Source organism: Thunnus albacares, chromosome 21, assembly GCF_914725855.1.
Source record: "Thunnus albacares chromosome 21, fThuAlb1.1, whole genome shotgun sequence".
NCBI classification, from domain to species: Eukaryota; Metazoa; Chordata; class Actinopteri; order Scombriformes; family Scombridae; genus Thunnus; species Thunnus albacares.
This window is the reverse complement of record NC_058126.1, coordinates 6,174,239-6,318,417: the sequence shown is the minus strand read 5'-3', so window position 1 is coordinate 6,318,417 and position 144,179 is coordinate 6,174,239. Positions and strand designations below refer to the sequence as shown.

At 38.6% G+C, this 144,179-nt stretch overlaps 1 protein-coding gene across 1 annotated transcript; it reads right to left on the bottom strand.

Annotated features, from left to right (window-relative positions):
- Positions 1-25,777: 25,777 nt before the first annotated feature.
- LOC122972982 (cadherin-12-like) lies at positions 25,778-127,511 on the bottom strand. The gene is made up of 12 exons (XM_044340427.1): positions 127,170-127,511; positions 87,956-88,390; positions 66,811-67,105; positions 63,571-63,690; positions 61,586-61,753; positions 58,933-59,120; positions 45,456-45,709; positions 40,985-41,121; positions 36,969-37,090; positions 32,819-32,936; positions 30,522-30,773; positions 25,778-27,062 (listed from the first exon to the last, which is right to left on the bottom strand). The coding sequence occupies exons 2-12, from the start codon at positions 88,199-88,201 to the stop codon at positions 26,551-26,553; spliced, it is 2,412 nt and encodes an 803-aa protein (XP_044196362.1). The 5' UTR covers positions 88,202-88,390; positions 127,170-127,511; the 3' UTR covers positions 25,778-26,550.
- Between the last annotated feature and the right edge of the window lie 16,668 nt (positions 127,512-144,179).

Genomic DNA, 144,179 nt, shown 5'->3' with positions numbered 1-144,179 from the left:
TTCTGTTGTTTTTGTGGCTGCCAGCTCTGACTTCTGGCTCGTTTAAACGTCCTGCCCTCCTGCCTCACACAGCCACGCTCTACGCCCTACCCCCCTTCTCTCCTCTCCTCTCCTTAGCCCCTCCCGCCTCCCTCTCAGCCCCTTGCCCACTTTTTAGCATTTTTCATAATTATGCAGTTAATGGAGTTGCAATGTGTGCTGGAAACAAAAACAGCTCATTAATGGGCAATATTACATTATTAGAGTTCTGGGTCCTTCAGCTTCAGTCTTAGTTTAGCACAGGTGCTGCACACATCTTTTGATGGGTGTCTGAATGCTAGGTTAAAGTCATGCTTGGATACGCTATAATACAAAGCGTATGTGATCTGCTCATCTTTTTGATGGCGGAAGAGTTCATGCATCTTTTTCACATTTAAGTCAGCTGGAAGATCCTTTCTACCAGGTGAATCACGGTGAGCATAATGGCTGGCTCTGCAGGTAAATGTTTGTGGTCTCTCACAAATTGTCTCTTGGCTGCCTTTTCATTTGAGTTGTGAGCACCACAATGGTTTTCAGGTATTGTCACCCTGTTCTGCATCCACTACCTGGAAATGTTGCAGAGGTGATCTTTTTTGATGTCTGGAAAAAAAAAAAATCAATACTTCTTTATTATACCATGGTCTGGATGAATACTCTTTTCTGATTGGCCAGCAGGTGTGCGTTAAAGCCGTGTATTGTACTCATAGTTTGGCTCAAGTTTAATCACCGTTCTAAATTCATCCGCTACCCAACCTGTGACCATAGCAACATTAAAGAGTACAACTGTCAAAGCTTACTTGTTATGAAGTTTTGAAGAATGGGACGCAGCAGAGGAAAAAAAAATGGAGAGGAAAAGACAGAAAACAAGTGAAAAATGGCACAAGGAAGTGACACCTGAAGAGCTTAAAATGATAGAGGAAGAGAAGGATGAGATTAATACAAAAAAGGCAACAAAATGGGCAGTTAATATACTGAGAGACTTTTTCTATCAAAAACAAAGGAACACTGATTTGGAGACAGACTGCAGTTATGCTTAATGACACCTTATGTGAATTTTAAGTCTTAGCTCAAGTTGACAGAAAGTACGGTGTGGCAAGTTGTCAGGACAACAGTAAGCTCTTGCTTCATAACCTCTCGAGTGCAAAAATTTCACCAAAAAATTGCTAATGCTTTTTTTTATATTGTTGGCAAATGACAATAGTATAAGCGGGATAATCAATTTGTAGGTGTGCGTTAAACGGTTTTAAGACACCTTGAGGAGGCAAACCACTGCCGGGTTTCTTCGCCTCCAGGTCGTGTCTTAAAACCGTTTAACGCACACCTACTCATTGATTATCCCTTACTTAATACACTGCCTAATAACTAATAATGGTGCTACCTGGATATGCTTTGCCTCTCTGAAAACTCTCCTGTAACGTCTTTCATCAGACAGAGGGTGGTGCAGGAGACTTGGATGTATGGGGATCTTCTTGTTTTTGTTTAGCCTCCTTATAACTTTCAGTTTGTGTTGTTTTTAAATGTTTGAAGAGGTTACTCGTGTTGCTGCTGAGTGGCACTTACTTGTCATAAATAGTGCATTGTGCTGTATTTTTATCTACAAGTGAAAAGTAGCACCACACCATGCTACATTTCTTTCTTTCCTGCCATTCTCTCACAAGTTTGATGCAGAAGTGTTTGTGCACTGTGCAGTGTGTCACATAGGTTTCCACAGTCATGTGACACAGGCCAGCTAAATATGTCAGGGCTGTTTATTGGCACAAACATTATACAAAAGTAACTTTAAACCTAAGGTCAGGCTTATGGTTAGGGTAAGGTATAAATTAAGATTAGGGTTTGGGTTAGGGTTAGGGTTATGGTTATAGTTAAGGTTAGCATACAAATCTTACGAGAGTTTCGTAAATTGGCCCATCCAATCTAGCACCAACCCTTGCAGTATATTGACAATGGAGAATAATGGCTTTTGTGACAAAACATATCTAGGGTTCAGAATGTGCTGTGTGTTAAGAATGACTCATGACAGTAAGTTCATTTTTTAAAGGATGGCATTTATCAGTTTTTGTAAATGAACTCTTCAAATTAAACTGTTCACCAGCTACCAACACTTACCAAAGATTGTACACTGTAACTGTAATGACTATTTTCTGCTGAGAGACAGGAACTATTTTATGACTTACAACTAATATCATGTACAGACTGATATTTACTCAGGCACATAGAGCAGTGTCTTAATAAATTCCTCATGTTTATTATCAATTCTACAAAGGCACCCACTTCTTTCCTGGAACATCACTACTGAAAGTAAATTCCATTTAACTAGACTGAAAGAATAACCATCATCTGATTTAACAAAACTAACTTAGTAACCATCATTTGGTTTATAAGTCTTAATCATGCAGAGTTTTATTAAGGTTTGTGTGCAGGTACAAGAGGAAATCTATTGTAGTTCAGTATATTCAATTCAGCTGAGACCTGCTCAGAAAATCTTAAAATAAATGACGTGAAAGACTCAGATTTTAAGAAAAAAAGTGTAATTGATGTTATTTCTGGGGAAAGAAAATAAATCATCACTCCACAATATAGACTACATTAGTTGGAACACATCTATTTTCAGAGCCTACATACAGTATTTCAGTATATTCTGAATTCTTTTGACAAAGTTCGTCGCTGATCATCAAAACTGGCATTTTAATGTAGCAGAGCAGAACTTGGAGCTTCAGGGGGAGGGGAAGTAATATAGCGTTGCACATGACAAGACACATGCAAACAGGCATTAAAGATACTATTAAAGAAAACATGCAGTTTCTGCCACCGTCTCCTGTGTTTCCAATGTAAACATGACAGCTGCTGTGCCGTCAAAGCGGCAGAGGCAAGGCTCCCGTGTACGTGCAGAGTTGTTTTGCTGCTGCCACCCTGGAGGGACACTACTGGTAACAGAAAAAAAAATTACAGGCATTTGTTTTAAGAGAGACGTGATCAGAAACACCAGGTTAAGAAAGGGGACCTGGTATTTAAAAAAATTGTCTTTTTGGGGTTTAGAAAAGTAAAGTTTACATTTAGAAAAGTAAAACTAAAGCAACTGATCAATTAATGAAATTAAGCTTTGGCGGAAGAGCAGTACGCAAGATTTTGTTCTGTTCTCATTTTCTCCTTCACTTCCTCTTTCCCATGCTGGAAAAATCGCTACATTCATAATTCAGACATCACCATACCTGATCAATGATCTATCTGCCCACGTTCCGCCTCAAACCAATCAGTTCATGGATACTGTTCTTTAACTATCATTGCAATTATGTCTTTCAGACCTACTATTGCGCGACCCACCTCCTCCCCATCAACACCATGACCTCCAGGATCACCAGGAAGAATTTACTGAAAGTTTTCATCAACCACCTGCTGGCTCCACTCTACCACCACCAGTGTCTAGACTCAGGGATCATGTCCTATCTCGTTCATCTGGGCTTACACTTAATGAGGATGCTTCACATCGATGGAGTCTAATCACCAAAGTCCTTTTTCTATTGCTAATCTGAAAGGGCAGGTTGTGTTCATAGTAAACCTACATATACACACTGCAGCTCCTTTACAAAATTGTTAGTTAGGTTGATTTTCTTCCCAAAATATTATAAAAATTTGCGTAATTGTTGACATGGACAATACAAATAAATCTACAACAAATAATTAGATGATTATTTATCCAACTAAAATTAATGAATGAATGGGAAATGATAGAAGTACGTGGTACACCATTATTTTGGGAAATATTAGCTGGTACATAGCATCATAACTTTTGAGTGTTTGTGAAGAGAAGTAAAAGAGATGATCTTATTTGTCAATTAGCTACAGACCTTTTCAAATCCTAGAAACTCCTCTTACATGACAGACAACAATTTTACTGGTAAGCCATCAATTAATAGTTAATGAAACCTCTAATCCTCACTTACTCTTCATAAAGGAACTAAATTAAGTAGCACCATAATTTACTTCAACTTTTACTTACTGCCTGTTTGTGCTTCATTATGACACGATTGCCTGTGGCTTCGCAGCACATGGCTGACATTTTAATGGCTCATGAGCAATAAAACAATCACAGAAAATCTGACTAATACAAGCTAAGATAATACTGTATTCTACCAATTAACCTTTTTATGCTTACAACACAGATGTGTAATTTGAAAGGGATAACTCTCAGTGACTAATTATCATCAAGAACTAGAGCCTCTCTTACTGTATGTTTCATCCTCTCTACTCTCATCAACCCCTTTTCCAGCAGCAGCAGGAAGAGAAAAGCTCTGACAAATGTGTATGCTACTTACAGTACCCAGCACCAAACGGTGGACAGACAAAGTTAGCGATTAGCTGGTGTAGAAAGGGGAACATCTAGTGCCTCAAGAGTTGATAGATGCCAAACCTAAACTGAGTGAATATTGGACTTTTCTTTGTGAAGTTAAAAGAAACAAAACTAAGAGTGATTGCTAATGTTGTGTTCTGTATGGCTGATGTAAATTCTTTGCTAACACATTAGCCAAAACAATGTCATGAGGTCCCCCCTAGTGGCCAAAATAATCTATTTTTGCAACTACAAGCAAAAGTACTTAATTCTGAAAAAAAACACAAAGGAACCAAATAATGATTTTGTGTAGAATTTAGTGGCATCTAGCAGAACAGACTTTGCAGAAATGGAATATAATATTCATAAGTATGGTTTAATTAGTGCATAATCACCTGAAAATCACCTGTTGTGTTTTCGTTACCTTAGAATGAGCCCTCTATACCTACATAGGGAGCAGGTCCTCTTCCATGTTACACCACCATGTTTCTACAGTAGCCCAGAACAGACAAACTTTTGCATTTTTTGCGAGTTTCACAGTCACCATAGTATCTCTTATATACTTGGAAGGGGAGGGTCAGGGGAGGTGTGTTCATTTTGGTTGCAATCTGCAACTTCACCGCTAGATGTCACTAAATCCTACACACTGTCTAGACCTGCTCTATATGAAAAGTGCCCTGTGATAACTTTTTTTTTTTTATGATTTGACGCTATATAAATAAAATTGAATTGAATTGAATTAAATTGAACTGATCCTTTGAAGCAAAGGTGAGACAGATGTTTATAATTTTCAGGTTCACAATTTTGAGTTTACTCAATTTATTGTACTTTTGAGACTTTCTGAACTGACACTTTAGAATGAAAAAAAATGTCTTCAGGGGCTATGGGTATTTCATTAAAATATGAAGCAAAAACCATGCACGTTGCCTTTCTTTTTTCTTTTTTTTTACAATATATGTGTTGCATAAGAGGGACCCACTGAATTTCACATGCTATAAAGCCTTAGCAGACTTCACAGAGGGAGACTGCTGCCCTTGGCTCACACCTCCATCAATTATTACTCAGCTTTAGAGCCAGCTTTTGGAAAGCGAAGTGAATGGACTGTTGTTAATTTTTGTCCTGCATGAGAAGAGCATCAGCGGGTGGCCCGTGGTAGTTTTCACTGCAATAAGGTAATTTTCAGACAAGAGTAATATGTGGTCGAGCAGGGTGAAGGATTAGGAGAGGACAGTGATGACACATCAGAAAATGGCTTTACAGTAGGCTAAGTCAGCTTTGTTTTTTTTGCTGTCAAATATCTTCCAAAACTTTTTTTTTGTATCACTCACCATGTGTGGATGCTTGTGGAGTCTGCCTGAATGATATCGTACTGTAAGTAGCCACCAATAGAGGAGGATAAGAACCTCACTCTCAAAGATTGTCAGTTGAGTGAGGGGATCCCTTCTTGACGTCTAAACTTTAGAGAGGCTCAGCTTTGTAGCACCGTGAGTGAATCCACTCCCGAACACTCACAACCCACAAAAAGACAGTATTGAGAGTATCTCCACAGTGGATCATTGTTTTTGAGAGGAATACTGCTCCCTTGCCTGTCTTGTCACTGAAATAGGGCATCATCAGCCTGAGTTGCTTTGAACACTCTGACATGATTTCAGGAGGCATCTTAAGGGAACAGAAATATAAGAAATGATCTCTCAAAGGTGTCGGAACAAAGGCAAAAAGTTGAGGACTGTTGAAAGTTTATTGCTCCGGAGCTGATGCGTAACTATTTTCCACTGAACAGCAGTTGGCTGTTGTCAATATGAGATATGCAGGTCTGCCCACAAAAATGATGTGATGTCCATCAAGAACAGAAACTGGATCACACACTGACCACAGGAATACTCCAATGTACTGTAGTTTTGTAGCAACATGGAGATATTTTTCCTTTTCTATCCACTGATCCATTCATTTCTACAACTACTTATTTAAAGGTTGTGTCCAAAACCATTCCCTAAATAGTATTTTTCCTATTTTGTAGTGTGAAAATGAACAGACAATTATTCAAACCCTATACTGTGGACCCAAATTATTCCACAGTACCATCAGCGGTCTCTAATCAAAAGATAACTACCATAATGCTTTACACAGATAGGAAATATGCTAATTTAAATGACTTATTGAAAGGAATAATCTGAGTTCCCAACCTGAGTAAAATTTAATTTGAATAATTAGTTAAAATAATTTTTGTTTTTGGGATTGCAGAATGTAAGTAAGTATAAGTAATTAAAGTGCACCATATTGCTATTTCAATGATGTGTGCATTTATTTCAATTTTACAGACAAGAAAAACAAGCATTGTATTTGTTGATTTTTCATGTTCTTTCAGTTGTGATATGTTTTTGGTTTTTGTATTGACTATAAATACTCTGATATGCCTTTATTCAATGTGAAGTGTACTGTACATGGTAGATTTTTAAAAGAATGTACAGATATGTATTGTTTTGTTTGTACAAAAGAAAAGAATGACCTACGTAGAGTCTGAAATTGTGAACAAGATGGCAAAATCAAAAAAAAACAATATAGTCCTCTACTTATACTTAATTATGAAATGACTTCATGATATGTCACTTGAGAAAACACAATCACACAACAGTTTACAGGGACCGAGATTCAAATATAGGAACTACTGAGTTAAAACACACGTCCTGTAATTTAACTATTTCAAAATGTTAAATACAAAAGGCATTTGTTACTAGTGTAGTCTCTGTTTAACACTCAACACACACTCACAATATATCTGGCAATGAATAGAAGGATAATACCTGAATTCTGCATGTTTCATGTGCCATATGCACTACGTTGACCTTTTCATTAGAATTCACTGAATATATTGACGGCAGGAGTCTGGGGTCTTGTCCGTTTATGATTTTCACAGACATTTCTGACTTATAAAACTTGTAATAATTGTAGTGCAGACAGGTCTTTAAATAAATGCAATTCCTCTTGTACTTCTCGATAAAAGCTACATTCACAGTGGGATTTCAACCATGATTATAATCCTGAATGAGTCTCTCTCCTCATTAAGCAAATAACCATCTGTGTATGAATAAAATGCCAGTTAGTAATGGTGGAGATAAAATTATAAATGTGTGAATGCTTTGTGGGGATGCACCCTATCTTCAATTTTGCAGTTAGATTGGGGTGGGAAAGGTGGTGTGTAAAGTAAGAGACTGGCAGTCATGGATGACCACACTGATCTCCATATCTTCCAAACACAGCCTCGTTCTCTGGGGTCACCTTGTCTGACTGCTTTGCTGCAAGGGGCTTCATGCATAATCCGCCATTTACTCCCATGCTCTAAAAACACAAGCTTACAGACACACAGAGCTTAGGTTACGCCAGCAAAGCTTGTGTTCCTGTGCTGATCCACACCTAAAACACCCAGGTGGCAAGCTGAACACATGGGGGAGGCACACAGATAAAGCTGGAATTGCTTGTTGTCTTACAATGAAATGATTTGCATGAGGCTTTTGGAGAAGAGAGAAACTAACAATATGGATTATAATTGAGAGTATTTTTTATTTATTGGTTTACAAAGTGGTTTAGCATAAACTTACACAAATCTTAATGGAATGAGCTTTGCTGCTGTAACGTGTTTTGCAGGTAAACACATTGCAGAAGCTTAACACTAGTTAGTATGCTTTCATTGTTGGTGAAAAAAAAATCCCAAATACTTTTCAATGAAAACATTTGACAAAGAATTATTTCACTGTATGTGAAGTACTTGTAATAATTAGCCGAAAAACAATACCAAAATTAACATTTGTCTTGTTGCAGTAATGTTTATGTTGAACAAAAACTTTAGAGTGTAGGATGAAAACAGGATATTTTTACTAAAAAGCCTGCTCCAGATGGCATTATTATTAACAAGGGATGATCTAGTGATTAGCAATTATTCTCACAGGACTGTGGGAAACCTCTTAACACGGTGATGAATTTCTTTGGACTCTCTGATACAAATTAATCATACTGTATTTTGAGAATTCTCTGATGTCTTAGAGGTTTAAATGTATTCCTGTTCTGATTATCATCTGGCAAATGTAATTCCATATTGTCCATAATATCTTACTTTTGTAAATATTTCTCAATTTCATTTTTAGCCACAGGAGCAGACGGCCTCTAGAGATGTCAGGCAGTCGATCCACTACTTTAATCCAAGCTGAAATATTTCGACAGCCATTGGACAGATTGCAATGATTTGATACAAACATTTGTGGTCCTTAGTGGATGAACCATAATGACTTTGGGGATCGCATGAATTTTTCTGTGACGCCACCAACAGTTTTATTTCCAGTGAAATGTTTTCACATCTTCCAGATGGGTTAGTAGAAAAAACATTCATGGTTCAGATGTATCTTAATGCCTTTGGTGATCCTCTAGCTCCACCAGCAGATTGCCATTTTTTGTTTAGATTGTAATGTCTCAGCAGAAGGTGAGTGCATTGACCTAAATGCTGATAGAAAGGTTCACATTCCCCACAGGATGGACTGTAATAACTTTGGTGATCCCTGTGACTTTTCATATACTGCCATCAAATCAGGATTTCAGTTTGTCCAAACTTTTTGGTTTATGAATACATTTCAGCAAAACTAATGACAACAGCCTCAGCTGTAGTTTGTCTTTAGTGCCAATTAGCATTTTAGCTGATGTTAGCATGCTAACACACAAAATTAAGATGTGAACATGATCAACATTACCTGCTAAACATCATAACAGTATCACAGTGAGCATGTTAGCATGACAACCATTACGAGTTTTACATCATCATTTTTGGATGGATAACAGTACAAACTTTATACCTCAGTGGATGTCATCTTCCACACACACACACACACACACACACACACACACACACACACACACACACACACACAATACACATATCTATATGGAGCCAGACAGCCAGTCTAATGCAGAATCAAATAGCATCGGACAATTTTCATATTTTCCTGTCAGTGTTGGTAGACTCAGCACAGGCCCACAGCTTGACCACACTATAACTCAGATGCCCTTAACACCCATGAAGTCACGTACTTTTCCCATATGCTATGTTGTCAATGATATAGATTACTCACTGTGGCAGAAATCCATCAATGTATTATCGACTTTATTCCATAATTACAATCTCCTGAAGCCTACCAAGTAGCCTTTGTGGTGCTTAAAAATCAAACTACTAAAATCCCAGTGATGGGCAGTGATGCTCCTTTACAAGGCTCTCAGACAGTCACTAAGGTACAGTGCCATGGCAATACTTAGTCGACCCTGAATGAATTTCATACTTAAAAGCATGAAGAGCATGAATGAACGAATTGACTGACTTAAAATGTCTTTCCTGTGAGATCTGGTTACTTGTTAAATTATTTACCCTTAGCAGACTTACCTGGGCAAAGGTCTAAACTTACCAATCACTCCTGTAAGCTGTACAGGCTGTTATGGTTTATCAGTGGTCTTAACTTGAACAAAAAAGAGAGACTGTCCTCATCTCAACATTAGTCATTTGTTCAAACATTTAAAACTCTTGTTTACACTTTCCTGACAAGCAGCCTTGTGTAGTCATGAGACTAACTGTCCTCTCCTAGTAGCACAGTTGGAAGTAGAGGAAATTACATCCTTATACTGTCCCAAAACATCTTAAGGAGGAGGTTGGGTCAACAAAGCATGTGACTTTGATATGGGAGACTGCGATTCATGTCTTTTCATTAGACAAAAACAGTCAACGCTGGTTTGTTTCAACCTTGGCGTAGCTCTTTCCCAAACCATGACTGTGGCCACAATTCTTTCTAAACCTCAACTGAGTAGTTTTATTTGCCTGAACTTAACAAGATCCTAACTGAACATTTGTTGTTTTTGGAACATTCATTTAGGTAATTTTAGAATATAAGTGATCCGTTTTGTCTTTTAGGTGTGAAGAAAAAAAGACATGACAAAAAAATTCACACATTTTACCAGATCATTGTGCTCTAACCCAATAGTGGACCACTGTTCCAACCATGACTGTCACATTTCCAACCACAACTCAGGACAGTTTTTTAGACAACATAACTACTCTAACCTTAACCCCAACACTCAGTCATTAGTTGTGGTTATGGAAAGCATAGACAAATGATGTCCTGCCGATTACTGGCGATAAGGGCGCCAGATTAGAAAAAGCTCCCATGTATTGTTCTGGAGTACACATGGTCATTTAATTTGGAGGACTTGTTGGGTCATATATGTATATAAAGATTATAAATAATAATTAGAATCTATCCTTAGGATAGCTGACTATCCTAGCACATTTTCTGTTGCTAATACTGTGCATCCTCAGGGTGGAGGTAAGCTGTACTACTTAAACTTTTATTTTTGTCTTTTGCAGTCCTTTCACTAGAGCTCACCCAGCATTCAAGGACAGAAAATCAGTCTTTTCTGAGCATGGTGTGCTTGTGTGTGTATGTGTGTGTGTGTGTGTGTGTGTGTGTGTGTGTGTGTGTGTATGCACCAGGTATTCCTCATGTTGTGGGGACAAAAATCTGTTTACACAGTCATGATGTGGGGACTTGCCTCCCTTATAGGGACAAAAAGCAAATCCCCTTAATGTAAATCATTAATTTTAGGGTGAAGACTTGATTTAAAGTTGAGGTTAGTTTGGGGTTATGTTAAGGTTAGGGTAATGGTTAGGGTTAGGATAGGTGTCCAGGAAATGAATGTAAGTCACTTACACGCACATGTCAGCTGACGGCTTGAGCCACAACTGTTCACTGCATCACATAGTCAGGTAGAGAGTCTGTGTACCGGGTTAAAGCCATAATCTCAATTTAAATAAAATATCTGCCTAGTGAGGCTCCCTGTTCTTCTTCTTCACATTAGAAAGGTGTTCAATGCTTATTTCCTCCTGAGTCTCTTCATCAGCTGGAGAGGGATAAGAGGAGCAGTAGATCAGTTCCACTTGTTCGCTGATATTACCTGCAGGTCTTCCATCTTTGAACTTCAATGAAACTCCTGTGCTCATTACAGACAGGACTCTGTTTCCATTTTTAGACTATCCTAATTTCTGTCAGTGTTTAGGCATTTGTTTTTTTTTTCTTTTGGGATACAAATGTTTTCTAGAAATTATGTTTTTTAACAGGCTTTACATATGAGTCTGTTGTTGCTCTTTAAATTTATTTAAATGTATTTTAATGAGAACTAAATGTTTTTTTCATCTGGAACATCTGGAAAGGAAGCCCCATTCCTGCCCTGAAATATAGAAACCCTGGACTGACATTATTACATTTATATTATACAAATATAAAACCTTGAAATCTGGAAATTATCACAAAGTTTGAGGATTCAGAAACATTTAAAATCACATAGCCGTGTCTCAAGTTTCCAGCAGATCATTGCGCACTAAGTAACATTGTGATAGTGGGAAACATGGCATCAGAACTAAGTGAAAATGTCAGAAGTCAAATTGTTATTCTTGGCAAAGAGGGGCTTTCTCAGCATCAAATCATGTCTAGACTAAAGGTTTCTAAAGGGGCAGTGCATGGAACTCTGAAACACTTTGAAGAAACTGGATCAGTTGTATCCAAAGCACGATCAGACAGACCAAAGTGACCACACCATCAGAAGATCAATACATCAAACTTAGTTCCCTGAGAGATAGAAAAGCAACTTCATCACAGGCACACAGAATTTTCTAAATAAGGAATGCAAGACTCCAATCGGCAAAAGTACTGTCAAAAGAAGGTTGTCTTAGAGGACAAGTAGCAGTTTCTAAACCACTTCTCAGGAGAGGAAACAAGGCCAAATGCTTGGGGTGGACTAAGAAATACCAGCATTTCATATTTCACAAAGTTTTATTTACTGATGAATCCAGGTTTTAGATTCATGGCAGTAACAGAAGGCTTTGGGGGTTGTTGGACACCTGCACCGAATTGACGCCACCCTGACCAAGGAGAAGTACCACTCCATTCTTCAGAGACATGCTGGACCCCCTGGTTTGCATCTTTGTGGAGAAGGATTCATACTGCAGCAGGATAATGACCCCAAACACACCTCAAAGCTTTGCAAGACCTACTTGAAGACCAAAGAACAACAAGGAGTCCTGACTGTCATGGACGTGCCTCCACAGTCACCTGATCTCAACCCACTGAACATTTATGGGGCACTTGAAGATTGAGAAAGTCAAACATTCTGTGACATTACAAGAAGCTCTTTGGAAGACTGTCAAAGGGAGGTTTATCTTCTCTGACTATCTATACTTCACAGTTTATAACGCCCCGTTCAGTCTCTTTCATATCACTGATAGTGGTGACAGCCTACAGTCTCTGCGTTGTGTGTTGATGATGGCTGACAGTTAGTATTTGACTCCAGACAGCTCCGATGTTGATTCAGTGATGAGATTTTTATTGCTTACAAGCACTTCAGGATTTGGGAGATACAAGCCCGGTCTCAGTAAAACTATTCAGTATGAAATAAAATCATAATCAAAGGGAACTTACATTACTAATGAATTCTGTAGCCAAGCTCAATAACCACTGACTGACTAATTATAGGGCCAACAGTCATATAATTTGAACAAGATCAAAGACATTTATTGCAAATTACACAAAGACACTATTGATACACATGTATCAGCACACATAGATAATTACACTGGATGTAATAGTTATAGTTAGAAATATAGTCTCTCTTAGATAGGCTAATCATTAATATTTACAGGTTTTCATTTAAAAGTCACACACTCACCTGGGAGATACAAGCCCGGTCTGACTTGTTCCCCCAGTGATGGGCGTTATAGCTGCATCGTTACCTTGGATACTGCGTAGCTCAGTATTAAATATCAAAAATAGCAGCTACAGCATAAAAATATGAAAATAACACAAATATATGTAGACCTTAGAACTCAAATAAAGGTAATAATACTGACAAAATTAAATTTTGAATTTAAAGATTTTTTTCCATTAGACATAGTAACCATGTAAAGCTCAAATTATGTATTTGATGTAAAATGCAAGAAGTGTATGTTACACTGGGATAACATGGATCATCAGGGTTTTTTTTCACAAACTTGTGGAGCTTGTGGCAGCCTGAATGCATGCTGTCATTAAAGCAAAAGGGGGGTATCCTAAGATATTCTAAAATTCCAGCCTGGTCGCCAGAATAAAACATTGGCAGTTTAGGTTTCTGCAAACCACAGAAACATTGAATAGTCCTTTATTGAATCTTTTCTTATTTTTTCTATGATTTCTTGCTATAGTAACCTGAACATCAGGGGGAAAAAAAACACCGGAGCTATATTATGAAGTTGGCTGGTAAGGTTATAGGTGTCCCACAGACCCCCCACCTAACAGCTATCTTTGACCAGCAGGTTCTCCGCAGGGCCAGGTCAATATTAGACTTCACAAACCACCTCCTTCACTTTGAGTTTGAAACTCTTCCCTCAGGCGGCAGATACAGAGAACCCTGGTTCAAGTGCAATAGGAGTGAAATCTCCTTTGTTCCTTGTGCAGTAACCCTGCTTAATCTGCACACATAATTTAGCATTTTAGAGATTGTTTTGTTATTGTGTTCTGTAAATTGTATGTTTGTTTTTGTACTTGTGTTGTGTTTTATCTTGTGCCCCCGACTGCAAGTCAAGTTTCCCATTTGGGATAATAATAAAGAGACTGAACTTAACTGAACTGAACTGAAGCAAATGCAAAAAAGAAGTATTTTGACTAGTGGTCTTAGACTTTTTCACACCACTGTATATTTGTAATAACCAGTATAGCGCTTACATCGTCACATTCACTAAGAAATCACAGAGAATATACTTTACCGTTAATGTGGAACAAATCTCAAAAGTACAATAATGCTTGGCAGTTAGAAGTAATAAAACAGGTGGTAAACAGAAAATCGAGTGCCTCAGATGGTTTCTTTTAAAACATTTACCTTACATATATAAAAAAAAAAAATATTTAAAAGTGTCTAGAAAGCTCATTCAACTTGATGTACAACGGAGTGTAAGCAAAGTGAGGGTTCTAACTGAATGGTTTTCCTTTAAGACCTGTTCTAATTAGCTATAGTGTAAAATGTCTATTTCCTGTCTAACAAAGATGGTACATATAAACATTAATTAGAAACACTTAAGAATGAAATAAGGACATATCCATCTTAGATAAAAATGCAAATCAACCATGGCTGCTATTATTATTGAATTAATCTCTGGTGATAATTCACATTATTATTATTAATGAATAATGCATTTAAGTCTGTATAAAGGGAGTGTTTGGGTTTTGTAAGGAGTATCACTTAAAATCTTATTTGGACTTGACTTATAATGCTTAAAAGCAGCTCTGGAATTAAATCACATTCACAGCATAAACATTCGCTTTCTCAATGTAGTGTCTAGAGTCAGCTGGTTTGCTGAGGACACACTGCTTGCTGGGTTTCATCATGCAGAACAGAATTACACTGTAAACGTCCGTACTTACACCTGAATGGAGTGGCCAATTTTAGGGTTACTATATTATTTCTTCCATTACCTTTTGCCTCTGGCAGTTGTTGAGTTAAAGTAGTGTGCTTCTCATCAGTGAACAAAACTGACATGGGTAATGAGTTTCCTCATTTTCTCTTGGTGAGTTTCTATTTCAACTATGTAGGTGCTTTTGGCAAAGTCATTAGGAGTTGAACTGGTGCCACTGTATGCTTTCTGCACCAGTTTTAGTGAAGTCTCTGAGCAATTTACACAGATTAATTTTCTATCAACCCAATTTAAATACAAATACAAAACTCTAATGACAGATAAAGTATTTCTTTCTCTTACCTGTCATAATTAATCATAGTCACAACTTTCTCAAATGCAGCATACACTTACACATACATATACATATACATATATATAAAATTCTCACCCTCTTATCTGACCAATTTCTGAAAACAAAACATCTTTAAAACACTCAAGGTTCCTACAAGATGCTAATTTTATGTGTGTGAGCAGAGCGGCACTGCCAACAACACAGAAAAGCAGTTATCTCTCTTGGCAGAGGTGGGTGAACTGCCTTTTCATTAATAGGTGACAGCAGAGATTTGCACTGGAGGAGTCTCAAATTTCAGTTTTTATAGAGGTGTCAAAAGTGCGATGACACCCACTTGTGTATTCACAGTAATATTCACAAGGGTAATAAGAAGGGGAGAAGAAGTCAAAAGTGTGATTTAATGATATATAAATTACAAATAAATAATAAAATCATGAAAAATCGAGTACATAAAATAGAAAGATTCAGCTGAATGACAGCAGGACAAAACATGATAGAAAACAGCAGATGCATAAGATTACACTTGGCTACAGTACAGCCTGCCTATACTGTATATTCTCCTTTGGTTGACAGGATTAAGAGAACTGTGTGGTTGATCTTGTTACACTGAACACAGTCTGAGGCAACAAAAATCTTAAAGCGTAAATCTTAAGACTTCATGGTGTCCATCTTTGACGATGAAGGTCACATATATACTGCAGCCAGACAGTATTAAGATGCAATCGTGTAGATCAAAATCTGTAGCACTCACCTCAAGACTAGCTCATCCCTGGATTAGCAGGCAGATCTGAATCTGAATAAATGTTTCTTTTTGCATCTTTTCACAGAGATTCTAGGTACATACATGAATATTGTACAACTCTTTTCAACCATGGTAGAGCGTTCGAGGTGATAAAATCTGGATCATACGAGTGTCATGATTAGGATGCTGAAATGTATTGGAATTGCACGCAAAATTTACTTTTAATTTGCTTAAATGAAAAGTGACATCATTTATAAATTATTAGCGATTAATTGGAGATAGGTTTATCAAAATTTCTACTATAGTGAACCAAATATATGTTCTAAAAGGTAAAACATTACATTTTCCAAGACCGAGAAATCTATTCAGCATACACATACAGTACCAGATTGAATGATGAGGACATAATTACTATTATCAAACTGTCTGAACTCCATGGACATCATATGTCATTTCTCCATCGACAAGAAAAGCAGTCTGTGCATAAAAGCAAACCTGTCATGCATGTCTTTGTATAGATACTAGTGAAGGGCAGCCATTAGCGACATAATGTACCACAGTAAACTGGCATCATTTTGTTTCTTTTCATTCCCATTTTCATAAAATATGTATTTAAATATTGTTGAAGTGTTGTACTGATGATGCAAACCAATACAGTTTGCAAAATAATTGCTGCTGACATTGCAAATGACTGGAAAAGGTGGATATTAGGCTTTTAGAGATGGCAAAAAGGCATTGCAGCTGTATCCCTTGTATTGATCAGTTTATTTATGTTTTTGGTATCATGTTTTGGGTGTCTACCAAATGTGTTTCACTATGCAATGAAAAAAAGTGTATTGAAGACCCTAAACAGTTATGATATATGTATATATAGTTAAATAAATACCTATATTATGTTAGGTTCTAAAGTACATGTATACTTAGAATTTTACTGCATAATATGGATGTTTTAGATTTAAAAAAAGTCCAATTCGACTGAAGTTTCATATCTTGCTCAGTTAACTTGCAAGTCCTGCATTCAAACTGTTACTTTTGTAAAAGTCAAAAAGTATTATCAGCAAAATACACCTGAATTTTCATAAAAAGTATGTATGCTGATGCACAATTGCCTCTTTAAGAGTGTTAAATTGATTACAATTGTAGTATAATCATTAGTGCGGATCATGTGTTTTGTATGTACACTATTTACTACATTTACCTGTCAAATGAAGTGGTGCTGAAGTATAAAGTAGCATAAAATGAAAAATATTTAATACATTATAATACTTATTGTAATTACTTATTATAATAATAATAATAATAATAATAATAATAATAATAATAATAATAATAATAATAATAATAATAATAATAATAATAATAATATAGTTTTTCATAGTATAAGTATAGTACCTGAGTAATTTTAGTATTCTGTAGAACTTCATGCAGCTTATTTTTTTAGTTTGTTTTTTTTGTATTACCTATTGTTGCTATATTTATTTATTTATTTATTTGTTTATTTTCCTGCTGTCCCCCAAAGAGACACCTGAGGGCTAATGTCACCTGCAGCCATCCCAGCTTGTTTATATTCTCAGACTGGGCTGTAAAAGTACATTAGCTTGGAGCTTTAGTCTGAACGTCTGTGTTTCACCCCAGAGTTGCATAAATGTGGCCAAGGTGCAATTTCACAGAGCATAGAGATAATCACACGTGATATTACACTGTGTTACATGGCTGAGGTATTATTTTTGTTTTATTTCAATAGACTGTAGTGTTTTTTGAATTTTGTTTCATGGCCCCACTGGATGTGGCATGAAATTATCAAATTGGTAGCATGTTATTAAAAAGCAACATTTGCTCTAAATTTGAACTGTTTCCCGCAGGTTATCACCATGATGACTATGATCAGTGCTCTCTCATTTTGCCACATCTCTGGAAATAAATGAATCCAGCTTTTCAATAGACTTGTTTGCATCAGAATCAGTCTGTCTCTGTCATGTTTTATTCAGCAGCTGCAGTAGGCTATCTGTCTACTGCATGTTAAATTTTGCTTAGGTGTTATTACTTTAAATCATCTTGTTCTCAATCTGTCATGAACTAAATTAAAATAGTAATTTAACTCCATGCTAGATTTGTGTTTGCTTGTGCCAGGTGATGATGTAAAACTGCCAGACAACATGAAGGCTTATCAACATGTAGGAGAGTGTAAGAGAATATGTTTGTATAATGAACAGTAATGTAAAAACAAACCTTCTCATAGCATGAACTAAGTGGCTGCTTTGAAGGATTTATTATATGATTTCTTTAGATATTTGCTCCTAACTTCTGAAATGTGAGATATAGAGGTAAAGTTATTTTCCATGGATTCCATTCATATATGCCCGGCCATCTCCATCAACTTAGATTTTCTGGCTTTTTGATTTTTTTTTTTTTGTTCTTCTTTACCATTCCTCCTTACATACTTTAGTATATTATCAATGCTAATATATTATTGGTTGCCAAAATATTTTATGCGTGGTCTATTTGCCTATTAATTGCCATAACTCTTGAATGATTTGCGCAATTGCAACCAAATATCAATGAATTCTGCACATACTTACATCTTTCCACAGCAAAACGTGTGTGGCACTACAGCAATATTATGAATTTAAATGACAATAAAGATCCTGACATCACTTTGTTTCATTGTTTCATAAATGTTGAATTTTCTGCCAGGCTAAACAATGATCAGTTTGTTAGCCTACAAATTAACTACAGCTCCCATTAAAATTAACGAAAGGGGCGGTGCACATGCTAACACCAACATAGCTTGGTGTCTTCCATCTCCAGTATACCCACCAACACTCTCTTCTACTCATTTAAATGTAATGTTTTTTAAATGTAACATATCTGAAAAAAACAACTCCTTGAATTTACGTGTATATACTACTAAATTGCAGCAACAAATATGTTTTGCAGGAAATGCAATGCCAAATGATGCTTTTTGTCAATGTAATGTTAATTAATGTATTTGGCTTGTTGTAAAAACTATTTAAACTTTTTTACGGTTATGTTCAGGCACTGGCAGCACTAAGCTAATGTTAAAGAAAGATGCACCAATAGAGGTGGCACATTAGAAAACGCTCCTTTGGGTTGCTCTGGAGTGCACAGTACAATCGACCTATGTGGTCGTTTAATCATGAGGATGTGTTGCTAAACCTGATCACATGTGTGACTCTGACTGCAGACCATTAGGACAACAAATTAATAGTATATACATGTAATTTCTAGGTGACAGGGTTGAAAAAATCTGCTAAATCATTTGACCCTCTCTGACCAGCTGTTATCACAAGCAGGTTAGAATTAGCCACAGCCAATTGAGCTGCTGACATTTAACCCATGATGGTCAGGCTTATAAAAAATGTTTGTTAAAGGCTGACATTGTTTTTTTTTTTTGTTTGTTTTTGTTTGTTTGTTTTTACCATTATTCTCTAAACAAATAGAACTAACTGCACAATACTGTACAGTTAAGTTAGTTCAAATGTAATTGCGATTTTGAATGAGGTTTTCTTATTAAGACTTTGTGATCATGAATGTGACTCATAAGTCATCCATGTACAAAACCCCAATATTCCCCTACAGTATTATTAAAACAGCTAATTTAGAGGATTGTACAGCATTGGTAGAGGTATCCACTCTGAGTGCTTTCTAGAGTTAATCAGTAATCTGTCCAATTTCACAGATCTGTGGTCAAATCTTTTCAAGGAATCAGGGACTTCCACGCTAAATCATTTACTGTACCAGCAGTGCATAGAAGAAAGCTTCAGGCAGGGATGCTCTGCTAAATTCAATAATCTTGGAGCTCTGACTCTCAGCAGACCCAGATCCAAATTGGGTACCACCGTAACAAGGTGGATTCACACATAAATCCCTGACATAGATAATAAAACAGCCTGGTGTTAATTGCAGTTTAATGTGTGATTTGCCTTCACGTTATTTTCCAAACATGAGTAAGTCCTCTCTAGATATCAACACCCACCACTTTATAGCCATAAAATATTGCATTTTTAATTTCTTTGCTGTATTTTGTTGAGATGATTCATACTTAAGTACCAAACTGCACCACTGCAGTTGGAAGAGACATGCATTTTTTAAAATATCTTGTGCGGTTCTTTGGTGCCACAAGTTGAAATTAGAACTATAAGAATAGAACTGACAAGTCTAAAAAGTTACAATAATCTGCTACAAGCACAATCAAAGTGTACATCCCTAGCTTAATCATGTACTTTATCGATGAATTCTGGGGTATCAAACAGTCAAACAGATGTAGCACCTTCCTCTATGAAAACAAAATAGAAGTATATAAATATATCAGAAGAAGTCTAAGAAGAATCCCAGACCAATATTCCTGTTGACCCATCACATGGTTATACTTTAGTTGGCTTAGTAATAGCATGCATCGTTGTGTCCTGCCAGGCAGCTCAACTTGTTTTGCACTGGATTTTAAAATAGCACACACAGTCCCTTGGGACAGATACAGCATAGGAAATGGTCTGTGTCTGTTGATGTTAGTAAAGCTTACAAGCATCCAGTTGGATAGGTTCAAGCCATGTGTACTCATATGTTAAGTCTGAGCTGAGGGCAGAGCATATTGCCTTTAAAGATCCCCTCCAGACACTGCTTGGAACAATAATGTGTGTGTGTGATATGGTTTTTTCACAAAAAAAGTTTGTGGAAAAACCACTTTAAAATCCTTAAAACGGCATCTTCTCCTTCTCCCTCATTAAAAAAGTCCAGAATCTATGAATATATAAATATATTTCATTTCAGAAGTGTAACTGTTGGACACAAGATGTCTCCTCATTTACTGTAAAGTCCATTCTCAGTTTATGTGCACTGGAGGCTTCAAATTCCCACATCACACTCGTGCAAGTTGAATATTGGACCACAGTTGGCTCCAAACTAGTTGTGATGTCACAAATGCTGCTCATAGGTCTGTCCATAAAAAATCAATGAGCCCAGAGGAACTTTCCACTTTCAGCAGATGAATGTGAAAACAACCTCCCAGTGTCAAACTCTGCACTTACATCATCCTGCACAGTGAAGTTCATACATTCAACTGCAGGATCAAGAAGAAAAATATATTTTTGAGTGGCGGGGGACTTTAACTCATTAATGGCTCCTTTAAGATGATAGTGACTTAAGAGGAACTATTTTTATTTGATTACATTTACTGATTCGGAAACAGAAAAGCAGTCATAAATTGACATCCCCCCATGCAATCTAAGGTTCATTTGTGTGTTTCAGTCTTCTTTTTGCATTGTTTTAGACCATTAAAAATTTCAGGAAATTATAATTGTAATGGTTTTTTTTGTTTTTTGTTTTTTGTTTTTTTCTGTAGAGGGACTGATTAATGAATGACTTAGTATTTTATGTGTTTAGCAACACAACAGGAACCTCATCATTTTAGAAGGAGAATGAAAAACAAATTGGCATCAATTTTCCTTTACTATTCATCATTTAGAGAATGAAGAATGAATGGATCTGTAATCAGATGTAGTTTCACCCTGTCAAACTCCTAAAACTTATTGACCCTGTAATTATTACTTTAGAAATCTGAGGAGGGCTTGAGTAAATCACCACTGCTTACTGATGTTATACATTTAATATTTGATTTGATCTAGCCAAGCAAGCAAGTGTGAACAAGTGAGAGCACTGTTTATGAAGTTAGACAAGAGGCATGCATTAGTGGAAAATGTAAACCTTTTTGGAAGAGTTCATAACCTACAACGGATATGCAGATAATTTAGTTCAGTTTATAATGTTTGACATTGCAATATTAAAGGTAGAGGCTGCGTGCTGAATTATTGTGACATTTTATGTTTAATGCATCTGTTTCCACTCTTGCCATTTATCAACTGGAGCAGAAGTATCCAAGACCTTTTGAACCACAGCCGAGTCGGTGAGGATTGAGGTGAAGATCAAACATCAACGTAGAACATATTCTCTGGCTATGTTGCTTCTTGAATGACTGAAGCAAACTTTTCATGTATCAAATCCAGTTTGTATATGGAAGATTTTCTCATGTTTTATTTCATTTTTTGGACAGCTGTAATTCATGTCTTCTTCTTGCTTTGTGTTTGAAAGGTGCTTTACAAATAAACATGCCTTGTCTGTTGGCGTTTAGCACCCATTTCTTTATTTTATGTCATGTATGCTTCATCTCAGTTAATATTCCTTTTGTCTTGATTTGTTGACTTGTTAGGGAATACAGCAGCACCACTGGAGAACAGGGACAAGTTGGAAAGTTAAAACTCTACAGAGAAGAAGCATTTACAGTAGAACATGAGCACACATGTTTCCCATAAGTGTATAGATGGGTTTTAAAAGTTACTTTGCAGCTTATTTTTTATGTAATACCCTCAAAGGAAAAACACAATGCTTATTCGCTGGCTGACTTTTTCACCCTGTTCTTTTCAACCCTATCTACTGTGTAATACCAAAGATAGAGTTGCCTTCAGTAGCCAAGGCTTCTTAAGCAATCTCTAAATAAATGTTGCTTGACTTTATGGAGTCATTTTTGGTGCACAATAGTTATGAATCATGATGAAAATAAGGGTGTAACTTTCACCTCCACTGACATAAATGGGGTTTAATCCCCAATACAGTGCAATCCAATGAAACACCAAGACCCTATCAATGAACACATCTCTGATAGTGTCAACAAACACTTCATATAGCTTCAATAATGCATCTGATTTACAGCAGCCACATGTACCTGATGAACTTGCAACTTTGTGTTAATTGGCTACGCAAACAATTGTTTTTTGTTTCTCCATCAATTAATGTCTTAATTATTGCTTAACACACTGTAAACATGTTCTTAGAGTGTGATAATGACAGCTGTGTTTACTTTCATGCCCCCGCCTCAAGGTTAGTCACCGCTGCTGCAGCATATTAACAGGGTTAACAAAGGTTAGTGGCCACAAATATATGCAGATTTGCACACTAAGATCAGCACATTCTTGTAAAGCAAACCTGTCAGCTTAGAAAGCATGCTGCAGCGGTGGTGACAGCTTTATTTCCATATGCATAAACACTCTCAGAAAATACCATTAGATGAAGAATAATACAAAGTGACTGGTATTAATTAAAGCACCCATATGCATCAGCACTATAATCCCCAACCACAGCAGTGTGCAATACAGAGGTTCATTAGAATCAGAGGCATATTTCCATAGCAAACTGAAAAGTAATAACAGAGAGTGGTCTTGGTGATGTTTTGTATTCATTTATTTCAGTCTAAGCAAATTGTTTGGTGCCTACAACAATGGAGGAGTTTATTCAAAAGGCACTGTGACAACTCGTCCTTGTTGAATCATGACAGCTATGCTGGCACAGACTAGTATGACTCAGAAATTGAATGCTGTAAACACCTTGGTTCACAACCAAACAATGCTCCCATAATTTGAAAGCCCTGCAAATTGTGATGTTTCCCGCAACTGCAAAATCAAATGTTTTCCACATCCTCCCTGTGGCAAATAAAGCTTGTTGTTGTGATGAAATTATTGATAAATTACTTGCAAGGAAGAGGACATTTTGATTTTATGGAGTTGCTCTACTCATTGCGGAGTACTGGCAGTAAAAGGCTGAAGAGGGGACTGAACAATGGGACAGTGCTGTTCACTTGGGCACAGAGGGTTGAGCCCCATCCAATATAAACAGTATCAATGCCATCACTTCTTTTTCCTTGTTGTAATAGTTACTCTCCTCTCAGCTATTGTGTAGATTGTGCCAGTTCTCTCATGTTTATGCATAGCATGGCAGTCCCCTCACTCCCACACCCACACCACTCCTCCCTGTTAGTGCTGATGTCTCTGTTTAGTCTGTCTACAGCGCCTAGTGCCACTAGACATTGTGAGTCATAAGTGGTGTGGAAATGTTGTGATTTGGGAAAGGCCACACAACAACAGGAGGGATGCAGTATTTAGTAATAACAACTACCCACTATACCAACTGAAAGAATCCTTTCACCAAACTGACTACTCATATAAGGTTGCAGCTAATTCATTTTTGTCATTGTTGTTGTTTAATCTCTCAATTATTGTTTGTCTATTAAATGTCACAGATTCAGGGCAAATTCCCATCACAATTTTTGTCCTCCAATTGCTTGTACAACAATTTAAAAATAATAATAATGATAATAATAATAATAATGAGAGAACTGCAATTCCTTACCTTGGATTTTTTATTTTTTATTTTTTTTATTTTCTTGACATTCTGTCAATCAGCTAATCAATTTATTGACATATTGTTTTAGTTATACTCATAATTTTAGTCTTAGATTTTTTAACCCACCTATATCAACATTCATGGAAACTCAAATAACTTCTTTGGGGGGACTTTTTGAAAAATTCTTATTTTAACTTCTCTAATCTTAAATTTGATTTCCCAACATGGTGGTGGTCTAAATTCTGTTTCAAAGCCAAACACTGGTGGAGTAATCGGCTTAAAAGTAGTAGTTAATTTGAATATATTTGAATATATTTTAAAAACATTCACCAAGAGTTTAATTGTGGAATATAAAGTCCCCAAAGGTTTGTAAAACCCTCTAATAGAGAGGACGTAACCTCAGAGACTGCAATGGTACCTGTGGTCCTGCCTACTTTGACACTCATGATTTTGATAGAGAAATGCAGGGTGACATTCGTGTAAGAGGCAGGTTTTACTGCTCTGTGGATGGAGAATCGGTGGATTGGAGGGCAGTGCTACTAGAGAATGACTAATGTTACATTAAAGTTTAACTTCACAACTAAAAACGTAGGTATCAATAGGTACAATACAGTGATTTTGGCGCTTTTGTCCGAAGCAACTTTAGAATAAATGCATTCAACCTCTGGGGCAAAAACTAAATGTAATCAAAAACTGTAAGTGCATTCCTTCCAAATGAACTACGTATCAAGTCACAAACGTCAAAGGCAAGTCAGCGTTATTACTCTACCATAGTGACACAGTATATTAGTGACTACATTGCTGGTGTCAGTTATGAGCCATCATAACTCAAGGGGATTGTAGAGTGTAGGAGATAACAACTGTCAGCATTGTTGCAATACCTGCTGGCTGCAAGGGTCATAGATTACTTAATGTCCATTCAAACACGTCGCTGCTCATTTACTGAAGCTCAGCCTTGAGGTATACCTGTTGGATGAGATAGAGAGAGACAGATAGAGGGATCACTTCACATCCATTGGTAGAGGCTCTGAATTGTATGCCACTGACTGCCTTGGCTTTCATCCAGAGCTTCCATTATGTCGTCACCAGACCATGGTAAGAAAGGTCTGAGCCACTCTATTCAATGACTGGGGAAATAGGGTCATTTTGATACCTTACTGAAGCCTTGGTCTGCCTTGTAATTCTTGCACCTTGATTGCCTTTCTTCAGACAGGGGGATGTTTTGCTGAATCCGGAAACATTCCCTTTTAAAAGCATTTAATTGTTGATTTGTCAGAGGAAAAGCCAATCAACTGTGAATTTCTCAGTTGAAGTAAGGTTTTGCTGTCTTGTTGGATTTTGTAAAGAAAAGAACATAACATTGTGTTATTTTATGGATGATATAAAAGAAAGGGAAAGGAGTTTCAGAGGTTAATCTCTTTCACTTTTTACTTTTAAAATATGAACATTTTTTACAAATATTTCACCCAGATTTTACCCACACACCCAAAAGTTGCTGTGTTTGCTACTTCAAGAAGTCAGATCAACATTAAATCTTGAAATTCTACAAGTTCGATAATTCCTATGGATTTTCCAGGCCTTAAAATTTCCAGATTCAGTGAAGTGTAAAAAAAAGCTGAGGAACTTTTATTTGTACTGGCCAACATTTATGCAAGCAAAATAAGTAAACATAAGGCCAGTTTTTTTTCCAAGTGTGGTTTATTTAAGAAAACAGTGTTTATTACATGACTGAACTGCAGTATTTAGCCCTAATTTATCTTTTTACAACTCTAGTACAAGTCTATTCACAGGACCCACCTAACAGAAACATCCATTCTCTTGTGGGCCTTGATTAATTACAAAATCCTCGAGTGTCTCCAAAAATTAAAAATACAGATTGATGACTGAGAGATAAATAGATAAATACACAAAAATCAAATCAAATCAATCAGCCAATAAATAAATAGAACAATAAATAACATTCAAAACATCTTTGGCCAAACTTGGGCCACTCCATTGTCCCCACAGAGTTGACATTGGTCTTGGTGGATGCCTCGGCCAGTCAGAGCACAGTACTGTATGCCGATTGAATCAGCTTAACCTATGGGGTTCCAAGAGAAAACACTGGATATGTGGCATGAAATGGCAAGTGAAAGAACAATTATATCGAGGCACTTTTAAGGATGTTCTAGGAAATGATAACATTTCCGTGTGTATGTGTATTCCCCAAGAGGAAACAAAGTGTAAGACAACAAACAACATTCAATTGAAAGGTAATTGAATGGCTGCTTTGCTCAACTAATAATTTTATCGTATATTCCCCCGTTTTTTTACAATTTTGGGACAGAGCATGGTAAAGTACCACAAAAAATAGAAAACAGTGAGCTGGAAAGAGATTAAAACAGATAAATGGGAGGAAAACAATGCTAAAACATTGTGTGTCGCCAAACAACAAAACATTGTTACATATTTGCTTTTTGAGTCTGTGAATAACATCAATGTGTGTTCTCCATGGTTGTTGAGTCCGAGTGAGTTTCTGACTGTTCTCCGAATATCCCTGCCAGTGTCTTAAAGCGGGGCCCCCATTCATTGAGGTAATCATAGTCCTCTTCAAGGTCTATAGCGTGGGACTCAATGGAGCTGAGTGACTCGGCCACGGAGCCGTCGCCCTCGTAAGCGTATGTGGCAAGGGAGTCGTAGGGAGGGGCTGAGTTGTCCATGTCATGCTCTTGCAGACGCTGGTTGATGAAATCTCGGATGTCTGCACTATCCTGTGAGACGGCTGGCTTGGGACCTCTCTTCATCTCAGGTTTGATGTCCCTGCGGTACAGGTTCTCTTTGACAACCTTGGGATTGCGAAGCGTCCCCATGTCAAAGGCATGCGTGTCCTCCTCACCCCCTCCTTCGTCGTCATAGTGGATCACATTATCCCGTATGTCTTCCTTGGATGACATGAGGGTTTCCTTTTTTTTCTGTCGTCTCAACCCCACGTACAGGACCACAATAACTGGAAAAACAAATCAAGAAAATCACATGTTAAGTCACTGTCAGCTGACCCACATTACTGCACATTACCTGTGAGAAGAGAAGAGATTATATCATTGCATCCCAGTAAGCATGGTTTAGGTGATTTGTAGGTCAAAAGATGAAGTATTTTAGGTTCAAACGGGACTGAATTTGTTTGACATTTTTATATGTTAGACATCTAGATGTCAGTTTTAACAACATTGGTAGAGTGGCTCTAGGGATGATAATGTCTGCCTGTCTGTCAGTCAGTGTCTCAACAACTATTGAATGCATTGCTGTGAAATTTGGTACAGACATCCATGTCCCCCTTTTGGTGAATTGTAAACACTTTGGTCATCCCATCTAACATCATCTGACATTTCATCTAACAACATCATCGAATTACAATTTTCATTTATCTAGTGCTTTGGTTTATGGAATTGGAAATGTTGTACATGATAACAAACTAAGATGGTAAACATGTAAACATTTCAACATATTACCATTGTCATTGTGAGCAAGTCATCATGCTGGCCTTAGCATATAGCTAGCATGAGCATAGAGTAGCTAGCATGGCTGCAGTCTCTTGTTAAGTAGTGTTGCAGTCTTGTTCAGACTTCGACTATGGGTTATATGTAACCCACAATATTATTTAACATTATTCCAACTCTTAAGTTAGGTTAGTTAAGTTAGTCTTGGTTAAGACCTTCTTTACATTGAAGTGTAGTAAATGAAATCCTGTTGAAAGAATATGAAATCCATAAAAATCCCACTTTCACACGAATTAAAGGGGACATATCATGCATTTGTATTCTGGGTCTCTACTGGTATATCTTTGCATGAGTTACAGTTCAAAAAACTCTTTATCTTATACTGGTCCTTTATGCAGCCCTTCAGTTCAGCCTCTTTCTGAAACAGGCTGTTTTAGCTCCTGTCTCTTTAAGGCCCACTCTGTTCTGATGACCGACTCCCCGAGCCTCAGCAGACTTCCGGCAGCTCTGGCGGTCACACAAACAGTGGTAGGATTTAACTTCATTTTCTTGTTCCTTACTTGGAATGGAAACTTCTTAAATACATTTGTACATATTCAAGCCCAAATCTGATCTGAAATGCGAGTGGACAATGTAAACAACCCATGTAACATCCTTAGCAACAACCTTAGCAACAAAGACTACGGAATGGACAGCCATTCGTGGGCATGCACGAACAATGTGATGTAGCGGTACCATTGCAAACGAAGCGTTCATAGCAGGCTGAAGCCCTGGCTTTTGACTTGAAGGGGAGCATTTTTATGTTCACCTCAAGTTTTGGACCTTTTACAATGTTTAACATAGACATCTGACATCATAACAGTGCAAAAATAACAGAAAATTACTTAAAGTATGATGTGTCCTTTGTAAGCCTAGTTTTAACCTGGATGTCTTGATATTTTTTGACCTGCAAATCAGTGCTCACTAAGGATTCAACTACTTTAGTTGCCCAAAGCAATTAACATGTACTGTCAAAATTACATACATCATAAAAGGTAATGAAGAAACTGTCAACACTGCAGGGGATAAAAATTGCACTGCTGAGAATATACCCAAAGCAACAGCAACTGCTTTAGCACGCAGCCCTTCAGAAGTTGCATGAGGTTCTGCATATTTAACACACTGTTGTACCTCTGTGTGATTTCCAACACGTAATGTTACAATAAATTTCCTTCTCTCCCTTTTGCCTGTCATAGCAATCTGTCTACATCGCCGTGTACCTCCCTCTGTGTCCCTCTCTCTGTCTGCTCAGTAAAGAATGCAGTAAAATATATGTGTTTCATCTGGGTCTTCAATAAACAGTTGTATCCTCGAGGAAGAGCAGTGGCTAGGATAAAGCTGAAATCATTCAAATAAAAGTCCAGTAAATACATTCAGACTGAAAAAAGCCTTAAGTAGGTCCCTTCCTTTCATCTTCACTGTATCTCACTTCCTCTCTGCCTTCCTTCACTCCCAAGTGATTTTATCTACTTGTGTATAGTGTGCTAGCTCCCCCCAGTGGCACGTATGTAGACTTCAACAACAGGCGGTTATTATGGGACACACTGGTTGAACACAGCATGTCAGTGGTTGCAGCCAATCTACATCAGTCTGAAGACACAACAATGCAGATGAAAGTCTCTGTGCTGGTCTGTTTAATTTACCTCATCATTTCTCCTCACAGGACAACTGGGTCATCCTGACAAATCCTGCTCAGGAACTAAGTGGGTCTATGGAAATGTTCTCAGTGTGAGTTCTGATTTTCTCTGCTACTTCTCATCTCAGGGACAGCACAACAGTTTGGCGTCAGCCTCAGCCTTGGAGGCGAGTTGACTTAGAGCTTTGAAGCCATTCTTCTCAGATGTAGTGAACACATGGACACAGCCCAACACTACTAAAATCATCTGTGAGCTTTTATGTTCCCTCACATATAAAACAATGAAACTTGAGCTGATTTTTCACATGAATACATTCATGAAAGTAATGCAAAAGGATTAATGACGATGTATAGTTGGCTTTAACAGTTCAATCTTTGTGGGACCATATATAAGAGAGAGATAGAGAAAAGTAAATACAGCTCAATTCAAAGGTCATGGCTACCCTTGACTTGCACTGTAAAATTGGAACTTCTTTAACAACCAACCATCCCACATTCATAATTTAGAAAATGATGCCATAAACCTACATTTACTTCCTCCCTGCTATGCAGGTGAGTTTGGACATTAATAGCAGAGAATTAAGGAGGAGTTTTACAACCATGACCTTGTGGGAAATGTAAAAGCTATAGCCTTGGAAGCAGCCACAGGGCAGCAAGATTGGATTTAGTTTATAGAGCCAAGCGTCCCTCCCTCCAATCTCGAATGTCTCATTGAATGACTAAATTCATATGGGTCCTATAATTAACTGTAGACACTCCTGGAGGGACACCAGCCCATGATGGTCATCTTAGCATGTTTGGACTCAGGTGTTGTCAAAAATGGCAAAATTGGACCCAGCTGAATGGAAATAGATCTGGCAGATTAAATGTTCATCTGTATTTTACATGTTGATCTAGCTGACAGGAAGCTTTGACTTGCCTCTAGCCTCACAAGCCAATCAATATGTAGTATTAGGGAAGATTTTACACCCGTCCTCATTATCTAAATGATTAAATTTGGTTTAATGAGACTTTACAGATTGACTGGTTTGGCCAAATTAAGGTTAGGATTTAGCTAGCAGGAAGCCTTATTAGTTTAAAGGAAGTTATGGAAGCTTAAAATTCAAAAATAAATGGTAAAGGAATAGTTTGACATTATGAAATATGTGCATATAAGGTTGCCGGGCAACCAGTGGGACGTCAGAGCTGGAGCACCAACACAACACATATAGCAAATCCCTGTGTCCTTTATGATCATCGATGATAGTGCGTTAGAATGAAAAATGTTTACAAGCTAGAAGACAACATGTCTCACCTAATAAGATGATGATACATAGAAGGATGGCAACCAGAGCACCCGTGCTGAGGCCCACAGGGAGAAAGATGGCCTCTGCGCTGCAAGTTAACAGAGAGCCATCTGATTCGCAGCCACATACACGGATGGTCAGGGTGCCTGTGCTGCTCTTGGGTGGGTAGCCATTATCTTCAATCACCACAGGAAGAAAGTAGATCTCCTGCAAACGCCGTCTAAAGCCACTCCGCTTCGTCACTATACCAGCAGTGTTATCTGGAAGAAGGGAAAGAAGGAGAAATTTAAAATTTTGCTGCCATCGAAAACCAAAAAAGGAAAAATCTCCAAAACAGCTGCAGATTCTTTTGAAAAGGTGTGGATTAAAAGAATCATGCAAATTTGTATGGAAAGGCTTGAAGTAGTGCAGCAAGTGCTTATTCCTTGATCTATGCAGGTTAGAAAGTGTTCTGACCAAAGAAGAAGAAAATATTCCACCCAGTATAACCTCACATCAATCAGATAGTCCTCTGAGCTACATTACTAGCGCGGAGGTCCAAGTATGATAAAGATAAAACTTTTCAATGTCTGATAACTCTTTAAGTTTGATATCAAATCCTCTTCAAATGTGCTTCTCTGAATGCAATGAGAAACTGCATCGTTTCAAAGACTTCTCTTATCAAAGCTCTCGCCATTTTACACCACTCGCCTTAAAAGTGGATAGAGCCCAACCACGCCCAGTACATCATTCCCCCAAAAGATTGCAAAGTGGCTTCCGTCTACCTACGCTGTGGGAACTATTGGGATCTGTTGTTATATTGTTATCTCTTTGTACAGGCAGCATCACTCCAGAGAAACAGAACATTAGGAATGATAGATAATAAACAAAAAAATAAAAACACACAAAGGGAACAACCTGGGAAGACAGCCAGAGGTGTGAGGGTGGCGAGTGGAATAGAGGTCGACAATGTATACGAGAGAGAGGGAACGCATCAGGTTGGACCTGCCTGGTTCTGTCTGCTACAGCTAGACTGTCTGACCCCTGTCAAGCCAGGTTTGTTCCACTGACGAAGGCTGGCACTTTTTCTTGACAGGAGGTCAGGCGTTTTAGCACACCTTGCATGTTGTGCAGATTGTGTTTGTGCCCTCCTCTCCCTCTCTCTCTCTCTCTCTTTCTCTTGCTGAACTCGTCCGTGGTGTTTGTATTTCCTGTCCCTGCCTATCAGATCTCGTTCTGTATCTGGAGAGTGTGCTTGCAGGGCCCCTGGCAGTCTGGAAACTGCAAGACAGTGTGTCCAAAAGGTAAAACTGGATCAGAGGTTCGGATGGGGGCTTGTCAAGGATGGTGAATTCATTCGTTTCCCTGGCCTCATCCTGCCATGTCCCACTTTTCATTACCCGTCTTTCTGGTTAGACTTCAAAGGGCTCTGCGAGTGCACACTGCAGTGTCATTTATGCCCTTATCATAAGACAACGTCTGACCGCTTGCATTTGTTATTTTTAGCATTGAGATATTATGCCACTCTTACAAGGTTCAAGCAGCAAACTTTGCAACTAGAGAGGATGTTTGTCAGCCCAAAAATAGGACAGGATAAATTTGTTGCAGGTAACTTTTAATATGGAATCAATATTAGTTCTACTATACAAAATCTTGATCACTATCATCACTATTTGTGATGTCACAAGTTACATACTTATTTTTTGTCTAAAAAAATCATAAATCTAATATCTGCTTTTCTCGAAGAAACTGTAATTGATTGCAGCTACCTTTAATTTACTCACATTGCTAATTTATCATTATTTGTCAGTTGTAAAGAAGTGTGATATGGTTTCCCTAGAATGGAGGATGACACGTGGGCGGTGCTATTAAAAAGCTAGAGGAAGCTTAGCTTCCCCAAAATTATCACAGAAAGAATTCAACCTTCAACAAATCCATTAAAATAATGAGCAGCAAATCAGCGGTTCAGCAGTTGAAAAGACAGCAACACGTTACGTAGCCCCGAAGCTAGCAACAACGTGACCAGGCTCACTTAAGGTGGACCATGTAGTCCATGTCCATATAGTGTTTTTTTCTCTCACTGCACATGTGCTTCATCCCAGCGCTCCCCAGTGCTCTGCCAGCTTTTCTGCCAGAGAAAAACACTGTATAGACACAAGCACCCCACCCTCGTCGCTGACCTTTAGCTTCCCTAAGCATGATGTCCTACCACCACTTTTGGGATGAAGCTCGTAAATTGATATCAAGCATTACACAAATCAATTAATACTGTACCAATAGTGCATGTCACCAAATACAGCTGTTATCAGAATAAAATGATACTTACTTCCAAAGTCCCGGATGGTGAAATTCTTGTTTTTTATATCTTCCTTTGGTAATTTGAAGGTGAATTGTTGTCCAGCAGTCGGTAGATCCTGGTCTTTTGCACTAAAGGTTTGAATCACCTGTTGAAAATAAAGATATAGGGATTCTTAATTAAGTTTTGGTTTCACTTTTAGGTTATGAAGTTTTACTTTTCTAGTTTTCCTGCCTGCATGGTGTGTGTTAGTAGTAGCCGTGTCATCTACATACTGACAGAAAAGCACCTTTGGAATGGCACAGGTGGAACATTTTATTGTGAGTAGTTGTTTCAATGTCAAATATTTCTCTTTACAATGGAAAATAAAAATCCTACAGGTCAATTTGCTCTGACAGGAAATGTGAAATTCTTCAACACTGAACTGTCATGAACTGACTGTATGTCAGATCTGTATGGTGCTGAAACAAGGCAGTGAATTGTTCTCTCGGTAGTTTTGGATACAGTCACTGAGCACTTGATTGATAACTTGTTGAAATTCTATATTACTGCAACACATAGGGTGATGGATTAAGTTCATTCAAAACTACTGGAGCTTGTTCAAGGGTCATGAACAGAGGCCAGTTGTTTTATATTGTACTTACATTACAGAACACCTGCTGTAAGCACAGGAGCAACTCAAATTTTTGTTCCCAAAACAACCCACAATAAAAGAGGAGACATAGTTTGTTCAATTCAACACCATCTAGACAGAACTTCAATAAAATGGATCATTTATATTTTAAGCTGTTTTGTAGCTGAGTTTTCTAGCTAACACCTCGCCAACCAACCACCAACTTCTTTGTTCTTCCACACTCCTAGACACAGACTGCTGATTCAGCCGCCTCTGAACCAGACTGCTGACGGCTTCCTTCTTTTCCCCAAACGTCTCAGAGCTTTGTCTGGAACCGGCTGTCTTGCCAGCCCAGCTGTGCAACCAGTCTGTTCTTCCCCACTTACCAGGCTTGACCTGCTGCAGACCTGATGCCCCGGCCTTGGATCCCACACATACAGCTAATCAGCCTTCTTGCCCTGTTACATCACCTTGTCTATGTTGCTCTCCCTCTCTCTCAGTATTTAAATAAGCGCCCCTCCAGGGTAACAAACCTGACACCAGGTGTGATGAGTGCTCTGTTGTGTTCCCCACAGCAGAGGCATACCTCACACTATTGATTTCATGCTACTAAATTAGCTTAGTGATTCATAAATCTGGAGCTGCAACTAACAATTATTTTCCTTTGAGTTTAATGTCTGATTTTTTTTCAATAAATCAATTATAAGATAATAATAATCATACTTTACCACATAATCAATTTTCTAAAACTGAATGCTTAATCTGGCAAACAGTCAAAAAACCCAGATTATTAAATTTACAACAATAAAGACACAAGCAGTAAATATTTACTTTTTACAGACTGTCACAAGCAAATGTGTGGCATTTTTTTCTGAGTTCATTTTTCGCCATTTGATGTGATTAATCAACAATTCATTTTAACTCTAATACAACACTAAATTAATACGCTTCACTGTGATAAATGAATAACTTCACACTGGTTATTTGTCATCTAGTCCACCACTGGTATGTAAAAGTTCCTATCTGCAGGTACATGAAATCCACCTATAAAGTGTATTGAATATCGGACAGTTTTTATAAATTTCAGCTTTAGTGCAGCTTCTTTTCATGCACTCAGAAGTGCGCCTCACCTCTTCCCGAACACAAGCGTAGCACTGTGGCTGCTGTTACTGCTTATTACTGGGTGCTATTGTACATGTTAAATGGCTTTAAGTGTATTCTGCTTTCGCACTCGGCTGCATTGTTAGTTGAGCTAGATAAGAGCGCCGGCTAAATGCTGTAAATGTAAATGTAATTATTTCGGTGTAACAAACTGATTCACAAGGTTAGCATTTCCATGAAGTATTATACAATTCAAAGGGAATACATTAAAGTATATCTAATATGTAGGATTTTTTTCAACTACTTAATTCCTCAGTTGTAAATATGCTTGTTTTATGTTTCCTTTGTTGTTGCTTTTTTCTCATTTCACACTTGACCAGTTGACCGGTCAGAGCTCTGAGTACAGTACATCATAAAATAAGGAAATATTTTACTGTCTTTCTTGACCACAGCCCTGACCATTTTACTTGCAAATCTTAAGTTAAGGCCATTCTGCTCTTCCCACACATTTACATGAAAATAGTCGGTTGCCTCCCGTGCTACCTGGCTACTTCCTGGTTGCAGATTATTTTCCGAGAAGTTGTGCCACAGCATGAGATACTCCATAAACAAGCAGTTTGTATGTTTTTCAGCAGTATGAGTTCAGATAATCATCAAGGGCGACGTGTGAAGAGAGGGATCTGCAATTCTTTATCATCCACCAGCTGTGCACAACACCTGGTGGAATCATGCTGTGGAAACACTGGAGGAAAATGTATATTCTGCACTGCAGGGCAAGGAAGGGGAGAAGGAGAGGAGGAAAAAAAAAAGAGAAGGGGAAAAGAAGACGATAAAACACAGGAGATGCAATTAAGGAAGATGAGAGGAAAGAATGAGATGAGAATAAAGGAGAGACAATAATGCCTTTTAAATACAGGGCACACACATGTTGAATATACAATAAGACTGTTGTTGTCTAATCTTGAACTTGTTTTATTTTATTTGTTTGTTTTTTTTTGTTTTTTTCCCTGTGGTGGATAGTTTAATTTTGTCTAAATCCTGTGTATTGATTAGTTGAATGGTGAAGGATCTAAGTCAGAAGTTGTGCAAGTGAATATAAATCTGTTAAATCTGTTAATGCCTTCTCTATCCTTGAGTATTTCTCTATAAGTTAAACTATTTATGATTAAATAAGCAACAATGAGGGTTAAAGTGTGGGAAAAGCTGTTAGCTTAGCTATTATTTGACAAGTTTAATACTTAAAAACTCTGCCTCAGCGGAACTGTGTGAGTGTTGTTTTAATGGCCCTGAAACATAAGTAAACAACCGAACATCTGTCATCAGCTTTTGATTAGAGTATTGCTAAATCCTGATTGATGGATTTAAGATTGTGACATCCTGTTTTTTCCAACTGAGCCATGCACCCTTTAAACCTGTTCAGGCGAGCACAGACACAGAAAAACAACAAATCCAAGTGAAATAACCACAGCTATGGAAGAAAATTGCAGAGCCTCTTCACTCAGAGTATATAACTATTTGAGAAAAAGGTTTTCAGGGCCTTTAAGAAAAAAAAAAAACTTATTAGTTATTTTTGCATTTGGGACTTGATTTGTTCTGATTCCAGCGTCAAATTGGCCTCAATCCCCCTTTTTTTAAATGTCTTGACTCAATCTTGAAGCCACAGCCGAGTTCATGTCAGGAAGACAGCGATGCCTTCAAATGGAGGGCACAGCCACTGTTTTGATTGGAATAGGCCTGAGGACCGGCAAAACACCCTCAATGTGATGAGGAGTCAACACCGATTTGATAGACTGCCAAAGAAGCTGTTCCCTCAGAACACTAACTGCATATAGATTCTAGTTAATGGGCTAATTTACAGGCACAGGTGGTTTACAATGCGCACAGGAAAATTCTCCGCTGCATCTCAAATATATCATCCGAAATGTACTCCAGGTTGCTGATATGCAAAGCGCTGCCTCGCTTTATGATTGCTTCTCCCGCTGAATCGAACTCTATGACACAATCATAGTTCAAGATTTAGATTCAAACTCTGTGCTGAATGGTTCTCTGCAAAATCCCTCGGAATAAAGAGTTTTATTCAGGTGACCTTGAGTAAAACACTGGAAACCTACATCAACATCAAAGCTAAATCTCTTTATTTACTACAGCAATATGGTGCTCCAAAAAGCAGAAAAATACCACTGCATTTTATCACTACAATCCACAAATTCAGCATTTATTTCTAAGTGTAAACAATGACACCCTGCCAGCGCTTATAAAAATCCTCACCTTTCAGATTCAATTTACTACACAAACCACCTTGAAGCCATATCAGCTCTATGGAAGAACTCTCCGATCAGCAGTTGTCGACTCACAACACTCAATACATCTTATCTCATCCTGGAAAAAAATTTGTTGTGTTTATTGCGATGAGCACATGACCTGTGTAACAGAAAGAGGCAGGGAGGAGAGTATATGTGAACGTACCTGTCCGACCTTGGCATTTTCACACACAAAGGTCTCATAAGGACTGGCGAGTTCAGGTGGGAACTCGTTGATGTCCAACACGTGGACGGTAACAGCCACCCGACTGGTCAGAACTGGACTATCTGGATAAGAAAACACAAGACAGAATTGTTTAAATAAAACCACAGTTGTGCACTGAGGACTGGACAGAGTTACATGAATGTAGAAAAACAGAAAATATTTTTTCACAGCACTGACATCATGTGGATATCTGAAGTACTACTGTCTTATGATGAGCAGGAGTATAAAGGTTTATCAGTGTTGCAGAAGGATGGCTGAGTGGTCAAAGAGGATGTCATGCCCAAGTGTCCTTGAGCAGATGCTTAACCGTCTTGCTGCTCGACCATTTGTAAGTCGCTCTGGTTAAACGTCTGCTAGAAAACCCCTGATGTCTGGAACATGCTGATGCATAAATTGCACACATGCACTGCTGTTTTATGAAGCTTTTGATTGATGATGAAAAGGAGAATTAAATAAAAACACACATCTCATGTGATGACTACAAATAAAGCATGCCTCACGTTATGGAATACGGCTCTACAGAGAGAATACTTTTCTTTACAAGCTGTTTTTCCTCGGGTTCTGTTATGGGTTTTAGCCATAAGATGTGTAGCCCATATTAATTATAGTGTGAAAGCCCCCTTGAGAGGGACTAACTTGAATTCAGGGTTGTTTGTTACAATGTTTGCTCACTGCAGGGGCACAACGGGGAAATGTTCTTTTTGTGTGAAAGCCGGAGTAAGGTAAACTTTATGGATTTGATGTGGGAATAGGCTTTGCTCTGCAGTGGGGGGCTTAGTGTGCACTTGTTTACGTGAGTGCCGGTGCATGGGTGCGTAGGTGTGTAGGCTTGTGTGTAGGTGGGTGGTTGAGAAGAATGCAGGGCAAGGGCGGGGTGGGGGTGGGATCTGTAGAATCATCTCAAGGGGATTGGAGACGCAGCCACGGCTCAGTTAGTAACCTGTCTCTGACCTTGATGGAAAAAGCAATCTTCCCACCGAGGTAAAAATGACACTGAGCATGGGATTTGCTGCTTTGCACTGACTGAACTACTAACATTGATGCTCACCCAGCAAAAAAAATACTGATCTTGGCTTTTGTCATTGGGGTCTTGAATTATTTGGTCTCCAAAAAGTTTGAACAACTTGAACTCCTCTGGATCAATGGAATCTGTAAAATTGGTCTTGAAAGGCTTCTGGATACAAGAGTTTATCATGTCCTCTCATCTGAAACACCAATGTCCATAACTGTTGGCTGACTCTGACTTTGTTATGAGTGATGTATCATTCAGCCCACTAGATGGGGCAATGGTATAGTAGTTATATCCGGACTATTATCAGACTGGTGTCAGCATTTCAGCCCAATAACACATGCTCTATTTATTTTATTGAATCAGAATCCTGTATTGCTACAGAATGCTTGAGTGGTCAGCCATAAAAAAAAATCCTGCCTTACACTGCTTTTCTGCTGGATATTACTTTTTTAATTAAACTCATTTTAATAATAATAAAAAAAAAAGTCCATCTTTGCAAGCAATCAACCACAAATCTATAAAACGAGCTGCAAAATATAGATAGAAAGATTTCTTGAGGATAGCAATCTGTTAAAATTGCAACTGCGGGCGGAATAAGTAAACAAACTCCCAACAAAAAACTCCATTTTAAGTGTGAAACTAAATTCATTTGCTGTAAATAGATAGCAAGTGTGCTCCCTCATTGCCTCCTACCAAGGTTATTATTACATTTAATAGATCTTCCCCCCTGTTTGACTCCTAAAAATTGCCACTGGGCTTAAAAGCCAAAAAGCAAACTGTTAATCTAGCCCCGGCTCTTATTTAGCACGCCTTCTGCTGTGTACTGTGTCTCCGGAGAGCAGCAGACACTGCTCTCATTTTGCTGCATGACTGCGGTGTCTAGCAATGACCGGACAAATCTCTGAGGCTGTGTGAAGTGAAACGTTTCCAACTCAGGTGTTGTGCTAATCATTGCAGAGTAAAGGTACTTAAAGAAAGGTCAGGAAAATGTCATCTAACGACTCATATTGTTGGATATTTTCATCGGAGCTATTGTACGTGGGAATAAAACGTATGAGTGGGTAAATGTTAAAAAGCATTAGCAGCAAGGACACACGGTAGATGCAGAGACAGGTCAAATATAGAGATCTGTAATAATTTACTATTTATTGAAAACTGCAGTGCAGTGCCAACTGAAGCTGCTTTAAACTGTAGAAAAGTCAGAACATTTTTTTTTCTGTGCGTGACCTCTTCTCATACAATGTATTATTGGTAAAGGCATTGAAGGTATCTTTTGCTTCAGTATTTATTGCTGCTCTTCATGGATTAAACCCCAAATAACAGACAGGCAACATCCCAACCATGATAACAGAATGCACCGCGAAGGAGCCATAACTACTATCCAATACCCAGAACACAAAGTTCTGCTAAATCTCACTCAAGGTCAAAAACACATTTGAATTCACACGTTGGGACACAAACTCTGGGGTGCTGAGTTTCAAGTCAAGTCAAGTAATTTTTTTGTTTTTTATACAGCACCAAATCACAACAAAAGTTATCTCATGACACTTTTCATATAGAGCAGGTGAAGACCATGCTCTTTAATTTGCAGAGACCCAACATTCCCCCACGAGTAAGCATCTGGCAACAGCGGCAAAAAACTCCCCTTTAACAGGAAGAAACCTTGAACAGAACCTCGCTCTAGGTGGGAAGCCATGTGCCTTGGCTGATTGGGTCGAGAGAGAGAGATACAGATTCACAGCAACAACAGTAATAACAATAGCTACTATAATAATAATAGAAATATGAAAAAATAATAATAATAGTAGGCATGGATGTCTAGCAGGACCACAGCAGCAGGCGGTCCACAACCATGATCCATAGAAACCATAGAAAAAGAGAACCAGAGTATCCATTCTGGCTCTGGATGTTTTTTTTTTTTCTTTTCTGTCACGGCAAAAATGATCTCTAGAAGAAGATTCATCTCCAGAGAGGGGAACCAAGCAGCAAGGAAGGCTACATTGGAGGCTGACTTGGGGAAAGGTGATAAGAAATGAGTAAAACGCAGGTGGGTGAGGGTAAGACGTGCAGAAATACCATTTGATTCCTGCACCAAGCATGACAGACTGAACATGTAACGCCCTTGTAAAACTCCCATCTCTATCCTCCTCCCTCCTCCTACCGCTCTGTATCCTTTCAGCCTACCTCATCCTCCAATTCCTTGACACTTATTCACAAAAGCCACACAAAGAAACACACACACACACACACACACACACATTGAAAACAGAATTAGCATGTCAGTGCCATGACCTTGAGGGGAAGTGAGTAATATCAGTTTCCAAGGCGACAATGACTCAAGTTTTAACAGCCCATATTTCACAGTCTGTCCTAATGAATATACAGCGTGGGTAATTTTGATTGAGCACCAGCCTGCCTCTGGGATAATGACTTTGACGGTTCTTAGCAGATTTGATGACTTGATGACGATGGATTTGCTTATTTATCCGGAATTTGCTCCACTTCCTTCATAAAAACATAATTAGCTTGATGACATGTCTTAAAGCCACAGCTTTCTCGAGCTCAGCTCACAACATGCTGTGATGCCGCTGCATCTGCTTGCTGTAAAACTCTGGAAGTGTTCACATTTTACTGCGGTGTAAGTAAAAGTTGACTCTGGCAAGAAAAGCTCCCTTCCAATGCCAATGTCATCAAACGTGTTAAAAAAAAAAAGCAGTTAAAAATAAAAACAGAGTTGAGATGAGTATGCTAGAGGAGACTATGTCCTGAAGATACATCCCTCTGGGAGAGCCATCATGGTTTATAGTCACCTATAAACCTTTCCAGCAAAATGGGATTGAGTATTGACTTGAGTAAAAGTGTGTTAAATCCTTCACACAGATTATGGCGGGGGAAGGACGACGACACCTGCATGAATCACAATCGATCTTGTTGTCATACTTACTAAGTTTGGTCGCCACGATGGAGATATTGTGCTGGGCGATGCTCTCTCTGTCAAGGAGTTCGTTTGTGGAAATCGTTCCCTCCACTGGATCAATGTCAAAGTAGCTGTCCATGTCACTCTTCCAGTCAATGGAATACCTGAAAGAAAATGTTTGTTTAATAGCATCCATTTGCAGCATAAACCAGAATTAAACCACAGTGATTTTCCCTCCGGGCTCATGTATATGAGTTAGGTGTAATATAATGTTGGCGTAGCCTTCATTACTCATTCTGAATGGTCATTTCCAGAAAATGTGCTGAGGATCGCAAATAAATTCCAATCTAGTAATGGGGCACATGTACTTTGACCATGCTGAATAAACGCTTTTCTTGGGAACATAAATGAATTTTAGGCACTGTTGAAACCGTATCAATCTCTCACAGCCGAAAAACAACAAAGGCATAAAAATGTTGGTTTGGTGTCTGCGAACAGAGGGTACAGCGTCCTCTCTGTGAAATGCATCTTTGGTCTTACCCAGCTGCTCTGAATGCAAACGATGAAATACAAAAGAGATCTGAAACCAAACACTAACAGAGCCATTCATCATGCCATGCTATTTGATCTTAAAAGGCTATTTTTCATTAATAATTTTTGTGATCGCCTGTTGAGTTCCCACAAGCAAAAAATATGTCATCTTTCTCTCTTCCTTCACACAGAGGTCCGAGGTTGGTTGTTCAGCGCTTTGCTCATGGGCACTTCCACAGCACAGATGTTTAATTTCTCATGGGCTTGAGCCTGGATCTCTCTGTGCCACCATTCTGCTTTTTTTTTTTTTTTTTTTTCTCGTGGCAAGCTATTTGATCTTAAAAGGATATTTCTCATTAATATTTATCATGCTTGTTTTTTACACTATAGAGCCTCAAACTGGACTTGACTCAGTCATTAAAAGAAAGAGGCCTAGCATATATTCAGACCCCCAAGTCTTTTACTGTAATGAGAATGATAACAAAACCACTTCAGTAGAATTATTCTACAAGCCTCACTTCCATCAAATTTTTCTGTTTCAATTTTGATTTGTGTACGTCCTCTCTTTAACTCTGTTTTGCACGTAGCCTTGAAGTGAACATGATTGTGTCAAAATAGTTTAGTGTGAGTCTCTTTGATAAATATTACAGCCAAACTCCCATCAAGAGTTCAAAAGATCAATGGTTTGCAATTTCTCCTCAGGGTAAAATGCTTTTGTTGGGGGGGATGTATTGGAGTCAAGCTGCTACTGAAGCCTATGTTCACTGTCAGTGTGGCCCAGTGGTTAGAGAGACCAGAATATTACATGATAAATCACAAACAGAGCATGCATGTTTTGAAATTTCCTTGAACACGACAACAAAACCTCACCAGCTCAATTACAACCTCTCGCTCTAAATGCCAGAAACGTTTCAGAAAGTAACATATTTTGTATTCATGTGAAATAGAAAACATCAAAAAATGTTTTACTTGTAATTGGTTCAATGTCTTAAGTTATCTTTAAAAAGCACAGAGCTCATCAACAACTGTGAGAAAGAAATCGCAGATCTAAAGAGGCTACTTAAGCTGGACTCAGTACTGAGAGCTGTAGATATGGAAATTAATTACATTGTTATCTCCTGCTTTGAACTGCTGTGATGTTAATTCAATCCAGTGAACATTATACACGATACACAAGGTAATTTAAGAAAAGGGAAGGCACATTTGAGTTTATTTTCAACTGTTATTGATTTTATGGTTCAGGGTTTTTGCTATAGTAAAGCCTTTCAAATTTCATGACTAATGTGGCTCTTCAGTGTCTTGTGATTTGTGATATTACCATTTAAGACAGAGGCCAAAAGTGCAATCTTTAAATCTTATTCAAACTTTAGGAAGCTCTCCAGAAAGAGCCAACAATGCAGTATTCATGAAGCCCCTTTGTTTCCCCAGCTAGAGATTACTCTGCACTATGCCGCTAAATAGCAGAATCAGTTGTCTAAAAGCATTATTCCCTATGCATGATGGGTCATTGGGTCTATTGTTTTGAAGTGAAGAATGCAAGGCTGCTCTATGATGGCACACAAATGAACAATGTCAGCTGTGGTATTGATGAATATTTAAAGTGCCGGAGACAAAGTGGAGATTCACAGAGTAGAGGGCATAAGCTTTTTGTTGTACAAATCTCTGCTTTTTCCATTCTTTTGTTTTCTCCGGGATGAAATATTCATAAAAAAAACAACTACTGTCCATGCAACAGGTGTTTTTTTTGCTATTTGCGTTACACTCGAGCGATACATCTTCGAAGAACCATTAACACAAAGCAAAAGGAGCTAATCGATTTTAAAAAAGCAAAGGATTCTCATACATTTTTAAGAATGCACTTCTTTTGTCTTTTGCGAGGGACAGTCTATTGTTATCTACCACTCAAGTTTTATAGTAGAATGTGGGATAAGGTGTATGTGCTAGTGTGCAAGACAGACAGATGGAGGAATAAAAGGAATGACTTGCACTGAGTATAAATCAGAAGCTGAGTCAGGCATGTCAGATCCATAAAACCGACCAGTGATGTTTAAATGTCCCACCTGATATTTACCAAGGAGAGAGCAGGGGTCTAGAGTACAGTACGTTTTGTTAAGTATTTGTCACTTAAGTTTTAGAACATTTTGTTACACTATAAATTACCTTTGATCAGGATTCATTTTTGAGCTCTCTAAAGACAATCAAAAAGAAATCAAAACCTACAGAATTAGTTTTAATATATGCATTTCAAAAAGCAGAAAATGAGTTTTCATTAAGTCCCTTTGCTTCTGTGGAGTTATTCTGATACACCAGGGCTTACTGTTTATATCTCATCACTTCCAATAAGATCTTCTATTTACATTGTATATGTTGTTAATTAAAGGGGATGTATCATGCACATTTCCAGATCTATATTTATATTCTGAGGCTCAACTGCTATATCTTTGCATGATTTACAGTTCAACAACTGTTGTGATTGTGAACATTTTACTTGCTTACTGCTTACTAGCTCTTTATCCCAATCTAACCAATGTTGTCAGATAGCGTAACGCCGGTTATTCTGAGCATTAACTCATTACTGCTGTGGGTAAAAGTAAATGCAAGGGGACAGCAGCGTCTTCTGTGTAACTTGGTCCACTTTAATGACAGTTGGAGAACAGAACTCTGGCAAAAACGCAATACATCCACTTCACTGTCCTCTCAATTACAGCATATCGCTCTGCCAAGCCAAACAATTACCAGCACTACAGTTGGTCTTAGTGGATGTCAGCCAAAGTTACAGTATTCCTTCTGTTGCACGCAGTCACCAACAAGTCAAGAACTGCCAACCGATGATGCTAGCAGGATTTTTACATGACATTGTCAAATGTCCAGCACAGACTGATTAGTCTTCAAACTGATGAGTGAAACTGACAATACCCTCAAGATTAAAGTCATGATGACATTGATGAATGGGGACTAGAGACATTGATGAATGGATTAGGGATATAAAAGCTTCAACCACTGGCTGCAGTATCGCAGTACTTCCTTCTTTAGCTCTTTTATCCTCAAGAGAGTAAATATTTTGTCAAATAGTAAAGCCATTAAAGATTGTGAAATAAATCCAGGCCAGTTTTCTTCACAATATGTAGATTTACTATAGTTATTGTGAATAAAATTAAAATGATTTACTTTAAATGACCAAAATGTCCTACAGTGAGTCACACTGTCATTCAGTTTCCTTCTTTTTATCCCAACCCCTATCCTCAGTATACTATTCAGGTAGTCAAGTTCTACCGTTTCTGCTGAATACAAACAATTAAACCCAGTTAGTATAGTTTTTTTTTCATTAAGTTAGGCCATTTCAGTTCACTAACTTTTAATGGGTCTTTCCATCAGAGTATATCAGAGCAAAACTTGAAATATGATTTATTTGTGGACTATATTCAGAAATGATTCAATAATGCAGAATTGGGGAAAAAAATCTGAGAATTTCATGTTCGGTTTTTCTATTAGAGTTAATATTTAAAATGGGCTGGAAGGATCTACTGAAACTGCAAATTGCAAATTTTGTTTGATCAAAAAGAAAGGGAGGACTAAAACGTGTATTTTTTTAAAGAAAAATAACTTTAAAGACTACAACGATGCACACTCATCCATCCTTTAAGTACTGTGATTCTCCACTGAATCCCACTGAGTTCCATTAGGATTGGGAATTCACACTGTTTGCTTAAGACACATAAATCTGAACTTTGAATAGACATTGTTCACCACAAAATATAATCTAAATATTCCAAGAGTGACCTAAAGTAACAGTGATCAAACACAACATACATGTTTGTGGAATCAAATTTGTTATTTTCAAGTAGTCTCACTTTGATAACTAGATAACATTGTCTTCCACTCAAGTGAAACATAATTGATATGACACCATGCACAAAAAGTAACCTGTAAACTGTATATTGTTTTAGACAGAAGAGTTTAACTTTACCTGACTGGACTGCTGCTGGCATCTAAATCCTGTGCCGTCACTGCTCCGATGATGGTGCCTGCTGGTGTGTCTTCATACACATCCATCACATAGGAGGGCTTATTGAACACTGGGGGCTCGTCCACATCCAATACGTTAATCTTCACTGTTGCTGTGTCTTTGAAGGCTCCGAAGCTTTGAAATCGTGGATCCAAATGAGCATTAGAGGCATCTACCTTAAATGTGTACGCCTTCTTGGTTTCATAGTCCAGTGGCTAAAAAAAACAGGAAAAAAATAAAGTTAAAGTTACATTCACATTTGGATTTTATCATCTGCAGTTCAAACTATAATTGTGGCAGCACTCCTGCTGTAATTTGATTTCTCTGTGTTCATCCAGTAGGAGTTGAGAGCACTTGAGGAGACGTTGTAGCTGAATATGACTGTCAGTGTTGACAGCAGTTTACCCTCAGTTCATTTTCAAGCAGTAACTGTTCAGGAGTTACTGAACTATCAGACGTCAACATGAGCCTGCTCATATATAACAAATGTCAGTCTATGGTTGATCTCCACTGTTTATGTCACTCAAACTACATTCAAATTATATTATTCTCAGTGTCTGACAAGAACAACTAAAGGAGTAAACACACTCATGAAATCATCTTCAAACTTTTTTAAATGACAGCTCAGATTGAGGTTAATAGCATGGTGCTGTCTAATTCATCAGAGATCCCGACCGGGTTAATGTTTGAGCGCCTTACTGTGAGTAAGTTAAGCTGCATTTACTTGGTTCAGCAGAACTTCACCCCTATGCAAGAGTTCTCCAAAAACAGCTTAAGGGTTCATATGTTCTACCTCCTCAAGCCTCTGACATATCAGCTCAGGGTCAATTAGCCCAAAGTGAGGGGAGGAATCGGCATCCTCGGCATGTCTGCAGCTGAGGTGTATATATCCGACAGCAGTGACACCCCTATTCGTGCTTCTGCCCGTCTCCTGCCCTCTCATGTGAGACCAACCATACTTGGCAAGCTTGCAGTCGGTTACGCTCTACTGGCCTGGAGTCACATGAGAGACATTCCTTTCTGTGTATTTCAAATTGACTAACATGTAACCACTATGGCAGCAATGCTATCTTCTCGCCCCAGGACTTGGGCGTCTCTGGCATGTTGTTCCAAAAGACACCAAGTGAAAACAGCTGGTAATAGTGCAGTGAAATGTGCTTATGTGAAGAGACAGTGAATTTCAAAAAGGGAGGTGCACTGAAGGATGTAGAAAAAAAACGCCTTTTTGTGACGCATGGTAAACATGACCAATCATATGTCCAAATTAAATGCACATGAATTAGCTAACTAATTAGACTCCATCCACTAGAGATGATCAGAGGCTGTGCAGTCATGATTTCATAGTGATAGCAGATGCTTCTCAAGCCCTCGGTCTCATCTTCATCTCCATGGTTTCACAGTCTTTCCACTACAGCAGGTGTCCGTAAAAAGAAAAAAAAAAAAAAAGAGCTATGTGAAGGCAAGCCAATCTGAAAGCAATCATTGACCATCAACCACCATGATTGGTTTGATTACAGTGCACCAGATGCAACTGGCTAGGCACAGCTATACGATCCTTCAACAGGAAATACACTCTGTCCCTTTCAATCTCTTTCAAGAAGTGACAACACTGAGAGAAGACCCAGCTCCCAGAAGCAACAGCCACATAAAAAAACACCGGATTCATCGTGGGTGTCATTCAAATGCTGATCCCTACAATCAAACTAAAAGACTCCTCACCAAGTTATACCTACAACGTAGCCTAAAATGTACAGCAGTCATTATGTTAGTTTGCTGAGCTTCCTGCTGATTCCTGTTGATTGCTGAAAATCAGCATCAAAAGTAACTTAATGTACTTTGCTTCTCAGAAACTTAGGCACAGAAATACATATACCAATAATGTAATCAGCATTTTCATTATTTGGAGTTTATGTGATGCAAAACTAGCATAAGAAAAGCAAAGTAAATAACATATAAATAAAATAAATACCTAATAAGCAAATATCATATTAGGCCTTAACCAGTGCATGTAGACAAGCATGCATAGCTCAGCTAAAATACGTGCACAGGTGGAGGAGGAGGAGGGACAGAGATACTGCTGGGAAAGTGGACAGCAGGAGGTGTACACCAGGCCTCATTAGCCAGAGTCTCACTGGGGACAAGGAGAAGCGTTGCTTTCCATCTCAACATGCTGCATCACCACAATTAGGATAGAGGCCCAAACTCTCACCCTTTATAACTGTCTAATTTTCATGTAATCCTCGGCTAGCCGATGACGGAGAAATGTGGAGCATGATGGGGAAATGCTCTTTTCACACACAGGCTTTGCAGTTTTGCCACAAATCTTCTAGCGAGCACAGCTGGCATCCCGGAGTCACAGCAAACAAACAGCTTTGAGCAATATGATAATGCCTAAATTTAAAGCAGTTGAGCAAGAGGGGTATTATTTAGTGCCAGTGGATTCTGTAATGTTAAATGATAGGTTCACATTTTTCAAGTCTGTCTTGAAACAATAGTCGTCCATATTGGGATTATTTTAGCTGCTGTAATCCATCCTCCACTTCATACTGGCCATTAAAACATCCCATTCTAATGTGCTTTGGAGTCTTTATTCACTTGATACAGTATATTTACACGGTAGTATCTTATTAGGATTAAAACATTTTGCCACTAAAGGTGCAGCAAAGAAAAGAGATGGCATCTACATGAGCAAATTGCAGCACATTTACTCAGCAGATGGAGGAGGGAGAAGCCTTTCTGACATTCATGGAACAAAGCATGGACAGCCATATGATTAACTGTCGAGCAAATCTCACAGAATAATTTACATATTCCGGTTTGGGTGCAAAACAGTAATTCTGAGGGTTTCACTGCCTTTTTAATGCGTTTGAGACACAAGATGGTCCAAGAATGTCTGGGATATCTGTTGTTAAATAGGAATAAAATGGGGCCAGAAGGGGGTAATGAGAAACTCTGAGTTAATGAGAAGACGTGCTAATGTGTCAACGCTTGAGTTGGGGAGAATCAAATCAGATCTGGAGGCCATAAGGGAAATTTCCCAGGAAAGAAAAAAAATGGCCATTCATTTTCTGACTCCATGTATCATTTTACGTTTTTCCCCTTCCTCGAGGATGACCTACTTATAAGCTGAGAACTGGTGCTGTATGAGTATTACCCAAATCTACACATACATTATTATTAAACAAGCTGCATACACCTATGCATGTTCATTTACAAGTTCGAAGTGTCTCATTATAGCCTCGGTTGTTATGCACCTTTTATGGGTTACCGTGGACACAACAAGGAAGTGTATCAACGGTGGAATTTGTAAAGAGGACAGACCGAGTTCCTCTCATGTCAGTGCTGCTGCTCTTCAACATCACAACAGAACACACTTGAAATTCTAGACATAGTGCTGCGCCCTTTGATATGTAAATGTGTACCTTCATTGCACTGGCAGTGATACTGAATGAAGGAACTTTTTTTCTTGCCAATTGAACCTGTTATGTTTCAAGGGAATTTGTTAATTTAGAACAGGGGACTAATCAAGGCATCTGAGTCTCACAGGTACAGTATTATGCACACATACACTCGCACATTAAAAACTCCTTACACCGTCAGATTCACATGTGTGAATACAGAACAATGGATGTGGTTGTATGATGATTTACAGCGATAAAATAAGAGCATAATCATAACTGAAATGTGTTTCTGACTTGTTAACTTTGGCCTGTTTCTGGTCCCTCGCTCACAGCTTGCTCCTTGAGCAGTATAAACTGTTAGTTGCAGCTATTTTTTCAGCTTACTGGTTATTTTGGGGACGGGAGAAGCAGGATGATATGCATATTTAATGGGTTCTCGGTTTGTTTGTGTGTTCAGTACAGTATTACAATACCTGAGTTCAATATTCTTTTCAAACATCCACCACGCTTGCCCACTTATATGGGGAACGGTCTGCTGCCAACACCCATGGGTGAATCTAGTTTTTCCCCGCGAAGAATAATTATCACAGCACAGCAAGTCATTAGCAGGCTGATTTCATTTGTTTGTGCTGAACGCAGGTATTACCCGAAGAGGCTGGAGATTAAATAAGGTGAAAAACACAGAAAATATTTAATCTGTGATGTTGTGAGCGGCCGTAAATCCATTTAACCACAATATTATATATTTACAATACCATTTATGAATCATTAACACCCCCTCACATGATTTATCCTGTGAGAGCAAATCAAAGCTAGGCCAAACATGCCTAGAATAACACACATTTCTAATTACAGCTGTCAGAGCCAACATGTTTTTCCAAACAGCAACATTAGACCATGCCTGGATGCTTAAATCAAGTGCGGCCAAAACCTCCTGATCCCACATGACAGCACCCATCATCGAAAAGCTAAAGATTTGCCTGTTGGGTTGCGGTAAGCTCTAATAGTCCTAACAATGCCTAAAAAGCTAAGGACATCATTTCTGGGATGCAAAGCCACTTTAGTGTGAAAATTCCATTGTGATTCTGAGATAGGCAATTATGACTCAGTGGTTTGAGTCTGGCATAATATCTCTGTTGTGAATGAGTGACTTCTTTATAAGGTCACTGCAGTCATTGACTGACAGTTCAGCAAAAATCTGCCATGCAGAAGAATGCTAAAGACCTCCAGCCATCATTGTGCCATCACCAGTCAACTGACCACAGAGTACAATGAGCTTATCATCAGTAGAGAAAAGCTTACATGCCCCAGAGAGCCATTTGATGTCCCTCTGAGTACCGGGGGGGTCCTAACACTGTGGAGAAGAGATGCTCACTTTATTGTGCTGCCATCAGTCACATCAGTTTGTGTCCTTGGCTGCCTCAAAGCCTCTCCATCCCCCCAATGCTCGCAACAGTGGAGTGCCATCTGAGAGTCTTGCCAGCAGCCCTGTCCACACTGCAGTGGAGTGGAGTGACTGTGAAAGACTCGCACTGCCACTCTTAATAGGACAGGGTTAGCCATGGGATGAGCCCCGAGACACTAGTTTAATCTATTACACCCACGCCTCCCCAGGCCACCAGAGAGAAGGCACTTCATCGACTCCAAGCACCACCTCAGCCGCCTCTTTGTCACTCTCTCTCTCCTCTTTCTTTTTTTTTTTCTCTCTTTGTACTCATTCACTCACAGACAGCACATGCATACCCAGACGTACACAAAGACATGCACACACACACATTGCTTCCCGCTTGGTTGCTTGGTGAGATGTTATTCGTCCGTGTTGGGCACCTGCATCTCCTGCTGTTCTGAGGCATTGTTTTGTCTCTCCTCCTCCTTTCAGCTCCTTTCACACTGTGGCCTAGAAAAACTAATAACACCTCCCAGTGAAACATTCAGCACTATAATCAATAGATTAGTTTCAACTCCTGTCTGTGAGCAAGGTGCAGTTGGTAGCATGCCACTGGATGAGCTGCTAGACACTAATGCTATCAGTTTTAACCTATAATATACTGTGATTACCTCATGGCACTATGAAAATTACATGTAAAATTCATATATTTTCACAGGGTAAGGACATTGTTTTATTCTAACTGCATGGATGTACCCTCGTAAACACTGTAAACTTTAGACAGAGACCACAGTGTATTGTGTTCTTTAGTATTCAACCAACATTCCTCACTGTTTTCTGGCCTTCAGTCAAGTTAGCAGTTTGTTCATTACTTTTGTAATTTGACCATTACCTTTTCTTACTGCCTGGTAGTATCTCATCAAGACTGTAAGGCAGTAACAGCTTCCATTCTCTGAAATGATTTACTGTTCAAACAGCCCAGTAATGACATTTCTGATAGAGAAATTAGACTGCAGTCAGTGTCTGGCTTTAGTGAAATTAAATCCTTAATTGATGGCAGGAAGGATGAAAAAGGCTCCTTGCCTCAATACTGCCAATGGCTCTAACTAGGGAAGCCTTAATAGGCCCACATTTGGCAATCCAGGCAATTAGTGGCATTTGTTTTGCATGCAAATGTTGATCAGTTTTGTGCTCTGTTGGTGACAAGCTCTTTTTCTTATATGTCATGCCTAACATGAGTCACTTGAATGTGCTGTTCTTCAGAAGTGGAAAAATTGTCACCTGAAGGAATGATTGGCCGCTATTTTAGGTGTTACTCAATTAAAACAAATCAATTTGCGGTGGCAAATTAATAATATACTTGTATATTGCCTGAAAACATGAAGGCTGTCTGGGATTAGTGTGCTAAGACATGGGTCTGTGATCCAACATATGGTTATGAAATTTAAGTTATTATGAATGTTGTGATTATCTGTCTACCTCCATCATTCTGAACCTTCCAAACCAGTCTCTTACTGTCTCTGTCCATGGTGCTGAAAACATTCAAAGCAAAGTTTAGACTGTGTAAGAAATCACTCCCTTGTATACTTTTATTCACCATTTCCTATATAACAGACACTCAATAATTTACTCTACAGCAAGCAGTAAATTGAGATTTTGGACACTCAGAGGATATGGCTGGTGATTTTCTATGTTTTCCTTATTGTCAACAAATCTTATGTGCAGAGCCAAATCAACAAGGATTTGTTGTGCTACATATCACAACCTCTTGACTCAGTGCTACATTGTAAATTTCTCAAAGAACTTCAGTACAAAGTCAAGAGGTTGTTGTATGTAGCACAACAAGCTAGTGAAGGTTTGTAAACTGAACTGCAATTCTCGTGTCTGCTGTACATGGAACTAGTCTCCAGAGACCGTAAATGTGATCACTGTTATCAACCTTTGGAGTAATTTCTAAACAAAATACTGTGACTGTAATCTTTGTGGCAAAGGAATATGTTAATCAGTGCGACAGTGTGGCTCACTGCCATGTTTTTTTTGTAATTTTTGGACAACAGTGGAGATCTACAGCTCAGAGGAATAAGATATATCAGGCTTTGGATAAACACACAATACTCGTAAGTAGATCAATTCATTGTTGGTTTGGCTCTGCACATGAGATTTGTTGACAATAAGAAAAATACATAAAATAACCATCCATATCCTTTCAGAATCATTTTGCATCATCTCTGACAGGTGCAATGTTGCATGAATGTAGTGAATAAATTTCATATTCTGAGCTCAGACACTCATGAGTCACACACAGAATCACAAACCTATACCTTTACAACCGTCATGACTACCCTAGCAACACCCAAAAGACAACTCCGAAACCTATAGCAACCACAAACCCTTGTAAATTAATTATATGGTTCTTTTCAATCAGAGTAGAACAAAGTGCTTTACAATGTGCCTCTCATTCACCCATGTACACATACTCACACACTGATGGTGGGGTAGCTGCCATGCAAGATGCTGGCCTGGCCATCAGGAGCAATTTCTCTTCAGAAGCCAGGGATCAAACCACCAACCCTGCTCTACTTCCTGAGCCACAGCTGCACCATTAACATCAACCAAACAACACCATGGCAACCACCCTGACCACCTTAGCAACAAAACACCTAAAAACCTTTTTAATGATCTCATAACATCTTAGCTACACCCCCAAACAACCAAGCAACCATCATGTGACTTTCAATTAGTAGGTAAGTTTTCTTTAAAAATATATATATTTTCAATGATCATTATTAACTTGTAATACCTATTTTACTACTAAATACCAGATTAAACCAGTGGTTGAGGAGTACATGCAGCAGTTCACAGTACACAAGTCACCTGCACTTCTCTGCAATGTTTCTTGAGCTCTTATGACAATCTGGGACAATGGATTTGGAAGCAGTGCCAGAGGTCTGCAGCAAATGCTCTTTATTCAATACACTGTGGCCACTGGGGGTATTCAGTTTGAGCAGTGAGGAGATAGTCCTGTATTAAAATGGATTCCCTGAATGTAAGCCAGCAAATATTATGCCACACATGCTGTCATTAAACAATACAGTTCCTTTAGGCTTAGAACAACACATTTCAATTATGCATATCTGCCATCTTTTCTTCTCCCAGGAGGAGGTAAATAAACATGCAAATGGACAAATGCACAAAACGACATTTAATCTGACTGAAAATTATTTTACCAACACAACCCAAGGTTATCATGTCGTGTGTGTGTCATCTCGATGTGTGGGTGTGCTATTGCTCTCCACATACATATAGCAATGTGTGAATGTGTCGGTTTCCTTCCACATCTCTTTTTCATGTACAGTATGTCGCTCTGTGCGCACACATTTGTCTGCACATTTCCCTGGAAATTCATTGGTGGATTTACCTATTGTCTGCTATAATCTTATGTTTTGCAGATGGGATGTGCAAACCCCCTCCATGCCTCTGCGCCTCTTTTTTCCTCTCCCCCTGTATCGGCAGACTGGGAAACAGATGATCATCCTTTGAACCCATTACTCAGCCTGATCCTCTTATCATAACCAACCTTCCCGAGTCTCTAATTTGGGGTCTGCCAAACTCTGCACTGTGTACAATGTGGCTTTCGTCTCTGTCCTGCTGTTTCCTTTTCTTTTTTTTCTTTTTTTTTGACGTTTGTGCGAGGGAGGGAAGTCAAAAGAAAGAGGGAAAGCTAAAGACTAGGAGAGAGGGAAAGGGAGACGGGTAGAGAGTGGGATTGTCTGCACACATTTGCACACCCGTCTCTGGGGATATTCTACCAATCCGAAATAAGACAAGTCTGTGGGTGGGTCAGTATTCTGGGAACACAGTGAACAACTCATAAAGGTTTCATCTCCAGCTACCTACTCCCCACACCTTTGCGAGGCACAGCTCATCCTTTCTCTCCTCTCTTTCTCACTCTGTCCGTGCCCTGCTAATATCACTATTCCACATGGTAGAAGCACATGTTGTTTAGTAAATTACATTGTGGGGGGCTTGGTCAGTTAAAGGGGCTAAGAATGTCCCCCATCAACAATGGCTTTGTGCGGTAGCCGTCCACTGTAGGGAATACATCACACTGCCTCATTGTTGCTGTGGCAGAATATCAAACACTGAAAGTAAAACAATAGGAGGAAAGATGAATCCTCGCCATCCATCGAGGGTATACATGATGTAAACAAATAACCATCTTCATTTACATCATAATTGCATCCTGTCTCATTTCGTTATTCCATTACTGTCAATGAGCAGGGTACTATAGAGTGATCTATAGTCATGACTATAAGTACCATTCACACATACAGCACAAACAGTGTATGTGCACACACATACATGATGTAACGCATGCAGGTTACTGTATGTCCATACCCTTCATACACACGTGCACAGAGAATACTGAGGGAGCTCTTACACTGAGCAGGGAATCAATTACTCACTCGGCTGCATATTTTTGGGGATCAAAGGATCACACACCTTTGTGTGCTTGTGTGCTGGGGCATGTACTAAAAATGTACCAGTTAACGAATACCTCAGTGTGATACATCAGAAAAACAAATGCAGATTTGCATTCCCCCAAAGAACAATTTAGACACTTACATCAGAAATACCCTGAGAGGCACAAAAACAGATAGAATTGGCTGCACATTTTTTTCTATTACTTTTGCAATCAGATGAAATACGCTGTATGCGTCAAATGTAACAAAAAGTGACAAAAAACGGATACATTACCGCTCCTTAAAAGTATTTGTTGAGGGGAATTTGCATGGAAAAGGAAGGAATATAATGAGAAACCCGTTTCTAATCTTCAAGAAGCGGATTTGCGTGTAAAGCTAGTTAAGTTTTGGAGGAATTCTGAAGGACTGTCTTTTATCATAATGTTTGAGACTTGGAGGCGAACTGCTACTGTTCTAACATTCAGCGTACAAAAGTTTGTGATTTCAACTTTGATTATGCAGTATTTCAGGTTGTGTATTGTGTTGTGTGGCGTATCCATGACAGCAACTTTCTATGCAGGCTGCTCTATTAGAGGGCATCAAAAGTACTGTGATTAAACAAAGTAAAACTAGATATCAATCATTGGAAAATAGTAATATCAGCACTGACAAAATGATTGCTGACATGATGGTGAAGCAGAACAAGTTGCAGAAAGTTGTGACTTATCTGCTACCTTTCAAAGAATAGCATGTATGTATGTTTCAAATAATATATATATATATATATATATATATATATATATATATATAATATAAATTGTGTTTTGGAAATGATAACATAAATATGTGTGAATATTTACCCAACAGTATTTTAGAATAAGCAGGAAAAAAAAAAAAAAAACCTCATCCATGCATCACAGCGTTGCTTAGAGAAAACTTCACTTTCTGATATTTATGCTGTTTTCTCCTTCTCCATATTGCAGAGACTTTTTTTTTTTGGCTGTTGCATAACGCAACATTAGCAATGCTCTGCAGTTCTTATTTTTCTATTGAATCTAAATAGCAGTGACAACAAATGACATTTAAACTCACCACAGGGGTCTACTGCATCTGCCAAAGGGAAACTCAGTACAGAGTATGAGAGAATGAATGTGCAGGGACTTGTGTGTGAGTCTGCGAGCAAGTCAGACTGAATGCGTAACACAATCATAGGTTGAAAGCTTATATTTGTGCATGTGTGCCTGTGAGAGTATATGAGAAACTGCATATGTTTGTACCGTGTAGTTTTATGTGTGAGTGAGACCTAGTAACTTTAACACATTCATATTATAGGCCTCTTAACTGTCACATGTAGAGACACTGAGCCAACCACTCACCAGCTGTTCAAGTGATACTGACATGATGTATTTCAATAGCAGGCTGGCAGTAGTGTGGAAGCGTAAGCAGTTCTGTTATTCAGTGGTTACTCCAAATGGCAGTGAGATGTAACAGTCTGTAAACTGTTGAAAACCACATGTGTTTGCTAACCTGGCTGACCTGTGATGCTTGATGCCGAAGCATACCAGACTGATTAGAGAGGCAAACAAACCCATATAGTGAGCCCAGATTCCTCAAATGGACCACTTCGATCTGAATAATATGTCCAAATGTGGCCAAGACTGAATGACAATATAATCAATACAGTACTTTTAAATATTGTACGTTTTTTGTCACATTGACGCATGCCATCATTTTTAAAGTTCATGTACCTTTTAAGAGTAGGTACCTGAAACCTTAATAAGAACATGCTGAGACTCTTTCATTCTCTGCCAATGCAGCACTCATAAATGCATATTGCCCACCCACTGTCACTGAACTGAATACCCTCAATGTCCAAAGAGAAATAATATCACACTCTTGCTCTCTGCAGTCAAACCTGTGGGTAGATATTTCTATTTAGTATGTTTGGATATGATGGATCTCCAAATCTTTAACCAGGCATAAGCTAAGGCAAGTGTCACAACAGAGCTGAGAATGTACATAAATGAGGGGATATTTTTAATGGGTAGCTTTGTAATTAACACACCAAAACAACATGAGTACATTATGAAACCTGATGTTAAGATTGATAAAGGGACAGGCTTTTCCATGTGGCGGTTGTGAAGCTTTTATTGTATTACTCAATGTCCTGTTGGAACAGTTTAGACAAAACTGCACTATGATATATATATATATATGAAATGAAATATCCATCATCTCTAAATTCATTCCTAAGGTTACATTTTTTATATGTATGTATATTTTAAGTATGAATGGATTGAATTTTGGAGCAGAACTTTTACATTTTTTAAATATATGGGCTGAATTTAATAATTGATTGCATAATAAGTCTTATTATAGGCTAGGTATTTAATAGATAAGTATTCATTGCACTGGCTGGGCCACTCTATTTTTCCCTCTTAGACTGTGGCTGTAATGTCCTTTTTTTCACCTCTGGCAGTTGCGGGTCCCCCTTGAAAATGAGATGATAGATCTCAAAGGGTTTATCCTAGGAGTAATAAATTTCTCTAATCTCACTGGTGCTTTTGTGCCATTTGCCATTTTTTGTGAAGTAATATCATGGCCCTACAAATGCTATATGTGGTAAAAGTTGGTATTAAATGAGATACGTTTGCTCTGTGGATCAAAGAAAGTACAACCAAAGACCAGGACCTCTTGCTGTGGGTCACTGTGTTCTGGATGTATTAATCCACTTAGCAAAAACAACATATGGCATAGTAAATGAGCCCTGACATGCTGAGTGTATGCTTTATATAGCTCCAGCGCTCAGAGAGAGCTATGTCATTACTCTGTGCCGTAATTTAAGACATGGACAGCAAGGAGACAAACAGTGAGAGAGAATCATCACGTACAGTAACTGAAAGATCACGGATACACATCTTCCAAGCGCCCCGCTGATTTAACAGCCAATTCACGTAGAAGGTGTTTGAGACCCCCTGCGTTTTTTTACGTCTATTTCTGTCGCGTTTACTGAAGCGTAATCTGCACAGACAGCTGTTTAAATCACACAAATATCCCGGTATCTACATTGATTGATCAGGACTCCCAGTCTGCCTGTTGTGAGCTCACCTGTTTCACTACAGGCAGATTCCCCTCTCTCGCTACAGAGGGCGGGTAAATAAAATAAATGAATCAATAAACACTTTTCTTTCCTTGATTTCTTCCCACGGAGCAGTCATGAAAAGTATTTTGGTTCGGTAAATTTCTGCTGTCAGTCAACCCGGTGAAGGCAGGTTAGATGCATGCACACTCACTATGATTTATTTTATTAAATACTCTAATTTATTTATTTCAGGGATCAGATTTCTTTTTAAAAGTTACTTGCTCCATGTGTTTGCTCCTTTACGGTGTCGGTGATAGGCCTACTGTTTCTCAAGTGAATAAAATATGTAAACTACAGCAAAAGTAACTTTGGCTCCAGCACAGCCGTTGCACCAGTGGAATAATAGCACTGGGAGTCATCTAGGTGTAAATATAACATACAGAATAGCATACCCACAGGAAGTAAGGGTGCTGGGGGTGCTGCAACACCCCCGCCCACAGGTGCGGCACCACCTCCGCGTGACTAGGCTATATATATGTATGTATGTATTTTCACAAGTTCTTTTTTCTGTTATGTTACACCGCATCTCTACTGTTCCCTATCATCTTTTTTTTTTTTTTTTTTTTTAAATGTAATAATTATCCCAAGCAATGTGAGCTTTCCTGATGGTTTCCTATAGTGTGTTGATCTGTTGCGGCAAGAAGGATTTAAATAGCTTCTCCAGCATACTGACAAAATACAACAAGATACTGAAATTCAGATGCAGTTTTCAAACAATAGCTGCACTTTCTGTGGCGGTGTGGCGTTGTCATGAACGACGATACACAAGTACTGTTTTGAACTATACCGTTTTCATATTGTCATAACTGTAACATAATTGTCATAAGGTTAACATAACATGATATGGTGCTGTCAAGATGTGATGAGATATTCAATGTTGTATAGACCCCAAAGGGCACTTTATGATATAAACCCACTCAAAACATGTTTCCCTGGTGATGCAGAATGGTGTTGGCATGTGCTATGTTTGAATCTACATTTAAAAACTAACATACCATATATGTTAAACATTTTATCTTAGTTTCTGAGACTCCCCGACACATACCCTTTTCAGAATGATAATCCCCTCTTGGTTGTGTTCATTGGTGGTGATGTCAAACATGGCGCCTCCATCTCCTGGCACAATGGTGTACTCGACTTCGGCATTTTTCCCGATGTCCAAGTCATGGGCCTTGATTCTCCCAACAGCAGACCCCACTGCAGAAGACTCAGGAACTCTCAGGTGAAAGAAACCTGTCAACAAACAAACATCAGACTGGACTCAGGCTCATTTATTATCATCATATGACACTGGATGGAAATACTGAGCTCCTCACATCCCCTGTCCTTTATGTAGTCTCTCATCCGCCTGAGGATGTCTTTTCCACCCACAGGCAAGCAGCTGATATGCTCTCTGTCTGAAGTCAGCCCTGTGGCTATAGGCATGACATTATTCAATTTTGACGTCTTTGGACATCAAGGGTGCTCAGCTCCTTGTAATTGGCTGGCTCAACCTGTAAGATCAACAAACACAAGGGCCCAAGGGCTTTGGTTCTCCCAACAGCAAAAATCACTGCTGAGGGCTTAGGAAGAACTCTACAAACAAACAAACTGTAGAAATTGATTGATTATCACTGACGCCAGACAATGGATGGAAAGTTTTGTGTTTCCCTTCATTTTCTGTGATGGCTAGCTGTTCAATCAATCATGCCAGAGAAATTAAAACTTTACTGCTGCGTCACATATCTAGTGCCCACACCTGGTGGGCAGCATGAAGTAACACACAAGTGTTTTCAGGACTTGGAATGTTTTGGTTTAATTACGCCTCTCATTCTATACTCAGACCGAGAAACGTCAGTAAATCATAAGGACGTTAATTTAAAAGATTTATGTTTGAAACCGGTGCTGTGTCAAAGGTCGGACAACATTTATTCGGGTCTATTCATTATAACTGGATGTGCAAAAGTCCATCAAAGTGTAGCACTTGTACCTGACCATTTGAAAGGTTTCATTTTTTTTCGTTTTTTTTATTTATTTAACCAAATCCCTAACACATTCCTCCATTTAATCAAACGAATACCTAACACATGTTCTACTCTAACAAAGAAACAGTCAAAACAGACTGTGGAAAACATTAACATTAGATCTAGGTTGCCCTTATATGGCAGTTTTTGCTTGGCGGAGAGGATATTCCCTTTTCTTGCTGCAGGACCAACATAAATTTACTGAAACAAAACCAAAATATCCGTCTTTGCTTTGGTAATTGCAATGTCATGCCATACTATGAGATACTAGTACTGCTGTGTATATGTTACTGCTCTTGCTCTCATTTATTATTCCTTCATTTTACTGTGGATCTTAGGTTTTTCCTCACTGCTGATCCCAGGAATGAGAGAAGGGATCTGAGGCATATGGATGAATTTGGCTGCCATAATTTCAATAAATAATCAAGTACTTTCAAGGACATGCATACATTTTTTAAAAAGTCTTTTAAGGTTCATGTCCTTTAAAGATAGGACAATAATATTTCTTTTTGGTAGCTCCAGTCATTGTGCCAAAACATGCTGAGTTGCAGGTCAAGAGAATTTACAACACAGTTGTTTTATGGCATTGTCAGTGGGTAAACTAGCCTCTGTGATAATTCAGCAAAGCCACATGCAGGTACTATACATTACTATCAGCCCTGAACTATGCATTGCTTTGCAGCTGCAGCCACATCTGTTGCCCTCACAGAGGCTCAGGGGATTGACAGTTCTCAAATACATAATCTATAATAACTAGGGAGGAAAAGAGAGATTTCTGGAAAAGATAGATGTGGATGGATACATGCAGCAGTGGTATATGTTAACTGAATCATCTGATGAGTTCCTCCAATATGGCCACCACACATTTTTTAACCTATAAGCTCTCAATCGATGGAAAAAAAAGAAGTAGACTAAGAGAGGATTTGGGACAGGGCAGAGGAGCTGCCATGCTTGGCCCAAACCTCTGTGCTGTGACAGCATTATGGAAATATCATCTTTTCCTTGCAGCCAAAGGAGCTTGACCGTCTGACTGCCTATATTTACATTCAGAGGAGACCACTGAGTTTCACCTCAAAATACCTGAAGAGACTGCATCAGTAGAGAACAGTATTTGTGCTTTCCTGTCATATCCTTGCTGTTTTAAAATAGAATAAACTTTGCACACAGACAAATATTTATACTTAGTATATATAGAAAACTTTCACAGATCAATGAGTTTACAGCAAGGAGTATTTTTTTTTTTTTCCCAGCTTGGCTTTTTACATGACCTGGTGAACGGTACAATCGAATTAATCCGGTTTAGCAGCTTATAAAAAATACCAGATAAAATACAGTGTTTAAACACACTGACTCAATCCCTGGTGCAGCACTGTCGTACTCTAACCTGATCTAAATATAGAAGGATGCTCCATAAGTAAAATAACACCAACCCAGGTTTATTTGCCAGGCGTAGTAGCCGTAGATGCAATCATGCTAAATAAACAGCTTTGCTTACGACAGTGCATAATGACAAATAATGAAAACCAATTACGAAGAGAAGTCATGATGAATACCCCCTGCCCCGTTGTAATTGCAGTGTTTATTTCATTATCATAAAATGTGTGAACCTGCAAAAGGTCATCCAAATTATTATTGTTTTGGTGTTGTTAAACAGTCATTATATCTAAATGTCTATTTTCTACAAAGGGCACTTACTTTTGGAGAACCTTGGTGGGTTATCGTTGACATCGCTGAGGGTAATGTTGACGGTGGTGGTCCCGGCCAGCCCCCCAAGCTGGCCCCCCATGTCCTTGGCCTGGATTAACACCTGGTACTGTTCCTTCACCTCTCTGTCCATGTTGGGCAAGGCTGTCTTTATAACCCCTGGTGTACAGCAAGATTGATGAGAAGTACAGATAATAAAGGAGGGAGAAACAGAGGAAGAGAGAGAGAGAGAGATAGGGAGATAAAAAGACAAAAGGGAAAAAGTGGTAAACTTTTAAAATCCCCTGAAGTATGTTTAATGCTAAATGCACAATTTACTTCAAAATGCAGAGTATACTTCCACCTAAGGAGCTCACTCCTGTGCCTCTGACCAAGGCTGAAATAGAGGTCATTACAAACTGAGACACTTGACATTCAGTAGGGAACTCTGTTGAAGCCATATAATGATTCACTTGAGGATCAGAGACCCTGAGATCAGAGAGCGTTTGTACTGCAGATTAATAGCCAGGTCAGTGGGAGGCTGGCAGGGTAAAAGGAAGCAGGCAGCATAGGTGGGTCTGCACTTTTTCCCTCCTCTCACTCCATTTAATACGGTGAGGATGTCACATTTGATCCACAGACTTCTAACATGCGTGACTCCGAAATCAAAGCATAAGTTTATTTTTGACATTTCTGTCTCTGAGTGGGATGATACTGTGACATGCATGGTGATTTACACATGTGGTCGTCATCCCCCTCCCCTTTGTTCACCTTTTTTTCCTCCCAGTGTTTGTTCCCCTTGTTGATGTGCGTTTGCAGATAGATGCAGGCCCAGCAGGGCAAACATTTACTTTAACAGTTTGATTTTTTCCAGCATCAGTTTGAAATACAGTCACAGTATGCGTTCTGTAAACCTCTGGGATGAGCGGCATAATCAGCAACAGATTCCAGCGTATCTGCCTGTGTGATATGTACTGTATGAACCTATTTTCATATGCTTTGAACTGTCCCAGATAGTAAGCCAACAGCAGCCCACTACCGGCAAACACTGGTGGTATAAAGGTTTTTCATCTGCCATACCCACCCCCCCATCCCCTCCCCCGCTGCCACTCTACAACCTTTTTACTGCCATTTTCCTCCTATGACACCATCCGCCTACTCCTGCAAAGTGCGGGTATAAATAAAAAGGAAATAACTATATAACACTGTTAATGTTATTGTGTTATTTGTCCTTTGGTCAATTTAAATGAGTTGCTATAGCTGTTTGCTGGCTTTCTATACAAGTAAGTATCCTTGCAGCAAAGATTCAGCTGTGGTTGTCAGATAGCAGTTCATTCCGTGGGCACATCCTGATACTGAGACTGTCAGTTTATGGGTCCTCCTGACATTTTGATATGCTGCAAAAAAGCAATGACATCCTTCTATTTCACCAAGCTAGCAACTACCATATTTAAAACTACTGTGCTTAAAATATATTATACACACGTACATCTAGTTTTCACCAACAGCAGAATACCGAAACAGAAATCCTGAAGGTTTTTACGCCGTGCCTGTTGATAATGTCGAATGCTTGATATCATTGCAGCTTGATTTAAGCACAGTGTTTGATACAATTGACCCTTTATTCCCTGTCAAATAAATATTTCACAGTCTCTATTGAAGAGCATGTATCCTTTTGTGGCCCACTGATTTGTGGAGTGCCCCGAGGTCAACGCTGGGGCCTATTTTATTCTCCTGATATATGCTCGCTCTGCTCCACATTACATCGCACACACTGTTTAGAGGACTCTCAATCACACATATCATTGAAGAATAATGGCCTAGATAACCTTATTTCACAGCGAGATTGACTCACTGAAATCCCTTGCTTCATAAAAAAAACAGACACTTATTTTTTTGACAGGACTGACTTGAACATTTTATAGTAAAAAATAAAAACTGTCACTGTCTGAATCACTACTGTGTCAAATAAATAGACAGATGGATAAGTACTTTACCTGTTTTAGGGTCAACGGAGAAGTATGGCTGGCCATGGAGGATGCTGTATACCACTCTAGCACTGTTTCCATAGGTGGGGTCATCTGCATCTGTGGCTGTCACTTGTGTCACATATGTCCCTGTGGAAAAGAGTGGGCAGACATATTGACTTTGACTTAATTTGCTCCCTCATGAGACCCGAAATCCAAACCCTTTGAAGTTCATCAGTTTACTTAATGATCTCACCTGACACTAATGAATGATGAATAACAACTGAGGAAGCTACAGCTAATACTGAAGTCCCTGATAGAGTGTAATGCCAATGAGGAGCAGGAGGAGTGTAGAGGAGAAGGAAAGTGTTTAATTTTCGTGTTTCATGTTGTGTGTTTTAGTTTGTACATTTGTAGCATTACTAAGTGGTTAGTATTATGAAAATTCTTTAAAAAAGGGCAAAAAAGCCTGTGTGCAACCATTTATTAAACAATGCAACCATTAAGAAAACAAAGGGCCATGGCAAGAATAGTGTTAAGATGGCAGTCTTCCAAACTCCTGCAGTAACAGGGACAGACTAATTACTTGTTGGAAGCTAGCTCATCCCCCTTAACTAGATGGCATTGAAAACACAATTCCGTTAATACAGTCTTTATTTACCAACTTCATTCAAAAGTTTCCAGTTTGAGAAGAATTGCCTTGTCAGCCTGACTATTTTATTAATCCCAGACACACACCTGATGTTTCTTGGGCAGATTCTTTAGACAGACCGCTTGCAGACAGGCTGACATGGATGCCTTCACAGGCAGACAGCTCCGTGCACGTATGCACGTCAATGCATCAATCACACACCCACATATGGGTAGCTTAAAAGCATGCTGTGTAAAATGTTTTTCAACTGCAGGATTTGTGGAACGCTTACCATTAACAGGAGACACTGACCAGAGGGATGGCATTTACATGGTCATTTTAAATTCTGGTAAGCTCCTGGTTCCCTGTAAAGAACTTGCTGTATATTAAATAGGCTTTGCAGTCTGAGCAGATGGTAACAATGGCATTAAAACATTAGGCGCGAGAGATTAGTGTCTCAATCCTCCCTAACAAAGCCACACATGCCTGATTAGACATGCTAGAGAAGGACTGCATCGTGTTCAAGACGAATATACAATAGATAAGATAATGCATTAACACCTTTTCGGGTCTGCAACAGAGAGGAAATCCCCGGCAACCAACAGCTCAGATGTAGTGAAAATTTTAAAGCATTTAAGCATAGCTAACACCTACGCATTCCCAAGTGACAAGGCCAACAGCCCTTCTCTAGGTGTGAGACAATAAATACAGTCCAATAAATTCTGTTTGTATTATGGAAATTCAGGTGTGTAAGTCAAAAAGTAGATGCAAGGAATAGCTTCAGAGGTCATCGTTGGTAAACGAGGTATGATAAGGATCACATTTGTGAAATATGGATTATCTACTGTAGCCACATATTACAGTATTAGATAAATTACCGTACAGTCATAAAACATAGCAATAAAGCAAATAAACCAATTAAATGCTCACAATATACACTTTTCATTTATTTTCTGACTCCATTTAAAATCCAAAATATATTTTATATTCATATATGAAATTAAAGAGAAAAAGAATTACATTACTACAATCAAATCTGTCCTGATTGTTAAATGAATCTGTTTTGTAATACTCTGACAATAACAACTTAATATGCAAGTTTATAGACAAGACGTGAAACTAACAAATTCATCAACAATTCATACTTTCACTTTCTCTGAATGATTCAGAGCTCAATGCAAACACATTTAAGGGTGTTTCCTGATTATTATGATGAGTTTATAATGTTTGGCCATATATTAGTCTTCATTACTAGCCGTTAAAGTATATTTATGTCAAGCATCTCTCTCTTTTAGCTATTTTGTTTTGCTCTGCTAACATAAAAAATATCCTCCGGGGCATTTTAGCCAAAGACAACAAGAAGAATGTAACAGTTAATTAACTCATTGATTATATTAGTCTTACTGGTATAAATATTGATAAAGACTTAAGTCAATTTGATGTTCATGCAAGGGTTGCATCTCCTACAGTATTAACAGCCTTTGGGTTATTGCTTGAGCTGGAGGTAAAGGAAATAATAAAGCTAAGGGTTCATAATAAAGGTGCATAATTTGTTTGTTATTTCTATATTTTTATATGTAGCTATTTCTAAACCTCCAGCTTATTTAGCCTTATGTGACAATAAGTCAGATCAGCTTCTTTGCTTTACTGTGATGCACTTTGTTACTTGAAATGTTGCACTTTGTAGCACTCTGTTAATTCCTGTTCAAGCACTTTGTATGACTGAGTTGGTTTTGCAGTTATTTTGATCAAAACATTTTGATTATATGTATATTCTGAAATACAGTCGTGTTTTGGTTAGAATTTTGTAAAAATAAGAATTATTATTTAATTACTTATGATTAACTGATTAATCCCTCATTATTTAAAGTGTCAAAAATAATGACATAGTAGTAACCAGTCATCAAAGTGATATTTTCAATTTTCTTTCACAGATTGCGCAGCATCAAATAAACAGATAAATAATGTATCTTATAATAACTGGAAAGTAACACGTTTTTAAAATCTTCAGTGCATTCACTTGAAACATGTCGGAGTAGTTATCTAAGTTGAAATTAATGTGTTTTCTATCATCTAATTGATCATCTACTTGATTCATACTGTGGGTGGTGTTTAAGGCGAATACTTTGTACTCTGCTTCCATGGTAACACTAGATGTGTTTTTGATAAACTTGAAAGCCTCTCTGATTCTACAGTAAACAGTTACAGGGCAGCTTGTGATTTAGAGTGCTCACCGGGGCTCGGCTGTGTTGTTACCGCTTTCTACCTGTACTCTGGAGACTGCAGATTTTGGAGTTTTTGAGGGTGTCATTGCCATTCAGATCAAGAGGAACCATTCTCCCAGCGAATTACCTTGATCTGTTCTCTCAGGGGGTGGATGTAAAAAGACAAAGCCGTGAAATATACTCAGGGCACAGCAAGAATAACTGGTTCTCTGAAATGTCAAAATCTGTTGGGGTGGAGAGTAGCTTTGCCCCTCTGGTTGTACCTGTGATGCTCCTGAAACTCAACTTTTTTGTCTTCCTCAGTTCAAGAGGAGAAAACAAAGTATTCTGTACAAAGGATTCAGATCCATTAAGACACGTACTGTCTTCTATATCTTTGGTGAACAGAAGAAGTCACTGCAGGTGGTCACATACCTACTGGTGACATCTCAGGGACACTGGCCTTATATGGTCCTTCCAGGAACTTTGGCTCATTGTCGTTGATGTCTTGGACCTTGATTACAAACTCTGATTCAGGCTCTAGGGGCCTATTGGTGTTGATGTCAACGGCCTGGGCGCGTAGGGTGTAGTAAGGCTTCTCCTCCCTGTCAAGACTCCTTAAGGCATGGATGTCCCCGGTTGTTTGGTCAATTGTGAAAATGGAGCCAGCCCCATCCCCCGAGAGAGTGTACTTCACCGCACTGTCCCCCTTATCGAGGTCAGTGTGCAGCTGCAAGACAAAAGAGGAAAAAGACAGGTTGAGTGCAAACATTGGCACAGATAATGATTCATTGAAAGCACTGGGGAAGAGCTGTCAAAGAACACTATTTCACAAAGACAGTCAAGGAAACTGACTGCGCATCAAAGAGCAAATTCATGTCTCTGCAAAGATCTGCAAAACACTAAATCATGAGAAAAATAGAATGATCGTACTTTCAGAACGTTTCACAGATTAATGAGGCTAAGTCTCTCATAAATAATGTATTCTCTCAGTGCAATTATGCTGCAGTGATAACTCTTCAACATCGTGGACCCATTTCTAGTCAAGCATGACTCAAAAATCTCCTTTTATATGAGACAGGAGATAGGAGTTTTTTTCTCAAAGTGGCAAAGATCAGGTTGTGAAAACTAGGCAAATACTCGTTTTCCACAAGAACAATTTTTAATACCGTCATCTGACAGAGGAGGTCTGTGACCAGATGACTCCCAACACAGTTGCAAAATATCGCTACTCGAGCCAGAGAACATCTTTGTTAATATAGATCCAGGGCCACAGCAGCTCTCTTTGTACAAGACAAACACATTCTGGGCTGGTGGCAGAAAGCCTATTGACATAGTTATGTTTACCTCCCTGCGGAGATCAGTCATACAATTCAAAGCCTTTTAAATATTTAAGGGCTCTAATGCAAAGTGATCATCACCATATATGGGTATGGATTTTTGCCTTCTTATCAATGGCATGGAATTTCCACCAACACTGTTGAACAGCAGTCTTATTCCAGGAGACAAAAATGGATATTTTAAGCACCGAAGCAGAAGCATACAGTGTAACTAGCTGATTGGGGGACCTGCAAGCTCAGGGCAACATGGATTCATTTTTCTCTGTCAAAAAACACTTCCCTAACTTGCTCTGAGATGCCTCTAATTCTACACTCTTTGACGCAGTGTGGGGAACTGCCATAACTGAAAGGATATTGTTAGGTTTTTGGCTGCTTTTTTAATAATAACTCATGTTTTCCAATGGTGACATCTGGCTGAACATCAGTGATTTCATGTTTGTAGGCTTACTAGCAATAATAAGTTCAGCAAACAATTTCTGGCCATCAATCACCTTCTGGTTTTTGCACTAGCTAATGACTGACTCCAACACTGACCTTTTTAGAAATTGTCTGTTTTACCCCACTGGTAAATATTAAGCTATCATTTGCACACGGCAAATTCTCCATTGAAACCTCCATGGTAGTGCCACCCATGGGGAGGTGAGAAAATATGATGAGATGCAGCTATAAATTCTCTGTAGGTTATGGCTCAAAACAACCCAAGACACGCAGACACAAGCACAAACACAGTGAGAGTAATTGGTGATGCAGTGCAAATTGCCCAGTTCACACAAGCATAGCATGGCATTATGATGTTCTCACCCGTGGTGCATTATTCATTGCTATTCAAATGAATGAGGATTATTTTTAGTACATGACCCTTGTTGGGTGACAACAACATGTCATTACATTTTCTGCAATGAGCACAAAATCTGAAATGTAGATTATGCGCTGTCCATGCAAATAATGCAAACAATATTCTCCTCCTTCACAAACTAGATAATCTGACAATAAAGCCGAGTCGATTATGGACTGAACACTTCTTTTACCTTCAATCAGCAGTGAAGGTAACACTTGGTGACATTTTGGGTCACACTGAAGATTTGATTTGGTATAAAATTTTGTCAACTTTTTGCCAAATTCTGGCAAGGGCCCACTAAAGTCTTCACTCATTAAATAAAATATAATAAAGTTAAAAAAGTAACAGTAAAAGCTTGTGAATGTAAGCTAATGAATTGGGAGATTCATATTCCCATAATGGAAGCCCAATTTATGCAATTCAAACCACAATTTGCACCCTTATTTTGAATTTGTATCCCTTACACTTTGTATTGGGGTGCCAGAGCTTTAATAATTAAAAAAAAACAAAATTACCATAATAATTATTATTATTGTGTTCTTTTGAAACATAAAAACACTCCACCCTGAACAGTAAACATGTTTCAAGTTCTTCATGGGGAGTCAACAATGTCTCTGCCACTTCAGAAATTAAACTTCATCCCAATCACGCCTAAGGTGTTTCATTTTTACCAAGAAGAGCTCCTAATTTTTTTCATGATTATTAATAAGGGCTTATGTTTTTTCATGTGTCCCTCATTAAAACAGATTTTAAAAAATGCTTTGGGCGATTTTTCTTTGTATTACAACCTGTCTACAGTACAGCACTGTAAACGAACACATGGTGAAAGCTGATTTAAAAACGTTAAAGTCCCCCCCGCCCAACCCAAAAGTATGTTTTTCTTCTTGTTCCTACAGTTGAATGTTTGAGCTTCTCTGTATGTGCAGAGCTTGACACTAGAAGATTGTTCACATTCATCTGCTGAAATTGAAAAATTTCTCTCCAAAATAGTTTGGCAGCCAATCGTGGTCCAATATTCACCTTACACAAGTGTGTTGTGGAAACCTGAAGCCTCCAGTTCCCAAACACTGAGAATGGGCTTTACATGGAAGTAGGAGACATCTTGTGTCCAGCAGTTAAACTTCTGAAATGAACAACATTTGCATATTCATAGAATTTGGATTTTTTTATGAAAACAGGACTGAATCATCAACAGGAGAAACCTGCACTCAACTGATCCTGCTGAAGTTCTGTTGCTGCGTGGGCACATCAATGAATCGTTTACTGCCTATATCCACTCAATGAATAATTGCTGATTATAATAAGGGATGGTAAAACCAAGTCTTATGAGCTCAACAAATGAGGGAGAAGGATATAATTTCAAGGATTTTAAAAAGATAACTTCACTTTTTTGTGGAAAAAACCTGAGACACAAATTATTATTCAAAGTAGAGTATTTTATACACATCTTAAAACATGTCTGGAGGGCATCTTTAACTGTGCTTTTTTTTATTTATTTTTTTAGCTTTTGCTAACTTTTTAAATTTTAAGATCAACTTTCTTTTGTAGGATCAAAGAGCATCAGTGAGATAGCATTTCATACCCTTGCTAGAAGGGGATGAAATGAGGGAACGAGGGAACGAGAGAGGATACTACCGCCCATGCTTCAGGTAAATTGGAAGTAAACCTTGCAGCCATGTTTTGTTGGGCAATATTGGGGTTCCCTGTCCTCCAGCCACGGGCCAGACAGACGTTCAGATATATTGAAGGCACCCACTCAGTGCTTACCAAAGCTAAATCAACGGCAAATAAACGGTAAAAAAGTAACGGCAGCAGGTATATTGAGTTTGTAAAGTTAGCTGTTTTACTTTGTGTCATTGACAAGAGCTAACTAAAGTTAAAACTGCTCAAGAGGATGAGGACAGCTAGCAAAGCCCGCAAGATATTAGCAAGAGAAGAGACTTCGGTCCTAGCTTACATGATGAAGATAAGCAGGTATACAAGTGAAGAGTTAATTAATGTGACATGATGGATACAAGCAGAGAACATTGGCCAATGAATAAAAGTTACTCAAATTATGCTTTCAGAAATGAAGACCGACCAGTATCTGAAAATACTGGCTGTGCATGGAGAGTTCTGTACTTTTATTTATTTATTTATTTATTTATACCTCCACCGTGGAGTAATATGTGGCTAAATTCAGGATAACTACAACAAATGGCTTATTTTTTAGCCTTTAAGTTTTAAAGGGTTTAGAGCAGTTGAACTCCAGTGAAACATCTTCAGGTATTCATGATGGCAACCTGGAAAAGGGTATTGTGAGGATTTTGTACAGATGGGGTTGTGAACAAGATGTCAACACTTTCCTAAGGTGTCCTGTGACTACAAAGGGAAGGGCATGATGAAGTTTAATTCTATTTTATAGTGCTTTCAGGCTGCTGTGCCTTTTTTTTCTTTTTTATTCTGTGCTGCTTGGTTGAAAGCTGCTGTGTCATGCATTATTCTGCTGTTGGCTGCTGTCTTACTCTTTTGCTAGTGGTTTATAAAAGTACAGCTGGGTGATAATAAATAACAGTTTTTTACCATCTATTGACTTTTGTGAATTATAAGTCGATATTGACATTTTTTTCACCATTTTCTGACATTTTATCAACCAAACAACTAATCAATTTATCGGCAGATTAATTGATAATGAAAGTAAATGAGCAAACAGGGACATAAGGCTGTGCAATATGTTTGAAATGGATATCATACTACTAATGGGAGTATTTTCCGATACATAATGATAATGGCAAATTTATTCAAAATCACATAAAATACCCAAATGAATATTCAATACTATGACGGGTTCCAAAATGTCAGAAAATGTGTGAAAAATATTGGCCACTGTTACCCAAAGCCCAAGATGACTACTTTATCATTCTTTAATTTCCCTGTGGAATTAATGAAGTACTCTGTCTATCTATCCATCTATAACACAATCAGATTATTTAAGTTTTTTTTTACAAAGTTCTGTTGTCCAAATTGATGATTCCAAGAAAACTGAAAGAAACACAATTAAAATTATTTATGATTTTGCCTGATGATATTAGTAACAGTGGAGCACAGGTCATTGCATTGAATATTCATTTTGGTATTTTATGTGATTTTGATACATTTGCCATCATCAATATGTGTAGTCATATTGGAAAATATTCTCATTAATTGTATGATATCCATCTCAAACATATTGCCTGGCCTTATGTGGCTTTTGGTCATTGACTCGGTGCAGAAGTGACATTCTAGGGCTGCAACAATTATTTTCATTATTGATTAATCTGTCAATTATTGTCTTGATTAATCGATTAGTTGTTTGGTCCATGAAATGCTGAAAAATGCAGTTTTTGCTGTTTCCCAAAGCCAAAGATGACGTCCTCAAATGTCTTCTTTTGTCCCGACCAACAGTCCACAACTCAAAGATATTTAGTTTACTGTCATAGAAGACTAAATAAACCAGAAAATATTCTAATTTAAGAAGCTGGAATCTGCTTAAATGTGAGTTTGTTTAGGAGCAAAGATTGGATGGCTGATAGGACACACTTTGGAGGCATGACTACAAAGGGTTGGAAAGCATTCTGTTCTCTTCTGTGTTGCTTGGGTTTTGGCCACTGTGCCATTATGCTCATGTTGGTAGCTGCACCATTTAATTGCCAATGTGTGTGCATGTATGTGTGTTCTCCCACCTGCTGTGTGTGCTGGCAATGGTTGATTTTGTGGATTCATTTCATTCAATTTTGTTTCTAGTGATGAAAATTGACTTGTTAGGCCGTGCCATCAAATTGGGGAAATATGTGTTTGAGCAGTTATGGTTGTAATTTTTAATTATTGTGTGACATCGCATGTCTCTAAAATGTGTAGCTGAATAATTATTGCTGGCACGTAACCAGTCGGAATTTGGTTTCAACTTTATGGGTTTGAACAGTTAATAACAGAAGTGATTTAGTGATTTACTTTTGTTTACAGTAGTGCAGGGATTCTGGCATGGTGTTTAATTAGTCTCAAAACCCGCACACATAAAAACCAGGCGCGTGCACGTGATACAAGCTCACAGAACAGTATCCGTGAGAGGAAAAGCATCCTCGCAAGGGAGAATTTCTGCTCTGACGGCACAAATGTGGTCCTGCAAGCACGGGACTGTGAAGAGCATAAGCTCGACCCTCCCTATGCGCTCGCAACTGCTCATCGCTTGCTTGTCAAGTTGACTTTGGAGACTTTGGAGGTGGGGATGGAATAGACAATGGCTGATGTCTTTTGTTTTTTTGATTTTTCCATTAAGTTCTCCTATTAATCCCTGTGTTTTCTAAAAATCTGAAAATAGCCCTGTACCCTACATCACCTGAACTCCTCTGCAACATTCCTCTAATAACCAGGTGTCATGTGATTCCTTTAGAGTGTAATTTTAAGTGTCTGTCTCTCTTGTTGATATCTAGAACAGTATAAAAAAACATGCACCACCATTTCCTGTAGTCTGCAATGTTCACATCTACCCATGGCATGCTTATTCACAATGTTTAATGTACTGTTCAGACCGGTGTGACCAAACCCCGTCCTTGATAGAATGTCCTCCTCCTTTCTATTTGTATTGCTTCCTCTCATTTCTCCTACATTTCTTTGAATGCTGCAGTAGCATCGGCCCTTATTTCCTCTATCTGACTCTTCCTGATTTGATTATACTTTTAACTTCAGCCTTGCTTTATTTTATGACCACACTTATTTCTCTTTCTCTTGTTGCTCCCTTTGCATGTTTATCTGCCAGCTCCATCCACACCAATATGTGCAGGAATCCACGTGCGTTTAATTTCTATTCCTGCCGTCTTAATTCTGAATATTATTTGAGCTATGTCAAGTACTATGTCTTGCCTTGTATCTGACTGCATGTATTTAATACTTGCTAGAGCACCAGTGGAATCAGAACCTATCAAATCTTTGATTGGTTTGACTTCCTCTATCCAGCTTAGAGCTAAATTGGTTGTTCTCTCAGCCAACTGCCTGTCATCAAAGGTCAAAGATCATGGTCAGTATTCAAAGTGACCAGTATTCAGCCACTGTCTATTCCATACCTGCCTCCAAAGTCTCAAAACTCAACTTGACGAACAAGCGGGTGTTGAGCAGTTGTGAGCTTGTACGGAGGGTTGAGCTTGCGTTTGTTACAGCCTCGTGTTTGCGGGACTGGATTTTGTGCAGGCGGAGCAGAAACACTCCTCTTGAGATAGTTTTCAGTTTGTGGATACTTTTCTGTGTGCTTGTATCATGTGTGTGCGTCTGGTTTTTGAGACTAATTAAACGCCATATTATGACTTCAGTGGATAATCTTTGACAGCAAGTTAGAAATGAATATGAGCTACATGATGGGTTTGCTCACAGGTGGGTTTATTGGCAGCATAAATACACACTTCTAACATGTCTTCTGTCTACATACTGTTCATAATTCTATTCTATTCACCATGCCATTAACTCAGTATTGGTCGCTGTACCACTCACTTGCTTGTGTGTTTGTATGCATTCATGCATTTGTGTCATACTGTCGTCTACTTGTGGCTGCGTTGTTGGCAATGGCTGCTTATTTTGTGTATCTGGTTAACTAGGAAAATGGAAAGTGGTGACACAGACTCCTGTTAAACCAGCTGGGCAGACAGCCCTGTCTCTAATTAAGGCGCCATCATCAGACAAATTGGAAACATACTTATTTGAGCAGTAATGATCACAGTCGTCCATTATTGTGGGATTGTGTGAAATGGTAAGTCTGTAGTTGGTAGGCTGCAGAGCAATAATTAGTCAAAAAAACAAGCCTTAAGAATTAAAACCCTAAACAACAGAGGTGATCTACAGTTGTATGAGTCTTCAAGTGTTTTTATGTGTAACCTTTCTTAACTTTAACGTGTAAAATGTAGATACTGTAGAGTATGGATTGTTTTTCGTAACCATATGTAATACAAACAAAATGCAATCATCCAACAATTGATTTTAACTTGAGCCATATCCAAGGGATGTATTTCTTGTGGGCCTTTTGTCCGTTAGCAGTATGGTTTAAGAGTCTTGTTGCCCTCAGGTGCTCCCAAGAAACTTGCTCTTTCAGGTTTGCCAGCCTTTAATAAAACACTGTGTTTATTCCAGCACCCTTCGATACTCAGATGTAGCAGGGGACCTTCCAGAAATGACAGCTTTTTGTGTAAATATTGTTTAGTTATTATCTATCTTGTTTCCTATTGTTTTGTAAAATTGTAATTGTGTTTTTCAAACCGTTCAGAAAACTTAACGCAATCAACAGTGTAATATAGTCTCACAGGTTTTAGTATTGCAGACTTGTTTTAACAGTTTTGTTCTGTTAGATGAAATGACAATACCGGTGCACAGCAGTCTAATTTCTTAGGCATGATGAAAATTGCTTTTCTTGTGGCGCAGTAAAAAGATCACAGTAGCAGATGGACTGTTGCAACAATATAGTCATAATGAGGTCCACAATCTTTTACTAGTTAGCTCCAGCCTAGAAAAACACATTGGTGACATAAAGCATGCAGGGCGTAAACACAATAACATCCTGTACAGTCAACAAAATGCCCCCAACAAACATGACTACAATGAAACCTATAATGTTCCATCATTGTTGAGAATTTTTGAGGACATACAGTTTGTGTTTGTGATTGCATCATATTACAAGAAGTTCACCTTATTTTGTTACTCACACCTGGTGGTCTGAATCAACATCCTTGTGAAACACACTCAAAAACTGAGCATTGGAAGCTTCATAGCAGCATCTGTTGCAGGGAAATTGATTTGGATTGCATGAGACTGTTTAGGTGTTCATGATCATTTCCATAAAAGCAAATATTGATAAAGCGACAGTGATTACTATAGAGATAATAATGATCAGGATGTTCCATTTGACAGGCTGTTCATCCAGTCCATAATTAATGCCCTTATAATCATCAACACAAACTACTTTTCTTCACTGAGGCTGGATAGTACACTCTGTAATGTGGGCATAAATATATATATATATTTTGTGTACTAATGGATTAATGGGGAATTTACATTTGGTTGCCCTTTGACTGACAAGAAAAAAACAGGAGCATATTTTTCACATTTGCTGTTTATTCAATACAAGCGCCCCTGAGAGGCACCTGCAAATTGATTCAGAACCGCACAATTAAAGATGAAAAAGAAATGCAAATGCAAATATGAAAAAGAATAGGCACATTGCCTCATTAATTATAAGTGAAAGTTGACTGTTATTAATTAAAAATTCCATTACTCTAACAATGGTAATCAATTATATAAAAAGATTCATTAATAAGGAGGCAGACAAGGGCTCTTTTTAAACTACAAAACACCCATTGGGCTCAATAGGCAAGAGGCGGAATCACAGCCATAACCTTCTTGACAGTATGCCAGAAGAGAATAAGTAATTTTGCTAAAGAGAGAGAGAGAGAAAAAAAAATACTGTCCTTTCTTTTCTTGTTACAATTATTTCCAATCTAGCATATGAGTCAACAAAACAGTCTGTGTATACAGAATTCAAATTATGGCATTACTGATAACCTTATGTAAATCCAAAAAAAAGCAAACTTTTGGTTAAGAAAGCATGTGCAGGATGACTGAATGAGAGCTGGCTTGTAGAGACAGCCTAATATACACCCCATATTATGGTGAGAATGTCTTAACACTCCGTTTTTCACGATAACCATAATTAGCAAGATGCTTTGCTCATGGTACCAGTTGACATGGCAGCTATAAAAAGAAACAGGTAGTGTGAGGAACAGAAATAAGATTCCTGTTACCATCCAAACTCACACCATCTGTTTGAGTAATTATGTTTGCATTCATGTTTTTTTTTTCTCCTCAGATGATTGCTTAATGTTCAATTGTTCAAGATGCTAAGGAGGGCTGTCAAACATTGTACATTTCAGACACTTTACTTGCTTTCATCAAAAGGATGTTTCAGTGATAATGATACGGTTCAAAGTCTTGCTTAACCTCATTTTGCCAGGATTTATGCCTTTTTTATGGACATAAATTAAGTATTGTAGGGATCAAAGCAGCTCTGGCCTATAATTTCCACAATGGTCTCTTTAACCATTAGGTCATCTTGTCCTTTCTGGAACAGTTGAGTCAATGCAGATTTTCAGCCAGTGCATCAATGCTGTTGTCAAAACAAATATAGGCAGGACAGTGATTCATCTTCTACTAATCATGAGTGCAAAATACTTCTATTGACTAAAACTACTAGTATGAATGGGGAAAATTGTAGCTTGTCATTACTGGCTGTGGAATAGTCACTTAGTGATTGTGCTTTACAGGGAATTCTTGGCTGTGAGAGATGGTGGTGTTGTCTGCCACTTGCAGGATTTGCAGCACATGGTCCCTCATTGGCTATGCAGTAAACCCGCATATTGATTAATTTGAGTGATTTCAATGGAGAATGTAACCAACCTCTGTTGAAAATGCTGTAATTGGATTTCTGCAACCAGGATTATATGAAGCTCCTCTCAGGAATACATATGGAAGCCACAACTCTTTGCTGATAGCGAGCCAACATTGTTACATGAATGGCCCCGGCAACATTGTACCAGCGAGTGCATTTACAAATCAGTAAACATCCTGAAAAGGATTAGAACATACTTGTTGCTGTCGTCTTTAAATGAAATTAAATGTCTGCGCTGATGATGGAAGTTAATGTGTTTGGTTTTGATATTTCCCGGTAGACAATATAGACATGTCCTCATACCAGTGCAACAAGATTCTGATCCATATTTAACAGTGGATTATGCTTTAAGCAGGACTGCGGCATAAACTATATGTCTCACATTAGAATTTATACAGTGAGCTGTTAATCAGTGGGAATCATTCAGTATCCATCTGTGCTTTGTATGCATTCCTGGCCTACTGCTGTCTTGCATTTATTTTATGCCTCAATTCATTATTTGGTCGACCCTTCAATCCAACAACCACTCAACCATGGTCCTACCACCCCAGTAGTGTGGTGAGTGGCATGTTGTAGGTGGCTGAGGTGGTGCATTGTCAGGCCGGTGCCATGTCGTACCACATCATAACTGCTGGTTGCGTGGTAAGTTCCTGTGGATACTCAGTGTACTGGTGAGCTTCTGATGGAAAGAAAACACTATGTCAAATGCTGCAAGCTTATTATAGTTGATCGATATTGCCTTGCGAGCCATTTCTTTGCTTCTGACAGCTCGGAGCTTGCTATCTGGGTTGTGTCATGCCTCAGTCAGGTAATAGGGATGGGAGGGAGAAAAAAAAATCAGACGTACACACAGAAGGCCATACAGGTAGATAAGCAACCACTGAAAACATGCAGGTGTGTGTGTGTGTGTGTGTGTGTGTGTGTGTGTGTGTGTGTGTGTGTGTGTGTGTGTGTGAGAGAGTGAGAGAGAGACGGCAAGAGAGAGGACTAAATGGGATAGATTGACAGATATAGCCTAGTGTGTGTGACAGATAGAAGCCGCTCAGTTGTATTCACCTCTGAAGCTGTATTAGCACAGTTCAGTGCCTCCTACATCTCTCATGCAGTTGTAAACAGGCATTCATCAAAACCCAGACAACTACATTCACCATCTGTTGAAAGATGGTGATTGTAGCCACGGTTGTTGAAATAACTGTTGCCTAAGTCAACAATCTGAAAGAACTAATGCGATGCAATGCATAGCAGCTTTATCATACATTACCAAACATTACCAAAAAATCTATGCTCATGCGAGGTTATTTTTTGAATAGACAATAACATGGTGTAAGAATGATTTTTGACCTATCACATTAATGTACATGATTGTTATCGATCTTAGAGAACAGGCTTAAAGCTTGATTCCCTTTTCTCATATCACACTTGATTAAACAATATAGGCATATTGATACAACATACAGAATGCAATTTTCTACTCAGAATCACCACAATATTGCCCGTCAATGTCAAGGTACAAATGGAAAACGTTGACCACGTAAGTAAGTGATACTGATTGGGACATTAGAACACCATTTGGAAATATGATCCATGCAATACAGGAGAAAAGTCCATTACCCAAGAGGACAAAATATATAGCCTATGATATATATTATTTTGTCAGGACAGACGGATGGTGTCATTAGCTTTTATTTCATCTGTTCTTTTGAGAATTTCTTGCAACATTCATCATCAACATACATTACAATTGTAAATGCCTTCCACCTCATAATATGTTCTAATGAGCAGCTGAATCACTGGCACACCTTGTGTATAATCTTTGGGAGAGCAATCTTTTCAAATTACTTTGCATCTGACACTGAATTACTTAGGCAACACATTTCTAGATGAATTTAGAATAAATATTAAAGAGATTATGATCATGAACCTTTTATGTGGGAGTGTTTTATGAACATTTTACACAATGCACACAATTTTTACTGTAGTTTCATCAAATGTATATCCATATGTCATTATTCTGTTAACACTGAGTCTGATATAAGTACTTGTGTGCTTCTGTTCCCTACTGTTACTCCATTAGCCATTCTTGATGAATGCTATGGATAGATCAACAACATTATTGTTAGGCACTTCGCTCAGGCTCTGTTTGTAGTAGCCTTGCTGAGCTGTAGGTCACTGAATAGACCTCTGCGTAGAGGTGCAAAGCAATCAACGTATGAAGCCTGTGATTTTGGAGTCGATGTTAATTAGCTCCTGGCTTGCAGTCAGTCTCACTGAAGTATTTTACAACAGTGGCTATCCTCATCATAGTGTGTAAACAAGTTTGCTGCTTTTATATGAGCCTCTTCAGGTTTTCAAGCGTTTTACAGCTAAATTCCACAGCATTTAAACTAAACCATATTTAACAACGTGGAACACACTATCACTGGTAAGGCTGGTAAATTTCATGTGGTCAGATGATGGAATCTGTCTTTGTTGGCCCCGGTGCATAAGTCTTGTTGATAAGGTTTTTATGTCCTTCTTATAGGTCCTCATTGAAAGATTAAATTGTGGTCTCCACATCAGTAATAAATCTCAGCCAGGTGTGGGGTGGGACTGAGAGGAAGAGCCATCAATAAAAAGAAGGATGGTCATTCCTTGTCAGGCTGGAAGCAAGGGAATAAACAAGTTGTAGGAGAAACAGGGCTGCCCTTTCTAGGAAAAGTGGTTTATTGACTTTTATTTAAATGAGCGACCTTTTGTCTGCAAGTGTGAGAAACGGGGCATTGGAGCATGCCACTGCATGCCATTGCATGCTCTATATTGTTATAAAGGGTACTGAGAGTTTTTTTGCTCCCTTTCCTTTTTTATAGGTCCCAAGTGTGACTCTATCTAAATTGATTGGATTTCTCTTTAACCTTCAATACACGTGCTGTTATGGGTATGATGTTTGCTTTCTGAACTTAATGGCTGCAGCTTTAGTGAGTTATTTTATGGAACTGATTCCTGTACTGTATTTTCTTGCCAAGTCTATAATTTGTTTAGTCCCCTTTGAGAGAGTCTCACACGTTGCCTCGCTATCATGTTCCCCTGACTTAGCCTACGTAAAAAGAAAACATGGTTCTCTCTGGTGTTGCTTTCTGTGTGGATTCTGACGTGCAAATGATATATGTCTTAGATACATTGAAAATCTGGAGACCAAGTCATCCTTACATGGGTCCAGTCCCTCATAGGGCTCTGTACAAACACTCTGAGTGATCTCTCACAGCACTCTTGCTCTCTTTCCAATCTGTCTTTCCACTCCTATCTCTGCATCATTTGTGTTCACTAAACTTGGTCGTTTATACTCATAATTTGAAGCCTGTATGTGCATTCACTATAAATTGTTAGACAATGGTTGAAATTGAAAATAGTGCACAAATGTTGGGTTTGTTTTCTTACATTTTGTCTGTACAAAAGCACGGCAAGCCTGAGAGATATGTTCCTTTCGCTTACACCTCCACCGCTAGTAAGTGGTCATTATATTTATAATGCATCGAAATGACAAGCACCGTTCCTTAAAGTGGATTCTGAAATTCTACATTACTATAATTCTAGGGAAGATATGTCAAGCAGCAATTCATTACAATTATATTCAAATGGAGAGTGCCATAATGCTAGAAGGAAATGCTGGGGAATAACTGCTGAACTCAGTGGAGAGTTTAATAGAGAGTGAGAGGAAGCAGCTTGGTTTGATATACAGCCACACCACTAATGGCAGATTTTTCTAGCAGATAATCACTGCTCAGCATTGGAAAGGCCTCAGCATTATCTAATTGTGAGTGCACGGGGTTGTTACATTAACCCCCTTAAGCCCTAATTGCTAATCTGCAATAATGTGGTTGTTGTCAACAGGAGACTTTCAGAAGTCTCTTTGCATGAAGACTTGAATTAAATGAGGAATTTTGGCGCTCAATGTAATTTCGAATCAATATGTTCTTTTGGTTTCTTTGGACTTCAAGTGACATTATAATTATTCATGTCTTTTTAAAACTGCAGAGGAAGACAGTCATGAAATTGAAATGGTTTATTGTTATTTTCCTCTTCTTTGTTATCGTTAGAGTTACACAATACTGCAACAATAAACTTGGATTGGTAATAAGTAATGTAAACCTTTTTTATCCACTCTTGATAGACTGGTCTTCATATTTACACTGCAGATTAATTGTAGTATCAATATCTCCATTGTACTTTTTTTTGTTTTTTAAGAAAATTAGTGAAAAATAAAATACCCCCTCTTCTAAACAAATGTGCTTCAGCTGTCCTTGAGCAAAGCCCCAGAGCAGTTTCTCTCACATAAATGTGTGCAGTAGTGAACAGTGGCAGTGCTAAAGACCATGCTGGATGGAGGCATCTTGCCATGACCTTATTTGCACCTTGGGGAGAAAAAAGGATAATTAAGTAGTGTAAGTAGCAGCTCCCACTTGTGACTTTAGGTTTTATAACATTCCCTTCACGTTTAGTGTCTGCCACTATTCCTGCCAGCTGTTAAGGCAGGAATATATAAATTACTGCATACATTTTAAGAAATACAGAACCAGTATGAATACATTACTGTACTTGTTTTTTTTTTTTTGCAGTTAGACAGTTTCACAGATTTTGTTCTCCAATTAGGTTGCATGCATTAAATGGTATCAAAGCCTGAGTCTTAATTCATGCACTTCCTTTATTTTATAGTCATGTTGGTCCTGGTTTGGCTAAGGAGATTACAAAGACTAGTAGTAGAGATGATGTGGAACATAAAGCTATATATGTAAATAAATCTATGTTTATGCGAGGAACAGATGAAAAGGAAATTATTGACATTGTTAAAACATTTAAGAATAAGAAATCTACAGACTATAATGGAATTCATATGGCTATGTTTAAAAATATTAGTGTGTGGTGAAACAGCTTACACATATTTGTAATCAGTCTCTACAAGCTGGTGTATTTCTTAGCAAAACGAAAATAGCTAAAGTCATACCAATATATAACGCTGGAGATAGACAAGTACTCTCAAATTACAGACCTGTTTCTTTACTTACACAGTTCTCTAAAATCTCCTAAAGCTAGAGCTAATAAGACAATTTTGTTTGCACTCATGGAATTTGTGGAGGAAATAACAACTGCAATAGAAAATAAAGAATATACAGTTCTTAAAAAAAGCATTTGATACTGTTGACCAAGACTTATTATTGAAGAAATTACAAAGATATGGAATTAGAGGGGTAACACACTCTTTATTAAGCAGCTACCTGGAGAACAGGTATCGGTATATTCATATAAATAACTTCAAATTAAAACAAGTAACCTGTTAAAGGTTACCTGGGTTCCCCAGGGCTCAGTGTTGGGACCACTGTTGTTTATTTTGTACTTACGTGAGTTTTCCAAAATATTAAAAACTATATTATTTGCAGATGACACCAATTTGGAACAACTCTTGGATACAGTGGAATAAGAATTGAAAATGCTGAAGAGTTGGTCTGATTCTAGTAAACACTGAATTTAAGTAAAACAAAATGTATAATCTTTGGGAATCGTCTAACTAACTCAACTCTATCTACTTTTGTGATCCCTTGACTTTTCCTTTGGCACCGCCATGAGGTGCCCATTTATGGTTTTGAGTGAAATGTCTCAACAACTGTTGTATTAACTGCCATGAAATTTGGTACGGACATTTATGTAGCCCTCAGAAAGAATTGTAATCCCTTTGGTGATCCCTGACTTCTCAGCGCTGTCATCAGTAGGGGTGCGTGAAAAAATTGATTTACATAAATTCTTTTCTTCCATGATTCTCAATCAATTCACAAATACCCAAAATCATGTTTTGTAGTAACATCAGTTACTAACATTATGTTGATGGAACAAAAACATGCTACAGTTATCTGTAGTTCACAAGTGTTTAGGTTCATTTTGGACTGAATAACTTGATAATTAGCTTGAAACACTAAGGGCAAGTAAGTAAGTATTTGTGTATACGTTGTACCTCATTCTTAGTGGAATGGAGCACACAAGCTCAGTACTAACAAACTAGACCATCTGACCAACACACACTGCAGCTATTTTCAAAAAACTTCACCTGACTCTGGTCGGGTGAACAAAATAACGGTGACCATACAGTGTTTTGGATAACAATGGTACTAATGTTGCAGCAGACATGTGCTCTACACTGCTGGAGACAGAACTTTGGTAACAACACAGTGAAGCCCCTTTTTCCTCCCTTACTTCAGGACACACACACCAACTTCTGTTTGTATAGAAAAAAAATTTAATCACAGGACAGTAAATTATACTTTCATTCCATTATTCTCATATAGACTGGAGACTGAAATATGCTTCAAAACTAATGCAGTTAACTTTTTTAAATTAAAAAGCTGTGTACTTTCACATGCTTTTCTGTACTTTTTTTCTGTTCCATTTATCATGACCATTTATCTTACCTGCCAGTTATGTTTCATATTGCATTCCATTGGATTAAGGATGCAAGTGAATTGTTTTTCACACAGTGTTCCGGAGTAAAAGCCTGACAACCATGCTCCAGTTTCTATCTATTCAATCAAGAATCAATCCTGAATTGATAACAGTTCCTCAAATGAATCATGACACCAAGAATCTGAATTGATTCGTGAGAATCCCAAACATTCCTACCCCTAATCATCAAGTCAGGTTTTTGTCCAATTCTTTGCTTTACGACCAAATACCTGCAAAACTAATGACATTCCCATCAGCCTCTACTGTACTTTGTGTTTAGTGCTAATTAGCAAAATGAAAGCATGCTTACATGCTAAACTAAGGTGGTGACCATGGTAAAAAATTATACCTTCTTAACATTAGCATGTTAGTATTACTATTTTTAGAATGTTAGCATGCTGATGTTAGCCTTTAGCTCAAAGCACAGCTGTTGTACAGACTCAAAAAGCCTCTAGCAGTAGACTCTTTAGTCTTGTTTTTAATATTTCAGCATGGTTCTTAAAATTTAGACTAGAATACCCCAAAAATAGCTATAATCTGCAAAGAGCCCTGAAGTTAATCCTACCTTATTAAAGCTTATATTATTTTTTTTGTTGTGACTGTGTCAGAGTATGGTCATTTTTAAAGATGTTGTAAGTGTGGTTTATTTGATTGCACTGTACTGAAATATGTTGCCCACTGTGGGCAATTTATTAGAAGAACTAGGATATAACTGAGATCTCCAAAATAATGTGTTACAAGCACAAAGAGAATGCTCAGAAGCTGATCTGGCTGTTTATACATAGACAGGTGCCTCAAGACTTTGATATACACAACAGTTTGATGGTGAACTGGATTAGTATCAACTGTCAAATAGCCTGAACTAATTATCTCTGTGGTATTCTGATGAATCCCATATACACCTGAAGACTCTCTGTAGTTGATCAGGTTCATTCATGTCTAAGACATAGATGAGTACGTTTTGAAATTTAATAAAAAAGAAAACATGAGGACAGCTAAATGTTATCTTCTTGTTTTCATCTGCCATCACTACAAGCAACCGCCAGCGCATTCAAGTGAAAGTCACTGGTTAATAACAGGCAAACCAGCTGATCCGTAACACCAGTATTCTAACTCTCAATCATCAGCGTTGGTTACCCTTTCTCCCTTCCCCCTCCAGTGGTTGTGTTGTATTCTGGATGCTGTCAGAGCTGACAAAATTACTGCATCTTGTTAGTATGTTAATAATGGGAATTATGCTTTTAATGGCCAGCATTAATTAGTAGCAATCTGACTGCTGCAATTACAGTTGGCAATGATGCATTTAATACAACAATCTTGAAGTGAGTTCCTCTTTACTTGTGCCTGTGGTTCCTGTTTTTCTCGTCTATACACAGATACAGATATAAATAAATATTTTTTTTTGCTTTAATATATACTTAACATTATCACTGATGCAGTTTCTTGAATTCACTTTACATACAATTAAGAGAAATATATTCACTCCCACTGACCAGTTACACCACGGTTCAGCGCACCTGCAGAGCAGCCCCCCTCCTGTGAACAGCCTACATGTCAAGTACTAGATGTTGCCTATAAGACTCAAATTTGAATGTTTTTGATCATCATTTGAGAAAACTTTCCACTTTTCACTTGAATGTGCATTCTTCAAAATGCTGTTTTTAAATGTGGTTGTCAGCATACAGTTACAGATCTCAGGTGCTTTGGAGGCTAAGATAAGACTTGATATTTTAAGCCATCTTTAGGAGAATCAAAGCAGCCATGCAGCATTTCAGTCCTGGCTGGAGATGTTACGCATATAAGCAGAGTACTAAGTACTAAATGTAACATTTCTCAATGCATTTATCCAGGATATGTGGGGATGAAACAAAAAAAAAACTCCTAACAAAAAAGTATGTTCTTGAATAATGAATAATAACAGCATTGTGCACAAACATTGTGGGAGGCAGTGGCTCATTACATCATCTGGAAGAAGCATGTTCTGTCATGTACACACTCATGTTCCTCGCTAACACACGCATACATTTGGCATTTTTTATGTATTTACCTGGACAAACAACTGATCAGAAAATATAAATTCTATATACATAGGGATTCAGATGTTGACTGGTTTATACTTTGAAATGAACTTTGAAAATAAGGTCCTACAGCAACCTCCCTCGATGAGAGCCAAATGAAAATAAACTGGTAATTTAACCTTAGTTTCAAGCAGTCATGCATAATGCTAAATGCATAATGCTAAAGAACATGCATTATGTTCATTCATGCTCAAAGAAAGAAAGGAATAGGGGGGAAAGTGCAGAAAAACAATACTAGTAAAAAGCTTGATAATTATTTCTTCAGTCAGTCCAGAAGGGCACTTTGCCAATGAAGAAAAAACGTCTTTAAGCCACTGTAGCCCCTATACTCTGCAGGTCACTAAATGGAAATCGTGTGTACACTTAGAGTGAATACATTACCACAATTAGGCTTTGATATATTATAGGAGAAGCATTCATTGCACTGAAACTCATGGTCCATTAGAGTTTATTTATGTCCCTTGAAAATACAACTGTAACCTTTTATATGCCTCTCTGATAGTGCTTGATAACTCCTTGAAACACCCTACCCTCCCAGTCTCCAGGCATTATCTGTTTAGCTTTTATCCTGTTACAGCTACAATCGTTTTGAACCAAAAGCCTTTCCCATAAGATCGTCCTGACAAAGGTCCGAGGATCTCATCTCCAAATGCTTTTCATATGGCAAAGAATCAGTCAATTATTTTGAAGCAGTGCAGCAGCCCAGGATTAAGTGACTTAGGAGTGCAGCAGACAGCAGCCTCCCTCCCCCTGCTTGTAGCCTCAGAGACTTCCACAAACAGCATGGCTTGTCAGGGCTGATTGCAGTGGCACTGGGGCAGATAAGTCAGTCTTACTATTATCCTATGTAAGCTAGGAGTGCCAAATTACAACTTTAGCCTTAAACCCCCACAGAGTTTACTTACAAACATCTTAAGCCTCAGCAGAGAATAAAAAATCCTATACTAAAAACAGAGATGGCAAAGGGTTGAGGGGAGTGTGTTTGATGGGATATGTGTATACATCTCAGTGGGGTTGGGCTGGTGTAAAAATGTTCAAACCAGTTTTGATCATTTTGATATCTTTTGATATTAATCCAAAGACCGGACTGGACTGGTAATCCCGAATTTTACCAATAGGTGTCGTACTCGACTCAGCCAGTCCCAAGTGGAACATAATGAGAGGCCACGAATGAGAGTGTAGTGGCACCACAGTCAGGAAAACTGAGTGATACATCATGTTTTTAATTTATTTCTCACAACAACCATTCAGCTTAACTTTTCTTCTTGTGCTAGGTTGCCGTGTGTACGGCACAGCTATGCTATGCTAATGATGCTAGCCATGACAACTAGCTGCTAGCTGCCGTGCAGGCTGGTAAAATGGATCCGTCACGTCTCTGTGGGTTTTTATCAAAACATAAAATGCCCTCAGGCTGTAGCTGAAGCGCCTATCCGGGTTATTGCTGAGAGCTGCACCGTTAACCGGAGTCAGTCTACCTCCTCCAGCTCGCCTTTAGCATCCAGCTGAGTGGACAGCAGCAGCTGGACCTGCGGCATGACCAGGCTCCATCTGCTCCAGTCTCGCCACGCCTCCCCAGGCCCCGCGGAGCTCAGAGAGTTTGGTGCTCCTGGCAGTGTCAGAACCCCCTCGTGTGAGACGCTTAGATGTCTCATAATGACAAATGCCGGTTCAGTCAGTTTGGAATCAAACCGATTTAAGCTTGTACACCAGATCGGAATGGCAAAACCGGAAACCAACCCAACCCTATATCTCAGTCTGTATTCAGTTCAGGGTATTGGGTCTCTGCTGTCTTTTTATTTCTGTCAGCATCTTCCCTGGCTCATGCCTGTGATGTTATGACAGCTTTACAAGGACTGTAATTTAAATTTATTGCTACCAGGCCATCGATTCTCTCATCACTTCAGTGTCATGTGTTGACTGCCAGTCTAATACAGAAATGTTGGCATAGCTCCATTAGCATGTATGGATTTTTTTCCCATTCCTGAGACCATTAATATCCTAAAACACTGGCAAACAGGGACATTTTTACAACAAGAGCATTACTAGATTAAAATGGTGAGGCTCAGTTCTAGGACCAAAGTGAAAATAAGTCACAGGTGGTAGTTGCCATTGCAAATGTTGTTACGATTATGCTGTTAAAAAGGAAAGACTTACCAAAAGGATTGCCACATTGTTTATATACATGTACCAATTATATATGAACATTGTGATATTCAATTTTGTTGATATTGCCTAGCTGAAACAAGAGTAGATTTAAACTTACTCTACGTTATTGTTCTTTTTGGTTCCTTTCTGTCTTTTCTCCCTCACGTTCTGTCGCTCTCGCCATTTACCACCGATTCAATTTCTCCCAAGCTCCTTACTATGTGATTTATGACTTCTCCCGAACCATAAATAACTGGAAAAATAAGGCTTTTACCTTGCCCACGTACTGCGGGTCTGACCCCATGTACTCCTCCAGCACAAAGAACTGGTTCCACACCCAGCCCCTCTTGACCCGCTGAAATCCAGCTGCCCCATTCCTCATCGGGCCCACCAAGCTCCTGGCGTGGTCTCTCCCCGTCCTGCTCCGTCCCAGTGGTGATGAAGGCAGACGTAAAGAAGAGACTGAGCCTTCGTCGACGAGAAACCAAAGGAACAGCAGCAGGCAGTTCCTTGTTAGCATTGGCGATCTGTGAGGTTCAGGTCCCCAAGTTAAAGTCTAGTGATAAGAGTTGAGCCACGTTGAAACAACTTCTAAAGGTGCTTATGGGGAATGGATGAGGTGGGGAGCTGTGCCTAGTGTGGCAACCCCAAAAAAACAGCTTTCCTGGGTCTGTCAGGAGCCCACTCAGAGATTTATGTAGTTCATCACCTGAAAGAGAGAAAACAAATTCATAGTTTAAAGGGTTTACTTTTTGCTGAATCTCCGTATATTGCTGTTCATAAATACCAATGAGTTGGTGACACTTCTTGGCCCATATTCTTTGCTCACACCTCCCTTTAATTGTGAACTGTTCTGTGATGAAAGGTAGCGCTGGTGTTCTCAAGCATAAATAAAACTGGTAAAATTATTGTGCCTGGTGATAGATTACCTCTTTGCTAGACAGTTCTCTAGGATGCATGCTATAATTAGCTAGCTTACTTGTCTCTGTTGTGGAAGATGTGACTTTATTTTTGCTGTCAATTATAGGCCACTGCACTGTGCTACAGACCTGTCAGCAGTACTGTAGTTTCTTGAAAGTCATGTATTATTTAATGACACTTGAGATGGTTGATGAGCTTTTATTTTTGCTTCATAAATGTTGTCTCAGTATTTTTCTGTCATACCTCTCAGGAAGTTGCTAAAAATGGAGATAAACCATTTCTATAGTGCTTGAAATAATGTGCAGTTGCTTCATCAGTTGCAGTCAACCATCTGAAGATATAGCATGATGCATTGGCAGTTCATATATCAAATTGACATGTGTACTGTATGAGATGTCAGCGCAAAGCAGCATGCTGACAATGACTCTTTAAGATACTGTGCTTTCCCTCAGACATCACTCCGGTTAGGAGCACAACAGCGTTGACAACCGGCGGCCACAGGAGATTGTTCCGCTTGCCGCAGCATGTCACTTGACAGACATGCGTTCTATGAAATAGGCAACTCATATAAAAGATTACCAATATATAATCTAGTGCCAAGACTTGCAATTTAATACGTAATTTGTTCTTTCTTCCAGTCTATTTTGTTTACATCTTTGCATAGTTCAGTGGAAGTACCAGTGAGCCTGAAGCATGGACAGGATACAGCGTGTCACAACTTTGTCATGTAATTCCACTGAGTTTGATTTTTCATGCATGAGTAAAGCACAAGTGTAGTCAGAACAAAAAAAAAAGTAATATAAATAATTCTAAACGCATTTACAACATATTTGAGATTTTTAAATGGTTCACAACTGAATTATTTGTTTATGCAATACTTTTAGTATTCATGACAATACAAGTAGATCCAATCACTGTCTTGGAAAAGACAAAATGTGGTACAAAATTGTAGTAAGCCAATAAATCAATCATTGTCAAATACAAACCAGAGAAAATACAGGTACCAAATAATCTGTCACTTTAGTAGTATGTGTAAGGGAATTCATATAAACAAATGTTTTGCTAATGTAAAAAATAATTTCTGCCAAGAGTCTACATGTCAAAAACAAAAACTTAAAAAAGTCCAACTAGCTAATTTAGGTTCCTTTACACTTTTTAATCTATGAAAGCTCAGTGTAGTGTAAACAGACAAAAAACATAGTTTTAAATCCTCAAAAGGTATCAAACTCTTTACTTGTGCTTATTGGCGTCAGGTGAGTTATGTTTGGACAGGTAGCACATTTTTTATCATTATGACGACAAAAAATGTGATTTCCTAATTGAACAATCACTCATAGCACAGTCTGCCACATAAAGGGAGAAAACATATTACCGACCTAATTTGTTAAGCCCCATTCATTATTGAGCAAACACCTATTGCACTGTTGTTGTTCACACCTTGTTTGCAATCCTGACTACTTTATCAGTACACATTTAACACATTCAGCTCCTGCCTTGTTATGAGACACTTAATTGTGGTGAAAACAAGAGAAGGGAACCAACAAATGCTTAGAATGAAGAATGGAGCTAATGGTTTCCACACCTGGTTTATTGTTCCTCGCTGTCTCCTAATGCACTTATAAGCTGTACAGTAATGGAGGACAGCGTTCCTCTAATTTCATAACCGGAGCCCTCATTGACATCATTGTCTTTGATTAATTATACAGACTTGGAACATCGGCTTCAGAGAGAGATTACTTCAACAAGGTTATGCCGTGCACCCAGATCCATTTATTCTCTCTGTCACCACAGTATCTTAAAAGTCAAAACTGATCTGCAAAGTTCTATGTGCAAAATTGGCAGGAACTATCTTGACATGAGTCAGACATGCCTCTCCCGCAGGTCACTCCTCATTTAGCATCGACATAATGGAAAATGACTGTTCCCATAATTCCTGCAAAATCACGCCCCTGCCACTGTACAGCCCTGGGAGGGCTTGATGCATATTTTATGAGATAAGTTCATTAGCATGTGTCGGGCTTCGGTTGTGAGCCTTGACCTGTGTGTCTACTTCAGATAACGCGACGCAGTGGGCTGACAGCGTTCTCACACATCACCTTCAATAATCAAAGAACATATGGCTAGCCGATCTGCTGGTGCAGATTACCACCCACAAGAGACTCCCACAGAAAGTTATTAGTCGTCAAGGCTGCCATAAACATGACAAACAAATAAGTAGGCATTGACTTCTGGGATGGAGAGGAGAAATGAGTCATCTGGATCAAGTTCTTATTTTGCATACACTTTTATTTCCTGTTATGTGGGCAGAGAGATTTTCCTTTTTTCCCATTAACTACTGCAGTGTTTTGCATTGTCGACTCGCATGTCCAAGGTTATGGACCCCCCCTCTCATGATTCAGACTAGAATTGATTAATAATTAAGGAATTTTCAAGAATAGTTTTGCAATAGGTGTGATTCATATTTGGATTATAAGCACTGTGTTAGGGCTATAATTCATGCAGTGCAAAGATGTTAAAATGACTAATGATCATACAACCGCAGCACATACAGGGAAGCAACAGGAAAGACAGGAATATGACATATACTATTTAATCTTGTATGAATTACTAAATGTATTTGTAATACTGGATAATTTGTGTAAAACTTATCACTGGCTTAAACATTTTGGATTTAATTTTTGAAAGATTCTGAATTTAAATGTATGTGAGATGATGAGTTCAGGTGTCCTGAACTCTGGTAGTAAACCTGGGTAACTGCATCAGTGTCATTATACCATACAAACTAAATTATGTGACAAAAGCGTTATACAAAAATGCAAGAGTTTCTACTAAAAGTTGTCCTCATAAAAATGTCCTGTTTTCAAAATATCCCAAAAATATTTGCACACAAACTGCTACAGATCAAGCTTATACTGTATTATCTACTTCTTTTATCCATTAGATCCACAATTCAACAACATCTAATATAGCTGACATAAGCATTGAATAAATATTGTAAATGAGACACAGAGCTGTTTTTAAAGTCTTGTTCAGACATCATAATCATGTCATAAACCGACTTTATATAAAGTGATACCAAAGACAGCAAGAGTGTAGTTTCCTTGTGTGTTAAGAAATTACAAGCTAGTGTAATACAGCTCCTTATTTATTATTTCATTATATATTCTTTTAACAACACATTTTGGGATATCATACAAATGTAGAGATAAGGTTCTGTTAACTTTATGTAAGTACAATACTTGAAACAAATTACTCCTGACTTGTATTTATATGTCTATGCACATACATCCAAGCACCAACAGCATACCAATCTCTGAATCCCATGGCTGTCTATCTGATGACGATTTAGCCTCTGGGGGCAACAGCCAATATTTCGAGGCTTCCGGTGTAGCCCGCGGATATCCAGATAATGGATAACAAATATCCGGGCCAAGACTTCCTCTTCTATGGGCCGGTTGTTGTTTACAGTCCATTTAGCAACTTGAGACAGTCCAGACGATGTTTTGGCTAATCTCTATAAACAGATACATGCATATGAATGCAGATAAATTGAAAAAAAGTTAATAAAAAGCATTTCGGCCAATGCATTCTGCCTCTTTTGCTCTCCACACAGACTGTTTACCTGCATGCAACCAAAGCCTGCTCAAATATGTTTGGTCAATACTACTCGGACTACAAAGAGACTACAGATGGAAATCATCACGCTTCCGGTAGCCAAATCCTGTCCTACAGATTCTGATTCATATGCAGATATCTGTTTATAGAGATTAATAGCATATTGGTACAGATCATAACGTTTAACAACTGGTTGTAATAGCACTGAAGGCTCCCCTCATAATGACAGATGTTTTGAGCTTCCTCTCTGTCACCACAATGATCTAAACAGTGACCTCCATTGAACTGCAGCCCTGACTGATGAGAAAATATGAGCACTCAGCCTGAGAAGATGATGGAAAAAAGTGTTAGTCAGTCAGGGAAGACAAAAAAAACCAATGTGAAGACATTGTTTTTGCGCTGCTAAGGCCAAAGAAGACTTTAATATCATTGAAACCCTTCAGGGAAAGAGTGGGAGGAGAGAAGTGTAGGTGGAGGCAATGTAATGAAAACAGGAGTAACAACACAGCTGGCCAGTCAAGCTAAATTATCAAAGAACACCTCATGCGTAGGTTATAGCACAAACATAGTAATGAATAGTGAATAAATTGGTTCTGTTAGCTACCCAGATACATTTACTCATTTGCTATGCAGTTTGGATTCAACAATTCTGTTGGCTTGGCAACAAAACAGGTGCTTTATCCATGTCTAGGTGTGAAACAATGACACTTACTGTTATAGATGCAAAGCACCACAGTGGCTATATTGGGAAAATAATCTTTTATTGTTTTATGTTGTTAATGTATGATATTCACGGGGGCTGCTTTCATGAAAGGCATGTGCACAAAGCTGTAAGGAGCACAAAACAATGGAAACATTAATATGATCTGTTGAGTCACCTTCCCCATTTTTTCGTACTTCCCACGCACATTATGTTTCGGGACAGCCAAAGGATTCCTTCAACTCACATTACGTCTGGGCCTTTGTTAAAGCTGTTGGTGGATATGAAATGCTGTGGGCGCTCATACCAGGAATATGATGAGGTTTTACTTGACCAGACTCACCCTACAGTGTGTCAGTGGTGCTTTTCCATCTCTATGATGACCTATAGTTTGACCTCATTGCGATATTGTAATCCTCCTATATCCATACATGTACTTCCCATTAAAGGCACATCATTAATGGAAAATACTCTTTCCCAACAATTCAATCACTTATCGGAGAGGACAGCTGATTTGACCTGGTTATTTATATACTGATTATTCTGATTTTGTCCACTCGTATGCATGTATATCTTAGTTTACACGTTACAGGGTTTTAGACAAACCACCAGCAAAACACTTTCAATTAGCCACTTTGCTAAAAAAAACCATTCAGCATAGAAAAAGCATAAAGCATAAAAGCACTTAGTGATTCAAAAGAGATGATACTACTATTGAATGCCAGTACTTTGAACCATAGATTTGTTCCGTTGAAGACAACACCTTTATCTTTCATTGAGTTCATTAGAACACTAAGACGGTAAGCCAAAACACATTCTTTTAATAATGACAAATGGAAAGTACTTTCGTTGCCAAGTCCATTTGTGTGATAAATGTGCCTTGATGTTTACTTTACTAAAGTGCTATGTCTGCAGAACCATGAAGTCATCACTGGAAAGAGACTGCAGATGCTTTTTTGTTTGTGTTGAGGAAGCTGCTTAGAAAGTACAGAGTTAGTCTGCCAATTAATCAATATTGGAAAATGTTGGAAGTTAGTTTTGAGAAATAAATTAATCCAATTATTGAAGTAGTCTCGACTAGTTAAGTCACAAATCACACATTTTAATATGTTACACAAGCATCGAATTATGACTTTTTAGTATGTTATCAAAACTTGTAGCGTTCTGTAATGTTTCAACAATGTTAAATGTGTTTGTAATGGCAACACTCTGATGAGTGACTGCCAGAAAGCAGTTGGGCAGTCAGAGCAAACAAGACAAGGTTACGTTTGTCACAGCAGGTACAACAGATGTTAGCTCTTTTTTTGTATGAAATGTCTGTCACTCCATCACTCCTACTTTTTTCACTTTGACACCCTCCTGCCAGAGACAATAGTGTGAACCTGCACCCAAACTAAACAGCTGCTTGTTCCTCATCAGCAGAAATAGATGAGAAGGGGAGGAAATGTTAACCTTCATTTCCTTTAAAAAGAATAAATGTTAAAACCAACTTCGTTAATGTGTAGTCATTTTTATACACTCACACCTGAGCTTACATTATTTTTTGTTGCACGGCGAATAGTTAAGACTCAAAACAGCAAATATCTTTTTTCCCTACGTCTCCTATGTCCCAATAATCCAGTGCTCAGATATTTCTTATTATGTCTTTGACATCTGATGTTTTGACAAATGCAAATATTCAGGAGAGATGCCTGATTTTATTCTGGAGCAGTGAAAGACAGACTGCTCCTGAGATGAAATGAAGCAGCCCCGTTGCCCCAGGCAGCCGAGGAACGTCACTGGTGCACTGGAAACGGCTGTCATCCAGGGCCAGGCTGATAGGTCTCAAGCATTTAGGGCTACAGCTTATTTTTGACCCTGTGACTTTGGCAACTTGAAAACAGTTTTGTGGTGACTCCTCTCTTAATGAGGGAGTGTCAGTTACTTCCTGTGACATTTGGTGCCTTTTGGCCTCTGCCTTGTGTTTTTACTTCTATCAAAGAGAGTGTTTATTGAGTATGTGGATATCATTCATTATCTCAAACTTTTTAAACCTGTTTACACCCGAAGCGTTGCCAAAACAGCAAGCCAGCACTCTCAGTCAGTGTCTACACCGGATGCATCCAGTCACAGTACTGCTGTGTGATCAGTCACATTTAAGCTCAGTACACGATCACTGTAGTTGTGCGTATAAATCAGAAGCAGACATACTTGTGTAAAAATCTGTTTTTGTAAAGCGTGAGTTGAAAAATGATGTTTCAGTCACAAATCAGTTGGCTACTCATAAACATCTTTTCTGAGATTTGTGAAGACAAAGTGAATAAATGTCGGCCATGTTGGTTCTTTCTTATAAATGTATTTCTATAAAGGAAAAAAAAGCCATTTACTTGGACCCATCTCACATTATTTCTCATCATACCATGATTCAGTAAAAAGAAAGGATTATAATTTCACAAGAAACAGCTTCATCGGTTCAATTTAGGAAACCCTCATATTAAGGCTGAATGATTTTGAAAAAAATATCTAATTGCAATTATTTTGACTGATATTGCAATATGCAATATGATTTGCAATATTAGAAGCAATGATCGTTTTTACATCATTATTCTCATTTAATTGAAAAACATATTAACATGATTATAGTGTGATTTTTGTGGGAATCTGTACCAAAGAAAGATGCTTTCTTTGTCTGTAGAATATGATTTGTAAGCCAAGACATCTCTGCAGCACAACATTCAATTTAAAATGGTATTTTGATACACATTTATATTGTTTATATTGTCATTTTGATCATATTTGGATTAATTATTTAGCCTTATCTCATGTAATTGAACACATGGGCTCCCTGAGATAGTGCATCACCTTGAATATATCCAGTGATGGTGAAAAATAAATTGGCTGCGTGTCCTACTGAACGAAGGTTGCCTCTCTGTAAGAAACTGAACTTTTCCCCCCTCAAGATATGGAAGGCTTAGCTGTAGAGACAAAACTGGCCTGAGGCAATAAAGAAACACCACACTGACTCAGCTCTCCCCAGCGTGAACACGTCTGGATACCCTGCCAACAAAGCCTATGATGCAACAGATACAGCTCCAATGAAAGGTTATGATTAAAAAGGAAATATACCGTATAAAACTCAGATAGGCTCCCTGAATCTGAATTATGGATATTTCTTCCTATCATATCTCCTATATTCAATGGATAATCTGTGACATATTGCACGCAAAGACACACAAAGAATAAAAAAAGAATAAAAAAAGAGTACCCCTACAGCAGGAATAGCTCAAAACTAATGCCTACTTCCTGTTGTTTGAGTCAGAGCTGCCGCTGTTGGTTCTCTGATCCGAACCGAATGAATGAACATTAAAATAAAAAGGTGTGACTGTGAAGACCTGTCAGCGCTCAGCTTGACTACGAACCCAGAAGCCAAATTGACAGTAGGGGGAATCTTGCTTTACCTGCTGCTACTACTGGGTGTGCAGTGCAAACTCAGCTAGCGCTTCAGCCCCCACTGTTTCAGTTTGAACTACGAAAAGACAGTCTAAGGCTAAATTTTGAACCCCGTTGTTGTGCTACAGAGTGTGTCATTAAATTCTGCTGAAGGCAATGCCAACTATTGACAAAGGAGGTTATAGAAGGCAAGTCAGATGGTGACAAGACAGATGGCATTGGGCAAATGGTCAAGCACTTGTTATTTCTAGGTGAAGAAGGGAAATAAAGTTTAGAGTCAAAAACAGTGTCTCAAAGAAAAAATTGAGAGGATGATTGTGACTTTTTTTTTTTTTTAAATTTGGTAAATGTTTACATTACTAATAAGGGGTGGTATCAATCTGTGAAAGACAATATTCCATACAAACATTTGCTATAATTGAAATGTCACTTGCAGAAAGACAACAACAATATGGGATATTTGGGTAATTTGGGATATTTAGCAATTATTTAGCAGTTATCCTATACTTGAAAAACTGTTTTTTTAATGTGCTACTGCAGGATAAAACAGCTATTTCATAGTTCAAAAACATATCCAGAGTGGAGGAAAAACTTGTCCTTGTATAAACATTGATATATGTTTCTCTTTGTGCCACAAAGAGTTTCTTTTTCCAGAAAAAAAAAGCTGTAAAGGATGTGACAGTCAAACTAAGAAAAACAGCTCAATCATTTGCTTTTTCTTCTACCAGAAGTGTTGCGGACAGTTCATAATTTAATTGTATCATTTATTTTTATTTATTCCTATGAAATATGGCATGATCATAGCTTTGAGATTTTAAAAGACATAGACATAAATACTATGGGGGGGGCGCGGCTGTGGCTCAGGAGGTAATCAGGAGATCAGTTTGATCCCCGGCTCCTCCAGTCCGCATGTCGAAGTGTCCTTGGGCAAGATACTGAGCTCCAAATTGCTCCCTAAGGCTGCGCCATCGGTATGTGAGTGTGTGTGTGAATGAGAATTAGATTCTCCTCCTGATGAGCAGGTTGGCACCTTACATGGCAGCCTCTGCCATCAGTGTATGAATGTGTGTGTGAATGGCTGAATGTTGGCATGTAGTGTAAGGTGCTTTGAGTGATTGGAAGGCTAGAAAGGCGTTATATAAAGCAGTCCATTTACCATTTACTGTGGTTAGCAGTGTAATTACCTGTCTGCAAGTCACAAAAGATTTTCCTATTGCACAAAAAAACTAAATACAGCATGTTAAAGTCAACAAATTTCAAAAGTTACACTCATCTGGTTCATAGATCATCTGAACATATGCTGTTAACAGGATGATTGGTTACCCCACTGATGATTTGTTGCTTTGGTACAACTAAAAAGATGATTCTTCTATACAGACAGTTGCTCCATAAATCTCCTGTTACCATCATGAAGGTCTGTTTAATGGTGTGTCCAAATTTCAGGAGATACTGCAGTTGATTGGGGACCAACATTCCATTATAAAACAATTTCAAATGACTAATATAAATCAGGAGTCTCTTAAATAGCTGAATTTAATGCACCAGTTCTCCTGCTACTCTGTGAGGTAGAGGATTGGCTCCTCAGATGTAGTAGAAGAAATCCCTTAGAATAAATCATGGGTTAAACTCCTTCACTAATAACTAAAGGATAAAATGAGGATCAAAAGCATCATTTAGGGGTTACCTCTGGTCTATTAAATATGGTGCGGCTGTTTTCCCTTGAATTACTTATTCCATTAGCTTTTAACCCGAATCATTGTATGAGCTAAATGGAGTTTAAGGTATAAAATCTGGGGATTCCAGTGTTTCCCAAAGAATTAGATTCTATCTGTGGTGGCAGCTGGTGGGGGGGGGGTTCTTAAATTAATTATTCAATAATACCGAGTATAAGATGCGCCACTGCAAATAGCGTTGTGTGTTGTGACGTAACTTGCAAGGTTTCCGCCAGTGTTTTGCAAGTTGACCCCCCCACTGAGCCTAAGCTTTGGGGAATTGTTAAAAAAATATACATATATGTATATATTTTTATATGTTTTCTAAACTAAAATATGTTAGTAGCATAGCTACTTTAAGGAATAGCTCAATGCGCGGTCGAGAGAGAGACCATGTGTGTGGCCGCGCTGACATCGATCTGTAGCGCACACAGAGGTGGGGTCGAGCCAGTAGACGATCACTGTTTAGAATCAGAACCGGAGCTCTGTGCCGCAACTCCGCTGCTGCTGCTGCAGACTTTTGGAGCAGACATTTTAGTTTATAACTGTAACGTCAGTCGTCCGACTAAGAATTGATAACACAACAATCCTTCCTCCCATGTTTTGATTCAGAGTGCGCACGGAGAGGAGGGCTATTCACAAACGGGTCTGTTGTCAATGTATTTGTGTGTGTGTGTGTGTGTTACCCATTTTAAATTGTAAAAAAAAAAGAAAATGGAGATGAAGTGGCAGTCAGTGTTGATATTGTGGCGGGCCAACACAAGTAAATGAATATATGGGAAACCCTTGGATTCTGTTCACGACAGACTTGTTGACCCCTGTAGACAAAGCCCAACATCATATCATTAAATATGAATTTGGCAACACAAACCATGTCAATTAACTAGGAAATGTGAAGTCCATAACATATTTTTTTGTGACAAATAAATGAAATAATTAAATAAATGAATACCTAACAGATGGCAAATGTTGATTAGATTATGGATCATTTTCAAGCAAGTTTCAACTACATTCAACCTTATTTTCATACTCTAGTGAAATTATGGGAGAAAACCAATCTACACAATTTGGGTTAACATGCATCGCCACCTGTATTGGTCATGGCAACTGAACAGTATTAGCTGACCATATAACCTCAGATAGACGTATAAATTCATGTTGCCCAAAACAGCCTTACACTAATCTAAGAGCAAAAATAACATTTACTTAATATCCTAAGACTACAGACCAGTTAAAAACCTCTTTGTCAGTAATCATAAACAGCACAAGAAAACTTTTCTATTAATTTCTTTTGCAGTTACAAGTCATATGCATGGAAACGCAATCAGCTGTTCAGCTGTTGCTCAAATCTGGCTGCTGGTAGATGTTACATCACCTGAAAGGCCCGTATTGAGCCAATTTAGTGGTGATTCGATATTGTGGAGCTGATCCAGCACAGTTAATTAGTGTTGTCTTTATCAGATTATTCAAAAGAGAATTTTCAGGATTTGTGAGTTTTTAGCAAGCCTTCAGTTGCTTCGGAAAATGGAGAATTTTTTTTGTATTTTGCCTTAGTGACCTTCATCAGTCATTTGCACAGCTGAAACTTTATGAGAAAACAATTGATGTTCTGCAAGTTGGCCTCTTTAATCACGGCTGAACAGCTTTTGCCCATTACAGCTGTTGTCTTCCTCTAATTACCCTGATCTAATAAGTGCATTTGCTTGGCGTGACAGACGTATATCCCAAACTGTTATGACTGTCATTATCTGGCTGCAGCATTTTTCAGCCAACGCATCCCCATTTTCGCTTAATTAGACATTGCTAAATGTTAACCGATAAAGCTTGGGCGAACAAGTCAGTCTGTGTTCAGATTTACACCCGGGCTGAGCAGATGGCAATAAATTAGATATGAGAGAGAGAGACAGAGAGACAGAGGGAGAGAATGGGCAGTGGCCTAAACAATTCCTGAATTCCCCTTTAATGGTGGCAGAAAAAGAACCTGCCATGTTCACTTTTATGCCATTTTGGAAGGTGCCAGTCTCTATTTTAATCAGCACTTGTGGAGCTAGTGTTATGAGCAGTTCTACCTCTTCTCATCCCCGCTGTTCTGTTTACTTTGGTTTCCATTTTGTGTTTCTGTTATGTACTTAAAAGCATAACTATTATGCATGGCTTTTTCTAATGTTACATCTCATATTCAACATTTAGATCAAAAGGTTTCCACCCAGTAACAGTCCTCACATCAACCAAAGCCTCTCTGTTGTACTTATCACGTTGATGCAGTGGACAGATAACTCGCATTTCACACCCAGTGATAAACTCTCCTCAGGTTGTTGAAGTGAAAAAAAAAAAAAAACAACCTTGCAAGCAAGCATTGAATAGAATCATTCAACTTTTTCAATTTGAGTTCTCACAAATATATGAATGGTTGGCTTCTCAACATTGTTATTCAGTGAAGCTTAAATAGGGCTAACATCTTCACCTCTGCAGTCGACTGAATGCTAATGGAATCTGACAGTTCAGTGTTCACCATGAGACTGCAGTTGTGCAACAAGTTCGTCTTCATCACCTTGCACAGAAATGAAAAACTCCTCCAACTTCTATTTGTGCCGTCACCAGTCGATAATGCAGAGGGTATGGAGTAATAGCTAGCTTGTTATCATGCTGTGCTGCAGTATGAAGTTCTCCCTCAACTTGAAAGTAAGGGGGTTTTTTTTGTTTTTTTTTTATATTTCCCAACTTGTGTTCAATTGAGTTTCTTTCTCATTGTTTACATTTTCCCTTCCACAGTAATGACTACAGTCGACGAGGGAATTCTCACCCGATGAAGGCCTTATTATTTGATTATTTGAGACAGCTCTAAAAAGCGTGTATGTGTAGAGACTCGGTGATGCTTAATTAAGTGGCTCTGATGCTGAGGAGTCGTCACTTTTGCTATCGGAGGACGGGGGAGAACTGAAATCAAATTAAGCCCTTTTGGTATGCACTATTGACAAACAATGTGGTGCTTATGAATATGAAAATCAGCACTTGTGGCAAAAGCCTCTCATGACTGAAATACAAAAGATTTCCCATTGTGTCTAGGCTATATGGAGATAATATGTTCAGAGCAAAGGAAGTATAATAATATAATAATATATAGTACCAGTCAAAGTTTGGAGACACCTTCCAGGCAAGCGTGTCCAAAATGGCTGTCACTGCATATATATATTTTCAATATTGCAACCTGGTGTTGTTTCAAGAATCACATTAAAAAAGTAAGTTAAAACTTTACAAACTGGATCACAATTCAAAAAAACGGTGACATCAGACAACTGCAGTGACAAACTATTTGGCTTAAAGACATAATACTCCAAACAGTACCTGTACAATAGGTAACTTTTGTTTCTTTTTGTGTAATACAATTTTCTCCAGATGTTAATAGCTACGACTTAGCTGTTATTGTCTAGGTATGATAGATTATGACGATTCCATTACACTTCTTTTCATACACACTCACTCTGAGTGTTTAACTTTACAATTTTATTCGAAATACAACCACATTAGTCTCTTCATCAGAACAAGATTCATCACCATGGTTTTTCTATTACCACAGTAATCTAAATGCAAATTTTAACTGTCCCTTTTTCCACCAGGATGATGCTTCTGGCACAGCATGTGCACAAGAATTGAGATGTGTTTTTCTCCTCCCATTCTACCTCTGTTACTTGTAAATCTAATCTCGAATGAAGACTGCTTATCATGTTGACATATCGTAAAAGAAAAGACGTTACTAATTGAACAAAAATAAAGCCTCGCAGTTAAATTCTGACACTGTCTGCATTTACAGAGATAGATAGAGTCAGCTGTGTAAAGCTTTCTAAGGAGAACAGTGTCGAACCAATCCACAAGGATGACTAAATCATCACATTACGGGGAGCAATCAGCGACTGAGTTATGGATTCATGGTGGTACTCTTCGATGATTCAAATGTTACTTTAAAATCTAAAATCTCAAATTACAGCTTCAACATCTAATTCCTTTAAATAAAATTATGAGTGTAATACTTTGGGGATATGCTGCATTTACCACCTGGATTTAAATGGAGGCTTTGCAGAGTTTTTTTTTTTTTTTTTTCTCATTGAAGGTGTCAGCCGAGTTACTTTCATTGCATAGGGAATGGGGAAATACACACTACACACACTATCTACACACAGTGTGATGCCACAGCTATCCTGGATGCACTGATATGAATTGGTGGCAGTGAAAGGCTTCATCATTCCTGCCTTCCTTCTTGCCACTGCCATCAATTTTCCCGGCATGGATATAGTCCTGAGTGACACCTGGTGAGTTGCTTTCTCCTATCTCCGCTCTTCCTCAGCACTGTAAATACATCCATAGCGCAAGAGCCGCTGAACGTGCCTGTCCTTGTGTTACCTAAAACCCACGTGTTGGTGGTCTGATACCAATAATCTACCCCTAGCCTGCACGTTGTGACTTTGGCATCGCCATTCAATTGTACTCTATCATTGTGGTCAGGAACACTTGCTGTGTTTTTTTATCATGTCCTATTCATTAGAGGAGCGAAGGATGTCAAATGTATGGGTCCACATGATTCATTTCTTCACTGTATGTTAATGCTACACAAGACAACATTTATCTGAAATGAAACTCATGTGCTTCTCATAATCCTAAATCACAAAGTGGGCCTGGAATAGTGTTCAATCCCCTACTAATGAATGCTTTGCTCTGTGTGTACAAATACATTTAGTACAGTGTCAAGAATCGTCCCTCAGTGTACATGAAGTGTTGCGGTAAATTAGCAGTTAAGAACAAATGCTGGTCTGTGAAGGCTACGGGTGTATCGCTACACAAAATTCCCAGTTCGGTATGTTCCTTGGTTATTGGGTCATGGTTTGGTACGATTTCGGTACAGCAGAAAAAAGGCAGGTAGAAATAATATTTTGGTTTTTTATTTAGAAAAACAGAAACATCCAGCAATTGCTCATTGGTCGTAACTATTACTGGAAGAGTTTAGTTGTGCTGCAGTGGAAACTATTACTGAAGTGTTTTAGTTGTGCTGGAGTTACACCCCTAGTGAATTCTGAACCTGGAGCAAAAGATATGTAGACTAAGAAAATTAACAAGATAAATACACTATTTACAGAAGACATTTTTTTGGGGAATAAAATCCCTAAAAACTTCAGGCTGCAAAAGTGCTGATTTAAAAGGTTTAAGATGTTTAAATGAGATGGTAAATGGTATCCTCTTTATAATCTTTCTTATTAACTAGAGGTTTTTCAGACAAGTGAATTCAGATGGGACTTTTCAAAGCAAATTCAAACCACCACAATGAGTGCTTTTGAAAAATGATCCCTCATCTCTTGTGTTTGTTACTTGACAGTGGGAGGCTGTTTTTGCTCAACATTACATGACCCATTCAGTTCACTCTCCCAAGGAAGTAATATAACTGTGTCTTGTATTTGTTTGCCAGGTTTCTGTGCAGTTGCCAGGAGTTTAAACAGTGCTGTGAAAGAACAACATGGCAAGTTTATCCCTGACAAACAAACTTTTTTGAGGGGTAAGAGTCTTGTGTTTGTTTTAAAAATGCATTTTATCCTCAAAGGTTTTTGAATAGAACAGCCTTCAACACATCTTTATTTCTCTGTTAAAACAAAGAAGTGAGTCAAAGACTTGAGTAATGCCAACACTGTGGCATTGGCACTGTGGCATGCTATCAGTCCTGGTTTAAGTACCTGATAAGAGACTGATGACTACAGAAAGGCCCTTTCAGCTGAGGCTAATTATGTATTTTACAGTCTCAGCTGACAAATGGTGCTGTCTGTGTATATTGTTGGAACGTAAAGGAGGATTTGTTGTTTCAATTAACATTCTGGCATCTAGTGCAAACTCAGAACAGCTCAGAACAGCTCAGAAGTAGAGAGAACAATGATAAAAAACTTAGACAATGTAAAGTAGCAAGTGTTAAGTACTACTAGATAGTGCATGCAAGACTACTGTTACCATCTAAAGGTACAAGTGAAAATTAGAACAATTCTTTATCAAACATTTAAAATGAGAAAAAGTCGGCAGACTAGGAGGATGAGAGGGTGAGGGGTATAATTCACAGGTGACTTGAGGGTATGCAGATTATATAGTAGCAGGTAAACAAGAGTGTTAACTAAATTCTCTTCAAAATGCAATTACTAATGATGGGGATCCATTGCACCAAGTATAGGAGAATTGGCAGACACCTTAAGCCTAATGGTCTCAAGATAATTCAGAGGTAGAAAAGGAGCAAGCCTGATGGAGTCTCGTCTCAGTTCTTACTGTGAAGTAAGATAATTGTGCTCTGATGCAACATTTGTCATCTTCTTTGTCTTAGACATGAATCGCTGAAAACATCAGGTCAAGCCTTTTTCATTCTGTCGCTGTCCATGGTGCTGATGTCTAGTTAAATCATCACTTTGGATACAAGCAGAGTCAAACAAAAATTGTCTTATTTTTAGTGTCTTTATTCATATGACCTTGTTGATGTGAAATACAGTTAATTGATGTTTCCCAGTCATCATTTGAAAACTTAACTATTATATAATTACAGTAGTTACAGTAGTAGTTACAATAGTTATTATATAACTGCAGTCAGATTTTCACACTAGGTTATTACTTGGTTATTAAGTACAGTATAAAGTATGGACATTTGAACCTCAGGAGCACTAGCAATTGCTTAAAATTATTAAGCATTAGATCAACATGTAGAAACATTGGATTACCAGAGTAACTCTTAGATGTTACATGGTTACAAAAATATTATATTTTTAATATTAGGATTTTATTTCAGTTTTTGCCACAATATCCCTATAATCTATAATTCCTATGCCAATATTTAGTCTTCTTTCAGAAAGAGAAAACGGTTTTTATAAACATTTTAATCATTTCCGATGATAATTATGTTTGAGAGCATATCTGTCGTAGTCCAATGAGCATTTAGAATAAATGATGAGAAAATTTTAAGTCGGAGAAAGGTCTGCTTAATTATTTAATGCCTCAAATGGATTCAGTAGCCTACATCAAATGGATGAACATCAAAAGGAGGATAAGGGGATGACAATTATTCTACCACAGAACTTCCCATTCACTCTAAATAAAACTCAGCTGAATATGCTGAATTTTGTAGGTAGAAAGCGCTTTTAGTTTAACTCACATCACATGCGCTCCATCAGAGAAAAATATTTGACTTTTTTCCTCATTTTCTATCATCCATTATCAATTCTGTTTCATTTGAATACCCACATGTACAAAAGTACCTTACTGGGGGCACAGAACAACAAAATAAAAGTTTAAAAGAATAGTTTCATGTTAAATTATATATAACAATGCTCTCCAGTATTGAAATTACATGAATTATATTATAATTATAATGTTTATATATGTTACACTATAATCATGGTTACATCTGCAAAGAGTAATGGAAATGATGTGTTGACCAAAAAACACTGAAAGTATACATGCAAAATCAACATAGATAAGCTGTGATTATGTTTGAGTTTATCCATATTTTGACAGATTCAAGATAAGACAACTCCACAGGTATTGCCATTGTTGCACTACATCTGTGCAGCAAATAATAACAAAGGCACAGAGTAACTGCAGGGAGTCCAACATAATCCTGGCACACAGAGCAGCGCATTAACATTTAGATTTATTATACAGAACCATCCAATGTCAGTCAGTGTAGAGTTGGCTAGGAATTCAGTGTTTCTCTTAATAAGCCTGTTCGCTGACAAAATTATTCGTGGGCACAGTGGACGTTGAATGGATCAAATGTTTGACATTTCATTAATGGATGGATCGCCAGGTCATCCTGGTACCTCCAGCAAATGGAAAAAGGGACAGGACCCTGACCTCATAACCCCATGAAATGCTTTGTCAAGACGGATTACTGTCACTAAAGATGAACTTGGGTTGAATAGGTATACAGGTAGTTTAACTTGTAACACTATGATCGGGATACACTGTTTGCTTAACACCTTTTTCTGTTGACTCACCGCTTGTGATGTGTGATCATAACCAGTTGGCAAACAATGGAGAACATCGCATGTACTGTTAAAATTGAAACTGGCTTCTTGAATTTGAATTTTGGACTGAAGCTGCCAAAATGTTTTCCATTTATATGCCAGCTTTTTAAGTGCAAATGCATCGGAAACATTTATAGGACACTTAACGTTTTCATAATCTATTTTGCTCTATGTGACCTTAACTAAGCAATGAGCTAAACTATGAGTAAAGACTCATGAGTTATCCTTTGAGGATTGAGGGCGTCTAGCACCTTTTCAGTGGTAGAGAGAGCTGTGGGATATATTATAAGCATCAATGAAAAATTAATGAAAATAAACATCACATGCCAGTTTATTGTGTGCAGGTTTAATAGGCTGTTTTTATATAGCTGCAGCCAGGGAGAAATCCCCATTGAGTCCGAGGTGGGCGACATGAGGGGCTGATGACTGATAATGGGCCTATATCAGCCAGAAAAAAATGCTGCTTTGCTGGTCTTGCTCTAATTATGTGATTGAGAAATAGATACATTTTCTACACTCTAAATTTTGATAGATTTTAGATTATGTGTGGAGGTTGCACTCTGAATAGTTAAACAAATGCCCCTTGAGTCTGCAAATCGATATTCCCCCTTGGCTTAAAGTGTCAGAATGTCGGCACAACAAATTTGAGTCTGCGAGGAGTCAAATGAAATCAACTGAAGACTCTTGTGTTACGGTGATTTTGTTATTTACTGAGCGATAACAAGTCCTTTGTACCGATTTTCCCTTGTGCTTTTTACCCTATCTACACTTTCAACAGAGCAGAACATCTCATTTGGAATTTGAGGAAAAATGCTCAGGGAACAATGTAATCTAACTTGTTACAGGTTATCACAAGAGCCAACAATGAGGAGTTCATTCCCTATACTTTCGCTTATCCATATGGCTAAGGATTATATCTGCAACATTCTTCCTGTACTATGAAGTAATCAGATGTATGTACAATGTCATATTTATGCAGTTATCAGTATTATGCACAGAAGATATTGAAAATTACCTTTCAGTAAAGCAGCTGTAACCTACAGCATACTAAGTACTTAACTGGAAGTCTGGTACCTATGTTTTGGTTGCCAATAACGACAGAGTAGTTGCTATATTACAGTCACTTATAATCAAGTCGTAGTGGTCTTGTGTAATCAAGGCCGATGTTTCAGCAATGACAAAAGTCATGGTTAATGATTTTACACAACTATGTATTCTTTACATCTCTTTCTATGTCACAGACAGTTAAAAAAAGGTGTCTTAACTTCAGCCTTTACAGAAAATACGCCCAGCAGTGGTACAAATATGTTAATTTATTAAGTTTAGATTACATATTTGCAACGTAGTTAATGTATTTAGTGGGATGATTTACCCAAGGAAGAATAATCCCCTCTTGCAAGCGTGATCAGATCTGTACTGTACTGTCAGCTGTATTAGATTAGAGGTTTATTTGTCACATGTAATCATATAAGGTACAACTGCAGTGAAATGTAAGAGTCCTCTGTTCTGTCTGATGGGTATACAAAAAAGAGTCACCTGGTTGAATGGTAATGTCCTGTATTACAGGATTTAGCCAAGTTTCAGTGAAACAAAGGATATTACGGTTCCTGATATCCTGTTGGAAACTGATGTGGGCACGGAGGTCATCCAGTTTATTATCCAATGCTAGTATATCGGCTAGCAGGATGCTTGGCAGAAGGCAGAGTGTGGTCAGGATCCCAGCCGGTGTTTAATCCCTCTAAGTTTACCTGGGCGTTTCCTCTGATGTTGAAATGGATGCAGAGATGGACCCAGAGAGGGTCTTGCTTGTCTGTGAGGTCGGGATTGTAGCTGGTGTTTTTATCACCTTCACCTTTTCCCTGGTTTTTACTCCAATGTTGAAATGGATGCAGAGATGGACCCAGAGATGGTCTTGCTTGTCTGTGTGGTCGGGATCTTAGCTGATGTTTGTCCCCTTCACCTTTTCCTTGATGTTTACTCCGATGTTTACAGTTGAAAAACACGGCCGGCCAGGTAGCAGAGTCGACAGGAGGAGATGTTTACCAAGCTGTGAGTTGACCATTTCTCTATCCTGATGGGTGACCCGTAGTCATATGTTATCATTGTCTAATATTATTCACAAAAAGTACAAAAAATATTGTAAAAATAAAGAGTAAAGAGCATAAATTTGCATCAATTTAGTGGAGCTAGCGGAGAGGTGACTGGATAGGTCTGCACCTTCTAGAACAACAAGAAGTGGTTTTGCCAGGAGCCTGTAAGTGCTGTGTCCGTTGTGCATCTGCTGTTTGCTTTGTCATATTTTTTTTAGCTGTCTGTTCCTGTGAATCAGCCCTGCTAAGTTTTTTATGACACTTTTTGCACCTTTTGTTATCTTGTTTGGCTGTGAAATTATCTGAAAGACTTTACCCAAAACAATGCATAATTTTGTTCAAAAACAGGAAAATTGGCTGCTGGAAAAATCACTCATACCACATATACTGTAATTATTGACATTAACACAGAATTGCTCGCCTTTGTCTACTGGCCAACTGTTCCTCTGGAGCTCTGGACTTAGTGTTGTGTAACAATGTCATGTTTAGCACTTAAAACCCTGCATGTGTAAAAACAGATGAAGCTGGTGGAAGTAACATGCATAAGACTGAGTTGAGTCACGCACCTGTGCTAAATCACTGAAGACAGCAAAAGGGCCTTTTTATTCGAGACATAAATGAGTGAAAGATAAAACATAAGTGGTGCAAATATGCTTTTTTTTTTTTTTTAAAGTACTCCTCTTTTGGCCATGATATTTTGATATGAATGACACAAGTCAAGTGAGTGTTGTGTTATGTCTCATCTGAACACAGAACATCCTTCAGCCAAAAGAATTTACTTCATTTTTAAAATGGGAAAACAAATGCAAAAATAAGGGGCAAGCTTGAGCAAGAATATCATATCTTTAATATGACCGTCCTGATTTCTCCCTTATTGGAGTTACTGTATGTCCTTGAAATGAAACCACCCGACGAAGCACTCTGGACCTAATTTCATTTAACGGTAGGTTTTGCCAAGTCAGTGAACCTAAAATGATGCAGTTGAACTCTCCGGTCTCCAGTCTCTGTCAAGGAGGAGGGGAGAAGCGAATCAACCTTAGACAGGTTACCATGCTCTGGCCTCTAGTCAGCCTCAACTCCACCTGAACTTCATTGTATTTTAACCTTGCTTTTTTATGTCTCCTTCTTTTTCCTCCTACATGTTGTCCATTTTCTGCTCAACAGTGCTGCAAAATAAAACTACAGAAAGGAAGACAAAAACATTTTTTTTTTTTTTTTTCCATGGTGTTACGGGTTATTAGGCACACAGGCACATTGAGCTGAGCCTCATTATCAGAGTAAAGATAAACTCAAAAAGCATTAAGGTTGGGACTCACTGATGTATAGCTATGATCGTCACATTGGTTATGCAAATGGGTGTCTGTGTTTTCCATGTGTGTATGAACTAGCTAAATATTCAGCAGTGTTCACATCTGTATACGTACGTGTACATGTCTATGTGTATGAGCGTTTGTCGTGTGACAGAGTTTACAGCGTGCTGGATGCTAATGTAAGCGGACTGACAAACAAAGCAGTAAACATTTCCTCATCGCTTTCCACTGACTTGGTGAATGTTAGAGACTCAGTGGTCCGATCTCATCATCTCAAACTAATAGGCCTTTATGCACATTGCACACACTGGAAATTTAGTGTAATAATTATCTAATTAATTGATGCAGATCAAAAGAATGCAAGCAGAAGAGAATGTGTTTAAGATTTTGCCTTAGGCAGCCCTCAGTGACCACAGTATGTGATATAAATGATACGCCTCATAGAATCTCATCTTCCTCCCCTTTAGCAATCGGCACTGCAAGCTATTGATGTTTGCCGCAATGCACTCGGTGCTTCTGGGCGATATTACTCTCAGATAAGTGCCAGCCAAAAAAAGGTCTGTTTTAACCTGTGATACCTTTTGTGGAAATAGGAGAGAAGCCACTTTGAAAATCAGTGACTTTGAGGTGGATGTTCTGTGGGATTATCATTTTGAAACGGTTGTGATCTCATTTATTTGCCACTTCCATTGCCTGTTGTCATCTGGCTCTGATTACTGAAAACAATATGAAGCACAAAGCTGACAGAGAGCATTAGAACAGGCGAGGGTTATGTGCCTTCAATTAAAAAAGAAGTATTTATTTTATATTCAGCACACTGTAGTGCTCTCTCTCAGTGCAACTGCATGGTCCATAAGTCTGATGCTTGTCTAAAATTGAACAGACTTTATAAGTAAATAACAAGCCACTACAATCTTTCTTTATTATCTGATAACCCGAGTTTGCTGTTTCTGAGGAGAGTTTGACTGTCATGTCTCCCCCCCCCCCCCCCCCCCCCCCCCCTTTCTGCGATTCCTTTTTCAGGCTGTCAAGCCCCCATCTCAAATCACAGATAATCTAATTGACCCTCAACTGAGCCTCACTATTAAAGTGGAGTGGTCTGACCTCAAAGGCATTCAGAAAGCTACTTAAGCACTGGTGTTTTTTCAGTACTTAATTAAAGTGACACAAGCAGTATTCCCAGAGCGTTTAATCAAAGCATTCTTGAAGGTATGACAGTCTCTTTATTTCACTGAAGTGGACAACTGGTTTCCCTGTTCTACACATTCCAGTTTTCAGTGCAGACTATGATACAATATTAAACATGCAGATTTGATAGGCAGCTGCAATAATGTCTCGTGCATACAGTGCTACCTACTAGGGGTGTGACTGAATACAAATATGTTATTCAGCAAAGCACAAATAATGTTTTTTTAAGGATATTTGTTTCATACAAATATAAAAAATATTTGTTTTCGGGGAAAAAAAACATGTCAAATACCAGCGCACAAGTCAGTTACATCGCTATCTCAGTCTCTCTCCTCTGCTCCGCTGTTACGTCTTTCAGCAGGTCTCAACGAGGGGAGTCACATCCACCTGCTACATGATGCATATTTCCCCAACACCCGGAGTTGGGGGTGTTCCCCAGGGATAAAGCTGAACTACTGACACACATTTCATGCACAAGCTTCATAAACACTTATTGTAGCACTTTAATTTTCTAAAATTAAAAGCATAATAAAAACAAAAACAGGAATTTTCCACTTTTATTTGAATACAAATACAAATAATTTTGCTGCCTCAACAAGTACAGATACAAATACAAACACTGGGCCCTCTGCACATCCCTACTACCCAAATGGCTGATGTTGGACTTTAACATGTGGAGCAGAGTCAGTCTGAGTGCCAATCATTAAAAATGAATAGGCAATTAGATCCAGTTTGTGGTGTTTTTGGGAATCTTAATTTGCATTGTTTATTGATTAATATTTGAGGATACTGAAGGCTACTTTGTCACAGAGGTCCCATCAGCATTCGTATGCAAGCATCACAGTTCAACATTATTAGCCTCAAGCTGCACTTCTATAATCAGTCAGCCAGGTAATATTAAAAGGTGGGCTCTTTCAGGTTCTCAAGTGACATAACTGCCTTAATCAAACAGTTATCACGCAAGAGGCCAGAGGGATAGAGAATAATGAGAAAGCAATATCCAAGATTAAGAATTAGTCTTTTCTGTAATGGCTCTGTCTCACTGGGTCAATGGTGCATAATGGTATAGCATACAAAATTGGGATAAAGAAGATTTGAGGATGGTGCAGTGGGGTTTCATGACTCACACTGATGGAAACAAAATGCAGATAATTTGTCCTGTGCACAAAGTGGAAAAGTAGAGTACAAGAGTTACTGTTTTTTTTTTTTTTCCTGCTCATAAACACAACATGCTTCCTTTGTTTGATGGTCTATCTGAGCCACTTTGTTTCCTCAGTAATAAAAGCTCTGTTTGTTATTGCCAGTGTGTGCATCTCTGCACTTGATGCATTAAGTTTGGAAGAAGTGAACTGAATCATTGCTGACAATTGCTGACAATGTCTGACAATATTAACTGCTGTGTTTACCAGTCAACACACTGACTGCTGCATTTAAGACAGCAAAATACTTTATTTCATTTTAGAAATGGACCCACCTCTCTCATACTGTACTGGCTGAGCTTTAGAAAGGATTAGTCTGTATTTCAGATTGTATTCAATATCTTTGGTCTGTGTGGCAACAATACTAGCCCTAAAAGTCCCAAAGGGAGGAACTTTCTCACTCTCTCTCTTCCATTTGTACTTTATTCTTTGCAAGCTGTATTGAAATATTGAACAGATGGAGTCTAATGCTGACAATGGCTATAAAAGGCTTATGAATAACTCCTCATAGCCTACCACATTTTTTCTCCTCTACATTATTCAGTTCCAGTTAGCTCCGAGTAAACTTTGAAAAGCTATTGCAATGTATTTAAACTGGAGCAGGTTAATGTGAATTTCTTAAAAAAAAAAGAAAAATCTTCCCCGGAAAATAGAAGTTGTTTATCCATAATTCTATGAGCTGAAATGAATATAAAAACGGTTCCGTAAAGTGTTTTTCAAAGCTGTCCTTTATTGTAGACTGTAAAATAAAATATGCACTGTAATGTGATGCTCTGATGAAATAGGGAAAAATCCTTTCCACCTTGTTTCTAGTAATATTTATTGCATTCCTGTGGTTTTGACCTCATTTTTCTTCTTAATTGCAATGTCTCTAATGTTGATAATGTTTACAATGGATTATTAATAGAATGCCCCATTTACTATGTTTCTACCTGGTAACAATACATAAGCTCCTGATATGCTTCTGGTACCATTTCATAGGCTAAATACAGCAGGTTTAACCAACTGGTAGCTACCACTTTCAGCAACACTCAATGTTAAAAAGCTTTCTGGGCTTTGCCTGTGAATACACACAGAGGCAACAAGGTGCATCTGTTATTAAACCATTTGTTAAGCGCTTAAACAACAAAAAGAAAATGTCTGTGTCCTTTTCGTTAAACTTTGGACTTAACCACCGATGAACAGAAACATCAAATGGTGGAGTACTTGAAACACACGAGGCTGAACATTCAACCTTGGCTTACTCAGGGTGAAGTTTCTCTTCGCTAATGAGTTCTAACCTATGGCGTTCCAACTCCAACTGTTGCTTTGCCTGAATGTGAGCTAATTCAGTTTCCCACACGCCGGCATCTTGTTTGAGCTTTTCTTGCTCCAGAGTGTGCTCCTGCTGAAATTGTAGCTGCAGGAGCTCCTGTTGTTGTTTAAAAGTCAGCTCTGGCCAAAACCCAGACAAAACACCTGGTATTTCATTAGTAACTTTACCTGACAAACTAGTGCCAGGGGATGCTACCTCATGAGGAGGATTATTGGCAGAAGTTAGGCTTACAGCTCTTGCACTTTTAAACTGAAGCAGGCAAAACTTTTTGACTCAATAAAGTGGCATTTAACTTGATCAGCATTGCAACTTTACATAGTTGATCTAGAAGCTCTATACTGTAGTGCTCAGCAATTCCAGCAGCTGATCTTTTTAGGAATTTATATTAAATATATGTAAGATGAATTTTGGAGCTCTTCCCTTGGGGACTGAACAAATTCTTCAATATAAGTCATTTCACAAAATGTACAAATTGTTAAAAAACAGTTGAGGGAGCAAATTGAAGAAAAAAAAAAACATTTTACCACATACCTAACACAAGATACTCAACCTTGCTTAAATCTAACTATGCACCACAGATGGACCACAGCTGCAGTCTAATAAGTCTACACAGGCTACTAAGTGATTCACTCAACCCTCAACTTCATACAGGATCAGTGGCAGGATTCTTTAAACACAAATCCCAGTGAACCGGTTAACTTGCAGCATGCCGAAAATCACTTAGAACCTGAGCCACTTGCTGCACAAAAACCACAAAGTAAAACCATAATTCAATTCATACTGCTCTGCTGCTCCCAGTGTTTTCTCACCATGCTGTCTGACTCCAGTAAGAACAAGTTGTCCCATATTCAACGCACTGCTTCCAAAATCATTGGTCATCCAACCCCTAACCTCTCAGATATCAATAACGGAGAGCCATCACTCACATGGCACTCACCATAGCACATGACCCTGAATACCCCCTCAATGCTTTTTTCACTCTACTCCCATCTGGTCACAGATACAGAATACTTGATGGGAAAAAGGCATGTTTGAGCAGATGTTTTGTCCTCTCTGCTATAAAGCGGTTTTAAATTCCATTTCCCACAAATCACAAGATCACTCTATCTATTAGTCTTTTTATCTGCATGTATGTGATGAAATCAAAATCTGTGGACAGCACTCTCCTGCAATTAGTGTTGTATTTCCTGCTACAAAGCACTAAATATTCAAAGTACTGGGGAAATCAAAGAAATCCTGGACGAGCCCCTGTTTGTTACCACTCGGTTCAAGGCTGGCAAAGCAGAATTATAGTACAAAAAGTACTTTATTGAACCAAATAACTAAACATCAGGTGTGTAAATAGAGCAGAAGTAAGTAGTGTATGTATGTATGGATGTGTGTAACGATTGGTTTAGGCTTGATCAGAACTGGTTTGTATGTGTTGTCCGACCACGTTATAAATCAAAAGTGTCTATAGTTGTTCCAAACAGCTACACTTGATGCTGGAGTGAACAGTTGGCTGTCATAGAGACGTGGCAGATGTGATATTGTTTAAATACGGGGATAACACATTACAGTCTCTCCTTGAAGATGTTCATAGTGCTGCACTCGGTTGTTCACATGAAAAGTGACATGAACAGTTGAGTCAAACCCTGGCTCCTCTCTCACCGCTGCACAGCTTGCCAGTCACACTGCAACGTGGGTGTAAATGTTGGATCTTTAGTTTTGGAAAGTTACAGAAATGGCCGTACATAGACCCCACCCCACTTCAACATTGGGAAGATATAGGGGGAGGGGGGGTTCTGTAGCTAATTGATCTTCTGGCAAGCAGTTGTGGCCCTTTTAAGTACTGTGTATTGCAAACAGAAAAACGGTGTAGATTTGGGAGGATGGTGGGAGCCTTAAGAAGGTTAGTCCTTTATGTACTTAGAGGACTAGCCCAGCACAGATGTTGCAGGTTTGCCTCCCTACTCCACCTACCAACTACCACCAGAAAGAAAATGCAGCAGAGTAAGAAAGGCAGGCAGAGTGGGTGCAGTCGTCACAGTATACTGTGCATCCTTGGCACACAACGTTTTTCAGGATTAATTTAGTTCTATCTTATCTCATTTTAAGGTGAGTGGGCACTGTGCAGCTGTGTCATTTTGGCAAATATAAGTTCTGGATCGGACTCTGGCAGGTTCCTGTTGTCAAAGGAGTCAGATTGAGATTAGGGCCAAAAAGAAAAAAAACTTCAGGAAATCTGTAATTGAAATTGCATCCATAAAATAGTGGAACATAAATCAAGTATAAACTGACTCTCCAGTCTCAGTAACAGTCTGCTGTAGAAGTAAAAAAAAATGAATCCATATGCGGATTTGTAATGTGTGGAAAAAAATTGATTAGGGTTCGATGAGCAGCTACTGTGAAACATCATCTGTCTAATGTGAATACACTACGCTTCTTCCTTTTCTTTTCTTTTTTCCAGCAGCTTCAAGCCTCAAATCATGATTTCCCCAGAGCAACTGTTAATTATGTAATTCATGCTCATATAAAGATAACAGATCATCCATGTGTTTCTTGAATGAGTCACATGTCACAGTTATTTGTCTTTTTCGTTCTCTTATACACAGTTATCACGCATGATTTACATATCTAAATGTACAAATGTCGTGCGCTGTCATGCTATCACACGCATGACCATGTGGAAAAATACTTAAACTGAATACTCACTCAACCAAAGACATCTGCTCTGTGTTTTAATTGTATTTCTTAGAGGTGAAAGTTAAATGATTTCTTTCAGAAGTGAAGTAAATAGAAGAAATCATTATACTGAATCTGAAAAGCCTGTTTAAACAGCACAAAATGGCTGCATGTGTTGATTATATATGTGAAACCTTAACCCATCAGTTTGTGCTATTTGTGACTTTTCCCTAGCCTTTTTTTTTTAGTAAATCCAAGTTTACAGGATACATCTCAAAGTATCAGCACACTATATTTTACAGCTCTGCATAGTTTTATGTATATGTACAGTAAAGGCATCACAGATTAAGTGTAAATGTGCCTCATTGCAGAAACCATTATCCATTAATACAATTCTACATAATTGACAGGAACAGGAAGCATTGCTTTCCACAGAGATAGTTTTGGTTAGAAGCAAAACCAGAAAAATACAAAGTAGTACTTTTCACAAGTATAATAGCAGGATCGTGTCTGTAGTTGATCAAAGTTTACATTAAATCTCAACTTCTTAACTTGTTTGATTATATATATTGTATTGAGATATTAGTATTTATATTATATTGTGGTCACTGAAAACATGTTCCACATTAGGTCTGTCTAATGTCACCTGGCTGCAAACCAATTTTGCCTACCTGGGGGACAATAAAGACAAACAAGTATAAAATAAAGACCACTGGAACTGAAAGAGTGTCATTTTCAATACCCACATTGGTCAAACTTGTTCACATTCAGACTCATGATGTAAGCTAAAGCAACCCACCAAAAAGATGAATGAGTTTATATATTGCAGGGATAAAATACTGCTAACAATGTGAAGAAACTCAAACCTCCTGTAGCTCCATTTTGCAGGAAAAGCCCAGCAGCAACAAAAGTTAAGCTTTGCTTGTGTATTAAGCACAGTAAGTGAGTGGTAGTTAGTTAGTTAGTTAGTAGTAGTAGTAGTAGTAGTAGAAGTAGAAGTAGTAGTAGTAGTAGTGGTATTGCATCTGTACACCTGCCACCTCACCCTTGTCTGTGCTTACTCAGGTGAAGGAGACTGTGAGTTTTTTACTACATTTTGGGGAACATCACACTTGTACAGGTTATCAAAGTGAGGAATGGGCCTTCTATACATTTTTAATAACACCATGCAGCCTAGTTTACTGCATGATACTGAATCAAAAAACTTTCCAATTTTAAGATGTTTCCCAAAACATAAGCCTAGAGATTTATGGCTCCACGTAAGAAGGATGATGTGTCAGCCCATTGGATTGTGAAGACAGTCAGATACGGGGCTAGTAGAGGTCTTTCTGGCATAGGGGTGACTGGGCACATTGTTGTTTGTCTTCTACAAAATGAAGTCAGAACGCCGCAGCCTTTGGAGATTTGTCTTGAATTATGCCTCCTCTGACTCATTCTGCTCAGATGAAGAAAAGTAAAACTGAACCTGTTGAAGTTTAGCGAGCACAATGGTTACTCTTGGGCATCCACTTTTATAGTTAATTAAAACTGAAGCAAAAAAAAACCCAACAAGCAATCCACGGAGTGATTAGCACATCCGCAATCATCCATCTTATTGTTTGATATCTCCCACATGACCTTTCATGACTGACTCTGAGTCATGAGTACTATGATATCATGGCAAAAAAGACAACAAGTATTATGCTGTTGGCTACAGACTTGTAGCACCTTTTGTGCTGCCCATTTTTTTGGTTCTGTTCAGGTTCCATATTGGGTAACTGGCACCAGTTATGGCAACCAGTTTAGGCAAGATGGACTCTTTGATGCTGTTGCCACATTTTCTCTTGACTGTTGCACTGGCCAAAGCATTCGATTGTCAAATTCCAGACTCTCTCCATCCCACTCCTCCCTTTTTTAAAACACCATCCTGTCCTTCTTATTTTTTTTTTTTTAAAGCACACTAGAAACACGTATTTTCCCCTCCATAGAGAGGCTGCTCTCTGCTCCAGTGTCGGTACTCAAATTGTTTTCAAATGAGAAAAAATGACTCTAAAGGTCTAAAAAAAAACAGCTAGAGCCAGGGTTTCCTCTTGGGACAGCAATCTAAGCTGCATACCATGTAAACACAAACTACATATTACATGTCTCTGTCCACTTCACTGTAACCCAGATGCTTTTCACAGTATCACCAGGAACTCAGCGAACACTGTACTGGCACAATATGTTGATTTTTAACTATTCCGATTCTGTCACCCTTATATCAAATATTCTATTCTGCACTCTTACAGTGGTTCCCCAACAGACAACGCTGTTCATTTTGAAGTTTTTATTAAATTATTAGTGATGATTTAATGATTAATGATGATTAGTGAAGACCCAAAAAGTGAAGTAATTTCAGTTTATTCAAGGCCACAAAGTATATTTTAGTAGAACTGAAACAACTAATTGATTAATTGATTAGTCAGTAAATTAATCTGCAATATTTAGATATGTTCACTTCAGTTTTGGGAAATTGTGACTGCATTTTTCACTTTTTTGGACATGTTATTGACTAAAAGATTATTATATTAATCAAGAAAATAATTAGCAGACTGATAAGGAAAATAATCATTGCAGCCCTATATTTCAGAGTTGTATTTTTTTCATGAAGTCATCTGACTTGTTTGATTTTTTTTTTTTTTTTTTTTTTTGAGTGGATTAGTCAGAGTTTTGTGGCCTCCTTTGAAACTCTCAACATTAACAATTAAAAAGGCACCCGGCTGTCGCTGTCTCGTTAATCTCAGTCACAACTGAGAAACTCACTACTCTCTGTGGCCTCTATTTACAGGTAAACACAATACATTAACCCCCCCCAACTCGAATCTTGCTCATATCAGTCCTCCTCCCCTGGCCCCCCTTGCATCCTCTCCCCCTTACATTGTGTCCTATTCATCACAGGCACTACACACACTGAGGAAAGTACGATCATGCTGACCTTGAGGAAGTCTTGCTCATAAGAAGACTCACCCAGGCCAAGATCTAGGGTCTGTCAAGATGATTTCTTATTCTATTTAATGGAAGAAGTGCAATGCTTTATCACTCCCCAGGTTCATGGTTTATATAAGGCATAAGGACCAACCCTTTTTGAAATGGTAAGCTGTTAAGTCAAAAACGCTGCGCACCAAAAAGATGTCCTTAAGAGTCACAGTGATTTAGGTGCAAGGGGGGTAATTTTATGTTAAATTGGCACTCTTCTGAATAGTAAACTAAGAAACAAATGACAATGTCCTCCTATCTCCTCAATGACATTTTATGCTCAGGCATTTGTTGGAAGATAAGCATGAATGAATACAGAGGGAAGTGTTTCTTTGTCCTTGCGCTCTCATCTAAGACCACAGTTGAGAGTGTTTTGCTACAACAAAGGTTTTCGATTGGATGGAAAAGCCTACTTCTTCTGCAGGAGGTATATTGCATTAATCATTTTATACCAAGTCTGTTTTTTAAAATGCTTTTTTGTAATTTTGTTTCATTTTTCTAGTAATAGTCACAAAGTTGCAAAAATGATAATTTATGAAATTACACATGTAGAATTTGTGGCGATCTAGCTTTTTCCTCTTGGTGTAAAACCTCTCTGGAGCTCTAACTTTGACCACTAACAACTAACACGAAACATTCAGCTAGAAACTGTTTTTGATCAGTAACAACAACTTCAATCAGCACATTAGGAGTCTTATTCAGCCCTGTTATTGACAAATCAGAAGCAGTGCCAAATAAGTCAAACCAATGCTCCCCAAAAACATAGTTGAACAATTTATCCACACCCTCATTTCCTCCCATCTTGACTACTACAGTTCATTATTACTTGTCTAAACAGTGAAGCAATGGCCCATCTACAGTTGGTGCAGAACGCAGCAGCAGGACTTCTCACAAACACTCGACGTAGGGAACACATAACTCCAGTCCTGGCCGAACTACACTGAGTTCCGTTTAAGATTATATTGATTACTTTCAGATCCCTACATGGTCTGGCTCCACTTCAGATCTCTTAACCCCTATTCTGCACCGAGACCCCTCAGATCAGAGAATCAAATGTTAAAAGTTCCACGGTCCAGGCTTCAAACAAAGCCGGATCATGCTTTTACTCTTTCAGCTCCAAAGCTGTGGAACAAACTCCCCCTCAGTACCAGATCAGCTGAGTCAGTGCTTGAGTTTAAAAAACTTTTAAAAGCCCATCTGTACACACTGGCATTTGTATAATATTTTTATTCAGATGTTTTAATGTTGTTCTTTTTAAATTTTGTTTTATTTCTCTATGTTTGTGCTCGCTATCTTTGCACCTATATTATATGGCATTGTATTTTGTGAAGCACCTTGTACCTCTGAAAGGCACTATAGAAATGAAGTTTATTATCATTTACTATAAAAGGTTTGAGTTACATTTTAGTTTATAAATGAAGAATAAAAGTCTAGTTCAGTATTATTAAATGATTCAGTAAAAGAGCAAAGACAATGAAGTTCCATGGTATGTTTCACAGACTTTATCGTAGCTGTGGTCACAGAGTGGAACCTCAATCATATCACCAGTAGGTGACATGACTGGCAGTCTAACACTATTCTCAGAACATGATAATAATATAAATGAGCAGGCTGATATTTCATGGGTAAGTGCAGCTGAATTTTGCAGTTAGCTCCTATCCTCCCATATCAAACGGCTGCCTGCTGCTGTGCTAGCTCAGCCTCTGTTCTACTCCAGTAAGTTATGATGTAATTTTCCTCAGTGCCATGATAACGATAAGAGGAGATACCAAAAGGAGTGACTTTCATGGGTAAATATTTTAAATTAAACTTCAGCACCTACACAAGCAATTCTATGCACATACTGCAGACTTGGAATTACACCTCAGATGTTGTAAATCATATGAAACAGTTTCCAAATGTGTATATCCTTTTTGTTATGTCAGTTCGTAGTCAGAACTATAGTTTTGTTAAGTTAAGCCATCTTAAAATGGCTTTATACCATATCCTACCTTGTACAATATGCATCACAGTATCTAAGACTGAGAAGATGTATGAATTTGGTGTAAGATACTGTGATAGGATTACTGAACAGATTGGAAATAGACTAAAACATTAATGCTGCACTGGTTGCATTTAAAGTAGTTTATATGCTAGGGAGGGTAACTTGCTCAAGTGTGTTAAGCAAAATGTGAAATGTTATACTTTGTGAGAGGTACTTCACAGGAAGGTGGTGTCTGCTGCACTGGGAAATGATGTGATTTAAGGAGCACATTTGCTTTTAATGAAATGAAGATGAGTTTTGACGTGGATGAATAAAAGTGAAAATTTTATGTGGCATACAGTAGAGGACAGAATTAATTGCAAAGGCTTCTTGAAAAGAGGGAAAGGGAAATACTGTTGCTAGATACACTAGCATGAGACCTCTTACATCAGATGTTCTTGATCACAGGCTAGGGCTGTCACTTTTTATTCGAACTTTTGTTCAAACGTGGCGAAAAATGATATATTCAAACTGTAATGACCTGCTCAAACTCAAAATCTACAGTCTATGAGCGCAACGGACCGTTTGAAGTAGTTTGACTTGTGAACCAGCAGAGGGCGTTCTTAAAATTCACTCTCAGCTCGACCTATTGCGTGTTCTTTGACCTCATCAGTAAACTTAGCTAATAAATAAAATTGGAGAAGGACAGTAGCGAGCAAAGCCATCCTGACTGGATAATCATGACACCGAAGCATCTGAGAAGCAGTGTTTCGGGGGGCTACCTCGAAGATGGCAAGCCGTTTACCAAATTTGTAAAAATCACCTGCCTTACTCTACAACAGCAACAAATCTGAGGATTCACTTGTTATCTTACAACACAAATGTGGCAGCGGAGGCATCAAACGAGTAGAGCAATGTGAACTCTACAACTTGTCTGACACAGCACTATCTCAAGACACATATTGCAGTTGTATGAGACCACACAGGAAAATATAAAGACTGTACTGAACAGTAAGATGCTCTCTCTTACCACTGACAGATGGACATCGCTGGCCATATATGCGTATGACAGCAAATTGTATCTCCGACACATTACAGTATATAGGTTGTATTCAAATTAATTTGAACAAATTGCTTGTTAGTTCAAATTTGTTTGAACTTGACTGTTTGAAAAAGTGACAGCCCTATCACATTTCTTTGATACTTTTTTTTTTGGAATAAGCTTTTTTAAAGCTTTTTTGTTATCAATGATAAAGTTGAAGTGCCAAAAAATTGTTTGAGTCACTTGTCAAGCAAAACATTCACCGGTTTCAGATTCTCAAATGTGAGAATCTGCTACTTCTCACTGTTTCCTATCATTATCCTGTGAGTAACTTTGGATTTTGGGCTGTTTGTCAGCCAAAAAAACATATCTTTTAAAGTCAACAGATTCATTGCTAATCAAAAAACAGCAATTGCTGCCCTAATACCAGCATTTATAACTAGTACTGCATCTCATTGGTCACCACAGAACGGATTTTTCTGGTAACACCTCAACTCAAGTGAAAATAAACATGTATGAATTTTATTGATCCCTCAAAGCCATTATCTGTTTAAAAAAAAAGCAAGAGGTATGCTAATGGCCTAGAAGTTGTCTGCAAGATTTAATCAATTCACCAGAATGGAGTATTCCATATCTATTTCTATCTCACACTTTTCTGCAGGAGTGCTACATCGCTGCTCAGCCCATATAATGAAAGGCCCCCTAGCACCCTCTCCAGAAATCATTACAATCTCCCTCTACCTCTAGGGTCAGTAAACTAATAGTCATTCACCTGTGTGACAGGAAATCTTTCCCAAGTTGCCATTGGGGGCCAGTGAGGTTGTGTTTAAGGTTATAGAGTCGAGTCCAACCAGAGATGACTGTTTATTGTTTGGATGGTTCCTGATGATTAAATGAGTGTCGGGCAGAAAGTATTTCATCACAAATGCAAAGGATGGGTATGACGTATATAACCTGCTAATTGCCTGTCTGCTTGAAACTGGCAATTGCGTTATTCTGTGCTTGCCAAATGTGGAGACACAACAAAGAACAACTTTATAAATAGTAGAGTCAACATATTGGCATAGAAGCACCCTTCATCATCCACTTGTGCTTGTGCCTGTTCATGGCCTCTGGTGATTTTTTTTTTTTCCATGACCACAACCGTTTGTGCCCACTGTTGGCTGAGAATCTGTGGTGGATTTCTCAAAGGGATGGCCCAAATGTAGTCAAAGGCACAAAGGCTCCAGGGTCTCTTTGGACTATTTTAGACTTTGCTCTGCAGTATTCAAAACATGTATGAAAGAAAGTTCATAAATAAAGTACATTTACAAAAGTAGAGACAATTAATTGACCTCAAAATATCTTCACAGAGAATGGTTGTGAATGGAAATGCACTGAAGTAAACTTAAAGTAAACTAAGAAAAGCAGCTTAATAATGTCAATGACATTTCAAAAGAAATGTTTGTCATTTCATTTGACCTTTTTAACTGTAGCCATTGTGGACTTTAACAGTGCAGATGAGCCACAACAGGGCTTAGATATGAGTAATAATCAATGTAATCAATCAAACTTTATCTCGCACAGCACACCAGCTCACTGTTTTGTATGTTCATAAGGTAAAACAATTGTCTCCTAAATATAAAATGGTATAACTTCTGGTAACTGCATCCTTCCTATGTCTATTTTCACCACCACTTCAAAAAACGTGTATATACCACAGGGGGAAGGTTATATTTGTTTGCTTTCCAGAAAAAGGTTTTACCTCTGCGGGGCTTTTCTACCACAGAGAGAAAGAAACACCATGTCCAAAAAGCTGACAAACGAACAGAGACAAATCTATATAAATAATTGCTAACTGGAGTGAAAAGGAGTTGCCCATCATTCAAGGCAGAAGTGTGCGCAATATCTCCTGGAGATTGAGAGTCATCCATCACTGCATGACTTTAATTTGAGATGTTTAGGACTCTCGCTGATGATTGTCTGAGAGCTGAGGAGAGCCCTGTCTTAGAGGTCTGCAGGGGTCTTGGCTGAGTGTAGCTCGCTGTGGGAGAAATTGCTGCCTGACACAAAGCACATTCATAGACGTACAATAGTTTCATCTAAGATTGGTCTTGAGACTGCAGGACAGAACAACCAAACTCACTGCCTGATTAGCATTCAGACGCTTTTAACAGTGCAAGCCACTATCTGACAGTTAGCTTATTACATCTTATGGTGCTACAGATATACACACAGACAGATGGGGCTGAACAACATGCAAAAAAAAAAAATCATATTGGGAATATTTTGATAGATATTGCGATATGAGTCACAACAGTAGGAATGGTAATTTTTGCACTGAAAAAAATATAAAGATGATGATGTGGTTTTTGCATGTTGCAGCTCCTGCACTCGACCATATTGCGATTTCGCTAACATTTCGGTTAACTGTCCAGCCCTACAGATGGGCACAGTTTTTAGGCTCACACACATTCACATATGCACACTCGGACACACCTCATTTAGAGCGGAATGATGTCAAAATGAGTCCATTGAGTGGGGGGGGCGGAGATTGAAGAGCCCAAGGTAAAGAGAGTCTGGAGACTTCAAATAATCTCAGGTATTGATTCTATTTAAGCCCAAGGCTCTTGATGTTCACTTACTTCAAAATGCGGTGATAGGTGGCATATCCGGATGAATGATCGCTGTAGTTCTGCTTACGGTAAAGGCTGCAGACTATCCATAAATAACGGCTCACCCTAATCAAACAGTGCAGTGGATGCAAAGATATGATGACAGCTTAGTGGACATGTGCTTTAATTTACCGCGAAGCACTCAGTCTTGCCATTAAATTTACATGGACACAGCGAGAGGAGAGAAAGGCATAAGGAGCGGGTTGACTTTACATTCACCTCGGCTCTGCTGTCTCGCTGTGGCAGATTCATATCCGTCAGGCCATGAATAACATCTTTTGCTTTTGTCACTCTGTGTTCCTTCTGGAGTCACATGATTATATGAAACAATTAAGATAGATATGTTTGATGACATAAAAATAAACCAATATGACATGTTTCACAGTTGTCACAGACAGTGAATAAACCAACACATTCAAGCAGTATTGTCTGCTGTACCCAAGTAGTAATATCTTTTCAGAAATCATAAAAAAACTAATCAATCTCAACTGCAGAGTGATATAATAAAGATGTAATTGCATCGGCCAATATGAATTGAGATTTGATTAAAGCAGTGTAAATAGAAGGCTGTGTGGTACAGTGCGATACAAGGTGATCTGATGTAACACTATGACTATAATACGATATGATAGGATGCTGCTCGCTGTCTTTGCAGAGAAGTTTCACCCATCAAGGGCAGCACTGAAAGTGTGCAACATGCACAAATAACAGAAACCTGATATTCTGAATATGGGAAGTTAGTCGAAAGGTTAATGACTGTGTTAGAAAAAAATGTTTCCTTCCACTTCACTCTAGATAGGTGAATTTCTTTTTTATCATGATACGCACCTGAGCCAGGTAGTATCACTGCCATCACTTAATATAGCACAAGTATATTGTGTGTCTCTTCATTTATCCCCTCTAATGCAGTTATAATACCTGAATGGTTGGTGGCTTCATGCCCTGAATTCTCATTTTCTGCACAGTAGCCTCTGTGTACTCAAAGGGTCCAGCTCCTCTTTTCCTTTGAAAGTGGACTCCTTGGAGCGTAATTTGATTATTCCAAAGCAGGTGTTTTCAGCTGAATGCTGATAAGAAGACTCACTGCCTCTGACAGTAAAGTGAGTTACATTAGATGTGCTTAAAATAGTGGAAGGCAAGAGTTTACTTATTTATTTTTTTTATCTAATCTGTAGGTCTAGATTGGATTGACTTTGAAAAGATGTGCTAGAAATCACAAAGCATCTCTTCAGTCAGATTGAAATAATGTTACACACATACAGGGAATGGGAAGTGAATAATCAGCATTATTTCTGGTGCAGGAGTAACAATGCATATTGGTTGGTAAATCCATGAAGTGGCATCATTGGATTATGTGTGTCCCTGTCCATGTGGCAGCCAGTTGCTCAAACACTAGACACATTCAATGCACTTGAGGTAATTGTGCCTTGGAAGATTTGAAAGGAAGCAAATTTGATGCTGTAACAACTTGCAGCGGGACCACTGATGTAACAATCAAATATATAAGTTCAAAGCAGATGTAGCCCAGCATCGCTCGGGGGTACATTCTCTATATTTTGTGTCCTTATATTTCCTTTCTGCCTCATCCGAATAAGCATCTGCTGCTGCTGCGGAATGGGGGCAAGGTTGCATCTGTGATCCCATGTTTCCCAGCAAATCAGATTCTGTCAAGCCTCTTTGATATCCCTCCCAGATTGTTTTCTCTAATCCCTTTCCACACCACAAGAATGGTCTTACCCACTAATAATATTGCTGATATACACTGTGTGCAAACAAAAGGCGTAATCTCGAGCCTGTGATTGAGCCATCACACTGAGTGCGCTTACTCTCAACTGAAAACACTTTTATTAACACTGCGCTGTGTAAACAGATTCTACACTATCTGTTACATTGAAACAGAATACGATTGTCCTTGATGCTGCCATTTCCATGTAGAACACACTATCGAATAATATAATTCCCAACTCCATAATAATCATAGAAGAATCGCGTGAAATATGGTTAAAATGTTTGTAGTTCGGTGGCTTATTTACGCACAGCTTGGATCAACTTGCCAAAACCACTTGACATGCCACGGTGTGATGAACACTCTCCAACAGAGAGTTGAAAAAGCTACGCCACCTTTCATATGCAGATGAACTAAAATAACTCAGACCTACAAATGAGGTCGGCACATCCAGAGCTAAGTGCCGGCTGAGATGTGAAACAATCTGCTTTAAATGACACTTAAACTGCATTCTAGTGTCGTTCCCACAAACCGTGACAGAAAGCACAAGAGAGACACAACAGAGCAAGTGTCTGCGATCGTGCGACTTGAAACAGCAGTCCTGTTTCTCACAACTCCTTTGGTTTGAAACGTTGTCAAGGGCACAAGCTGATACACATTTTCATCCCACTTAACCAGCTCTTTGAAAGATGTGTCTCAACTGTGCTTTGCTCAGGGAATGATACCTATAACATAATCAAATAAAACACCTTCAGTTATGTGAAGCTCTGTCAACAAACTATGAAAAATGAATATAAACTGCACCATCCGAGTCACGGTAGAGTTGCTGAAAATCTTGTTTGTTAATTCCTATGAAGGTGAAAACTAAGGCACATGTGAAATACCTACAGGCAGAGTAAGATCAGCTTAAAGAGAGGATACACTTACCCTCAGTGGGACACTTTAAAGCAGAGACGTCGCCAGTTTAATCCAAACAGTCACTGAATCAAACTGTCCTCCAACCTTTTTACGCAAGAGCAGATTCTCTCCTTTGTAGCTTTTAACTCCTCTTTTTTAATTCCCTCTCTCACCCTGCCTTCCTCTTTGGTGCCTTTCTTTCATTATCCCACTCTCTGTGTACAGTTTGAGCCCACGCTGGAACAGAACGGATGCTCCTGAGTGTATGCGCCTGTGTGCAAAGGTACGGAGACAACAGCTTTCAGAATAGCTGGAGAAATTACACAGGAGCTGTACCAAAGTGGAGTGTGTCCGTGTGGTTATAGAATGACGACCGAGAGAGAGCGCGCGAGTGAGTGAGCGGCGAAGTGAGAGAAAGAAGCTTGTGTGTGTGTGTGTGTGTGTGTGTGCATTCATTAGAGTGAGTGAGAGAGGAAGTGTGTGAAGGAGAGAGAGAGAGAGGGAGAGAGAGAGAGAGAGTGAGGAAGAGAGAATGTGAGAGGGTTTGTGAGCGCTGCTGGCTCAGTGGTGAGCGACAGTCGTGATTGCTTTGGCGTAAGGCAGTAGCGCAAACCTCCCCCCCCCCCCACCTCCCCTGCCCCCCCCTTTGCTCGTCAGGTCCCCTGAGCTCTGGGGGATCTTCATCATCAAGCAGATTAGAGCCAACTAGCAAGCACCACCCCCCCACCCCCCCAATGACATACACACACACACACACAGAACCAATGGTGTGTGCTGTGGTCACCGGGGATTTTCTAATTGGAGAGACACTCTCAGATGCTGCTTTTGACCAGAGCTCATATGATGACAGATGCTTTAATTTCCAACTGAAATTGATAAACTTCACCCTTTTTACAGTGGGGAAAAAGAAAAAAAAAAAAAAAGTTTTGGTGATAAATCCAGTAGTGTTGTTTGGGGAGGTTGGGGGGGGGGTGTAAGACATTGGAGTCAAGGGTGTGGTGATTTGGGCATCCATTATTCTTCTTTAACTGACAGCTGAGCCAGCAAGGGGAAGCAGCTATAATGTAAACAAACTTGTTCTTGTAACCTGCAAGCCGAATCACAGACCGCTAGCAATGCAGAGGAACTGTTTGCTGCAACGTTACAACACCACTCAGCATCGAAATATGATCTGAATCTGGAAATTGGCCAGTGAATTTTAAAACTGTTTAACCTGCTTCAACTGACTACCTAGTACCCATGTAGCCTTCCTCATGAAAGGAACAAGTACATTTTTTCCCTTTGAGGGAATTAGTTTGGCTTTCAGGTTGAGCTAGCCAACTGGCGAGACAAGATATGTTTTAATGCTTTTATACAAAAGTGACACATTGCAGCATGCAAGCAAGCTAATGTTTTCCACAAATCTTTTGTTTCCGTGTCATTGGCTGCTGAATGGCTTGCTGTTAGTGTCACTGTCACGCCGCAATAGGCAACTGACAATTACTGCTTTATGCTAAGCCAATTTAGAATCAAATGTTTTTTTGATTGGCTTATGCAAATTGGTTCTCCACCTACGTAGGTAAATACCCAATTGTAACCCCCAATGGCAGATGCTCACAGGAGTGTCTGTCCTTAAAGGGAGGCCACAAGACTTGTTATTTACAAAGCATAGACAGTATATTGATGTAGCAGAGAAACCCATTTTCATTTCATCTGGACGTAAATGGTAGCGCAGTAATGAGACCATGTATATGAGTGCAAATGTGTGTTTCTATATTCACATCAGACACGTTTCAAAAAAACCATCCATGCTGAGTATTTTTCCAGTGTTCATATCTGTAGGTGGTAGATTTAGGGTGAATTTTTAAAGTTAGGTTCAGGAACCTGCTGGTATCATTTTAATGTGGAAAAATGTTGAGAAAGACTCAAGTTATTCATATTATATCCTTTGCCAACACAAAAAAGAGAACACTGTCATATTAAAAAACCCAGTCTATTGAGAGAAAATAGCTTTAAACAAGAGTCCAGAGGTCAGAAAAATGCATTTATACCTCACTTACATTGATTTGGAATTAGAAATAGAATTTTATATATGAATAACCATTAAAATTGTTGGAGCTCAATAGGTATTTGGATTATAGACTAGAAATTAGGACTAGTTTAAAGTTAGGTTTCAGGTTGAATTAAGTATTAGGATTAAGATGATTAGGCCTGTGCAGTAAATGCTTGGCAATATCTGGTGAATGCAGGGCTCTATGGTGCAGTAATATAAATGTGCATGTGTGCAGGGGTATATTGTTGGGATTCTGAAATGTATCTTTACACGTGTGCTGGCTATAAAAGAGGTGATAAAGTATATGTGTCAGGGGGACGGCCCGGGGTGGAGGGAGACCAGTTGGAAGAAGAAGAAGCATCAGCTGGTTCCTGCCTATGCCCATAACTTCTCAAAGAGAAAAAAAAAAAAAAAAATCTAGCAAAGAAAGCCAACACCTCCCCTTTAATTCCCAACAGAGATCACCACAGAGGAAGAATTACATCATCTCAACATCAAAACTTTACAGGTTCCTCTGAAGTCTGTCAGTTGTCGCTGAAAGTGACCTAAATTCTCTTATTTTCATGTTTTGCATGATTTAATGCACTGCTACTTGCCTTACTTGGTCATGCAGAACACAGATGTCATCCTGCCTTTCCTTGGCATATAGAGGCACAACCACCAGCTTTAACCTTTAAAATTAGACCTTGATACGGTGGGGGAATCAAAGGTGGCACACATCACTCTATGGAAAAGGTTATTGAGGCATTAGCATTTAGTCCTCTCTATATGTCATTTTCACTGTCTCGAAGATGGACAGGGCTCACAGTGAAACACAATTCCCCATCTTTTCCCTTCCCTAAAATGACACTTTTTATCAAAAAAGTGAAAACCTCTGCTGATAATCTGAGAGGATGTAATTTCAGTACAATTAAGATTATTGGAGAATTACACAGTCTTTGGAAACACCTGTAAAAAGCATCCATTTAGCATCTATTTGAATTTTAGGACCGTTACCAACCAACCAAATCATCAAAATGCAAAACAATAGTTATGAGCATGAAAGTGAAAAACCACTTAATCTAAAGATAGAAAACAACAAAATTGAAATCACGGTGGAGTTCTAACACTGAAGGCTTTAAAATCCCCTTGTTTACTCCAATATACTCATCACCCATTTCTGTTGTCTTCTAATATGACAGCAGACAAAAACAGTGAAAATCAAATAAATACAAACAATCTGCTTTTATTCCTCAGAGCTAGTAATATAAAGAGAAACAGATGTGGAGAAAAAAAAAACACTGAATCACGTGAAAATCATGCTTAAAAAAAATATGATTCTCAAAAGCTGAAAGCTGTTTTTGAATGTAGTTATGCAGCTTTTATACACTCAGCAGTCCTGGCTGACAACCCTGTTCCCAGATCAACCCTGTCCAGATGGCATGGCGTCGCCCTAGAGGACTCCATTTTTAATCCTCTTGGCACAGACTTCGCTAAGCAAGAGGTGGAACGGATGCTCGGAGTCAGGCGTCAATCAGGGCATTTCAGGCTGCCCCACTGCTGTATGGGACACTGGAGTGTCCCAAACAACTATGCATATCAGAGAGAGAGAAAGAGAAAAAAAAATGAATCGGCGTCAGTCCATACAAAGGATTGACTGACATTTAATAGAAGGTCATGATACATTGTTACTGGCCAGTCACTGCAGATATGATGGAGGTTCCAGCACTGAAAACATAACCTTCTGGGGCAGATATGGAAAATACCAACGTGACACTTCAGCCCACTACAACTAATTTGTTCGAATACTAGTATGCAATGTGGTGCACATGCACTTTGGCAAAAATGTTCATTCAGATAAATGTATGAATTAAACATTATTAAGGGTAGTTGTCTAGTTTGCCCTTGCAGACACAAAGTAAGGCTATTAAATCTTTTATACTGGTGAGAAGCTGCTGACCAGTCTGCTTACTGAGCATTCAAGGTCTACAACACCAGTTTTTAAGGCACACTGATGTTGTTATAGCTCAGGTTTATGTGAATAGTAGCGTTTAATGCAAAAGCAGTACTTTTACATGGCTATTAAACACCAATACAAAGAAGCAGAAGAAGGGGGGGAAAGACTAATATGGTGTTCCCAAATCTCAGATTTTCCTCCCACCTGACTGTTCTGACTGATCTTTTTAAACTCATCACAGTCGAGTTTTGAAACATCAACATAGATCTGGGAGAAGTTTAGGGAATTTAAAGTGCATAATGTTTAAGTTAAACATGTTAAAAATCCAAAGAAGTAAAGTCAATGAGGTTAAAAATGACACATTTGGTCCCTGTTGGATAAAGTGATGTAGTTGTGGTCAAAACACGGGTAACTAACAGTGACTGAACTGCAACAGACGTTTCACATGATTCGTGATTTGAAATATTGAATTATTGCTTACGACTATCCTACCAAAAGACACTGTGTAGTGAATAATGATCTCTGAATTGTTAATAAGCTAAGGGAGTATTTAAACTGTAAAACTAATGCACAGTAATAATTCAGAATTAATTGCATCTGGTTTATCTGTTAACTTTAATTGGCCACCAGAGGAGTGCCACGGCTCATTTTTCTTTTCTTTAAAATTATATCGGGCAACTACAGTAGCTGTTGGAGTGCAAACTTGCTTTTTCTAGTGTATATCATATACTGTATCAATGCAAATGGGAGGAAATGTCCTGTTCAGCTGGTCATAATGGGCAATGCAGAGATTTTCAGTGAGCATCCAATGAACCACATTTGGGATCTGACTCTTTGGATATTGTAGAGTGACAAAAGAAACATTTATATAGATAATACATTTATTTATTCAGGTTTTCTTTTATACACTGTATCCTCCCGGGGCATGACTGGGATGCAGGCGGGTGGATGGATGGGGTGTGTGTTGCAGGACAGCGAGGACCCAGGTGTAGTTCTTATTAGCGGCTACGCTAATGGAATCACCAGTCTGCCTCTCTCTGGATCATGCAGCTCAAGACAAGAGCAGCCTGTCCTCAGGGAGATCCGGCCCAGAAGAGGGCATCTGGAGCCCCTGGTCTGCCTCCTCCTCTCTGACTCAATACAGTTACCATCGGGAGAGACACAGCCATTATCTTGTAACAAATATACCAAATGTGTGGATCATTATTTCAGGTTGCGGTGTGGTTTACATGAAGCATGCCTTATTATTAAATGGTCTCAGAGAGAAAACCATCCAGTAGCTTTGAGAATGAATGTAAACAACTGGATTTTTTATTTTTTATAAGGTTAATTCAATGTTGCACGTAGCCAGTTCGCCTAAACCAGTTTGATTCATGTCACATGATCATATTTAGTGGCCAAAAGAAAGCTGTGACTATTCATCACTTTTTCATTGTCACAAAATATGACATTGTTTGTATTACCAGTACATCCTTATATATATGTTCCCTGCCCATTAAGAATTAATGACCAGTTTATTTATAATGTATTGTTACTGCATTATAAAGTTATTCGTGGCTTTCATTTATAATATGTTGTTAGAGGTTTTCAAAAGAGGCATTTCATACATAGTGTTTTTAGATAAGTCACTACTGCTGCATGCAAAACTAGACAAAATCTTTGTTTCAGGGAACCAGTTGCAAACTAGAAACAGCATCTAGATGTTAACAACTCTGTCAGAGCTGTGAATATAGTCATATTCGGTTGCGAAAACCTCATCCACAACCAAAGTGTTAAATCAGAGCAGAAGAATCTTTGATTAAGCCTGCTCACATAAACAGGCTCTTAACAATCAAGACCTGAGGCACAACGAGGAGAGAGTTTTAAAGGAAAACTCAAATACTGAATACTGATCACAGTACCGATGCTGCATTGATCTGAATGGAGCGGTAATTAAAACAGCCATGTGTTTCAGGGAGTTGCTTGAACGGAACGAGCCAAACACTCAGCCTGACAATGTGCCTACAACACAGGTTGCCATTAAGGACAATCAGTGCAGGAACCAGTGATGAGACATCTAATCAGTTTCTCAAAGCTGTAATGCCAACCTAATGAAAGAGATTAAAAACGCTTATTTGAGAGAAGCCGGCGTGTGCTTCCTTGATGATGTTTTTCTTCCTCAGACTGAAGATAAACGCAAGGTAATAATGTTGGAAGAATTATTCTTGACCGGGATTTAAGATATTGAACGTGGAATTAATTTTCACGGATGAAAAATGCCGGTCGTAAGGGAGAAAAAAAACCCACATGCTGTTTGATTTAGAGTCACATCAGGCTGTGTCTGCAAAATGTGGTTGTCAAATAAATTACCACACAAATAAAACGGGGGTCACATTTTCGGCAGGTAGGAGTGACAACTGTCTCAAAATTTGGGCGATTTTGACGATTTGATCAGCAATCTTTGCGAGTAATCAGTTCTGGCAGACACAAGCCCACTCCTGTCAGTGCCACAGGCTGCTGCGAAATGAGCCCATATTACTTGTCTGCTGCAAAGGCTGAGGAATGTGTTGTCAGGCAAGCATTTGGCGAAGGCTTGGAGTGGGAGTGGGGAGGAAGAAACGCATTAAATACTGTGGAGAGATGAAGCGGCCAGTATATGGGCTCCAGCCTGCAGAGGTGGAGGTATATTGAACGAGTGAACGAGGATGGGCTTACACAGCCAGGAAAGGCTGTGGTGCAGAAACTGCCTCAACTCACCGCAGGCTCTGAATTGTGCTCTGCAGCTACAGTATATTACCTTTCCATGCTGTCCACCTGAATGCAGCCCACAGCTTCACACTTGAGCTTATTGAGAGTATTTTAGCATTTCACTCAGGCTGCATAATTTTACCTCCAACCTGCTGCCTGTCACAACATTTTTGTCTTGTTTCCTCATTTGAAAAGAACATACAGATGTCACTATGTATACTTGTACTTCCATGTTGCAAAGTGTAAATTTGCAAAGACCCTACATTGAATGGATGACACAGTTACTCCGCTGTGGTCTGTTTTTTCTGGCCGATGTGATGTGATGGGATAAGTACTGAGGTCTGTCCTATTAATGGTAGCAAGCCAACTTGGATGTTATGATGAAAACGAGAGACATGTAATCTCTGAGGGTAGAGCAATGCCAGGGAAACGGATTTCCTGTTTGTCCACAGCACGGATTTAGATCCCCTCATCCCAGCTCTCTCCCACTGCCTTCACTGGGTTATTATTCTGTGAATTCCCACGGTGTGGCCAATCAACAGATGTGTTTAAACAGAATTTGATTAGTCTTCCCTTCCAACAAGCCTCCCCTACAACCAGTGATATCCAACCATGTAACAGAACAAGGCAAATCTGTTGTGATGGCCAAGGTATTGTTTGCAAATGGGGTTGATGTATAAGTGACATTGAGTAAATGCTTGTGTCCTTCAGCTGAAAGATCAATCCAGAGCATTTAGCTCTAGGCTAGTTAACACCAGCATATAAAGTGTAACAGTATATTTATAAGTGCTTTTGTTAATGGTAACCATTAGAGTTACAATACTTCAAATATATCCAAATATTTAAACATGATTACTTGTATTGATTGGTTATCATGGTGGTGACTAATGGTAGCTACACTAGCTGTGTCCCATGGTCTAGGAGACAGGTAAAAAGCTTTTGAATGCTTAAATAATGTATGTAATTGTTTTTTTTTTAGTGTGTATGATTATTAAAATTACAGCAGCTGGGTGTTTGAACATAACATGGTTGTAGGACACATCATGGAAGGAAGGACATCTTGTCTTCTACCTACAACTATCAACTGATAGCCTGTGGTCTTCAATTTCAAACATTTAAAGTTATAATCTCGAAGACTTTCATTTAAATAAATGCCTTTTAAGCCACTATCTATCACCAGATGAGGTAACACAACGGTGACTGAGCCTATGGCCCGCTGATGAAAGCTCTTACATTTTCACTATTATGATTATTATCAACTGGGTGTCGGTGGCGACTTTCCCGCCATGCATTCGAATCACAAGCGGCGCAACAGAATAAAGATTTGCAAGGCAGAGTCTACTTAAATCCTTCCTGCTGTTGCGCTAACTGCTGTAATGTCATAGACTAATGTTAAGTGTGGAGCAGCAGCGGAGGCGGAAATGTCAAGATGATGTGCTATTTTGAGGCCGCAGCGGTTTTATGGACAAGCTATGGAATCATACATAAATCTGCCTGTTGTTTTTTATCAGTTATGACTTCATCATGAACAGCCTGAGCCTACAGGCTGTGAGGATCTTTGATGATCCCACAGGACTTGAAGCAGGCTCTTACCTGCCAGAGTTAGGAGGCGGAAAAAGTGCTTTACTAACAAAGGATCAAACATTGTGGAATCAGTCTTTCCTTATAACTGGACAAGGCCTCTGTGTTTTGGGGGCACAGGATACATCTGGCTACAGGTGGGCTGTGTATTATTTACATTTATTTTTATCTTTTTTTTAGATGAGAAAGAGACTATTAAAATGAAATGGACTGAGAAATAGACAAGACTGGTAAAAGTAGGGGTTTTATGCTCCTCAGTGGCACTTATGGTGCTATCATTGAGCCTTGGGAAACCTTGTAGAAATATGAGCAACTGTTCAGGTGTCAAGTTTTAACTAACTGTTGACATTTCCGAAGAAGTGTTTTACAGCATCACGAGGTGGCAACCTTCCACACCGTACATTGGAAAGATTACCAAGATGCCATCTGATAAATGGTTTGTGGCTCTTAAGTATTTTTTTCCAAGACAGATTTGTTGTTTTTTTTTTTTTACTTTTTATCACAGTTGAAAATAAATAAGGTCCTTTTGAGCTGCTGGTTATGTGTCCCAGTCTCTCAATGGCACAAAAAATGTCCAAACAGAAATGCATGCACTGTAGGTAGGATATTTTTAGCTTTTTTCTTGTTATAAAATGTAAATACCTACAGATTTATTTTTCAAAGATGTATTCATTTTTCCATTTCGCAAGTAAACACACAACGAAAAAAAATAAACAGACAAAAATGAACCCAGCATATGATTATAGAGTAGCTTGGATATTACAAACACACAAGGTAGCGCTTCAGCAGTTACCATCCAGAGCCTAATTTGTTACTGAAGAAGATGATTCCAGCAATTCTGTTTTAAAATTGGGTCAATAAATTGCTGTCAGTCTAATTCATTTGGCGCTGTGTCATTAAAGCCAGAATGATGCTGCTGAAGCTCTGCTGCATCCGCCATTCTTGGCAGGCTGAGCATAAATTAATATGCAGCTGGATTGGTTTGCATGCACACACGCGCACACACACGCACACACGCGCGCACACACACACACACACACACACACACGGTGAGAGACTGATAAAGAACAGGAAACACAGATCATTTAAACGTTATCATACCATTACAAGGAAATAGGGATGAAACAGTTCGAAAATTTCATATCACGATTATAGTGACCAAACTTATTATCACGGTATTGTTAACTTGTGCTGAAAATGTTCATAAAGTATTGATACACACAGAATCACTTCTCAAAGTTTTGTATTGAAATCCACAAATTAGCAGCACTATGCACTTTTTGTTTGCATGCACATTAAAATGATAACATAGCCAATACCTTATGTAAACATATGAAAACCATATTAAATATGCATTAACGTTAAAGATGGCAGCATGTGGCCATGAGAGGTAACTGCACTTTGCACTGCAGTGAACAGGAATGTCTGTCTCGTCTATTGTATGCATGTACTGGTTTCCTGTTCTCATTAAGCTGTTGCTTTTCTTTTTTTCGACTTTTTCTTGATCAGCAACATACAGGAGCTCCTCAGCTGCATTCAGACTGAAAACAGTCCTGTGTGAAACAATACATATGGCTGGTGGTGTGGGTGTGTTTAAAATAGCGTTGAGACAATTAAATACGATCCAGCAAGTACAATTGGACTAACAGATTATTGCATTTAAAGTCTGATCAGACAAACACTGCACAGCAGTTTGTAATACTCAGAGTGGATTTTACAACTTTAAAAATGTATCACGCTGCAACCCTGTTTACTAGCTGGCACACGTGGAACACGTCTGTGTCCGCAGACCTCCGAAAAAAGCATGAATGGAACCACACGCGCATCAACAAGACCACAGCTGTTCATGAATGTGGAACTCAGAAAGCGGAAAGCATGAATTGGCCTTCAGTTTGTGAATAAGTCCTCTTGGAAGGCTGAAAAATCTCCGGAGCGCTGTCACTGCCGTCCGCTATGTTTTCATAGAAAACAAACCCATGTTGCGTGCTGCGCCTGCGTCCGGGAGACTGTTGCTAACTTTGGTTGATGCTGGACAGTATTTACCATGAGTTTTTCAAAGCGCAGTAATCAAACACGGTTTTAATGATATTTAAAATTTGAAATGGGAATACTAACCATCGGGAATTTGACCGTGATTTATTGTGAAACCAGTAACCATCTCATCCATCTCAAATTAGTGCCTTCGCCTTCTCCTTCAGGTACAGTTTTCACTCTGAATAATAAGGGACTCTAAACTTCTGAAAATACATACTTTGCTTCATAAACTTGTATCACCTGCTGTATTTCGTCAGTAAAACTCATAACCACATCAACACAAACAAGTAGGCAGTTAAGTGACAGCATCTGCCAGCTGCTTTTTGTCTTTTTATGTGGAGTCACATCTTGTGACCATAAAACATTGTGATTGTTACAACTCCAAACACATGATAACATCAGCATGTTATCATGTTATCATGTTGTGCACTTTTACTGTATATCATTTTGCAGATTGGCTAAATGAGTTGTACAATCTGTTAGGCATACATGATTTATCATAAAAAATAAATAGATAAAGGGATATTCCTGGTATATATCATTTCTACAGGGAAAATCTGAAAATAAAACAGTGCACAAATGGAGTGGGTACTTGCTAAAAATGCCACCATATTCCTTTCTGTAATCTTCACCAGGGACTACTGGGACTTGCTGTTGCCCGTGAATGTGTAAGCTAATAGTGGAATATCATTTGATATGGTCCTTGGCTGTGAACATAATTTATAGTCCCTTTTTTTTTTTTTTTTTTTTCTCTCTCACACACATTTGTGTGTCATGGTAAGGAGGAAACAAGCTTTTGCTACTGAGCAGAATCAGGCTCTTTGAGGCAATACAGTGTGTGATCTTCTTACATGCAAGGGCATTTTCAATTTTCTGTTTTTACCAAAGGAAATCAAGTTTTTTAGATGTTTTGCATTTATGTGTTGTTGGCAAGGGAAATCACAGGCATTCTTCACTAATGTCAACAGGCTTGTAGAGGACAAATAATCCTGTTCCTGCTCGAATGCTCCCAGTGATTTAGAGATTTTAATCCACGTGTGTTTTCCCATTTAGACAAAAAAAAAAAACAAAAACATATATGCACACTACAGCTGAAGTACACAAAATAAAGTGGCTCTGCTGTGAATACTTGCAGCCCCTGCCGGGGGCTTATTATGTAGCGTTGCACCTTTGAATTATTGTTGTCATTTTACAGTATTTCAACACTTTCCTATGACCTGTCATGAACAGGTCCAGCCTGCTTGGTAAGGAGTCTGGTCATTACTGGACTTAGCTTATGGTGATGTTAAGTGCGGGATCATTATCAAATGGTTTCCTCCAACAGGCACTAAAGAGCAGTGTTGGCAGCCTTAGGCCTCAAGCTGTTCAACCTTACGCTTACTAATTGCTCTCTGTCAGGAAGGCCAGAATGTGTCAGTTAAACAGTGTTCAAGACTCAGGGAGGAACTCTGGTAATGAAGGAAATTTAAGTGGATTGCATGAGGAAAGGAGGAAAGAAGTGCTGTCATGTGGGAAGAGATGCAACATGGAATACTAATGATATTTGTATGTGACAACAAGAAAACATTTATATAATAGGAATATCCTTGATTTAACAAATGTTGACATGTATAAAGATTAACAATGCATATCATTTTTAGTTTCTTAATTATTGTTTGGTCTATAAAATGTCAGAAAACCCTGAAATGATTATGAAAATTGTTGCTGGTTAGTTTTCTGTAGATCAACTAATCAATGAATCAACCAATTCTTTAAACTCTAAGAAGGATATTTAGATTTCTAAATCATTGGTTTATAACTGTGTTAGTAGTGATTGAAACTCACTATGTTTTTACTAGGGGTGTGCCCGAATACAAATACATTATTCGGCAAAGCACAAATAGTGGGTTTTATACGAATATTTGTTTCATACAAAATTTTAAAAAATATTTGTTTTTTGGAAGAAAAAAAAAACATGTCAAATACCAGTTTGCAGGTTAATTACATCGTTATCTCAGTCTCTCTCCTCTTCTCCACTGTTACATCTATCAGGGGTAAGTCCCAAGGGACTCTCCATAACCTGTTGTTCCCCTTCTCCTCTCCACAAAGTTAGGTTGTAAAAAATAGGGAATAAATGAAAAGTGCAAAGCAAGAATCACCTTTGAAGTTCTTCTACATGTTACATGGTGTGCTGTCTCTGTGTTAGGGGTGTATAAATAGGTAGAGGTCTGTCTTCAATGAGTCCATGAGTAAAGTTTTAGCTCAGTAGTCAGTCTATGATCTGGGAGACTCCAGTCCAAGACCTGGTGTGGGGACCTCCATCGTAAGGTTGATTATTCATGAACACTTACTGTAACACTTTAATTTTCTAAAATTAAAAGCGTAATAAAAACAAAAACAAAAACAGAATTTTTAAGCCTCTTTCCACTTTTACGCGAATACAAATACAAATAATTTTGCTGCCTAAACAAATACAGATACAAATACTGGGCTCGCTGCACATCCCTAGTATTTACACAAAGGCACTGGAAATTTAACAATAGCACACAGTAAATAAGCCTGAAAGAGGATGTATGATGCACAGTTTTTTTTTGGAAAAGCCATACATGCTGTGTTATTTCATTATGTTCTACTGGAGGTAAAAGGTTCCCAGAACCTTTGCCTGAACTTTAGAGCATTTCACTTCTTTTGTAACTCGCTTCCCTCTCTCTACCACAAACAACAGGGACTGTTGCTGAGTCTCATATGCCTGGTATTTGGTGACTTTTGTGCGGCTTAGAGTTGTTGTTCTTGGCTGATTGTGTTGTACATCTCATCGGAAAAAAAAAAAATCTACACATGGAGTATTTCTGTGGTGTTGTTGTGCAGAAGCTGCAAACTGGGCAATCTACACTTTCTTCAGGCAAACAGAGGGAGCAAGTAATCGGCTAAAAATAAATCAAAAGGATACAAGAAAAATGAGAATTTCTTCTTTTGTTCTATGCAGAAAATGTTATGGGCGACACAGGTGCATTGTGGAGCATCTACTTACATATGTGCAGAGGAAAAGGAGAATTATTATTGAGTTATTATTCACCATTACTGCCCATTGATCACCTCCTGCTTCCATACTGGTGGGGAACAAATGCATCACGCCTCTTATAGCATATTGCAGAGGAGAGCTTTAAAAAAAATAATAAAATAAAGGCCATTTCGTGTCGTTTTGACAGTTGCCCCTTTGTTACACCCCATGTTGCCTTCTTGGTGTTCGGCCTGCTTGCACATAAAGATGATGGAAAGGAAACAGTCCTCGAAGAAGAGACATCCGCTCATTTTAAATAATAAAATCACACAATCTATTATTTATGCTCCAAATGTCCAGCTTGGGATATCAAATGCACTTTTGAAGTCTGGAAAGATATATCTTTTCACCTTGTTTGAAGCCGGTCTCAACAATATGAAAGGAAGTGGGTGTATACAGACAGAGAATATAAAGCTGAGTGTGTGTTTACTTATTTATCTGTTTCATGCACTTACTCTTTTAGGGCTCAGTTCACAGGAAGTGCAGGGTGGACATCTGAGCCTTTTGGGTGAGGATATTTCATAAACTGTAATAAGTGATGTGTGCCAGCGGTAACTTCTTTCTCTTTTGAGGACAATTCAGAACTCCTTTGGGAGTTATGTATTACTTTTTTCCACCCTATTGAAATTGGACTGGCAGCTGCTTTCAGGCTTATATTACCGGAGCAGTAAAAACTAGAGTGACCAAGATTTGTGGCAATGCAAGGAAACCGCAATACGAAAGTTGGCATTGCATCTTATAGCGTGTGTGTTTACAGACTCCGAGTTCCTATAAAGTTGTTCCAAACACCCAAAGGTCCTTAGACATCCCTGTTGTTTTATTAGATCTCTCTTGACCTTTGTTTTGATTGACAAGTCGACCTCCAAGATTTCATCCACCAAAAAAAAAAAAAATATTAGCTGACTTTTCCTGCATGGTATTAGTCACTTAAGCTCCCACAGAATCGATATCAAAGCTCCTACGAGTAAAGTTCTTTGTTGCTGCAATATTTGTGACAGTGTTTTTATTACAACCAGTTTAAAAATGCTAGTCACAGGGACTTTGAAATGATTTGAATAATAATTGCAGATATTCCACTTATCGGTAAAAAATTAAAAATTCCACTGAGGTGTAAATGTGTTGCTTCTGTCTCTCTCCTGATCTGGAAAATTGAGGCTGTAATGAAAGAAGGGAAGGCTTTGAATATATTTGCAGGACAATTGTGACATTTTGTCAAAGTGACAAGTGTAAAATTGTTGTATCCAGGGCACCACTGGTTTTTTGTTTATCTCACAATACGAGTCACAAACGTTGTTGATGGTTCATTAATTACCTGAGGTCTCCACGTAATGAAGGTCTTGTGAGAACCGGGCTGAAGGCTTTTCTTCTGTTGATGTATTTCCCCTGCATACTCATGCATAGATACATATTGTAAACACACAGTGAGAATGCAAAACATGTTAACTGCGGGGGTGTTGATTAATCGATTAGTTAATCAACAGAAATTTATCAGCAACTACTTTGATTAGCAATTAATCATTGACATTTGCAGCCTCCAAAATGTAAGAATTTGCTGCTTTGCTCTTGTTTATGTCATTGTTTGGACAAAAAAAAAGACATCTGAAGACATCAGAGTAATCAATAATAAAATAATTGTAAGCTGCAGCCCTAAGTGCATCATAGTGCATCATTTTTAGTTGCACAGTAGGTTTACAGTACTCTGTAAGCTATGAATGGTCTTTTGCTCACTCTTATTGCCGCCTGGGTGTCTAAGAGGAGGACAGAAGACATTCTGTTTCTTCCTCACGAGCCTCGTTGGCTCGGGAGCTCAATTGGTTTTCTTTTCCACATATTTTCCTGATCTGAGGAGCAGAGACATAAATCCTGGTTTGCTTGAGTGTCATCAGAGGGAGAACAGAACTGTTTTCTGTCCATCTGTTGTAGAGGAAACATTCAGACAGCGTAATCACCGATATACACTGAATAAATCACGGAATAATTGTAGGCACAGCCGAAACAGTGTGACAGTAATTTTATATAATTCTCATATTTGGCTTATCTATTATAATTTTGTAAATTTAAGTTTGAGACTCTCTCCCCAAAATTTACATTTTAACATTTTATGCAAGACTGAGCTGTGAGTTGGTAACTTGCTTGTGTTTATTGCCATGTATGCACAGGCAAACCATGCACATTGAAACACAATCACACACACATACATATGCACAGAGATATACTGGATTTATGAAACACTGACATTTCAAAAGAATTCCCACACAAAGGGGACTGAATTCTCAATTTTGTCCAATTTTAGATAAATTGCACCTATACATGCAACCCACTACATGGGATGGCACTAATATGAGGTGTGTCAAGCTTCGCTAACAATAAAGTGTGCTTATTTGAATTCCAAATTTCCTTAAATGGTATCCTAGGAGTTTCAGAAGTATGCATTTTCTTACAGTTTAGACTCTGTCTCTTGTGATAAATCCAAATAGCAGGGCTATTACTCATGCCAGAATAGGTCTGTGTTCCTCACTGTAGAGGGATTGAATCGACTCTGCTTTCAGGGTGAACCAGTAATGCGGAAATGAAAGAAAAGCAAAAAGTTGCAAATTAAAGTCCTTGCTCTCTCTGCTAGGCTCTTTTCCAGAAGAGCTGTCAGGGCCTTGACTGGGAGAGCTGATCTCACTCAAGGAAATGATAATTAAATAATGGGGGTCTCACGAATTCCACAGTATGGATTTAGGATTTCTCAGCAGTTTCACCTTCCCTACTGTGCCACACGATCAATATTTGATCAAGGTCCCAGTCATCCCCCATGCATCCCCGTTTTAACTTTTAATTCCCTACCCAGATGTGTAATTCCCTTAAACTGGTATGGCAGCTTTTGCCAATATTTGATTTTGTGTGCAACTACAATCAGTGCCCTTTGAACTGTATAATTTCAGGCATGAGTTTGCCTCCAGGTACTTTAAATTGACCAAAGATTGTGGTGTATAAATGCATTCAAGGCATCTGCCCACAAATATGCCATATGAGGAAGAAAGAAGAAGAAGAAGAAAATTGCAAAATTGGGAATCATTTTTAAACACTTAGTGTTATCTGACGGAACAGACTTGAGCTTGTAATATTCTTAAGTCTTTTTTAATCAGCATATAATCACCTGAAAATAAGAATCATTGTGTTTTCGTTACCTTAGAATGAGCCCTTTATATCTACATAGGGAGCCCGCCATGTTGCACCGCCATGTTTCTACAGTAGCCCAGAACGGACAAACCAAGACCTTTCTCATTTTTCGTGGCCAGTGTAGGTTCTCTCACACACTTGGTGGGGGAGACGGATGGAGGTGTATTCAATTGGTTGCAATCTTCAACCTCAGTGCTAGATGCCACTAAATCCTACACACTGGTCCTTTTAACAGATCTTTTTATATAAGTAGTGGTGTAACGGAACGTATTTGATCTGTGATCAGTACGGATCGTCCCCCACAGTTTGGCATGCATGTGAACTGCGGACTGACTGCAAAATGTAATGTCTCATTGGAGACAAAGTAAACAAACTGCTGTAAGTATAAGTCATGGACAGACAGCTTGTTGCTAACAGGGATTTTGAAGAGCAACGACCAAACCAGCATCTAACGGGTCCCAAGTGACATCTATCTATAGCGACTCTATCGCTGCCCCAACATTATGGAATTCTCTTCCTCCC

Bases quoted from the DNA above. Each gene is read 5' to 3' on its own strand.
- LOC122972982 (XM_044340427.1), bottom strand. From the start codon at position 88,201: ATGCTAACAAGGAACTGCCTGCTGCTGTTCCTTTGGTTTCTCGTCGAC. The intron at 59,121-61,585 runs GTAAGTGCCCTT...GTTTGTTGACAG, and splicing joins CCCACCAAGGTTCTCCAAAA to GTTTCTTTCACCTGAGAGTT. The intron at 32,937-36,968 runs GTACGTTCACAT...TATTTTCAACAG, and splicing joins AAAATGCCAAGGTCGGACAG to GTGATTCAAACCTTTAGTGC.